Consider the following 144,179-nt stretch of genomic DNA (forward strand, 5'->3'; position numbering starts at 1 on the left):
AGTATTCTTATTTAAATCCTCAAGACTATAAATTTTTAAAGTACCTATCCATTACATGTGCTCAAATCCCTCAAATGCAGTATTGTCAATACAGTAGCCTCTCCCCAAATTGATTATGTCTGTATATTGGCTACAGATATTGAATCAACATTTTTAGTATTTAAAGAAACCTCATGGTGTTATCAGTTGTATTATTTGGTAAGTGCTTTAGGGTCAAAACCACAGTATTGATCAGACTCCATCTTTGAAAGAAATAAACAGACTGAACATCTATTGCCTTACCTTTCTGTGCATGCATATGTGTGTGTCTGCACACATGCATAGCTGTTTATTTTGACAAATATGGTTTCATTTGTCCCCAGAGGAAATGGTGGCATTAATCAGCTAATTATGAGTGCAAAACTATCCATTGGGCCTTTAATTATTTGTCAGAGTACACAAAGCCATTTCACCTGACTGATTTTTTTAATAGCTAAAGAGGCTGAGTACTATGTTATGTACGGGCTGAAAATTTATTATTTTAAACACAAAGTGAAGCTCAAAAATTATTAAGTATTCGCACTTGCTGCTTTCTTTTTTTTTTCTACGCAGTGGAACCTTTTTATGGCTGGAGATGGAGCTGACTGAACTGCAAGGCTCCTGGCTCTGCAGCAAGGATTGTGCAATCCCTGTTGCTCCTCCAGGGTTGGTGGGACACAGAGAGGATGCACTGGCCTTGCACTGCTTACGCCTCCCTGCGAGCGGCTTTTTCGCCTCTGCTGCAGAAAGTCTCAGGGCACTTGCACTTAATCCTCAAGAACTGTGGTTATTTCAGAATGTGACAACCTTAAATAGCATCACCACAGAAATATATGCATATGTAGGATATAGATACATATTTAAACATTTTAAAAAAGTTTATTAAATAACTTTTTAATTTCCTTCTTAAGACCTCTGATTTTGCTCTTTCTGCCTCTGAATACAAGATATAATTTACTGTTGATAATTGGGCAATGCATCTTACAGCTTTCAGATCGCAAGTGGGTTTCTACATAATAATCCTTACTATTCTAAAAATCATTCTCTGACATTCTCCTACTTTCATAAATCCTTATCCAAGCAGCATGTCCACACAAATTATTTCTAACCTAGTTTCAGTATGACCTCTGGAATTGGCAAACAGTGAACATCTTTTACTGTTAAATGCCTTAACAGGGCCTGTGGCTGATTTTACAGCAAGACTCAAATCTATCCCTGAATTTAACACTATTTCATACATTAAGTCTGTGACAATTTTGAAACTATTTTCAATTTAATATGTCCTCACAAGAGGCAGACATAAGGTCAGTTGTAGAAAAACAAAGATAAAACCCTATGAAATCTATTTTAATGTTACAAATCTGTATTAGAAAAAAAATTGTCAACACAATTCAAAGAGCAATGATGCAAAATTATTTTTGGAACGACTTTTTGTATCTGCCTTCTTGTGTTTTATTCAGGCTGGTTGCAGGAAGTAAACTCATTAGAACAACAAATCTGAGGTCTGGAGAATAAAGCCTGGCAAGATCTCAAAGCTTCTCAAAGATTTATGTTCTTCCACTTTTTGACTGATGCTGAATCCACTGCACTGTAGATACTAATTTTCTGATTTTTTATGGTTTAATTTGGTGATTCTTAAAAAAAATAAAATATAAGGAGAAATATTGGTGAGTAAAAATTTTTACAGTTCAGTGTGTAATCCAAAAGCATGCCTTCTCATTGTGTTCTGCTTACGATGAGTATTTATAAGCAGAGGTTTCACTTTTTTTTTTATAAGTAAGTGAGTCCTTTCAATTTTTCTTATGACTTACTCCTGCTTTGAAGATTCAGAAATACACAGTTTGGAAATCCTTGAAGGATTTTACATGGGATGTCACAAGAATTATAAGAAACTTTCTCAGTCTCTGAGAAAGACATCTGCCCACCATGGTGACAGAGCACAGCTTTGCAGAAGGTATTGCAGTCCAGGTTCATCTCCTCATGTCCCACTCAGGGCTGTGTCAGGATAAAACCTTCTCAGGCAGGTTTTGAATGTCTGTGCTGGCCTCAAAATAATCCAGATGCAGAATGTCTGTGCTGGTCCCTACAAAATAATCAAGATCCTACTCCCAGTTCCTCAGGTGGACACTTGAATCTAACTCAGTCATGGAGTGACTGGAAAATATTATTGGGTTGAGACCTTCAGAGGTAATTTTGCCCAAACTCAAAGCAGGGCTCACTTTAAGGACAGATTTGCCCACTCTAGTGATGGCTATTCCAGTGCTCCCCTGAGCAACCTCTCCCTTGGTTCTGAGAGAGTATCATCACTCTCATGCCCGAGAATTTAGTTACAGATGTGTCTATGGACAATACTGTAGTTGAGGCAAAATTATTATAGTTACATCAGTAAATCTCATTAAGAAAACAAGCCCCCCTTAACCACAAAGTTATTGAACAAAATGTACTGTTTCAAACCTAACAGTTGCCTTGAAATCATGGCCATGCTTTTAAAATATACTTCTAACTTTACATTTCTTATTCTTGTGTATTATTTTATGCATTTAAAATGTTTATTCAAGTCTAAGATGCAGTGTTTTGCATATCTGGCCTTTACTCGGAAAGGTAAAATATACTTTATAAACTGTTATGCATGCCATTTGTCAAAAATTGGAGTAACTCCGTTTATTGGTTTAGAATGGTAAATTTGACCTGTCATTACCTGTGGATTTTCACTAAAAACACTCTTTTCACCTTCAAAATATCTACAACTGCTCTGGAGCATATGTTATCCACATCTCTCATCCATGGCTCCACTTATATTAGAAAATCTGTTAATCTCACAACTAGAAAGTAGAAGGTACTCTTCTAATTCTGAATTGTAATCAGACATGAGATATGAGAAGCTTGTTTTTTAGGTACAATGTATTATTAAATATGGATTCCTTTGTATTGACAATTTTCTGTAAATATTTATGTTTATAGCTTTGACTGTCTCATAGAATTACACTTTAAATGGAATGCAAGACTCTGCTTAAATTATTTTCCTTTAATTAAAATTCAGAGAGTTTGTATATATATATATATATATATATATATATATATATATGTATATATATATGTATTAGGTATGAGTCCAGGCAGTTGCACACACAAGCAAAAGCATTCAGATAGCTTTCAAAGCCAACTGAAAGTCAAGGTGGTTTGACCTTAATTTTGTCACTTGCATATGCAAAAATAAAAGTCAGATTAAGGAGGCTTTGAAAACTGCATCTTCATAAACAATTGGGAAACCAACAATATGATATTGATAAAAAGACTACAGTTTCCAGAAATCTATTTTCAATGCCTTCTCTAGCATATAGTGGCACATATCTTCAGTTATCTACATATATGGTCTTTAAAACTACCTCTCATTATCATCAAGCTATTTCAAATATACTATTTAAAAAAAATACCTATCTGAAGGAAATATATTTCATGTCCATTTTATATTTCAAATATAAACCATATAATGGTTTACATATTAAACAAAATTACGGTTCATAATCACTGAAATAACACAAAGTAATGGTTTTCTAGAAGAACAAAACTTTCCCAAAGCAATCAGATTTTTCTCTTTTTTTTATTCACAGCTGCAAGCTGAATAGAAAAATAAACTTGTTTCTTTCATTTGTATTATCTAGTCTTGGACATAATTTAGCAAAGAATACTATGGAGCTGATAAAACATTACACAAGTGCTTTGTACAGGCATCACAGTAAATTATGCAGTGCTATTTGCTTTTTCTCCCCTTTACCATGAAGGGTATTTTTTCAAATAATTGCTGTTAACTTTCTATGAACTCTTGACTCCAAAGCAAATAGCAAAATGTAAAAGTTTTTAAATTAACTGTCATGAAAGCATATTTCTAACCTTTCTAAAGTCCTTGGATGTCATACTCAGACCCATGATATTTAACACCACTGTCCACATGGCTATGATACTAACCATTAAGTGATGATAAATAGCAAGGCATGCTGTGCAAATGATATATAATTTTATGTTGCATTCCCCATACCCTATTACAAATCACAGCAGAATTTCTGTGGTTAGCTCATATACTGTGCTAGGCCAGGCAGCACATGATGTCACTCCCCTGATAATCATAAACATTATGCACAGATTTTATCTACTGGTCAAAAGAAACCTGTAATTAGTGACTAAGCCAACCAGATCTAATAAAATGACAGGGTCTTTCCAGTCCTAGAAGCATGGAAAAATCAAATCTCTTAAAAGCTTCCACTGCTGCCTAACACATTGTATGTCTTTTCAGAAAAGTGCATGTTCTAAAAGAAATTTAGGAAAATATCACAAACATTTCCAAGATGTCTGAGGCTCACTTGTGCCTCCTCACCCTGCTCTACCTTGCTGTGCCTGCAAGTCTTCTGAGCCACCACTGGTCAATGAAGGCAATTACTCACCTCATTTTCACATAGTTATTTTTAAACTCGTCCAAGCATGTTCTGACAACACAATCCAGTACCTTCATTGCAGGAACTGGGACAATTTTAATGTATCCCAGTAATTAGGGATTTGGACTGTCCACATATAGATACACACATATCTATCTATGTCTCTGCATATCTTGATGTTATCTTAATTAATTTGAATTAAAGGTTATTTATTTTGGACAGTGCTCCTACTTAATGAAACATTTTAATTTTCAATTGGCAGGCTTAGACATCTGAGTTTGCAGTTAGAGATATTGCTTTTAGTGTAAACAGGAAATTAATAAACACCAGAATATATCAGTGAATAAAGAGTGAACAGAAAAATGGTGAAATATTTATTTCTCTTGCCTCATTTTGTCTGTCTTAAAGAAAATAAAACCATCTTTTGACTGTGGAACACCATTCTCCATATGCTGTTCTTTTATTGACATATTGGAGTAGTGAAACTTCCTGCTCTTGTTTTATGGTGCCCACAATGAACCTCCTTTGCTTTACATGTCCCACAGATCCTGCTGTGGAATATCCCATATCCTGACATGCTTTTTTGCTCAGCCTGTCTTGCTTCCTATGCTCAGTCCTTGTGGCTGCTCTTTCAGCTGCACAGAAGGAATACTTTCAGGAAGGTGTTTGAGGGGAGATATGTTTTTATCATATGGGAAAGGCACAGTCCTGGAGATAAGAGAGAAGGAATGCCTCCTTTGCTACCTGCCAATGCATTCTGCTGCTGAAAGAAGTGCAGAATTCCTGAATGCTCCTTCCATTGGTAAGAAAGGGCTAGAAGCAATTCGTCAAATGACCCTACTACCACCAAAAAGTCTCTATCTATTATTATAAACATGAATTTTGCATTGCATAGACACACAATGGGGTTTTTTTGCAAACAGTAGTAAATCATATTAATTCTCTGGATTGGCTTGTATTAAATTTCTTTTTGTTTAGCAAAACTTGCTCATACTGAGGACTTCTACAAGAAAATACGACTCAGCAAGGATCATGGGAAGTATCTTTTTATGTTAAAATTTTATTTGTATCTTTCACAAAAATACAGAAGAAAATCTGTCCACTTTTCTACATATGGAGGCATTCTTTCATCATTGGAAGAAACAACACAACCTATTTATTCTGAAGCAAAAAGAAAAACAGTGGTGGTCCCTCAGATGACACAGTGGGGATGTGCTGTAGTTCTGCATGGGTCACAGATGAGTAGCTTCTGCTTTTATCCACGCTGCACAAGGGTTTACCCCTCCTGCCACCAGCTCTTCAAAGGGCCCCTCTTGACTCAGAGCCTGGCTGCTCTCCCACTAGGCAACAGGAACACTGCCTGCCCTAGAGACTGCCCCTGCCACCACCCAGCCCCTGACTCTCTCTACTCCCACCCACAGACTTGGTGGATTTGCCATGAGGGGTTTCATGATCTGAGGACTAGAACAATTAGCTGGGGGGGCAGTGTATGCAGGTGACTCAGAACCCAGTGCTGGCTCCTACCTGAGAATTCCAAAGTCCAGGACACAGCTCCCCTCTCTATATAGTTCATCAGGAAATTGTATCACACACTTTCTTATGATCCATTTTCTCTGTCTTGCCACTGTAAAGCACTTAAATTGCTTAATGACTTTGGCTATGCACTAAGCATGAGGCCCAGCACTTGTCATTAGCAGCCTTGTACATTCAGTTTATGCTACATATCTTTAAATAATACATTTAAAAATTATTTCCTATATAAGACTTCGGGTATCCTGCACTGTTAGTGCTGTGAGGAATTGTAGATATCTGCTTGTTAGTCCTTTATCAAGCTGCTTATCAGTGACATTCTGGTAGTTCAACTGCATAACTGCAACAGTCAGACTTCTGCTCTCTAGGCCCACAAATCACTTCTTTAGCCTTAATTCTGAGGTCACGTTTCTCAGAAACAGTTTATTATCTAAATGTATTTTAAGTACCTTGCACACAAACCATTTCAATAGCCTTATGTGTTCCTGGAGCAAAGGCTAAGGTTTGCTTTTGAATACTCAGATGAGTCTTATACACAGAAAACCACCAATATCTCTATTTCATCTCTATTCCAGTGGAACTGATGAAGAGGGAACCTCCTGATCCCACAGGATTACAGGACATACAGGCAAGCTCTGACTTTGTTTCTCAGATCTCACTCCTACAAATAGTATTCTTCTTAGAGATGTGCTTTGGTACAATAATTTAAAGTTATTTAAAACACTATCACTACCTCGGTTCAAGCTCTGTCTCCTGGCCAGAGATTGCTACAAGGAATGTTTATGTTAGAGGTGAGGTTTGTTTGTACTGAGATAACAGACTATGAATTGGGGTAGGAAAGACACAAACATGTCCTGTTCTACTATCAAGATGGTAAGCTCTGTGAAGAATTCTGGAATACTGCAGTGGGATTAACCTTTCAAATTCATTCATCTAACTGGACCCCTTAGGCACTTAAATAATTTTATGTTGTTGACTGACACATTTTTTTGTGTTGCTTACAGCTGCTTCCATGTGGAAACTCACTTGCTTTCCTTGCTTTCCATGTGGAAACTCACTTGCAACCCACCTGTTTGGCATGAAGGTTGAAAGCTGCTGGACAGTTTTTGTATGCTAAATCTGTAACTAATAAATTTATCCAGCCATAGGAGGAGAACAATGGCTGAGCCCAAGCATGCCACTCAGCCTGACAAGCCCAAGGACACTGAAGACATTTTACAAGCATACATGTCACTGGAAATGACAGGCTATATGCTTAAATATAAACTCAAGGCCAGCAATACAATTTACATCAATACATTTCTAGCAACATCAGTCCAGTAACTCAAATTAAATACTATCAGTTCAAAAGAAAATGGAAGCAAAAATTAGACAAATTTGAAAAGTCTGAGTAGCTGCAAGAATAAAAGCTGGAACTTTAATTTCTACTCTTACCTAAAACACATTGCTTGCAAGAGGGGAACCTACAAGAGGGAAAAAAAAAAAAAAAAAAAACCAGAAAACAAAAGAAGAGGAAAAAATAAAAAACAAAATGAAAAAAACCCAACAAAACAAAAAATTCCCAAAACCCAAAGCTTGCAAAAATACACTAAAAAGAGAAGAAAAAAGGGGTGAAAGGCTGAAGGGCTGAAAAGTGTCATTATTAGTGTTCATGAAGACATATTCAGCTTTTCTTTTGGTTTCTGTAATCAGGCAATACCCACTGTAACTTCAGCATTCCTAGTCTGTATGGCTGCACAAAAATTAGAAAATAACACTTTAAATGACCCAGTATTTGGATAGTAGATAAAGATGCATCACTTATCTGGATGTTCCCAAGTTTATCTTTCTAAAAAGGTCATGCTGAACTCTTTGAAGGCCTCAATGCTCAGATTCATCAGAAAAAAACTACCAAACCTTGTTTCCAACTTTGCCTTTCCTAACTGTGGCCTGTCCTCCCTGTTTTCCATTCATGGCTATCCATCTGGCCTGAAATTCACAGATGCTGGAGACACTGAACTCTACTGGCCATAATACTCACAGAAAAAAAGGGATCTCTCTTTTGAAAAATTGGTTTTAATACAGAGGGGCACCTGAAGGCCACTGGAGGTTGAACTTCTAATACATAAAATAGGAAGACATTTGCAGGAGGCTGTTGCCTACAAAAGTAGATTGACCTATTTCCATTATATCCATGCAAAATTTATTTGAATTAATATGAGTCACTGAATGGATTTCACAGCATTTCTAAGAGAGATCTAAAGGAACAGCAGCACAAGTGAGTGCAATGATGTGAAAAACTGAGGCTGTAGGGAACTGCCACTATGTAGCATCAACAACCATTGATTAAATGACAGGATCAAAACACACACACCCCCTGAGGAAACAGTCCGCTTACATTTCTATTCACTAACGGAAGTCGTACCAACTACAATTCACATTGACAATCATACAAAAACTCAGCGTTAAACATTGTAAAATACAGTACAAAAATATTTTGCAATGTTGCGAACGTTTATTTTCTAACTGACTGGTTCATTATTTCCAAGCATTACATTCCCAGCATTGCCACAGTGGACAGCAGTGCGTGTGGCCCAGGATCTGGACACGTCACTGACACCCAATGTAGAAATACAAGAGCAGAATTTGTTTCCAGCCTTATCCTCCGAGCGTGGAGGAGCAGCCCGCTGTGATTCGTGTGACGCTTTAGCGGGAGACAATGCCTTCCAGGAACGTGGCTGGGGGCCTGGCAGCGATCGCACACCTGACCGCTCCCGGGATCTCCGCGGGCCGCCGGGAAGAGCCGAGCCCGACTCCCGCCCGCGGGCTCTCTGTGCCAAGGTGAGAACGCGTGTCTGTTCCCAGCACGTTTAGCGCTGCGAAACTCGCCAGAGAGCTGAAAGGGCGCTTTACACGTTCATTTTGGAGGTTTGCCCGTCTAAACTCTCAATTCCGGCGCCGGGCTCCTCCGCCTGCCCCAGCGGCTCCGGCGGGACTCCGGCCCGCGGGAGCCTTCCCGGCCGCGGCGGGCGCACGCCTGTCCTGCGGAGCGCTCTCGCGGAGCGGCGCTGCCGCCAGCCCGGCCCCACGGCGGCCCCGCGGGCGCGGAGGCGGCGCGCAGCCCCCGAGCAGCAGCGTTTGGGGTTCCCTCCCTTCAGCGCTCCCAAACTCCGCTCCAACGCGCTTATTTCCTCCTGCCTCCCAAGCCAGCTTCCTGCCCGCGCAGCCACCGCTTCTCCCCGGCATCCCGCCCGCCCCGCCGCGCCACGCCGCCGGTTCGCGGGCGGCCCGGGACGGTGGCGGCGGGGGCGGTGGGCGGCCCGCGGGCGGCCCCGATTGGCGCAGCCGGCGCACGTGGGGCCGCCCTCACGCCTCGGCGCTGGCAGCGCGGCCGCCGCCGCGGGGCACGGCAGGGCAGGGCGGGGGAGCGCACCGGGCTCCGCTCCGCGCGGGTCTCCGCGCACCGCACCCGGCGCTGCGGCGGGGAGGCGAGAGAAGAGAAGAGAGAGGAGTCAAGCCGAGCCTGCGGAAAGGTGTGTGTGGAGGGGGGCAGGCGCCGCGCTGCGGGTCGCGGTGGCCGTGGGGTGGGCGATGTGCCCGTCGGCTCCCTCGGTGGCGCGCCGCGCTCGCCCCGTTGGGGCTGCCGGCTGCGCGGCGCCCGCGGGCGGAGCTCTCGGAGGGAGCGGGCCGGCGAGTTAGTGATCAACTCCGCGGCGGCGTCCCCCGCCCCGGCACGGCGCCGGGACCGCCTGGGCGCGCCGGGGGTGCCGGGCCGAGGCAGCCGGGCGTGCACCCCGGGGCGAGGCGGCCGTTCCCGGGGCGGCCGGGGCCGCGGGGCTCCGCCGAGCGCGGCTGGGGCGAGGCGGGCGGCGCGTCCGGCAGCGCAGCCCTTCAGCCCTCGCCGTCGGAGGCTGCGGGAGCGGGGGGGCCGGCCTGCAGCCCCGGCACGGGAGGCTGTGCTCCGACACCGGCCCCGAAGTCTGCCTGGAGCCGCTGCTGCAGCCCGGCAGTGGTCGGTCCCTGTGGACCGTCCTCGGAAGGCTCTGCGGGTGATGGAAGAGAAGCACAGAACCGGCCAGTAAATGTTAAGCTGATGCAGTGCTCCCCTTCCAACACGATGTTTCAAGAGCAACCTTATCAGTCCAGTGGACCGACCACCACCACCTTCCCCGCTTTCTGTTTGAGCCAGCTTTGCTAATGGAAAAAAGTAAAATTTACAGTAGCTTGTAGTCATTACCCACTTGTGATGGATAATCCACAGCTGATGAAATCTGAAGTTCAAGGAAATATTTACCATCATTTAGAGAAATGTGTTATTCTTTTTTCATCGTATTTTGCCCCCTGTCAAACAGAGGAGCTTATGTTTAAGGAATTGCATCACTTTGCAAATCCCTCTATCTTTCTCTAAATATAAGCTGTCTTAGGATGTCTTCAACTTGGCTGTTTTCCTTTTGTGAGTCAGAGCTAGTGTTACTGCTTTTCATTGCTTGAACGGGCTCCACAGACCCATGACACCTCTCTTCAGAGTTTTAAGAGTTGTTGCTCATGTGATGGGGATCATCTGGCGACTCTGCTTAACGTTACTGAGGCAGACAGGACCTTTTCCAGCCTAAAATACTGGAAGATTATGATAAGGTATCTTGATTTTCTTTTGATTATGACATGTAATAAGTGCTGCAGTGACTAACAGCAGGGGAGGTCTGTAACGTGTCATCTCTTGTAAGGGAGGAGTAAGCAGAGGGCAGGGAAGTTGTATCTTGCTGGTGATGCATTGCGTTAGCAACCCAGAGGTTTCTTTTTCACATCTGTAGTTTCCAAGGACACTTTACCTCTGATTTTTTCTGTAATTCTAGTAAGTTATTTTAATGAGGTCCTAAGAACTCAAAACATAATGAACACAGAATACTTGTGGTAGTTTGAGTGCAAGTAATCATAATGAGGTGTTGGGCTTTATTTTATTTTTTTCCCCATGCTCTGTGAATAGGAATTTACAGCTTCTTGCCCTTAGGAAGAATGTCCCCCATGGGGCTGATCTTGCTCTACTTGGTAAATACTTGAAAAAGGTCACTTTCAGTGAAATGTTTAAGGCCTTTCTGCTTGAGGAAATGCAGTTACATTGTAGTCATGCTGCCTTAATTTCCTATCTATTACTCTTGATTTTTTCAGGACTATGCCTTAAAAGTTGCATGGCACCTTTAAAAACATGCTGAGGTAAAACAGTGAAAATAAAATGTACTGTAACATTTTGAGTGTAGAGTGAAAGCACTATTTTGGAAGTTAGCCCAATCACCATTTTGTGATAGCTTCCTCAGGTGAAGAAATTTCCAGGTGGAAAAAAAAGGCTGTGAAGAATTGTGCAATGGAAAGTAAGGGGTATCTTTCCCTTGAGTAAGAGTGATTTCTTGGTGACTGAGATTTCTGTTAACTTGCACATGTTGATTTCTCATCTCTATTTCATTTATTCTCAGGTTTCTGAGTGTCTCCTAGACATGGTCTGCATAGGAACATGTAAAGTCAAGGAAATGTGATGATAACATGGTGTTATGAGGTATAGAAAGGTCAAAGAGAAGTACTTTATGGGTTTTTTTTCCTTTGAGATTTGTGTTCAGATCACCTCAGTCCTGTGTGGATGTGGGATGTTTGGACAGTGAAAATAATATAATCCATTTATAAAGTCCTCAGTCTGAAGGTTTTTTTTTTTTTTGTCCTAGTTGAATATTCCTTCTTTGTACTATTTAAGGCTTCTTTTACTAGAAGTTCACTTCTTAAGTAAGATGAATTCATCAATAGGTACTTCTTGTGTTTCTAGTATTGTTATTAGATTAAAGCATACATTTTAGAAAACTTAAAAATACCTTTTTTTTAAAAAATGCACCTTACAAGACTATATGGGATATCTTCTGTTTTATAATGAATAAAATTCTATTAAATGCCAGCTCTGCAAAATAGTAGCTGTTAGTTTCCTTTGGGGAGAAGCATGCTGTCTAAGTAATAGTGCATTTGTTCTTTCTTTCTTCTTTCATTGTAACTTAATGTCTTTTTCCAGTGTCCAGCTGGTAAGCTAACATTGCCAAGGTTGTACAAAAGTGTATTAATCACAGGTGTTCGGATATTATGGTGGTAAGACAAACTTGTCTTCTGTTTTTAACCAAGCAGGAATGCCATAGCTAACGTGTGCAGAGAAAAATCAAGTCCTTCAGGGGAACACTTAATTTTCCTAGTCCTGGGTTGGTGATCTGGTGATGCTGGGGATTGGAAAAATGGATGAAATAAAAAGCCTTGACATTAATATATATTGTATCCAGACATGCCAGTGAATTCATTAATACACTTTTGCATATGACTGCGGAGTTAGTGCTGCTTTAACTGTATAGAAGCATGTTTAAATTTAGGCTTTTGGTTTGCTTGTTTCTTGTTCTGAGTCAGGAAATGCAAACTAGGATGTATCTAGTATTTTATCAGTTCTAATAAACATTGTGTGTTTGTTTACGGTTTCTTGTTGTGTAGCATTCCTTGGTTATACAGATCTTTAATCTTATCCCCAACAAATTTTTTAAGCTTGGAGAAAAGGAGAGGAAAATAGTAATAGTAATTCAAAACAAGAACTATGTTAACAAGAGATGGGACTATTGGTTTTCCTGCCTAAATGATGTCATAGAACATTTAGGCTGTAGTGTGCAGGGAGAAAGTGGTTTTAGGGAGGTGGGAGGAAGGACATTGCCTCTTACTACTTTTTTCCGTCCTCTGGGTAACCTGCTATCACAGAAAGGAATGATGATTTTTCAAAAGCAAACGCATTTCTGAAGCTGTATATAGCAGAAGTAGACTCATGAAATATATGCACTGGGTAACTGAGGGCCAAAAAGGTATCAGACCATTTAACAAAAAAATTGTATTCAAACTCTTTCAAAATTGCCAGTATCCTCTTCCATCCTGAAAAATCTTTTCCCAGTAGTCAAATTTCTTTTGCAGTATACATTTGTTGGAGGCCCAGCTGACTTCTGGCATGTTGTTCATTGTGGTGCTCTAGAGCTCATAGTTGAACATTAAGCTGCCTTTTTTTCCATATTAAGCTTAGGCAGACGTCCTCTTCACCTGAGGTTTTTGACACAGACAGTGCTGTGGGGCTTCTTTGTCATAAGTATAAAAGATTCCTTTGTAAATGGGATTGCATGACTATGAGTTAGGTTGATACATTACATATTCCTACTTTCCCTTTCATCATTTTTCTTTGCAGATAGTTTTGGGAAAGGATTCCTGCTGTGCTGAAGCGCTGCAGGTCTGGGAGCAGTTTGGACTGTAATGTTCCTGTGTTCTTTACAAGACAGCAATTGTATTGGATTTCTGATGCTTGGAAGACCCAGGTTTCTCTATGTGTGTGTTGTCAGTTTCAGACTTTTATATGTAGATAACAGTGCTAATCTACTGCCAACAGCCCCAAGGGGAAAAAAAGCAGACACTTCTGTAGCATTTTGATTTCCTCAGTGAAACAGGAGCACTGTGGGAGTTCAAGGTTGCTCAGTGGTGCACAATTCTTACCAGTGGCTGTGAATCCAAGTTACTGAAGGTTTTTACGGTCATGAACTGCGGATTATAGTCCAGCATTAAAAGCTGAACTTGGGGGTTTTTTGCCCTTTTAACTTGGTTCTAGTCTTGCTGTAGACACGAGAATGGTGCCAGCTCCAGCAATCTTTTTTTTTTTTGTTTTTCTGCCTTTACTGTCTTGTGTGGTTTTAAACTTCAGACACTTTCACTTCATTATCTCTTCCCAGAGATTGCACATGTTTTTTATATATGTGAAGTTTCTAAGTAGTGTGAGACACTCTGTGTAATTACAGACAGATCCGTTAATAATAGGGCAAGCCCCCAGATTATGTGTATCTGTATGAAACACTTAGGATGGAGAGACTTTGGAAAACAGGTTTCTGGGTAGGTTGAGTTTTTCTTGTCTGTGCATAAAACAGTGCAATTAAATGTATAACAGTAATAAATAAACTTGTTTTGGAGTAGATTTCAATATAAGAAATTAACATACTCCTACTTAAGCCGTGGTTAAATTATTAAGATTCTGCTGCTGTGGAAACAATTCCTTTTTCTTGGTGCATCACCATGAGATAAAACTGGAACTGTAACTTCTCTAGAATTTGGTGCTTGCCTGCAATTCATCTGCAAAAAAGAAATACTTTTAATTTCTTCTTGCCAACTGTGCTGGCCAACAAGTTTTTTATTTACGCATTTTGGTTTTGGGTCTTTTTTTCACAGGCCATTCTGTGCTATGTTTGCAGGCTGTTTTAGAAAACACTCTTTGTAACTTGTGAATACTTGCTTAGAGAGCCAAAACAGTAATTCCTTAACTTTACTTATAGGTTTTCTTCAGGGTTGTTGAGGTGCAAAATTGAGATGTAATTTAATATTTTTCCTACCTTTCCACTTGCTAGTGTATTTAGGAGGAGGGGAAGAGCAAACAACTGGCCATATGCAGTATACACTTGGAAAACTCCCTCTTGGTAATTAATAGAAATTCTAGGATGTTCATGTGCTTCCTCTTGAATTGTTTGCCTTTAATGGGCCATTATATGAGCATATCAACTTTCTGTATTCATTTAAAGGTACACAATGCTCAGTTCAATATTGTTAATCATATATGGAAAAATACGATCAGTTATTGACAGATTTGAATTACACAGAGTGAGTTCCTGTTAGTTATTTACTTGGGCTGGTATGGCAGGTTCCTGACAGTATAAGAAAGTGTCCAAGAGCTTTGATATACCCAGAGGTTAGTGGCTAGCCTGTAAGCACCTCTGTGACTTAAATATAAACATGGCAAGCAGTTTTTTGAAGTGGCAGTTTGTTCAGTGTAGGTTAACAATCAACTCTACCCTCTAACAGCAAACACTTGTCAGTCTGTAGGATGCCATGCTGGGGCCTTAGGCTTTCAGGCAGTGTGGAGAAAGGATGGGTGCTCAGAGACGTGCTCTGCTCATGTGTGACAATGCAAAGGGGCTTCCTTCTGGCTTCCTGCTAGCCACCAGCTCCTTGCTGGTAGGCATCCACTGCAGGTGGGCTCTGCACCTGGGCCTTTGCCACGTTTTTCATTGCATGAAAGTTACAAGATTTAGAGAGACAAAAAAGTGTCTGGTGTCTTTCCACAGGAAAGGGCCAACAAAAAACTTGTATTCAGGTGCCCTTATTGTCTTAAGGACAGATTTAAAGGTGGGTGCTTAAACTACAAATTTACAATTTTAATTTACAAATTAAAATCTAGATCTATGCTGAAGGGGTTGCCTTAAAGAAGCAGTCTGACTTTAAAAAACAAAACCAAAACCCCCCCCAGAAGAACCATAGAACAGCTGATTTTGGATGGGACCTCTGGAAGTTCCTTTTTACAGTTTTATTATACCACTCTCTTTGGGAGAAGAGCTGTGTTAAGCTTAGCTTTTTTTGGGCAGTGCTCTCAGGCCCATGGTGTGATTCTTGGGCTTGTCTGTGCAAGGCCAGGAGTTTGACTTCATGATCTTTGAGGGTCCAACTCAGGATGCTCCATGATTTGTTTCGTGAGATATAGAAAGGAAGTTGCAGCTTGGAAATATAGAGGTTCGCTAGGATGAGGGGATATCAAACAAAGAAGACTTTGTTTTGTAAGCAGACAGCTGAGTGGAGTCAGAGGCACATTCACAGATGGAATGGAGTTCTTGGTTACTGGAACTGAAATTTTCCTAACTTACATTTTTTTGAACCTTAAATGAGGACCTTTTAAGAAGCATCTTACACTGTGCCCAAGCTATTAATTTTTGTCTCGATCAGTACAGAATTTCAGTTTCAGTATGAACACACTTTCAATATGTTCTTTGAAAAAACATTATTCTTGACTGATTTTAGTAAAACTCACAACTTAAGAAAATTAATGTGTCAATTATTTATTTAAAACATTGGTTTTACTGTAGCCTGTGTGCATTTTCAGCTGTTCAGAAGTGACTGTCAGAGGAGCAAAGAATGATTCAACAGCATATGAGGTGCTGGATGCTTCCCACATCATTGGTAACGTATGATCTGTATTTGAAAAATGTAACCAAGACTGAATCTTTACATGTTTTCATGTTTCTTTTTCTGGGCAATTGACTTGTTTGGCTATAACATCAGACTGCGTTTGCTATAAGTTGGGGTATTTGGATCCCTTTCAGTTTACCAGGGCCTGAAATATACATACCGAAATTCACAATGGAAGCGTTTGTTTTGAAGATTCTGATTTAATTTGACTCCTGTGGAAGCTAAAGGCTGTAGCTGACTTCACTGGGACTTGAACAGAGCAGGTAGGCAAGCTTTGTCCCACAGAGTTTCTTTAATGTTTCTGTTTCCTGTGTATTTAGTAAGGCTTCAGATGTTCCTTTAGTATGTAACTATAGGGCTGGGTAATGTGTTTCATAGATGCTGAGATGCCGTTACGGTATATAAACTATTGTTTAAATATCCAAATACAAGATTAAGGATTTGCCATAGGTGATCAGTTGTACCTTGCAGAGTTGTTAATTAGACACAGATTGTGTTTTTGACTGAGTCTGGGCTTAAAATGAGTCTCTTTTATGTCAGTTCTGCATTGACTTGTGAGTTAATGCTGTCTACTTAGGCACCTGATTGTCTTCTGACCTGAGGTGTCCACATTTCCTGTCAAGTCAGTGGAAGGAGTTGAAAGCCTTGGGGGCGTGAATCACAGCATTGTAGTGTTTCACAAAATAGTAATGACATTACTTCAGTAAGCAGTGTTAAAAAGCATGAACAGAAGAAATAGCTTTTATGTGTGTTGGGAGTAAGGCAATACAATTTTGTCACTGCTGTGTTAGCTGAAGGTAGCTGTGTCTGTTGGGTTCCACCGCATTTACACATCTTGACACGCCACTGTCCCTGCTCACCCCAGTTTGCCAAGGTCGTGCTGAATTGTGGATGGTTCTTGTCCCCAGCCCAGGAAATCAGATGCTTGGGGGTGTCTCTTGAGAAAGCTTTGGGAAGGTAAGCTAATTGATTATCTGTGAAATTTTTCAGGAGGAAGCTAGGACTTAGGACTTCTAACTTACTTTAATGATTTGATGGAATCTGAAATATGGCATTTAGTGTCTTAAAAGTAAACTCCTTGTGTCCAATGATATTTTAACTCAGAGCCCTTATCTGACCAAAGGCTAATGTGACAGCCTTTAAAGGATTAAGAAACCAGTGTGCCTATACCTTGATACAGGAATTTAGTAGATAGGAGCCATGTATAGGGCACCTTCAGGTCCTTGTGAGATTACATAAAAGACTAGTTTCAGGTTCTGTTTGGTTGCTAAACAGTGTTTCATTTTAGGGGACAAGAAGTATGTAATTAAAAAATATTAGACTTCAGTAACTTAATTTTTTTAGGGGGCAAACATTATGCATTTCAACCTCCCAAAAAGAAAACTTTAAGGATAAGCTCTGTAAGCTAAGAGATATACTGGAGTTAGTCATGTCATGTAAAAGAACAGTGCATTAAACTGCCCTTCTTTTTCTTTCAGTGGTGGTTATTGTGAAAGATAAAACAGTGTTTTGGAGTGGGAGTATAAGGGCTTATGATGGTTCCAGATGCTTGTGGGTCCAGTTCTACTCCTAGTTACTTCTGTATAAATCTTCTCATCATTCTTGTAGAAATTATTGCTTATTTGTGAGAGTGGGCAGGTCTAGGCTGAGGCAAGGCTTGATCCTGTTGTCCTTGGAGTGCAATAACAGTGTTTCTGCATTCCTCTTAAGGGGCTGATGAGACCACGTTTGTAACTCTGCTTTCTGTTCCTCTCCACTAGTTTATTAGGGAGCTGGTTTAGTTTTCTGGATGTTTGGGTAAAGAAAACTGAGAATTCTCCAGAAGTATCAGACACTTATTTCATGTTTGTTCCCTGTGGAAACTTGTGAAGCAGGATATAGTCAAGATGCTGACATAGCTTGTGATTAGCTTGTTTCAGACAGTAATAGCTGATGTCTTCAAATCTTAACTTGGTAATACTGACTGGTTTTGTGTGTGAAAGTAGGCTTGGTGTTAATTCAAAAGCTAAATGTGCAGTTTTGTTTTTGCTTTTTCTCTTCTATTTGGTTACAGTGGAAAGTGCAGGAATGGATTGTCTGACAGTAACCCAGGTACCACTTCGGGTGCTAAGTGAGGCTTCCTTCCAGCTCTCACTGAGCAGTGATTAAGTTGAAGAATGCATTTGTGCAGCCCTGTAACACTGACCTGATGGTCCCATAAGTGCTTAGCAGATGCCAAACTCTCCCATACATTCATGAGCTGGGTGTGGTGACCCCTCATTTTCTGCAGAAGGAAATGATCGTAAATGAGTTGTTCAAGGTGATATCTGTAGTAAAACTGTGATAAGACATCTTTCTAGTTCTGTTTTTATATATTATCAGTGTATCAGACTTTATCTTTTAAGCAGTAAGAAATTTGTAATCAACTCTGTGTGCATTTGAAGGCCTCTTAAAAATTTGTGAATTCATCTCATGGAGAATCTTGCCCAATATATAACACAAACATCTTCCCTTTCCCGCTTATAACAAACCTGTTACTTAGGTTTTTAGAGTAAAACAGGCAGTGGTGTATATGGACTGTTCTTCTGTCTGTTTCATGGTGCATCTGTTGTGTCTTCCTCTGTGTCTGACATAGTTTGTGCATGTACCCCACACATAGTCTGTGCATGTCTCTGCACAGAAGGAAGTGAATTTTCACAGGTGGAGCAATAAAAGCCACCCTTGTGAAGGTGTAGTGTCTGGATGTTTCCTAGGGAGCTGGTTTGGTGGCTGTGAGCATTTTCTCACTTCCTGCTGGTGACAAAGCAGTAAATCCCAAGTTGTTTTTCCCTATGTTCCCCCCACTATGTGGATTTATTTCATGTTTGTACAGCACATGCTTATCTGAACTTCAGGATGTTCCCAGCTTTGACATGAGCACTCATACTTACTTTTGCCTTTTCATTTAAACATTTCTCCTCCCTCCATTTTCAAAAGGGTGGCATGAGGTGAGGTTGACAATTGATGTCTGTTATGACTAAAAGGGAACCTTGCTTTTCTGATAGAGGGGTAAATACATAATTTAGCTTGCAGTAAGAGGAAAGTGCTTTTCATTTCACTCAGTGAGCTATGCTGAGGAGGGGATAGTAGGGGTTCAGAAAAGTGGAATCCAGACTGTGATATACTGTATTGTAGTATGTTATGCTGAATAAAATTTCCTGAAAATAGAAAAGAGATATTAGAGGACTCCCAGGAAATGCAGTAATTCCCCTAGAAACATGTCTGAGATGGGAGGAAATGAGAGTTCAGTACCACTGAAACACAGAGAGGTGCAATGAGTTGTCTTCTGAGGTGTGGGAGCTATGGGAGGTATTTACCTGATTAATGAACCAGTAGCACTGGTTCAGCTGTCTTCCATGGATGAGGATTATTCCTGTAACATGGTCTCAGCTGTGTCTAATCTCCTTCTAATGTCACTCTTTGTTTTCTGCCTTTATAATTTTGTCTGTTTTTTTCTCCATTTCTCACTATTTTTTATCTTAGCATCCTTTGTACATTATTTTAATCATGGGGCTGTTCTCTTTCAAACCTCATTTAGCAGTCCCTAGGGATTTCTTAAGGGCCTTAATAGGTGTGTATTTCCCTGTCGTGTGTCAGTTTAAACATTAACTTTGGCATCTTTAGTCAAAGATTGTTGACTAGAGATTGATTTCCTCTATTTATAGGTGAGTTCTCACCTTTCTTCATGTTCTTCCTTCCTCATTTAAATAATTACCCTTTTTCTAGTTTATCTTAGAAACAAGGTGACTTTGGGAAGAGTAAGATGTGACCCAGATGACTGGAAAAGGGGAAGAATTTTGCCCATCTTGAAAAGGGATAGAAAGGAGGATCCTGAAAGCTACCAACTTGCCAACCTCACCTCTGTGCCTGAGAAGGTCATGGAACAGATGCTCCTAGAAGCCATGCTAGGGCATATTGAGGACAGGAAGGTGACTTGAGACAGCCAGCATGACTTCACCCAGGGCAGGTCCTGCCTGATCAAGTGGCCTTCTGTGTTGGAGTGACTCCATCAGTGGACAAGGGAAGCTGTAGATGTCATTTATCTGGACCTTTGACATGCTCCTCCCCAACATCCTTCTCTTTAAACTGGAGAGAGAAGGATTTGCTGAGTGGACTGTTAAACGGATAAGAAATTGGTTGGATGGTCACATCCAGAGGGCAGTAGTCAACTGCTCAGGGACAAGAGACATCAGTGACAAGTGGTGTTCCCTAGGGACCTGTAAAGTGTGTTATTTATTATCTTCTTCATTGACATAGACAGAGGGATTGAGTCCACCTTCAGCAAGTTTGCAGGTGACACCAGGCTGAGTGGTGTGGTTGACACACCTGAAGGATGGGATGCCATGCAGAGGAACCTGAACAACCTCAGGAACTGTGCCCATGGGAATCTTAGGAGTTCTAACAAAACCCAGTGCTGGTGCTGCTCCTGGGTTGGGGCAGGCCCCAGTCTCAGCACAGGCTGGGGATGAGCAGCCCCAGGGCAGCCCTGCCCAGAGGGACTTGGGGGTGCTGCTGGCTGAGAGGCTGCACATGAGCCAGCCATGTGTGCTGGAACTGGATAACCTTTAAGTCCCTTCCAACCCAAGCCATTCCATAGCTCTGCAGTTGTGTGACTTACTTTGTAGTTTCCATTTCCCTCCACTTGCAATTCTACTCCCCTTTCACAATGTTTCTTCTGAGTTGCATACTTTAAATGAAACAACAAAGTTATTGATGATAAGGGGTGAAAGGTAAGTGTTCTACAAATGCCACTGTGGTATGTTCTGGATCTTTCCAGATATGTTACTGCATTCTGTGACAGCATGTGAAATGTTCCACACACATTGAGTAAATAATAGCTGTTATGAATAAATGCTTTTAAATTAGCAGAGCTGGATGACTTGTTTCTGAACATCTTAAAATGAAAAGTCTGAAGAAATGTAGATAGACTAAGGAAAGACCTGGAATTATGTTAGATATGTAATTAAATGGTTTCTTCTTATTCTGTTGTGGAACAAAAGAAGCCAATGCTTTGCCAGTGCTGAAGGGTCACTGAAAAGAAAAAGACAAATTTGAAATTGTGGGTGGTTGTTTGCCTCCGTATGGTGCTGGCAAGTCTAATATACTTTATTATGTGCAGAGTATTCTGTATTTAATTAAGCTTAAAATGTGAGTAATGTACATTCAAACACAAGAGAAATGCATCTGTTATCTTTTAATCTTTCATTGAATGGAGCAATTGATTTCAGTGTAGGATTATCTGTATTACAGGGTGCAGGACACTGAAGGGCTGCTTCCACTTTTGGTTGGCATTTTTCATTGTTCTAAAATGTCTGAGCACTTTAAATATGGGCAATATATATATAATACTTTGAATTTTCTATTGTGTTTCTTTAAAATTACTGGTTAAAGGTTATCTTTAGTACATAATTTACATTATTTCTAAATTAATTACATATGTATGTGTACCTGAGATCTTTGCTTTTTAAGAGGTGAATTTGCATCTCTGCATAACCACAATATTTTGGTTTTTTTGTTTTGGTCTTTGGTCCACATGGACATCTGAGGCAAAAACATTTTTGGAAGGTTTATTAGCAGTAGATCCTTGCTTGATTCGAGATGGAAATCTCTCAGTTCTCTTGGGGGTCCTATGAAATTGTTCTTTCCTACAGTAATAAAATAGTCTCTCAAGTACAAATGGTGCTAGAATTGTCAAGCTGAGCGAGCAACTAAAACTAATGAGTTGCAAAGAATTCCAAGGATGCATCTGGTTTTAAGGCTATACCCACAGTTTTGTGATATCTTTATTTGGGAAAACATCTCTTGCTTTCTTTACTTGCTGTGCAGATGGCCATACAAAAGATTGGTCTTTGAAGAAAGACTAAAACATCAGTAGGCATAGTAGGTAAAAGCACAGAATGCACTTAACACTCCCTTTCTCAATTTCAGAATCTTTCTCATGAGGATTTAGAAGCAGCTCTTATAATGATGTAGCTTTTGAGAAATTAGTATCCTTGTAAAAGCTAGATGAAAGCCTTTTAAGAAGTTGTAAGAGCAATATTTGTACCATGTGCTATGTGCCTACATTCATGACTCCTTTATTATAGATCTTGATTTTTACAGAGCTGCCTGTCCTTGCAAACCTTTCTGTATGAAATTTTCTTGGAGAGACAGAAGGTTCTAAAATACTAATAGATCTTGTAGTCTATAACACAAGTGTACTTTGCAAATGAAATGCTTCTTTCTTTTTTCAGCAAATGGAGTAATGTGAATACTTTTTTGAAGAAAAAACCAAAACCCTAAGCTTCCCCTTCCCTCCTTTTCTCCCTGACCAAAGTATTTTGGGATATTAGCTTTAAAAATGTAGTTGACTCTTCTTTTCATTTTCAAAAATGTTCTAACATGTAGACAAGAATAGTAAAAATTTTTAATCACTGCAATCCTGATAATATCCCAATTTTTAAAAAGTTATTAGTTCTGTTGGACTCTTGGAAGTATATGAACTTATGGAAGACTAAGTTCAGCTGCCTTAGTGATGAATGACCAGAAGAAAGCACATCTAAATTCCATTTAGGGTGCACTAAGACCTTAATAAGGATATTGCTTAATGGGTCTTTTTTTTGAAACTTCTCTTCCTGTCTGTATACAGTGTGTTTCATTGGTGGCCTTGCTGTACTTGTCAGGCTGAATAAAGGCTGTTAGTTCATATTGTGACCCCTGAAATGTATACTGTACATCTGCATTGTATGTAAACTCACTATCAAAAAACCCCAAGCAACTTCTTAGTATTTCTTATACCTACCAAGGCTTAGATTCAGACCTTTGAGTTTCTGGGTGGGTTATTTTGCTTGAAGACTGAAACTTACATAGGCAACCCTGAGAAACTGTTGTGATGGTAACATGATAGCTGATACTTCCTGGGTAAGGATGAAAATGTTATTTGCAAAGTGAATGTGTGCTGAATCAAACGGATCTGCCTTATCTCTGTGGAGTGTGGGAAATTTTTGGTTCATTCGAGGTTGATGTGCCTTTGTCTTTTGTTTATACTGTGTTTTATTTTATTAGTGATAACATCTATGATAAAATGCATGGCTGAATCCTTGCATAATGGGAAAGCTACTGAAAGAGCTCTTAAATATAAGTAATTATCTGTGAGGCTTTACCTGCCTGTCCTGAAGATCTCTCCCAGGGATTTCTCCAGTTGTTGAACATAATGAGCACAGACCATCATTAGCTTTAAAGATACTTGTGTGCCTCACAGGATTCTGGGTCCCTGTTGAATGGATGACACTTACTGATTGTCTTGGAGGAAAAATTTCTCCTTTCTTTTGTCTGTCCAGTCATTGTTGCACATTTGTTTTTATATAAAAATCAGTAGGGATTCCCTTCCTTTTCTTGTTTTCGTCTTTCTTAAGTTTCTTTCTCATTGTTCTGGTGTTACATACTCGGATTGCCTTTCTTTTATCTTCTGTTTCATTCCTTCACCAAATTTCACATAGGTATGGGTGGTTAAAAAGACTAGTTGCATCAGGTTGCCTACTCAGGTTACAGCATGATTAGTGTGAAAGCTTGATATTGAAAGGAGAAGATTTCAAAGATAAGTGTTAAACTACCAGCAAAAATGTACAAAACCTTGATATTTAACAAGGTGTAGAATGCCATGCGCACTTCAGTAAAGAATATTGATTACAGTACTCACAGAAGTGTATTAATAATCTGGATAAGATTTTAGCAATCTAGAACAATCAATCCTAGTTGATGCTAATTTGCTTAAAAATATTTTCCTTCTGACTTCAGTGTACATTCTCACACTTCTCTGGCCTTGCCACTGTATTGTAACAGGGCTTACACCCCCTGAGTAAAGCTATTTTTAATTCCTTTTAGGAATTAATAGAGGAGGGAATTGTGTTTCTGGTGAAGCCAGAGCTGTGTACAAGGAAGTACTAGGTCTGAATTGTTCTTATTACAGTTGTGAAAAGGCATCAGAGCGGTAAATAGTTCTGTTGTATAGCAGGAAAGACAAAAGACAGTAAACATTTGCATTTGATCTTGAATCTGATTTACTTAGTTTATTTAACAAGGCTATCTGCTTTGACTGTAGAAGAGCAGGAACTTTTGGTGATAAGGCAAGTAGCAATTTGAGTCTCCATTTATGCCTTTCCTCTGGTGTTTGTACCTTGGGCTTACGGGGAGTCAGATACCTTGAAGCAGTTAATAGATGTGCAAAAGCTAGAAGGAATACTGCTCACATTTGAATGCTCAGCAAACATACGTACGTTATTTTAGGAAACCTGACAGGTCTTAGAGTAAACTTAAAAGTCACCAAATGTACTGGTACACTGAGAACACATCTCCTCAGTGTGAATACAGCTGCACTACCCTCCTGACTACTGGGAGATAAGATCCTGGGAGGGGTGAGTTCTCCTAACAGAAGGCAGAGAAAACCTGCTGATGTTTGAAGGACCTAGTTCTTTCTGTGTGTGAAGCGCAGTTAGCATCATCTTTGCAGTACAAGGGAAGAGAGAATGAGGTAACCTTCTTGTGAGAACTTCAGAGTCCACACTGACTGGGTTTGAAAGCACTGTATGAAAACATTCTGCAGTTTTCTGTCCCAGCAATAGTGTAGCCTGGGAATAGGGCTGAAGACTATGGTTAATATCTTTGAGGTGTTGACAAGTTGCAAATGAAAAAAGATTACCTGGGCTTGAAGGGAAGATTCAAGATTGTATTCATCTTTCATTGTCAATTACAGCAGAGATATCCAGAATAACATGGTAATTTCAGGTAGACTGTTCAGTGTAGATTTAAAAGCTCTGAAATATGTAGACTCACATTTGTTCATGAAACTTGGGTAACTTGAAGCAAGTTGGGAATGTTTTTCTGCCTTTCACCTGCACCCCTCTATTCACATTTTGAAATCATATTGGGATTGTACCACCGATTTCTGTCATGTGTGGTTGCAGTGTTGTAGGTTTCTGCCTCTCCTTAAATGAAGGTAAGAAAAATGACATCATTCCTATTGTCATTGAAAGCGTGTTGTTGAGTAATAACAATGAGGGCATTTTATTAGAGCTGTAAAACTGTCCCAGATCTCTCTCTCTAGTCAAAACCTTGTTCTTCAAACAAGACTGAAATACTCCAAAATGTAGTCTGTCAATATATGTGAACTAGAGGACACAGGCTCAAAGATCAGACACAACATAGTGTAAGCACTTACTGAAACTAAGTTTATGTAAAAAGTGGTAGTAGGTAATTTCTTTTTCTGTTTTCTTTGGGCTAAAGCTAATAAAAGCAGACTTGTGTGGATCAGAATTGGTAATATTCCACAGGTATGGCATTCAGATCCAACACTTTGCTCCTAATTTCTTTTCTTCTGTATCACCTGCATAGTACTGCTGTCTCCTTCCCCCCCCCCCAAAAAAAATGTACTCTGGAGATCCATAAATTGGGAAGTTATTTCATCTCCTGTAACCAGCTAAGTTCATTATCACTTCTGTGTATTCAGGCTGTGGTATGAAATTTGCAGATTTGAATTGCTCAAGACATTCCTCAAAACTATATTGGAACAGTAAGCACAGGACAGGAGTTACAGCTTCATGGAGTTGGCACAGGATAGGAGTTACAGCTTGATGGAGTTGAAGTACAGGTGTTGAACAGAAAGTAGTAGTGTGGTGAATAAATAATCATGCGCCTGGATTATCATAATTTTAAAGGATATTGGGGCTGATATAGCATAGAGACAAACGTTTTTTTCTTGAACTACATAATGAGAGGAAACATTACAGTAAGAGACAGACTGTTCCTGCCAGACACTAGAATTATGACTACATTGATAAAGTTAGTTGGGATGATTTTTTTTCCTTTCTAAGGTGGAGGTGGCAATTCCTCTTTTAGAATATGATTTCTGAGATCTTCTGTTAATATGTGCAACAGTGAGACTGCCAGAAAATGGCTTTCTAAAAATGCAATCTCTTAAGTCAACCAAATGTTTCATTGCAAGCAGTTTCTTTTAATCCACAAGTCAGTAGGCATCAATCCTGTTTAGTGGTTTGAGTTTTAAAAGGAGAACATTGATGTCACACTGAAGCTTGCATAATGCCAGTGGTGGCTGCCTAATACAGACTATTTCTATGAGCTGTTCTAAATTCTAGACTTCACTGGTAGTGCAGATACTGTACATAATTTTATGGAAATAGAAATGGATGCTCTTCTGGATATTCTTTTTTGCATTGTTTTCAATGTTCAAGATTCAGAATGACCAAAGATGATCCTTTTGCCTACCGTTTTCCACCAGTGGGCACAGCAATGTTTGTAAATATTTCCAATTTAGCAAAACAAGCTTATGAAGGGAATCAAAGAAAGGTCAGTTTGAAATAGAGCAAGAAGAGAAAGGGAACCTTCCCCTGTGATACTGTCCTTCTAGTCAGGTGAGAATGGCTTGGAAATGTGACCTTTGCATATGGGTTTGCTTCTTTTTTTCCCTTTTTTCCCCCTGTTGGTTATTAATAGAGTGGGTATACTGGAGATTAACCTATGTTAAGCCCTCTGTTATAGCATGTGGAGTGCTGTCTCTGAACTAAAATGGGAAGAGGGAATCTTATATGGGACAGAAGGATACAATTTATGAATGTGAGTTTTCAAATCTAGTGTTTCATTTCAGTATACTTTCAGTTTGCATCTGTTTATGTACTTGACACAGTATTACTACTCATAACTTTAGGATTGACCATTCAATTGTTGTTTTTTTTTTTTTTTTTAATTTTGTATTTTGGAGCATTTCCTATTATTAGACCAACTAAAATGTAACAGTTTGTCGGTGAAGTTGATAATATCTTTTGCTGCTCTGGCTTGAAGGAAGAGATGTGCTCTCTGCTCATTGAGTTACCTCTTTGTTTTGTATGATTGTGTTAGAAGATGGTAACTGGCACCTTGCTTTTTCGTAGTATTTAAGGATGCCTTCTAGTTAATATAATTTGCTGATCTTCAAGGTAACTAATTCACATGTGTAGTAATTCAAAGGAAACCAAAAGGAGGTTACACAGAATTTCACTTTTGGCAGTGCTTGGTAAGCATGTTTCATCATCCCAGAAATTCTGTTCAGTCAAAGCCTAATTTTGGAAAGGAAGAAGAACTGTCTGTTTCTGTCTGGAACTTGCTTGATACAAAGCAAGCAATTAAGCTTTCTGCCTAAAGACTTGTAATTTGTATTTGAAAAAATTAATAAAAATAAGGGAAAACTCAATAGGAGTTGGAATCTTTCATTTGATTTCAACTGTCACTAAAGGTTTGACTGGTTTCATTTCTTCACCTAACCTCTTTTTATGAATATGCTCTATGTTTCTAGTTTCCTTCTCCTTTGGGAATGCTTGATGGCTGTCATTGTGGATTTTCATTTGAGTGAAAATGACAACTTGAGTGTAAGTGACAGTTTTCAAATCCACTTTTAAATAGATACAAATTTTCCAAATTCTTTGTAGATTATATCAAACCCCTTGCCTTTAATGGGTCTGTAGGATCTCTTCAGCAGATGCCAAGGAGTCCATCTTAAAACACTGTCAGGATCACCATTTATCCTTTGCCCATTGTACTGTCTGTGGTTTGCTGCAAAAGTGCTGAGCAATCCCAGCATGGATACCCATGATTCATGAGTCTGTTGCATACCTTTATCTTGTGCATAAGCCCTGCAGTTGCCTCATGCTTATGTGTCACAAGCACAGGCATGAGCCTGGTGTGTAACAGGGAATGCTCGGGTAAGAGAGGAATGCTTGGCAGAGCACTGCAATTAAGCATGGCGCAAACAGGACGTGTCCGTCTGTCAGATATGAGCTGTGCGTTCTGCCACCAAAATGTCCAAGTAAGTGCTCATCCTTTGCGTGGACAGATATGTGGTGTTTTTGATCTGTCAAATGCTAAATGACAGAATCATCATGTGCTAAATGGAAAGCTCTTACTTTTTTCAGTTTTAAATTTCGATTTCAAAGATTTAAATCTGTATTTCTTCTAATGCTGTTCAAACTAATTTTATCCAATTCTAATGCTGTTCAAACTAATTTTGTCAAGACAGGGACTTCTGATTTTGAAATGTTAGATTACTAGTTTCATTACTACTTTTTAATGCATTTACGCACCCTGGCAGTGTTTGTGAGTTTGAAGTATTATGCAGATGCAGCTGAGGTATAAATAAATGACATTAGTAGTAAGTTAGACTAAAGGATATTAAAACAGGCCAAGCAATTACTTGTTCCATTTATTTATATCTTGTATGCTTAAGGGGCGTTTCCTTTGGTTTAGACAGATGTAGCAATGACATTTCCTGATTTCATGTCCTGGGGCAAAAAGATACCTTTATACTACTATATACCTAATATTAGCTGCAGCTGCAGTTAATTCTCTGTTCTTTCTGTTTCTAAGGCCTGCTTTCCCAGCTTTCTGAAAAGCTTCTTACCTTTACTGTTTCCCACAGGAGGTTACCTTGAGTTGGTGTTAACTGCTTAGAGAAATATCAGTTCTAAGTAATGTATGTTTGAGTTACCCCCAGTAGGGAATGGATCTTTTGAAATACTTTTGAAATCTATTTCCTGAGTTTCCGTGGAGTTTAAACTTCTTTCTGAACAAAAGCTTCCTCATTCTCCTGTCACCAAAAATGAGTTGATCCATTGTTTTTGGTGTTCTACTATAAGTAAGTCTTAATTGAAATTATGCCTGTCATTAGTACCTGTTTATTTAGGTTTTATTGATATTTTCTGCTTTGAATTTCAAAACGTTGCCTCCTTATGCAGCAGAGAATGCTGTAAAGAATATTTTTTATCTGTAAGTGGGTATAAGAGTGCTTGTTTACAATGGGCAGTTGTGCTTGTCATTTTATATATTCGCTGACCAAACAGGGAGCAATCCTGTGGAAAATCCTGTGGAAAATAAGCCTTTGAAATTCAGCAAGGTTTATTTTGAAATATTACCTCAAAATTTCTCATAACTGTTCAGGGAGAAGTTTCAGTCTTATTTTTTTATACCCAGCATTTTGAAAAATAGAACTAAACTATTTAGGCTTGTAGCCTGGTCTCTTACTGCTAGTTACATCTTCTAGTATCTGTGAAACTGCTTTTTTTGAACTGCTGCACAAATTGCTCAAAAATCTGATTTTAAGTGTTAATTCCTCTGTTATGTGTACACCATAGCAATGCTAACTATTTGAACTTGTTTTTCTTTCTGTTCAGATGTGGTTATAGGTTTAAGGTTTTATTTTCTGTTTTAATTTCGAGTTTACTGTCTTAAATTCAGATGACTGCCTACTGGTGGCCATATGGAACAGGAACCATTCTTAACTGTGAGCGAGACCATTTTGTGCATAATTCTCCTTTTTGGCCTGCTCTATTTATCATCTTACTAGAATGGGATTATGCTCCCAGGATGTTGATAAATGTTGATGAGTTGTAGTTTGAGCGCTATTATGCATATTGTATTTGAATAACCAGGAATTTTTATTGACACATAAAGGATGTATATGTCTCTCTAATTATCATAGTGTTGTTGAAGTGCTTATCTTTTTGTCTTGACTTAGAGTGGAAGAACTGGCAAGGCTTGGCAGCTCCTTTGCCTCCTGTCTAATTTGGGTTTCTTGCCAGTGTCACTGAAGCAATTTTTAATGTGCTCCTATTAGACTAGAATTGCTTGTATCATTTTTCTTTTCTACTAAGTCTCAGCTCAGAGCTTGTCAGCAGGATTATGTATGTCCTTGTGATGCTGGTGTTTCAAAGAACGTTATCAGTTACTTTGGCCCTGTGCATTGAGGCTTGCCTACAGGAGGTGTGGTGACTGAGGGAGATGCTACAGCCTTTTTAGGTCATCCTTAAATCAGGCTGCTGCTGTCATTCTGCAGAAGTTTTGCAGCCCTCCCTCTGAAGATCTCCATCTGCAGTTTTGGAGTCCTTGCTGCCCTTGCTATCCACATATAAGCAGAAAGTTTTTGATTCAGTGGTATAGCTTTTCAGACGCATGTTGTCTTCTTTCCCACTGCTGAGCTGGGCAGTCTCTTGTATAATTACCTTTTATTTGAAGAAGAAATAACTCCAGCTGGCTACTGCTGCTGCATTACTGCGTGCAGGCAATGATTAGGTGTTCTGACTTTCCTTCCTTGTGCTTCTCTACTCCCATTGCTTTTTCTGTCCTTTGCTGCTACCTTCTGCAGTAGTCACTCTCATTATCTGCTATCCATTACTTAAAACCTTCTAAAAGCAAGTAAAAATAAGTTTTGTTTGCTTGATTCCTTTGTTTTCCCTTCCCCTGTCCTTATGAAGTTGGAATAATTGCAAAAGGCTTGAGTAAGCACAGGCTTTGGATCCTGTTTGCTGCTTAGTGCGTTTACTCAAGCTGTTGCTGGTGTTCCTTGTGCAAACAGCTGCTGGTGGTTTAAGTTGATCTTTTGTTTCTCATGTTGTTAAACCTGCCCAGGTGCCCTGTGAGCTGGAGGTTCCCTGTGGTTGTGGCACCAGGAGTGGTGAGGAATCCCTGGGGCCCGGGCTGTTGGGTGGCCTCAGCCTGGGGCATGGGACACCTCCCTGGGGATGAGGGCAAGCCCAGGCTGGGGCATCAGCCCACCAGCAGCTGGGGGGGCTGGATCAGAAGAAGTTCTGCTGAGAGGAACTTGGGTCTCACAGGGCTGTAGGGATGGCCTGAGGCCAGGCTGGGGTGTGGGCCCACAGGTGGGACTGGCTTGGTGGGGCTCATGGCTACCTGGAGGGAGCTGGAGAGGAGCCCTTTAGAAAAGAGTAATGCAGCAATAGGACTGTCCTGCTTTATCTTTTGCATACAAAGTAAAGCCTGATTATTTTTTATTATGAGCAGGACGTACTGAAGGAATTAATTCATAAACAAAACATCTGTCTCTCCAGCAGTTTTTTTTTGCTGGGATTGGAATGAGTCATGGGTTTGGGAACTGTGCTGGTCTCAGCACAATGAGATCACCAGAAGACTTAAGGATTTTCACTGTGTTTTCCAGGAAGAAAAAAATATTTTGTGAAGTTAGTAAAACTTACCCTCCTTTTACATTTGCACATGGCCACCTACTTTTATGCCTTTATGATATTGGGAACTGTCTTCCAGGAGAGCAGTTTCCTTTTATTCTCCAATAAAGCATTACAGAGACTTGGACAAGACTTTCTATACTAGTAAAAGTTAACAATCTGAATGTGATGAGAGGAAATGAAGAATGTCAGGAGTGGTAAGGAGCAGTATGTTGTTGCCAATTCAGTTTTGGCCTAAACTTATATATGGGTAAATACCATTGTTGAGGGAAAAAAATTGAGTTGACTGACTAAAAGTAGTCCATAAATGTTTAAAAGGAAATAAGATTTTAACTGTAACTTACTTGAAAAGCAGTGTTACGGCGCTAGGAGATGGAAAATAGTCATCGAAAATGAAACTGTGTTCTTCTGCACTTGCCTTTTCTGAGGTTTTATTTATGAAATGTTAGTTTATTTATCTAGCTAAGTTATTATTTACTTACAAGAAGAAATTGAAGTGATCAGTGCTTTGCTGCTCAGTCAAATTGAATTGACTCAGTTAATTCCTTTTAACTTTTATAGGAGCTGTAGCAGGTTTTTTAATACTGTCTAGCAAGGCTATTGTAGCTGTATTCTCTGGATTTGGTGCTGTAGCTCTTAAAGTGAGAACAGTCAGTAATTTTGTTGGCAGAAATGCGCACAGTCATGTTAGCGCAATCACTTTGCACTTGATCTTTCCTTCCTAACACTTTTTACAATTCTATAAATTTGATTTGTATAGAAACTGATCCAGTCTCAGGCCCTTAAAAGAATCTAGTATTTGTACCTTAGCTGCTGGATCCCACGTTTGAGGTGTTTTGTTACCGTGGTGGTCAGTGGCGCTGTCTCCATGTCTCTTGCATATATTCTCACTCTGAGATTCTCTGTTTGACAATCTCATTAAGCAGTGGGCTTCTGTGCTCCATTTATTAGTAATAGGCCCTTAAATAGTTTTATTTCCTCTTCAGAGTGGAATTTTCTATGGGGGTTTGAATTTTCAAAGTTTATTTTAGGTATGTTAATATGTCCTAGATGCATAGAAGTTGAGGAGGAAGACTTTCGGAGCATGAACTGTTACTTTTATCCTTGGCAAGGCTATTAGGGCACAGGAGTGAACTGCTTCTTGACAGTCTTTGACATTTTCTTATCTCGCCAGCCCCTGGCATAGCTGTAGTCCAGCATGGTAAAGCCCAGTCCTGGATTTCACCATGCACACTGACACTCTATGGAATGGCCTGTGAGGACCACCTTCAGTGCTTCTGAGGGGAGAGGCTTGGCTTCCACTAGCACAGGAGTTTCTGTAGTAAAAGAAACATCTTCCTCAGTGCATGAGCGGAGACTTGTGAAGGCTGAACAAAATGACAAGATATGTACTCCCAGTGCAATGTGCTTCTCTTCTGATGGCATCGTAGCATTTTGAGAAGTGGAGCTTTGTCCCTCCCCTTTTTATCATAACCTATGTTATTTCTGTTATTTAATAAATTATTATAAATAACTTACTTATGTTATTAGTTTGTTTCCTCTGGTAGAGTTTGGGTTCTCTCTGCCTCTGCTCAGAGATGATTATGTTATGTGGGTAAAAGAAGTTTTACCCTTCTGTCTGGAATGCGGAGACATCTTTGTTAATCTCTTGTGGTAAAGTAGTTTGTTACTCTGTCGCTTGCCAAATGCTTCTTAATCAAGGTCTTGTGCTTGGAGTTATACTTGATTTTTACTGGTGTTTCAACAGATATTCTCTGTGTTCCATCTATTCTTCACCAGAAGCTGGGATTGCTCTGAAGTTTCTTGACTGTAACTGTACCCATACTGTTCGAAAAAAAATGTATTTGTTTCACGTACATCCTACCTTCCTTGTACCTGTGCTCATGGTGCCTATCTGGATAGCTAGTGCTTTAAGGCCGATGTAGTAAGCCTTTTGTTTATTATGTACTTAATGTTGGCAAAGTGCTGTTTTCAGTGTGGATCAACAAGCCACAGAAATAAGCCTTAATGTCAGTTTCTCAAAGTACATTGTTTGTCTTAATAAGTTCCTATATACCTTAAACATGCAAGCATATTTTAGGTGTTGGAAGTTGTAAATGTGTCTTGTGAATTTAAAGCCACCTGTGTAAGTTCTTAAGCTTCTTTGACTGTTGCGTTAGCCATTATGAAATGAATATGTTTGAAGTAAATTGTAAGAGTGATTAAGTCTAATGAATGGCCAAGTATCAGGTTATAAAGTCATGCTTATTTACCTACTGACTATGTGAAATGAAAAGTAAAGGGTAAAGTGAAGCTTGATTGAATCATTCATGTTATTAGATTAACCATTCTCTTTTAATGTACCTGATTTCTAGATGGGTGATTTTGAGGAGTTACAAGTCTGGAGATAATGCTACTGATACCATTTATGAATTTTATGCGTTTTGTTGTTACTATGTCTGCAAAATATATGAAAGGAAAAACCTATAGCTAAAACACCACTTGATTTAACATAAGATGTACTTAAAAATTTTTCTGGATGCTGTATGTAAGCAGTTTATTACTGAATTATGGAACTGCATTTAACTACTTACATTGATTGTTGGATTACAGAGACAAAGTAGTTTAATAGCTTTTAATGAAGTGTGGTGTTAGGATTAGTAGGGGTTGTGGGTCCTGTTGAGTAAAGAAAGAAAAAGATAAAAACTGCAGATGAGTTGTAAGTTCATTGTAACAGGATGTATTATTGTCTCTGAAATGGAGTCAGGATTCAAAAATAATAAATTCTAAGAATGTAATTTTAGGGCTTGGTTCTAAAGGAATGTGCAGAGATGAGGGTAAGGTTTGAAGAATGAATTAACCCAGTGAACTGTAGATTACTGCCAAGAGTAGTGCATATTCCTTCCACAGTCTCACTGTTTTGATACTAATGTGCAGCTGCAAATTTTAGTATTGGTTGAGTGTTCTAATGAATCAGAAAAATACTGGGAGATGAAGGATGTTGACCCCTTTATTTGGTAACATCCCACAGGTTATCTGGCATAAGCCACTACTGAAAAACTTCTTTTGGTTGAGGACTGGACTAGATTTTTTTCTCTGTGAAACAGTATTCCTATCTGTAACTGCAAATTTCTGTCCTTGAGCAATTGTAGGAGTTGCTGCTATTGTGTAGTGGTGGCTAGGTTTTGTATAGGAGGAGGATTTTCATAAGGCTGTTTATTGTAGAAAAAGAGTGATTTGAGATAAACACATCTGTATCTGCATGAATTTGTTTTGTAGGCTGCACACCACAGCCAGGCCTATGTGGCTGTCAGTTGTTTTGCCTTACCTTGTATTCAGATGTCTTAGTTAAAGATGGAATATATTTCTTCCTGTTGTTGGCGCAGAATGTATTTGTGGAGTAAAAATCATAATTCTGTATGGAATTTGTGCTCATTCTTTTGGTTGGATGCCATTTTATCTAGGGGTTTGGCCATGTAAAATATGATGTGGGCTGGTATGAAGTTGATTTTGGCACAGAATTGTTGCAGAGAATTTGTTGCTGTAGACCTTGTGAGTTACTATACATACTAATCTGATAGGGGAAAATTGAAAATGCCACTCAATTTTAAAATGTGTATTTATCAATCAAGTGTGCATTTGGTGCTAAAATTACCTTTTCATAAGCCTGTGGAGATATACTGAGAGATTATATTATTTCAGGGTCCATAGCTGTGCCTGCTCTTTAGAGACAGCATAAATTATTCATTACAAAGTGGTGGTTGACATTTAAGTTGGAAGGGTGTCTGATATATTGATTGAGCTGGTGTCTTCTGGGATTTGTCTGAAGGAAGACATACATTGTATATTTTGTCATGATTTTTGTTTGCTTATTTTTTTTTTTTTAACAGCCCTCTTACTTTGACATGTGAGATTGGTAGATGTCTGGTGCCTGTAAGTCTAAGATCTGTGTGCAGTAAGCATGGAACCACTCCTAAATGTATGAAGTGAATGATACAGGGAGTTTGTGTTGAATTGTCTTGCTGCATCCCCACTCCCTGGACAGGAAGTTTCTTAGCAAATGTAGGTGTTACTCCTTCATCCACCTTCTCACACCCTCATGTTGCATTGTCTTAGTTTCAGGCATGTTTCAGGCCGAACAGACATGATTCTCCTAATGTTTTCACTTCAAATAAAGGCATTCCAGTCTCTTCCTTGGCAAACTACAAAAAGATATAATAGAAATAGAGAAGGATGTTTTTCGTTTGCTTGGGCTGTCTAGGTTACCATAATTCTTTCATCCTTCACTGTGCTGTTATACTGTTGTTCTCAGAATTTAGTGTAGAACTGGAAAATTTTGCTGTGTGTTTTACAGGTATCCCATACATTGATTAATACCACACTGATCTGTAAGAGATGCTAATCTAAAACTTAATGGTATGTCCGCATCCATAAACCTGATGAAACCTTCCCCTACCTCAAGAAGTTCCTACTTGTTCCCTGCAAGGAGTGTAGAGGGGACAGTGGTATTTTATTTATATTTTTATTTTGAAAGAAGACTGTCTTCTTCCCAAGAGGCTGTCACTTGACAAACTTTCTGCATTGCCATGTTTGATGGAAACTTTCTAGTTATTAAAATAAAGCAATTCTGCCACTGATCACTGATTGCAAATTACTATGAAAATAATTAAGGAGAACTTGAGAGGAGAGGAGAAAAGCCAGTAGTTTCCTTTCTAGATTTTTCTCAGCTTTCTCTAAGATTGAACAGGTCAGTCCTCAAACCCAACCAACCAAAAATAAAAACCCCCACAAAACCCCATAAATTTCAATGTGCAAGGTCTGTTTGCAGTCATGGTTTTCTTAAATAGATTCTACCAGGAGAGCAGAGCTAAATATCAAACATAGTGGGGGCTAGAAGCCGTGGATGACACTTTAATCATTTCTGAGCTGATAACATCCCTTGAGCAAAACACTGGATCAGACCATTTTATTTTTGTTCGTAATTTCTTAAGTTTGCAGAACACTCTGCAATTTTGCAAGCCTTGTTGAACTCACCCATTTTGAAGTGAGTGATCCTTGTAACTGCTGGAAGATTCTTGGAAAGAAGTATGCAGCATGTCAGAAATGTGTTCAGGTTGTGTTATTTGCCAGAAAGAAAAACTATTTATTTAACTGCTGCAAAGTATCAGCACATGGCCAACAGATGGTTTACTACTTTTACAGTGTTTGTTTTCCCTCAAGAAAAACATTCATGTAGTAGGTCATAGAGGTGTGTCTGCTCTTACAGATATCTTAATGTCCCCAGAACTGCATACATTTCATTCTTAAAAGCATTATGCATTTTGCTAGTAAGTTATTCTTCTTAGGCATTTGGAGTGATTGATAAAACCCCACTATTTATATTTACCAAGGAATGTTGATTCACCTTAGATGGATGAAATGAAATGCTTTAATACCTCAATGTTATCTTTTATTGTCTAGTCCCAATGTATTACTATGCTTTTGTACTTTTCCTCAGCATTAAAGTAAAAAAAGGAACTTTTTCTTTTTTTTTTCTGGTGTGGGTGTTGCAGGTTGCAGTTTAGAAAATTGAAAATATATAGCTTGAAAGGCCTGACTTTGTTCCCTCCTTCTCTTTTGGGATATTTAATTTAATGGATGACTGCAACTTGTACCAATATCAGTTATGTGAGGAGGAATGGAAATGAAACTGGGAGGATTTGTAAAACCTGATTTCAGAGTGTACTGAATTATACTAGTTGGAGAAAGCAAATGGTAAGAGTACTATGTGCCAGCCGTCAGTTCAAACAGTTTTGTGGGTTTTTATATTTTTTTTTCTTTAAAACACCTTCAGCTGATGCTGTAGGAATAACCTGTCTCTCTGGCAACCTGTACACTAAATTATGAATCCATTTAATGTGTTTTTTCAGTTATGAGTACTTAATAAGTCAGAATCTGGTTCCTGTGAAATGTCTTGACAGAGTAGGTGATGTGAGTTAGTGTGTTGTAGTTATGGGCGCTATACTGCAGTAATAGCATCGCATCATTTGTTTTGTATATTCCTATAGGCAACAGTTCTGATAGCTGTGTAACAGAGACAAACTTTTAACCTGACTTTTGCTACCTCTCTGTTTAAGCCAACAAATAGTGGAGTCAGTATACCAAGAAGTTGTATACTATCTTGAGCCCCATTTTTTTTCTTTTCAAGACCCATATGAGCTCCTGTTTTAGCACTTTTTAGTAAGCTTGGTTCTTTGTAGCAAGTTTTGATTTTGAAAAATTTTGTCTAGATTGGCTCCATGCCATGTCTTCTGTCAGTGATTTCAATATTTGATGAAAATACATGACGTTTTGGGTTCTTCTCTCTTTAAAGCACAGTTTCATGATCCTTGTAAACTAACACTGCTGGTGGCCCATGGGCGCCCCAGTCGTACCACCTGCACTTCATTCCTGTGTGCTGACACAGAGCTGTGGAGTGCACTGTATCAGGGAGCTTGATCTGAGTAAAACCAAAAGAAATCACTATTTTTTAAAGATAGCTTAAAACTGGATTAATTCTTGTCTAGTTCAGTGCACTACCACAGAAGCATTTATGCTGTCATAAGGAAGAGAAGTACAAAAGGAAATCAGTAATTTCTGCCAGTACAAGTGCTTGTGGTGGTCATAAGTTCAATGAGAAACAACACAAACTACTAAAAGAAACTGTGCATGTTCTAAACTACAGCCCTTTCAACTAGTTCCCCTTTCCTTGAGGAACATGGCTGCTCCTTCTCACCAGTATCCTTTAATTTCATTTTTTAGTGATTTTTCTTTGCCAAAATGCAGACAAACAATTGAACAAGCAATAATAGCTCAGTTGATTTGGGTTTGTGATAAAAGTATTAGGCCATGTGAATAAGTTGGAGCTGCTTTAATGGTGTCTCTGATGCTGTCTCATGTGATATTAGTCACATTGGATTAACTAAGGAAATTGAGTTCACATGAAAGTAGCATAAGATGTAGAAACAAATGATTTAGACATGTATTCTAAGGAGTTGGTATTTTTCTAGTTCTTACTGGAGGAGCGAAAGAAAGCTGTGTTATGTCTCAAACCCTTTTAACTGTGCCAAGTGATGGCACACAGAATGTACCTCCTGACTTTTGGTGGGTGTCAGTCTAGAGAACTGCAAGTGTTAAAAGACAGAATTGGACTATAAAACTGTTGTGCAGTAGGAGAAATAGCCTTAAAGCAGTAAATACAAAAATCCCCTGTTAAGTTGGAATAATTAGTTATTCAGGTGTCAAATGTCTTCTTTTTTCCTTTCCCACAAACAGATTGAAGAACATGGTAGATGTTGAAGTGAAGCTCTTGTGTTTTGCTGACTATTTATGGCAGTAGCTGTGTAAGGCAGTAGCTCACTCCTTATAGGAGTCTGTAAATCTCGAGTTGGTAGGGGCCCATAAGGGCCACTAAGTTCAACTCCTTTCTCCTCACAGGGCTATCTAAAACTGAGCCATGTGATAAGGGCATTGTCCAGATGCTCCCTGAACTCTGATAGGCTTGGTAAGGTGGCCATTTACCTGGGGAGCCTGTTCCAAAGACACAACAAATAGTTCTTTCACTTGACTCTGGTACCGTCAATGAAGCTGTGAGTCCAGACTTAAGGATTGCATTTCAGAAAAGATCTAGGGTAAAGGGAAAAGGCCTAGAGAGGTGAGGTGTTTGGAGGAAGAAATCTGTGAGGAATGGCAGAAGAAACTGTGGCAGTTCCTCCTGCCAATGAAAGTCTAGGGCTGGATGTAATAATTGGTCTTAAGATGTAAACACTTCTGAAAGGTCATAAGAATGAAGCTAACCTCTTAAGACTACGATGTGCAATGTTGTTATGCAAAAGTAGTAGTTCTTACTGTTGTGAATGTCCCAGTGTCCTGAGGGCAAGTTTCTAGAAATGCAAATCTGTTCTCTATGTGGCTTTATTATAACATCTGGTAGTTCCTAAATTTCTTGGTGAATCTGTGTGATTAAAAATGTTCCTGTTAAAAAAGGATGACTCTAGCACAGGCTTCCAAGAAGTTCCTGACTGACTTTTGGTAAACAGTTTTGTAGATTGCGGGGTGCTGTTTAATGTGGTGTTGTCCATCTTTATTTTCAAATTCTTACATTCTTGAAATAATAATGACTTTCAGATTGTGGGATTCTTGCAAGGAGAATCTGAGTGGGTCTCTCTCTAACTGTTGCTCTTTACTTAGAAAGATCTGGAGAGGGCTGTACCTCCTCTACAGAGATGCCTTTGCCTCCCTGGGGCAACTCGCAGAAACACCTCCTGCTTTTCATGCCAGTTCCAGGGGAAGGCACGTTTAGGGAACACAGCTGCTTTTGGCAGTTAAGAAAATGCTGAAAGGATCAGTGTCCACTGATTCTTGCATTATTATTTTATTAATTTCTTATGAATATAGTCTTGATCCAGAATGCTGTGAAAACATAAGCAGAAATTAATTTTGATTTGCTGCAGTTCTTCAATATATATTTGTTTTCTGCACACCTGTTTAAAATAATCTACTAACAGCCTGCAGCTATTCACACACAGAATCACAGTATAGAAATGTTATGTCTTACATTTGAGTTGGATTTTTCCCAGATTGCAGTATTTTACATTCTTTTCAGTATTACATCCATTTTGTGAGCTGGAATCTATGATACTGTTTACTAGGACCTTAGCTTCTAGATGTGGAATTGCTGTTTTCTTTTCAGAACATGATATATGACGTGGAATATACAGTAACCCGTCCCTCAGTATGTTTCTGGTGCCTTATGTCACCTCCTACTTAATTTTCTGTACCATTTAGAAACAGTTTAGGGGCACAGTCTCAAAAGAATGAAGTGATACTGCATCTTCTGCTTTTGCTGCATTTGCCATGAGGAAGGTATTACTTACCATGATGCTCTGTGTATGTATTTCACTCAGCAGAGCAGAGTGCAGAAATGAAAGCAGCTGCTCTGCCTTCCACATCCAAGTGGGACTGGTTCTCATTTGCCCATTTATGGGATTTCTGTGATGTCCCTGATAATCTGTCTTTGTAAGGAGATGTTTGGGTTTTTTGTGAGGTGATAGAGGAGGGTGTACCAAACTTTTAGGTGGTTTTTTTTTTAAGATTATGTTACAGATTGAATAAACTCAAAAGTACCTTCCTTTTTTTTTTACTGTCTCTTTATAAAAATGCATTCCATTCAGAGCTCTTTATCTCTTTAAATCTGTAGGTCCATACTACTTGCACAGAATCCAAATCAACTTGTCTTGTAATGAAAGGTTATAGGAAATGCCCAGGGCCTCAGGCTGCCTGCCTCAGGTGAAGAAATGTGTTGAGCATTGAGGCATTTACTGCTTCTGTCTGACTGTAAGATCCTATTAATGTGCACTTCTCCTCTCCAATTTTTTTTTCCTTCACCAAAAACATCACATGTTCTCAGGCCACATAATATGGTAGTCAGTATAGTCTTTCATGGTTTTTTTGCTTATTCTAGGAGCTTTTGAGAAATTCAGTGATTCAAGCAAGGCTTCTGGAAGGTTTCAGTAAACAATGCTGCACAATTTCTATAATCAAACAATGTCTTGATTAAAAACAAAGTTAAGGCTTGTATTTCAAATTTACAGTAAATTCTGCCATGTGTTCGTCTTGGATTAGGTGGGCTATGTTATAAACCTTCATTTAGAAGACAGAAAGAAGTTACTGCTTTAGCATGTGAGATTCAAGTTTTGTGTTTAGGAGCTGCTGCTCTCTGAAGTCTGCCTATGTCCTATTCAGCTTGATTGGGCAGTTTATTTTGTAATTACATATGTAAGTAAAAACACATTTCTTGTTTCTAGTTTGAACTGCTACAAATACAGTTCTAATTTAATGATTTTCATATTTTAAAATAATTACATTATTGAAATGAACCAGTCTTTGCTGAGAAGTTATTTGGAAAAATAAATTGGAAATGTGACAGCCTACAAATAACTCTGGAGAATGATTGAGGCTTTCTCAGTAAATACTTCTAAAAGTCATAAACCCGTGTTAATGGGAAGTAATGAAATTTTTCTGGCTGCTGCAGTGGCTGCTGATATTGTCCTACTTCAAATAAATATCTTTCAAGCAAAGCTAGATTTGAAAATAGGATGACAGAAGATGATCTGATTTATTTTTTATGATCAAGCCTTTTAAAGATTTTACCTTGACTGTTTCGGAATAAGGTTGGTCAACTGATTTGATCCCTGTATGCAGAGCTAATTAAACTTGGTGTTATTCCTCTACAATAAAATTACAATGTAAATGTATTGCAAACCAACTTTCAAAACTTGTGTGCTTTAATATTTGTTCTTTGAAGATTTATAAATAAATTTCCTTGGGTTTTAAATGTGGGTTTTTTTTTGCTTTTTTTCAGAATTGTACTAGCTATTTGTTTGAGATGACAGCAAATACAGGATTTTGATGACCTGTAATATTCAAAGTACTTTAAACACTTCCAGCAAGTAAATACCAGGCAAGTATCACAATAGCAAAAGCTGTTCTTTTGGCAACAGTGTGTCTTGCAATTATTTCCTTAAGTAAATGTCATCTTTCAGGATAGTTGCTTTATTAAAAGCAGATTTGAGTGCTTGCTAGAGTTACTATTCCAAGAATAGTTGGTTGCTCAGATGATTTCTCACTGCGGGCAGCATTTCAGTGGTTAGCCTGTCCTGTGAGCCCTTCCCTGTTTGTGATTAAACTGAAGATCCTTAAAAACAGCCAGGTTTAGCATACTGAACATTTTTTTCCTTTTTTTTGGAAACCTTTATGTCCTTTTCCAGCTCTTGCTTTGTATTGTAATTTACTCCTATTTGAATTCTGAATCCTGAGGATTAATTTCCTTTCTGCATACCTATACCCTCAACAAAGATACTGTAAATCCCTTTTTTTCCACTTATTTGCATAGAGTCCTATGAAACGTGGGTGTAAAGATAAATTAGCCATTTGCTGGCTGTTTGCCTGAAAACAGTCTGAGATTCTGGCTGACCAGAAAACTGTCCAGCTTTTTTTTTTTTGGTTATTGAACATGTGGGATGCATTAAGGATTCAGCTTAATTATCTTGGTTTTATTAATCTTCTTTTTAAGAAATTGCCTTTAATTGTTGCCCCCTCACATACTTCTAGAGGAATAGTCAGCTGTTCACAGAGGGAGCTTTTAGTGATAGAAATATAGTGGAGAAGAACTGTAGTAGAGAAAGATGTGAGAAGATGCAAATGAGCAGCGCATTGCAGGCACTTTTTCAAATCCACACAGGAATCTTTCCTCTCTGTGTTTCTTCTTTGTGCTGGGGCCACAGTGTAAATGCTGACATTCTGTTCCATAATGCTATGGAGTGAAAAATTGCAGAAGAAAAAGGGGATCTTTGTTTAGCCTAAAGCATCAGTATAATAATTTGAGTGGAAGTAAATATGTGGAACAAAGCATGTGAGGTAGGAAATGTGGTCTCTTTCTGAACTCTTAGGTTTACTGGAACATTTAAATCCCCCTTTACCTCAGAGGGGACAATGCTGCAAGCAGTAATGCACTGTCTGAGAGTGCTCAGAGATCCTCCAACAAAGTTTCTTTAAGGATTTTATTTTGTATTTGAGTACAAATGGGAGGAAAAAAATTTTGTTCCAGTGCATGAGTTCATAGGGGCCTTGAGTGGAAACTGCTGATGGTTTGAATTTGTCCTGGAATGTGCACCAAGAGAAAACATAATTGTGCAAAGAAATATGCATATACAACATAAAGTTGTGCATGTACAGGCAGGGGTTTGGTTTTGATTTTTTTTTTGAGGAAAAGAGGGATTTTGTTGGAGAATGGGAAAAAATGAGACTTAATAGTGTTCCTTGAGGAAGTGTATTTTTCTTTTTAAGTAAAACTGCCAGATTTTTTAAGTAAAACTGCCAGAGAGTATTATCTCCACTTGTGAAAACAGGGAGCATTGGAAGGCTTTACTAATTTAAACAGAGGTCTTCTGCATACCTCTACTAGTGCATAGGTGAAGGCTGCTTATTTGAATTCAGCTGCTGATTTTTTGACCTATGAAAAACAACTTCATCTAAACTATATTGACATCTCAATCTCAGAAGTCTGTTTGTACACAGGCACAGTTAGTTATTTTCTTCTTTAAATAAATGGGCTTTTGTGGTTTGTGTTAGTGTCAGTTTTCACATCAGATTTGGCAGCTGTGTCAAGTACACTCTGTGTTAGATTAATTGTTTGAATGTGGCTTCTGAAGCTGTTGTGAGCCCAAGTTCCGGGAACAGAAGGATCAAGATCACAGTCTCTGAAGTCAGGAGTCCACACTTTAGTTGGAGGTTCCAGTTACAGTCCAGGTATCTGCTGTGTCTGTGTACAGCTGCTGGTAAATGTATACAAACCAGCTTAATGTCAAAGCCAGTGGCAGCACGCAGCAATAAACCACTAACATTTTGGGATACTGTAGGTAAGAAAAACTTGCATCTTCTCTTAATCTCTACATCCCTGAGTAATCTTTAAAGTCATATTTTATTTCACAGTCCGTGACCATTAAGAAAATTTCTGAAAACATCTATTCAGCAACTCAGTTGCAGAATTAACAGCATCAAATCATTGCAATCTGGAAAGCACTTTTTCAGTTGAATGTCACTTGAGTGTCTTTTAACCTGACAGTACTTCTGTGTGTTTTCCCAAAAAGCTAATCATTGAAAATTCTTTAGGCACATGAAAGTCTGGGTTTTGCAAAGATTATCAGTCTCTAGTTCAGTCAGGAGGAGTTCTGTGTGTTTAAATCCATTGTTGTTAACAGTGGCCTTGAATTAAAAAAAGAAAAAAAATTAACCCAAAACTAATTGCAGTGTTCCAACAGTTTAAATGCTGGTATGATGTACTCTGCAAATATTTCTATAACACAGAAAAAGAGAGAAGTATGTGATGAATGTGAAACCAACACATTTTCTTTCAGAACTTTTTTCTAAGTAACTGCCATGTAAGTTTATTCTTTTGATTCTGTTGTCATGTGAATATATTCATTTTAAAGGATAGGTAACTAAGATGTTGGGGTTTACAAGATCACAGCTTGTCAGGAGCTATGCATTCTTTGATCCCTTGAAATTGGTCTGGATTTTTCTTTTGATGGAGACAATTTTTAAATCCAATTCACTTTTTTAAAGGTTCATGTAAAATGGCACAGGATTCTGTTTGCATCCCAAAATTAGCAGGTGATGAATTAAGTTTCGACTAAGTTGTGCTGTCTCATATGTAGTTTTTTTTTAATTTTCTCATTTTTTTAAGATAAGGGAAAGTCATAAGTAATGACAACAAAACGTTGAGACTGAAAGTGTTAAGGCAATTACCTTGCTGGTAGTATGTGCACAAAAATAATGGATCTGTGGCTCTATTGGGTTCATAATCTAATTTGACTGTAGTTTATTTACATTTATTTTAAATTATGGCAAATATCAAATGATCCCACAGGCAGAATTATCAGGTAGTTCAGACCTGAGTATAATCATCTTCGTAGTAAGGATGTCAAAAAGATCTGTCAGCTTGAAAGTTTTAGTAATACAGAAATGTGTAAATTAATGTATGTGCATTGGAGTGCCATTACATTGGGACAATTAAAGGTGTGATTCAACAGTTTCTGTGAATGGGGGCCTGTGTGTGTGTTACAAGAGTCAGTGCAGAACCAGTGGGAGTTACAGCTTGCACAAAGAACCTGTTAATGCTGCCTCTCAGTTCTCCCTCCTTTCGTTAGGCCCCTCTCCAGGCTGTGGTGAGGTTTGTTTTTTGGGATGTACATGACTAAGCAGCTTCCCTCCTCCCTCCCTGTTCTCTACAATAATTTTTTCCTATATGAATGTGTATGTCTCTCCTGAGACAAACGTCTCTCCTAAGTCAACTGTGCTGTTTTGTTACGAAACACATCGAGGAACTGATCTGGGTCAAAATGACACAGCCCAAAAGCAGAGGTGTGGTTGTGTCTATGTTGATGCTGATGGTGTCTCTGACACTGTTTCCTGTGCAGTTGCCCAGTCAGTAATTCCAGAGCTGAGGGGATGAGGTGCTAAAGCTGCAAGAGCTGTGCAATCAGGTGCTGTCACCAGGAGCGGTGCTCCCGAAGGAACAGTCTCACCAAGTCTGAAGCTGTCTCTGTGCTCTGTGAACGTGACTTCTTGTGTGCCAGCACAACCACGGTGCTCCTTCCCTAAGCCCTTGCAGAGTTTTCCCTGTGTATGTGGGACACAGATCTGAGTTTCCCTCAGTTATCAGAGGGGGAATTAGTGAAGCTTTTATGCTGCATGAAGTTAAACAGGGTGTTTCTCTGAGAAGATTTTGCAACATACTGAAGTGCTAGTGCTTCTGCCCAAAATAAGCTAAGCTTGTATGAGCAAATTTAAGAAGTGTGGAGAGCTTCAGTGAAGGCACTTAAATACTTTGAAAATTCTGCCTTTACAAATAGGAAATTATTTTCTAAATTCTTTGAGGCATTAGAAACTTTCTTTGAAGGTCAGAGTTTTTAATGCCTGAGTAAGTAGATTTTGATATAACTTAATAGTTTCTAATATTGTGGACTTTGATACAACTTGAGAGTTTCTAATATTGTTTTATATTTATGATTTTATATTTTATTTTTATTTACGATTTTTATTTTTAGAGAGCACCAGTCTGCTATACTTGTGATCTACGATGAATGCTAAATCTGCAATCAGCAAAGAGATTTTTGCCCCACATGATGAAAGGATGCTGGGAGCTGTTCAAGTGAAAAGAAGAACCAAAAAAAAGATTCCTTTTCTAGCTACTGGGGGTCAGGGTGAATATTTAACATACATATGCCTGTCAGGTAAGTTTAATGACTTTTGACATCCAGTTATTTCTTTAGGTTTATCTTTGATTAACTGAGCAACTGTTGTCTGTAGCCATAAGGAGCTGGATTGTTCGAATCTTCATAGTGTAATGAGAGAATTGTAGCACTTCTGCCTTTTGTCTTGAGGAAGCACATGCTCTAGGCTGTTCATATTTATATACTATAATAAATTGAACAGGTGGTTTCATTGTTTAAGAACCCCTAGGTGTTCTCACAGCACAGCTGCAGAGTATGAACAAATAGAATATTCAGTAACAGTCTTTCCTTAGCCAGATTAAGATATTTCTTAGAAAGATGAACTTTTCAGGACATTGAAGTGATATACAATGTAATTTTTTATGCCATGTTTCAATGACTGCCAGCTGAGTGTGTGTGAGTACCTTTGGTATTTACGATGATTTAGTCGCTTATGTTTTTAGGCATATCAGTTGCTCCCTTTGGGTGTGTGCATCTTGCTGGAAGTACAGCTAGTGGCCAAAAGCAATGTGACTCTCAGAAAAGTACAATTATGTTTGAACTAAATGAGAGCTTCATGAATCTTTCAAATTGTGGTGTTATTTTTTTAAATAATGTTAAAACTTTCAAAGCGCAGGAGCTAAAACTCAGTGACTCTACTACCGTTCTATCACATCGCACATCTGCCCAAAAAGTGTACATTTACTGAATGTTGTTGAGATGTATTCAGATACATATGTACAAATACTTCTGTTAAAATACAAGCTGCAGAGGAATTGCACACACATGCAGAGGTCAGCGAGACAAAACAGAGGACCTTTCATTTACTGCTGAGTATTCTGCTTGTCATTGTAGGATCATAGAATATCCCGAGTTGGAAGTGACCCACAAGGGTCATCAAGGCCCTGCATTTTGGTAAACCCAAAAATGGCACCATGTGTCTGAAAGCATTTCCAAATGCTTTGTGAACTGTGCCAGGCTTGGTGCTGTGACCAGTTCCCTGGGGGCCCTATTCAAGGGCTTGAACACCCTCTGAATAAAGAACACTTCTCTGATACCCAGCCAAAGCCTTCCCTTATAGAGTTTCATGCTATTTCCTCAGGTCCTATCGGTGCCCATGAGAGTGAAGAGATCAATGTGTGACCCTCTGTTTCCCCTTCTGAGGAAGCTGTAGACCACAGTGAGGCCTTCCCTCAGTCTCTTATTTTCTAGGCTGAGCAAGCCAAGTGACCTCAGCCATTCTCCCCACATAGAGAACTTCAAGGAAGGATTTAAAAATTTATTCCCCTAGGCTGTTCCATAGACTTGTGGTTGGAATACTCTGTGTTAATGTAAGAACTGCATGCTTCAGTCTTCTCAAGGTGTAGAGGAAACTAATCTAGGCCTCTGAACTCTTAAAGAAATGTTCAAATCATTAATGTTTTTAAGCAAAGCTAAACTCTTCTTTTGGCAGTCATATTTTTCAAATGTCAGTCCAGTTTCTTTTTCTTAAGTCTTCTTGTAAAGAGCAATCACATTCTAAGTCTGTGCAGTAAGTTTTGGGATACACAGGTGTTTGATACCCATGTTCATGATTAAAGGTTAGAGATGTTCTCTATGCTTACAATTTTCTGTAGGCTAAATATTCCATGGATGGATTTTTTTGTCTTTTATTTTTTGTTATTTGATGTTCTGTAAAACTTAGCCCTCCTTCTGCTTCCCCACCCCATATTCACATATATCAGTCAACATGGATTTTAAGACAGTGAATGGTCTTAAATGCATTTATTGTTTTACTGCCACAACATATTATGAGTAGGGAAGAAATAGTGGATGTCCTAACTTAAGCAGAGTTTGCCACTCATGATAAGGAGAAGCATTCAGGATCTAAATAAAATTACTTTGTGGCAGACACTGAAAAGCTGCATATTGATAGTGCAAGAGCCCTCACATATGGCTCACTATTCATGGTGTTTTGCACTGATCTGAGACCAGGTTTTCTCATACACATTTATAGTTTATACTATGAGAGTACAGTATGATTGGTAATATCAGTAGGCAACAAAGTGACATGGGAGAGGACTGCCTGGCTGTGTTTGATGTCACATTCCAAAGAGCCTGCTCAGCAAGATTATGCAATTCAGTAGGGTCAAGTGCAGTTATGTATGTAGTCTGGAATCATCAAAGGTGCAAAACCATGCATTGGGGAGCCAGTGATTCTGCCACTGTGTAAAAGAAATCGTGATGAGGATTAACTGTGAGTTTTGCCTATTCCTAATGGCTGTGAAGTAACAATGCTTTTAGCTGTAGCACATTGTAACAGAAAAAGTTTCTGCTTGGTAGGGCTAAGTTAATGTAGTCATGGCAATTTAGCTGTGCCCCAAAGGTTCCAAGATGGATTGTATCTTGGGACAGCAGAATATACTTGATTACCTTCCTTTTTTGATGTAATGTGAGGCAGTGTACACTGTGAAGCAGTCACAATGGTGGCTACCTCTGAATTTGTATTTACATTTCAGGCAACATTTCATGTGCTTTAGTGCTGAGTGTTGCAACCTCTTCCCTGGAAATGCCTTTATCAGCCTTTGACTCTTGTCCCAGGTTTGCTATGTATTAGGTAAACAAAGTGACTGGAATATCTCTGTGTTCATAGTTTTCTTGGACTTATTCAGTTTGGCCTTTGCTGAAAGGAATTTGATAATTTACTCTTTAGAACAGAATTTGACAGTTGAAAGAATAGAAACTGACTCCTTATATCCTTAGGGGATATAAATATAAAACATCGTGTCTAGTTGTAGTTTCATCCAAGATATGGTACAGAAAATGAAACATCAGCCACTGTGACAGCTACTTCTATTTGCTGCTCACTTTGAAACTGAGAAATTACACAAATTGTTATAACCAGAGTTAAATGTTTTCCTTTCAGTGTTGAACTGAATTTTGGTGTTGAAAAGACATTTTATCATAGTTGTTTATTTGAATTTCTGGAAGCATGGATAGAGATGCTGAGCAGGGAGAATGCCTTTAGCCTCAGAGATGGGCCAGTGAACCATTAAAAGAATCAAATATTGAGCAGCACGAGATGGAGAGTAAGGAAGATTCTTCTTTAGTATTGGTTTTTGAAGTATGTACTGGGTTTTTTAATTGTACAATATTGAATACTGAGATGTTAGAAGTAAACATTAATGCTTGAAAGAGGCATAGATAAAGCCTGTAATCTGAAACTGGACACAGATTAAGCAAAGAAAGCTCTAGCAAGACTGCTTGATAGCCTGGTGGTAGCCAAGCAGCAGGGTTACCTGCAGCTTTCTAGCCTAGTGTTGGAGCTAGCCAAGTTAAACTGGCAAACAGAGCCAAGACGGATCTTTAAGGAGTTATTTAGCTGAAGAAGAACAAGAAAGGAGTAGACAGATGGGAAACACAGAGGTGGGGTGGCTGTAGGCAGAACAGAGAAAATGAACACTGGGATTTTTGTAATGTAAAAGAGGATTTAACACAGAGAAAAGACAAGAAATTCAAAGCTGAAAGTGGATATTTATCACCTCCTCCACACTAGCAGACCTAGTGAGAGTTATTGGATCAGGTCTAAGTTTTAATTTTGTCGTCATTGTCTTATGTAATTGAAACATAATTGTTTAAAATAGTTCTTAGCCTTATTTAGAATTCTGAATTAAGTATAAAATGCTTAAACGGTCACTTCAGAAATATAGGTCATTGGCCTACTTGCCAATGGCTGGTATTTTCCCTTCTGTTTAAATGTTGTGAGAATGTTAGTTCAGTGTTCATCATATTCGCTTTCAATCTGACCCACTTAGATGTCAGATTCTATTGTATATTTGAATATTTGTACAAAAAAGGTCATGACTGACATAAGAGAATTGGTCAGCCCAGAAGAGCACACCAGCCAAATGATGGTCTGGTCTTCTGCAAGCTCTGACCTGGACAGCTGTTTGCAGACAGCTGCAGGCCAGTTGTGGTGCTTTGCCCAGCCCCATGGACCCAGACTGGATCATGCTGGACATCTGGGCACAGACTGGGATGTTCAGCAAGGACTGAACAAAGTCCAGTGCAAGTTTCATATTGTGTTTTGTTGTGAAAATTCAAATTTTTTTTTTTCAGAATAGAGAAAAAAAACAAACAAGCTTCTTTCTTCACTATCTTATCTTGGTAATGGCTTCTTTAAGGTGAAGGTTTGATAGTTCAGATATTTGTAGGACAAATAATGTCTGGCTCCTCTTGCTGTGTGCTCAGTGACCTAGATTTACTGCTTTAAACTGGCCATAAGTTGGATAATGGAAAGCACTGATGTTTTTCAAATTGTTGCAAAGTGTGGTTACATTCATTATATTCATGTACTGTATTATGTGTGTCTGAATAAATATATATTAAATGTACACATACAGCATATAACTTCTAGTGCTAATATTAACAAAACATAATTGCCTTCATCTATTTATAATAAATTATTATGATACTGACTATAGTTCTTAACCAAGACTCTTTTCCTTCCTTTGTCAGAACATATTTTGTCTTTGTTAGGTACTTCTGGTATTTTAGCTCCAAGGTTCCCATGAGGAATTTTATAAGGTCAAATATCAGTTGCTCATAATTTTAAAGAGATTTTAAAATCCTTTCTTAAGGGTCTTTGAAAAACAAGACTGGTGCATTTTGAGTGGAAGCCAGATTAACCTTCTCTTCTTCATTATTGATTTTTCTGTATATATTGAAATAGAAGAGAAAATTATGAACTACTTTGGAGGGTAGGATGCATTTATTGATTGTATCTTTAATATGTCTTGATGCTCTGATCCCTCCTGATTCTGAGTTGTCCAATGTAATATAACCAGTCCTTTTCCACAAGAATTTTGTGTAGGAGGGCATCTTTTTACAGCAACACTACAGAATTATGTATTTGAAAGCATTTAGTCTTAAGATTTGTGTGTTTTGGTGTGCTTTCTTTTTTTCTCTTTTTAAGGTGGAGGAGGAATGTATGTGTGTTCCTGTGCATCCTCCCAATACCCTACTTGAGCTTATTCACATGTAGGAAATATTTTCTAAATGGCAAGCTGAAGACATGGTTATGTGTCTGCTGTTCAGCACTTTTTTTTTTCTCCCAAATTCCTTCAGAATGATAAAGCTTAGCAGTTTACTGTGCATCAGTATTGTTCCCCAGAGCTCAGTATTGCACCCAGTCCTAATTAATATATTCATTTATCATCTGGGTGAGGTGATCAGGTGCATCCTCAGACAGATTACAGACTACACCAAGCTGGGCAGGAGTGTTGATCATCTGGAGGGCAGGAAGGCTCTGCAGAGGGATCTGGGCAGGCTGGATCAATGAGCCAAGGCCAGTGGTATGAGATTCAACAAAGTTCCAGATCCTGGAGCACAAGAGCCCCAGGCAGCACTACAGGCTGGAGACAGAGCAGCTGGGAAGATGTCAGGTGGAAAAGGATCTAGGAGGGCTGGTCAACAGCTGGAGGAACACATTCCAGCGTGTGCCCAGGTGGCCAAGAAGGCCAATGGCATCCAGATCTGTATCAGCAACCGTGGGGGCAGCAGGACCAGGGCAGTCCCTCTGTACTTGGCATTTCTGAGGCTGCACCTGAAGTCCTGTGTTCAGTTCTGGGCCTGTCGCTACAAGGAAGACTTTGAGGTGCTGGAGCATGTCCAGAGAGGGGGGTAATGGAGCTGGGGAAGGTTCTAGAGGGTAATTCCTTTGTGAGGCAGCTGAGGGGATTGGGGTTGTTTAACCTGGAGAAAAGGATGCTCAGGGAAGATGTTACTGTGGCTGCCTGAAAGGAGGTTGTAACAAGGTGGGGGTCAGCCTCTTCTCCCAAGTAACCAGTGATAAGACAAGAAAATGGCCTCAAGTTATGCCAGAGAGGGTCAGGCTGGACATCAGGAGGAACTTCTTCACAGTGGAGCTTCTTGAACATTGGAATGGACTGCTCAGGGTGGTGGTGGAGTTACCATCCCTGGAGGTGTTCAAGAGAAATGACTGGATGTGGCACTTAGTGCCATGGCATATCTGACATGGTGATGTTCAGTCAAAAGTTGGACTTAATGATCTGAGGTGTTCTCCAAGCTAAATGAATCTGTGACTCTCTGAGCCGTTTTAAAAAAATGTGTCAATACACAGAATTTCTGTTACTAATGCTGCTTTCAATTCTATTCAGAATACACAGAATTTCTGTTACTAATGTTGCTTTCAATTCTATTCTGACTTGGTCTCTTGAAATTGTTTTTCCTTCCACCTCAATCAGACATAAACTCCTTGAAAAGATTTCCAAAATCTCAAATGAGAAATCTTGGAAAAATGAGAAAGGAAAAAATGTGAGCAAAACAAAGACGTTGAAAACAAAGACATTGGAAAATGTGAGGCATCAGATCTGTTTATTCAGTTGTATGTAAATTTGCAATAATTAAAAGGAATAAATTCAATATTCATAAATGCAAAGCCAGTTTTGATGCAACAAGATTTATGCATAAAACAAATTGGTTGTAAAACTGTAGACTGGAAGTTGTACAGTGGGAGCTGCTTGTTGCCTCATTCATCATAAAAGAAGCTTGATGATATTATTAGTTGGACTTTGTGGGCATTTTCATGGGGGTATGCAAAAATTACTACATGAAGTAGTTATGTTGCAGACTCCCTCACTCATCTCCGTGTTCCAAAGAGAAAGGGGGCTGTGTAGAGCTTTATCCATTTATTGTAATTACTTGTGCTGGGTAGGTTTGTATTCCTCAAGAGCTGGCAGCACCTTACTTCAGTGGTGATGATGTATTTCAGTGCCATGTTTTGCCCAGAACGTGGCAGATGCTTGCATCAAGTTTAATGCCAGGTTAAAATGTTTGAATGTCATGATGTCTTTTGAAACAGTTTGTTCACTCTTGGTCCAAGTGAGGCTTTTGGCAGGGTTTGGTGCTATCTTGTATGTGATAAAAATGCAGAGCTGGAAAGTAAGGCTGTACTTAACAAATTTTCATGGTAGCTGTCCCTTCAAGTTGGAGTACAGCAACCATGCACATAAGACCTGTGTGAGTATCCCCTAATTGCTAGCTTTGGCAGAAGCTGTTCTTGTGGTACCATAACAGTTAAAACTGCTGTGTTTTGCTTTGCAATAGGATTCATTCTGAACAGTCTTAGTTTTTGTAGTGCTGGAGTGTAGTATGTATAATACCCTGACTCACTGCATTATGGATTGTTGAACTAGAATCATACTGGGCAGAAAACATCTGGAATGTTCCCTTGATGTTGCATTTTAGAAAGCATTTCTGTTGATTGCTGTATAGTTCTGCTCTTAGGAGTAATATCCTCTTGTGAACAAAACCAGAAGTTCTCTTTCTGCCTGACCAATGCTTACTGTATTAGACTCTTTTAGTCGATAAACATCAGATTAAAATCTTATCCTTTTATAGTACTCCAAGCTGTATGAGTCAAAGCCTGTAAATTTGCACCATACATCTGGCCTTTAAATACTGTACTATGGAATAATTTTCAGCGTGGAGCAGCACGTAAGAAATACTTAACAAAGGAACTGCTAAGCTGATTAGAATACTGCATCATGCTTCCCTATCATTGGGTAGATTTTATTGTTGCCTTGACAAAGAGAAAGATGAATAATGCAGTTCTGATCTCTAAATATTTTCTGTTTGGAACTTTAATCTGTAAATAATCCTTTTAAAGCAAGTAAAATTGAAAAAAGATCAGAACTGATGATTGATTTTCTGGTTTGTTTAGCCTGTGTCCCCAGTTTATGCAAACTGCTGCCACAGGAGCTCATATACCAATCAAGTAGCAAGACAGACCTGAAAAACGCAGTAGGGTGGAGTTAGTTAATGGCTAAGTCTGTCTGATCGTCCCTTACTGTTACAATATCTGAATGTTTCAGACTTTTGCATTAAAAATAAGCTCATATTCTCATGTATGCACGAATATGTGCTACTGTGAGCAAGTGCTCTGCATTTACAGCAGGCATTGTTGTTCCTCCAGCCTACTTGCATTTAGATTTTTAGTAACTTGTTTTTGTACTCTGATTATGCATATCCTAACGAGAAGGAAAAAACAACATATGAAGGGTGGGGAGGCTGAGAGAATATAAACTATGCAAAGTTTTGTTGGCCTTGTAGCAGGGAGGAGCCTACCCATTAGTCCAAGTTAAAACAATCTCTAGTAACTGTTTAGTTGGAACAACTTCATAGAGAAAGTGTGGCACACCCAGTCAGCTGCTTTTCTGTTCATTAGAGCTCAGCAGCACACAGTAACTCTCAGATAGCCTCAGGGAGTGACAAAGTTAAAACCCTACAAATTCTCTAATGTTGCTGTTTTAAACAAAATTTCATTTGGGTGAGATTTTCAGGGGCTGAGTCTGAGAAAACTTTATAACATTGCAGAGCATACTTGTCAGGCAGTAAAGTTCCTTGGGCATTTTTAGCCTCTAATTCTAAATAGTTATTGGAAAATTACTTTAAGCATTTCATTCTCTTTTCGCATTGTCTACTTAGACCTGTCTTGGGAGGACAGGCTCAGCTGGAAGGGAAGCTGCAACATAAATGTCTTGCTGGATGAAATAACTGGTAAATGCTTTTCCTGGATAATATGATATCAGCCCCTGCTGTGTTAGTTTTCTTAAACCTGTGCCTCATGTCACTCTGTGGAACACAGATAGTGTGGAACACACATAATAATGGCAAGAGCAATTTTCTGTGACTAGATCAATGGCTTGGAAGGGAATAGAACGTTAAAAGAACATTCTCTTACTTCTAGCAAGAGAAGGGTTTACAACATGTATTTGAAGCAGTTATGCAAAGTATGCTTTTTCTGAGTGAGGCAAAAAAAGTGGAAGCTGAAGTAAACAAAAGCTTTAGACCTTCAGATACTATATTTATTCACTTGCATTAATGACAGATTGCTAAAGAAAATTTAAGTGTCTGGGAATATCTAAAGTTGTCTAGAATACTATCTGAGAAGATTTTAGGCAGCTGAAATTTGTTGAATTTGCTTAAAAAGAAAACAACATCTAGATAAAGAATGCTTAAAAGTTCTGGAATAATTTCTTATCGCCTTTATTTTTGTACTCATATATCATTATTTCTTTTAAGAGTAGTTTTCTTAGGTTTAGCACACATAAGTTTGCCATACAAATATGCAAACAATCCTTCAGCTGTACCATTTCAGGGAATGCTGCATTTTTTCCCAGTGTCCAATCTGTAATGAAAGGTAGTTGGGAAACAAAACAAAAATTGTCTTTAAGTATGGGGAACAGAAAATGGGTCAAGGAGATGCTTTGAAATATTTTAGGAACTGGGAGAAGGCAGGGTATTTACAGTGACATTAGCAAGAGTCTGAACTCATAAACCACTGTGTGTATTGACTGATAAGGCAATTAATATTTTATTCATTTGGACTCCTAAATTATTTTTTTAATTTGAAAATAGGTATTCCTTTTGTCTCCTGTTTTCCCCTGACCACCTAGAGATAAAAAAAAGTAAGCAAGTTTGCTTACAAGTTTGCCTTTGGATTTTGTGTTGTACTTTGGAAGTATTGTGAATCACATAATTCCATAAATTCCATTTAGGTTGGAAAAGATCTCTAAGGTCATTGAGTCCAACTTTGAGCAGTCATCACCTTGTCAGCCAAAGTGTAGCACTAAGTAACATGTTCACATCTCCAGGGATATGTTCTGTGATCTGTGTTAATATCATTTTTAACTAAAAGTGAGGTTTGTTTGTGTTCCAGCTAGAACCTGATGTATCCTAATAAAATATTTTTGTGCCTAGGTCCAATAGCTTTTGTTCTGGCCAGGGAGAAGGGTGAGGAGGGGAAGAGCAGAACAGAAAGAATCAACGTGTGCAACTACGCCAGCTGGTTGAACTGCATACTTCTCTTGCCTCTAATGATGTGTTGGAGCATGAGTTCCCATTGTGCAAGTTAGGATTTTCAGTCTGTACTGAGATACTGTGAGGACTAAAGTATGTCATGGTTGTGAGAGTTTGTGATCTGTGTGATGAGAAACAACTTTTCTTTAAAGGCTCTAATTGCCTTTTAAATATGATAAAAATGTTTCCTTGTTTAATCATTTTTCAGTCCTTGTGTTACACTAATCAGAGAATAGCAGAATAGCCTGGGTTGAAAGGAGCCTTAAAATAATCATCTGGTCCAGTCTTTATTTGTTCAATAATATACTAAAAAAAAAGTGTATAGTGAGGCGCTGGTGTTGCTCAGACTGTCTGCTGGAATTATCCAGAGCAGCAGCCTAAACAAGTAGAAATGGTGTCAAGAATAGTTGTAACTATTCATTTAGGTAGGTAGCACAGTCTCAAAGACTTCAGTGACCAGAGGTGTACTACTGCTTTAGACTGGAAATTTAATGATGTGTAGAAAATCTTGTAAAAATTACATGTATCTGTGACTATCTGCTGTTCTGCTTTTTCTATTGTGTTTATCCATAACCCATGGTTTCTCACTGATTCAGCTCAGTCACTTCTTTAAAGAATTTCATATGGTTCTCAGGTCTGTTTGATGTGGACCTGTTCAAACAGTATTTCTTTTTTTCCATTTGCTTTTTTGTCTCTTTAAAAACACCTGCATTATTTAGGGCAATCAACTTGGTTTCATGATGTCTTTCCCCTTTTCGCATATCTGTAATGCCTTTAGAAGATGGGAAAAATATTTGAAATTCCCTCTTTCTGTGAGTAGCTACAATTCTAAAACAAATCAGTTGTGAACAACTTCTTTTAGTCCTCTGATTTGTGGAAGTTTTACTTTGGCAAGGTTTCTGTTTTGTTACTTCCACTTCTAAAATATGCCTTTTTCTTTATGATAAATTAATTGCATTATTTAGCCATGGCTATTGCTTCTTGGAGAAGTTTCAGTCGCTAACCATAGTTGTTTCACTTAAAGTTAATTCTTGTTTTAATTTTGCGCGCTTCCTTCCTGAATGTGAATATTCACTAGTAGCAAGCCATTGTCCCCTTGGCTCTATTTCTGCTTAACTCAATCTCCAGCTGTCCAGCTTTGTGCAAAAATCTCTCCTTTCTTGAAACAAAACATAACACTAATTCTCTCTGCCTATGCCAACTTCTTCTGTTCCTAACACTAGTAATGTTGCTAGTGATTGTTAATGTGATGAGATTATTCCACCCTCTTTTATCTTCCTGCTCTTTTTGAAGAATCCACTTTCTGGCTTTTCCATCTTGCAGTCAAGCTCCTAATTTTCAAAACCTCATCTGCTCTTTTGGACCATATTTTTGTTTTTCTTTGTTTTTCCCTTTGTTTCTAGAATCCTGCTGCAGCTGTAAACCCAGGCTTCCGCTATGCCATTTCCGTGAAAATTTGATATGCTATCACTTGGCTACATTCCAAGTTCAGGAGGAAGGAATCACTTGGAGTACATAATTCCTATTTCTTATTTTCCCTGACCACTTTGTCTGCACTTCAGTTGGATGTTTGATGTTTCTGGCAGGTTTTGGGAACTCCATGCTTTGTTAGTGATTGGCTAATAGGAGATCAGAAGGTATCCAGTTGAATTGTGTAATATTTGATTAAAGCAGTCCTAGGAATTTCTTTTCAGCTCTGTGCAGAAAGCTTCTGCACATAACAGAAGGGCAGAGAAACTGTTCCTACAAAATGGTTGGAATTTTTTTGGCCATAGAGCTAGGTTTTAAAACTATTTGAAAAAAGTAAGAAGCTCACAGAATAGTGAAGAAATAATGATTACTAGAGCAGCCTTGTAGGGCTGTATTTTTGTCAGTAGTGAATGTCCATTAGGACACATTTGTAGGGATGGAGTACTGGAAAAAACTGTGTTGCATTCTTTTAAATGTTTGACATTTATCTGTAAAATCCTATGGTTGTGCTCTGGCTTCCTTTCCACCTGTTTAAGTGTATTACTCTTTCCCTCTACGAAAGCTCTTTGGCTTTATCATTCATGCTTCATTCTCTTTCGCCTGTTAATCTCAATGAAAAGAGAATTTGCAGCCTCTTCAGCTTTTTTTGTCTTCCACAAATACTGTCACATATAACAAATAGTCTATTACATTGTCCATGTGTTGAGGCTTAAGTAAATATGGAAGAAAGGGGTACAAATTGAATTCAACACATACACCTTCTAATGTTTTAAAATTAGCTTTAGACATAGTTCCTCTATTTGTTATAAGTTTTCTCACAGCATTTCTTGCAAAAGAATACAGATAAAAAAATCAGTAATATGGTGACTTCATTTTTTCTCATAAAATACTTTATCTCTAATAGTGTGACATGTTAATAACACAGTTTGTCAAACATCTGCATGTACATAGAAAATAGAATAGAAGAAATGAAAATTCTTTCAGCTTTAAAGTGCTGCCTAAGCAGACAATTAAATTTAATCATTACAGGAATGCATCAGTTTGAGGGTTTATATTAAAATTGTTTTCCTAACTATAGAAATGTTTTTTAAAGCATGGGGTTTGTTTCATTTGGAACATACTACAAATATCTCAAGAACTAGATGGAATTGATATTCAGAAAATTCTGAAAATTTAATATAGGCAAATGCAGCTTTGTCAAACTATTTCATGACTATGTGCTTTATCTGTCAAAGCAATCTGACTCAGAGTACACATAGAATTTCCTAGAATAGGAGGAACTTGACTGACATGTCCTTTATTATAAGATGTTATTTTTACTGAATCAGTAGTTTCATAATCTAGTTATCAATATTCTTGAAACAAAGGCAGTTGTCACCAAGTTGCTAAGTGACTATAAGCTTTCATGAGGGGTAATTAGTACTGTAAAGAAAAGGGGTGGACTGCTCACTTTTGATATTTCCAGTATAAATCTAAAAATTCTTGTCTAACTTTCCAGGTTAATTCTTTGACACTGGTGTGGCTGCAATTTGTACAGAATTTAGTTTTGTCATATTGGATAGTGAGTACCAAAAGATATCTTACAAGAACCCTCAAATCATAATGTAGTTGATTGTAGGATTGTGTTTCCACAAGGTGTGGTACTTCCTTCTTACCTAAGTGTTGGCTAGTGCTTAGTTTCATTTTTAAAGCAAGTGGAAGCAGGATCTTTGAGAGGTACAGGTGTCTGGAAGTGTCAGGACTAGCTGATGCCATACTGTGCAAGGTGTGCTCAGTACAATGTGCAGCCTGCATCTTAAGGTGCAGCTGGGTAACTCCTCTGCTCATACCTGCTCTCTGGCCACATCTTTTTAAGTGGAATCATCAGCCACCGGTGAATGAGGCTCAGAACCTCTGAGGGGTCTGAGCACATGTTCATAGGGCATGTGTTCATAGATTTGTTATTTTAGCTTTTGGTAGTCATTGTATTGAAATGAAATCTGGATTAAGGGATTAACCAGCATAAATTAGAAAGAATATTATTCACTGAATAATGTGCCACAAAGAATATTATTCACTGGAAATTATGATGGCTGCAGAACATCCAAAATGGGATTTAACAAGTCATCAAGATATTATTTCTGGATATTTCAAATGCCATGAGGATCTGCAGGAGTTTCTTCACCAGTATAATACAGTAGGAAAAGAGTGAACAGTAGTAGTAGTAATAGTAATAAATGAGATGGCGTTCCTTTCAGTGTTGACAGTAATGAATTGAAAAAGCAAACTGAGGCCTATAAAAGGAGTTTGATGTACTAAACTGATGTTTATCAATAGATGGAAACCATGTGTTGGTAAGGCTTAGAATCTGGAAGGGGTCAGTATAATATATGAGCGGGAAACAGTGTTTCTTATGGACATCTCTAAAGAACTGGATGTACTTTCAAAGGAAATGCAGAGTGATGTCACATGTTAGCCCTTTTCATATGTGAACCTTTGGGATTGTTTTGTTGCTCTGAAGTGCAGAAAATGTTTCAAAATTACTTTGTTGTCTTCCCCATCTTTTGGGTTGTACCAGTAAATGGGTGATGTACAATTGATTACACTTGTGTAATCTGTAAAACCTCAGTCTATGGGTTAGCATTGTCATAATGCAGTAATAAAATTTAATGGTTTTCTGCTTATGCATTGCTGGGAGTTTTTTAACTCTGCAGGGTCATTCATATGATAATCAGTCTTTACTGTGTCTTGTTTGTATTACATATTCTATAGGATCTCTGTGGGTAGCATTTGTATAACCTTTCAAGATGCAGCTGCTGCTGATGTTACTGAATCCTTTTCATTATGTATTCATTACAGAAAGATAAATAAATAGGTTTAATAACAATGGCAAGAGAAATCTATTGCAGTCTGGGATATACAGATGCAATTCGTATAGCCTTTTTCTTCATTTTGTGTTCAGTTCTAAAGTTCTTAATCATTAATACAGCAAGAATCCACTATGAATTTGCTGTATAGTCTCTTAAGTTTAAGGCTGGCCATCATAGGATCAAATAATGAGTTACTAAAGTCTGGGATTCCTATTAAAGCCAACTGATTAGTATACTATATTGGTAAAGGAAATCCCTGAAAGAGATATTAATCTGAGAGCAATGGTAGTATGTACTGTATAAGATTCTGATTTGAAAATAATCTGTTAAAAAATCTCATTCTCTTTAGTACGTAGGGTATCAGAATTTCTTGCTTGCTCATGGAAAATCTTAAAAATAGAGGAGTTACCCCTCCTGCAAAACACTACCAGTAATACTGTACATTTTTTTAACTTCTCAAGATACAACCCCTGCTGAGACTTGTTCAACAGAGGAGTTGGTCTGAACTGTGTGTGTGGAAGGGTAAGGAATTACAGGAACTTGAAGTAGATGTTGAGACGACTGATTTTTCTCAAACAGCTACAAGCAGGGATAGAGAATAACTCAGCCAAGTATCAGTATGTTCCTACTCCAGGGACTTGAACTAGCTAATGTTATTCCTAATGTTATTCCAGGCCATGGGCTTTTGAATCCATGTTTACTTGCTTCAGTGAGAGAAGTACATGCAACTCTGATAGCTCTCTATCTTTCTCAGTGAAGTATTACTTGAGTGAGATTTTTGTGGTGTTGAGGAGGACTCCAGGCATTCTTAAACAGAATTTGTGTGTTTATACATGAAATTTTTAGACTAATAGGTATGAAAGAGCACACACTGGTGTTTCTCAGGATGCTGGTATGTAGCTCAAACCCCTAGTCTCACCCCTAATGCAGCAAATTGTGTGGGGAAACCTGCAAATATTAAAAGTCTTGATCTTATGTGTAGGGAAGACTTCAAGGTGGAAAAAAAGAAGGATGTATCTGAGGCTGAGTGCAGGGCAGGTCTGTTGCTTAGATTTGTTTTATTTTCAGCTTTCTGACTTGGTTTATGAAGAAAATCCTGAAAAAGCCTTGTTTGATAACGTTAAAATAATTGATCTGCCACAGATCAGAAATACTTAAGTAGAATTTTTGAAAAATGTACTCATATATTGTGTGTTGGGATTTGGTTATCCCAAGAAGTTGTGGATGCCCCATCCCTGGAAGTCTTCAGGACTAGGCTGGATGAGACTTTAGGCAACCTGATCTAGCCTGCCCACAGCAGAGGGAGATGGAACTAGATGATCTCTGATGGTTTCTTAGAATCCAAGCCATTCTTAAATTCTGTGAACAAAGTGTGAATGTATTTGTGTTTTAATTTGATTTTCCAGATTAGAGTGATTTATCTTCTTACCCTGATCTGTAATTAAATCCAACTGGTGGATGCCCTTCAGGCATATGTGAAACACAGTATCTTAAGCAGCTTCATAAAGCCATGTGTTTGCATTCCTGTCTGAACAGCAGCATCTCTAGCAATAATCCAGAGAACTTGCCTCAGCATTAATATAGGTACTTTGGGTGAATTTAGTGATATATCCAGTGGTGCCTATTGTGCTGGTAGCTGTAAGGTTTTAATTATCTACTTCATGCTGTCTTTCTAATTGGCAGTGCTGCCATGGGAGACTGTACTTAGTGTTCTGTTGTCAGTGGTTTTGTTAAGGAGAGAAATGTCTGGCTGACCTAGCAGTAAAAGACAGGTAAGATGTAAAACATGAACAAAATTTGCATGCTGTTTGAGTAATGGTATCACATTGTGCTACATTGTTTGGTGAATTGGAAAGTGGATAGGGTCCTAAGGCATTTATAAAACTGAAGGAATTGAGTTGCTTGATGACAGCTTCATATTAAATTGTTTGCTGAAAGACATATACCCTTTCTTTTAATCTTGTATGTTAAGCTGTCATAATTTCAGATAAAGTTATTAGGTAAATATTTAAATAAATTAAATGTCAGAAGATAGAGTTCAAGTCCTATGTAGTATCTTGAAAAGTATTATAGGAAACACAGGTCACAAAACTGTTTTAAATTAGCATGGTCTGTTTTCTTTATGAAAGTGTATTAAAGTGGTATAACTTCTGACAACTTCATAGCTTCTCACTCAACCTGCTTTTTGACACTTGAAATAGTTTTAAGCAAGTCTTAAATCAACAGGTGGATGACAGCTTGAACCAGAACTTACAAAATATTAGATTAGAAAAATGTCTGTCTACCAAATTGATGTTTAACTGATACTTAGTCAGCTCTTATCTAACCTAGTGGGGACTGATATAGTCCAAGTCATGAAAGAAAAGGAATTAGCTCAATAATGTACCGGGGATGTTTCAAAATGAAAAAAAAAAACCCAAAAAAAAAAAAAAAAAAAAAAAAAAAAAAAACCAAAAAGGAAAAAAAAAAACAGAGCAAGAAATAAAGTCTGAAAAAAAATCTGTAAAGCAAGTTCTTCAGCATAACTCTTTTATTTCTTTGGTGGCTCTTTAGGGGGTTGCCATTCTCTCCCTCTCCAAATGGCACTGCAGTTTGTGCAGTCATATTACTGATCCAGGTCAGGAACTGATTCAACTGAAAAATATTTTTTCTTTTCCTGTGTTCTTTTTCATCCTGCTCACTCTGCAGTCTGGTTCCACCTGTGACTGAAAGCCATGGCATGGGACAGAGTGAAAGCCAAGGCAATGGGAGGAGGCACCTGCCAGCAGTACCTGATTTATGGCATAGAGGTACCGAACTTGTGACCGTGACCTCTGCTGCCTCTGCACTGTCGCTCTTGTTTGGTGCTGGTGCAAATCCTGAACAAATTGATTCCATGCATTTGGCCAAAGCTGTATTTGAATTTGTTGAGACCAAATGGTGTCTTCATAAACAAGTTATGCACTTATTAAAAGTAAAAAATAAAAATATTATGTGTTAATAATCAAAACAGGAAGAAAGTAAAATTCATAAGGCTTATTTACTATGCAAGGGCTTTCCTAAGCAGCGACAAGTGGTGTTACCCCGCTGCTTCAAATGTGCTTCCCCCCTTACACTAAAATAGTCATTTCCATAGGCTCCCCTTGATGAATCAGTTATATATACTAGGATATACATTTAGAGGAACTTAGTGACATAACAGCCCATTATATGAATGAATATATTCACAAGCAGCAGAGCATTCTCAGAAAAAGTATTAACAGCTCACAACCCAAAATAGTGTTTTGGTTCAGTCACCTAAGCCTCACAGATGGCTAGCCCATTGTAAAGAGGATATCTGTCTTAAAACATTTATTTCTACCAGATTTATGTGAAATATATGATTTATTTCCTCGAATCTATTGTACTTTATTGTCATTGAATGAAGACTTACTAAGTATCAACATTGTATTACATCAATGTTGAAAAAATTTACATAAATAAAAATATTCATTTTTATATGCTTGGCAATTGATTAACATGTCATGAGTTTCAAAAATAGATGTATAATATATCCTTATCTTTCTAAGGGAAAATGTTGATTCTGATTGGTAGCATCAGGTGAGTTGGGAAGAACATATGCAATTATTTTTCTTGTCACATTCTAATCCTTGTATCTTATGGTGGGATATCAGTAAAGGACTGCTTCTCTGTAAAACAGAACTATTGCATCAGATAGCACCCTTTGTCATAGGAGTACAATACTAATGAGTGTGTTCCTATGGGTGGGCACATGCATGGCTGACCTTTCTCCAAGGTCTTTTTAAAATTAAATGAGTAACTTATGTCTGGATAATTTGACCAACACAGAAGTGTGGAAATGTTTCTGCCCCTTTTTTAGATTCCTTTTTCTAAATGCCTGGTATGTAGGGGTGTTGTAGCTGTGAAACAACACTTGGCTGATTATGCACTTCAGCTCTCCTTAAGATACATTGGTGTGATTTAATTATTTGCTTTAAAGTAATCTGATCCTAGTTGTATTCTTATACTTTTTCTAGTCATATTCAATACCTGTTAATCAGGGAATGTTCCAGCATAACTTGGCACACAAAATACAACTGAAGCAGACATCCCTTTAAAATATAATTAAAACCTAGAGACCTTACTATTCCCATGTAATTGTCCAGTAATCCTTGAGCATTTGTAATCTGTTGAGATGCTTCTTTTAAAAGTCTGCTCATCCTTACTGTATTTCTTGTGCATCATGCTGCTGAGTTTTACTAGGGAGAGCAAGATGCTAAGATGGAAACCTTCAGATGAGATAAGGCAGCTCTGCTCCCTTCCCCTGTAATTTTAGTCCTTGTATCCTTTTAATCTAAATGCCTTTGCTTTCTTTCCATGATGTAGTTTCTATGGCTATATTCTGGATCACATTCAACTTCTTGTGTTGGCAGTCTTTGCAATTACACCACATTCAGTAAATCTCTGAAAAGGCTAAATTGACTTCTAAAGAGCCTTTTGAAGGCCTCATTACCATCATTTTTTGTCCTGACATGCTAATAGGAACACACCCCTGCACTTTTAGCAGTGCCAAATTATTAAGTAGTTGAATACCTGTCCCTGTAGCATCTAAATTTTCTAAGGTAGTGCTCTTTTCTTTTAGTATCAAATAGCATATTCTGTATAGCTGTGATAGAGTCAGTCTGTGGGAAACCAAGAACTGGGATGCAGATGTGTTCCCTTAAGAACTGTTGAACCAGCTGATGCTGCAATGTACTGCTTGTACATAGCTGTCTCCAACAGACAAAACCTTTTTGGTACATAGGTAATCTTGTGGATTTAAGACCTTAGTTCATGTAAGAGAAAATCATTTCAGTTTTCTCAGTCCTGGGCGGACCAAAGGGTTCAGTGAGCATCTCTTGCTGATGCCACGGGAGATTTTGCAGCAAGTGTTATGAACAAACAGCTCTTGCAGTAGTTAGGCAAATCAAATGACAGGTACTAATTACTGTGTCCCAGTGGTTCTCGGGTATTCTCATGTCCCATTTACTATTTCATGAACAGAGACTTAAGTTTTGAAAGACAAGTTATTGCTTCTTGAAAAGCCAGTGACAGAAAAAAGGCCAAGTAAGGAAGAACTCAAATAGAAATGGTGTGATGATTTCAATATATAATTTTAATTAAATTTTTTGTGTTCTCAAATGATCATGTGAAAAGATGGAATGGGGAATTAAACCCCTTATAGTAAGGGGTCCTATTCTTGATCTTTTATTTATGTATTTTGGGGTAAAGCACGACAACTTTGGTTTTAGTAGAACATCTTATCTAGTAGCAGAATACTGTTCTGAGTGAGTGTAAGCTGAAATGGCTGTATTTGCAACAGGTCATTAACTGGGAATAACTACCAGATGGAAAAGTAGTGGAAGTTAATATTTGTGAAACAAGGTAAGGTTTCTCAGTAGGAGAATTAGCCTGTAGGGTGGGCTGTGGTGTTTTTCCTCCCTTCCCCCACCCCCCTTTTTAAGGTGCTGTGTCTAGCTGCCACTATTAATGTATTCTTAGGCAAGTCAGCTATTGAATACTGATAATTTTTAAAAACTTGTGTTTCTAGGAAATTTCTCTTAAATTTCACTCCAGAGCAACTTACATGATATGATAGCTTTATTGCTACAGTCTTGGGATTTGGAAATATCCAGATGATTTTCCAACCTTCACTGGGAGACAGGGTCAGACCTGCAGAAATTATGATAGCTGTTGACAATATGCTCATATTGTAAATTCTTCAAAGTTGTGAAAGCAAGTCTTTAGAGTGTGAAGCAAACCCTGTGTGGCTTTTTTTTACGTACAAAGATTTTTGCATTTTTTTTTCAAGCCTTTTTAAAATTTCAATTCTGCTTCCAACTTATAACTCTAATCTGAAATTTATTTATTCAGTAAGGTTCTAGAATGCAAAAGAAAGGAAAATAAAGGTTTGTTGAATGGGTTTGTCTTTGCAGGGACTAATTTTTGATTTTTATTGCTCCTATGGAAAAATAGTAAATGCTTTCCCCCTCTCTAACAGAAATTCTTCGGCAGCCATTCTGTTTAATTTTTTTTGTTTCTAAGGAATTCAACAAATACTCTGAGTTTTCTGGAAGGAAAAGGTCTGGAAGTGCACTGTATTTTCTTGGTGGGTAGAGGACAAAGAAACCAGCTATAAAGGCACCACATTTGGCTTGCTTTGAATTACCTTGGTCTCCTTAAGGTGTGTGCTTATCTGAAAGAAACAAAACATTAAAATTATTCACTGTTTAGAGCTTATTTGCACCAAAAAATGGATTCCTGGCATTGAGAGAGCCAACCACAAAGTATAGATCTTAATAATAAAACAGGTCTTGATGCAATGTAGTGAGTTCTTCCAGGCTGAGCAAATCAAAGCAGTTATTTATTGCTGAAGCAGGACACAGTTTGGCACTGCATGGATGAAATTGTCCTCAGTGTGTACAAACAAAAAAATGTTAGCCTTAGGCCGTGTGTATATGACAGTGGTCAGGAGCTGTTTTCTCCTGAAACATTGGGCAGGGACATGAAGCTCTGATCCAGTTCTCTTTTGATGTCTGGGCCTGGCTGGCTGGGAAATGATACAGAAGAGAACCATTAGGGGAACATAGATTGTGGCAAAGCTCCTTGTCTGTTCTCCTTTTATCTTGACTTAGGAAGATTGTCATACCGTTGTTGCAGTGCTCTGATAGGAAAGGGAAGTATTAGGAGTCTGAACTGTGCAGACAGTAGTGGTGTGTAATACAAATGTGGGGCTCTAAGCATTGAGAAATTGATAGATGGGCTGCAGTCCTGCATCTGCCAGCCCCACTTCCTGAAACTGCAGAGAGCTGAGCCCAGTAAAGTAAATAACCTTTGATTTGAAATGAGACTTACACTAGCTCATACCAGCATGCTTTAGATTTTTACAGTGTTCTTTTTACTGCTCAGCATTTTCCTTTAGCCACCTTGAGTCTGTCTTTGTCAGATAATGATTATTTATTCTTCTCTCTATTTTAGATTTCTTTCCTTTTTAGTATTGGATAATATATTTTGTTGAAATGATCAGTAATTCCTTTGTAAATTGATGGTAGCGCAGTCTTTACAAACCTTTTCGTTCATCTATTGGGTTTAGTGTTTCTGGTTTTGCTTCTAAGCTTGAACTTTTTAAGTGGAATTATATGGATTTGTTGCTGTGGTAGCAATAATGCCTTGTTCAGCAGTATAGCTGGCTTCCAGTCACTCTTGAATATGTAAAATTGTCTCTGCATGAGAAAAAGGTATTACACACGAATATTGGTTAAAGGTTTTTTTTTCTTATGTAGATGGGAGTGGTCTTTAAATAGAGTTGCACTGAGAAAAGAAACCTCTGATCATGGCTATGCAGTCCTAATAAGTTCTTTAACCATGGCAAGGGGAGGAGAGGAGCACAGGGCCCAAGGAAGCAAAGATAATTCAGTGGTAAATTCTCTAAATTCAGAAAGAATGTGAAAGGGTGTTAGAGTATAGAAGATGATGTGTTTCAAGATAAGATATCCATTTTTCTTAATTTTTGGCATAACTTCAAAAAAATATATCCTTGCCAAAAATACAAAAATAATCTCATCTAAATCAAGATGGTTGGGGTAAGGGGCAGAGGAGAGCAGTCTAAAACCTGTTTGCTAGAAATAGCCATTCTTTGGCTTTTATGTAAGTCACTATTCTCTGAAGTAAGTCCTGGTTCAACTTTTTGAGTGCCATTTAGGCATTAAAAACTAGAAATAGATTACTTGTAATGCTTACATTTATTTACTAACTATCCTGTTACACTGTTCTCCAGGACTTATTTTTTGTAAATTTGAGGGTTCTGTATAAGTCTTAAACAACATAAGTCTTAAAAACAACATTCACTGGGAACTGCTTATGATGCTGAAGTTACTTCTCTTCTTGCTTTGGCTGAACTTTGTTGTTCTTTTGCTTCTTTAATCCATAAAACATCCAATCTTAAGTCCTCGGTATAGACAGTCATGAAAGGATTGGTATTGATTGCATCAGTTGATGAGTGGCTATAAAGGCCATGTGTGTAAATCAGGATTGGACTGGGACTTACACCTCTTGACAGCCTGTCAACCAGCTGGACAGACTGCATAATATATTGTAGTCTGTGGAGAGGGACTTCATGTCTTCTGTCTTCAGTAAATGCTAAAGTTCTCAGTAAAATAAGGTATCTTAAGTCAGTTTTGCTTTTAATATATTGACAGTGATACACCAGAAACTTACAATTTCACAGTATTTAAATTTTTTTAATCTGAGTCAACACTGTCATATTTTTTCTGTGGAATTATAAAAGTGTTATTCACTAAGTGTTTTTGAGGGATCAATTTTGTAATTTACATCTCTGGACAAAGTTGTTGAAGCTTAACCTAATTGACAAAACCTGCAACTTAAAAGGAAAATTCGTTTCTTCAGGAAGTTTTGACCCTTTTTTGTTGGTCAGCTCTCATCATATTGTTTTTGAATTTTAAGTTTAAAAAGTAATATGTGCCATTGTTCTGTAAGTATACTTTTCTCTTTCTTAATGCTTTTAAGCTCAGAAGTCAATACATGTAAATTACGTTCTGAATGTTATGGCTTCGGTTCTTAGTTGATTGTTTGATCACATGGCAAATGTAATTTCAAAGGACATTAGCTTTTTTTCTTACATTGACTTGACATCTGTATCATTAATTGATTTACCAGGGAATTACTAATCTGCATTGAAAATACAAAGCATTACTAATACTCTAGTATAGAGATTGACAGCAAGGAGGTGTAGAATGAAGTAAAATTTTGAAGTATCTTCTAAAATATGTCCTTAATTCATGTAGAATATGCAGAAATAGTTCATGGAGTATCTTAGGGGAAGTGCTTTGATTTACCTACTGATCAGTGTTCAGAATTTACTTTCTAAATTGCCATAGCTGAGTATGAGTGCATGTGTTGCAGTGATACTGATTTGCTTTGTGAAGATATTACTCAGGATGCAGTCACATGTTTTGTCTGCAGCTATTAATAATTTCAGTAATGCAACTGTATTTTCATTTCAATTTTTATAATAAAATTTTATATTGGACTTTTTTATTTTGGAAATGCCAGTTATTGTCTTGAGGAGAACATGGCTAGATGCTGGTCTCAGTAGCTACACTATAAAGGTTTTATATGTTCAAGACTTTTGGCAAGCTTAGAAAGACTTTTATTTCACAAAGAGTAATGGCTTAAGGAAACTGAAAAACCTATGGAGGTATTATTGCTACTACTGTAGTTCAAGTTAAAGCTATTCTGTTCATGTCTTAAGCAGCAAATTTTAGTGTAGTTCCAAGCCCTTGAAAAACACATTGATACATTTAAACTAAGCAATTTACAGTCAAGATGACAGATTTTCTTCTTTGCTGCACCATTTGTCTTGTTTTATCAAAGAGTATTTATGGATGACTCAAACAGGTTAATTACAGGACAGCCTTCATGGACTAGGCAGCAGACAAGCCAAAAGTCATGGTGATTCTTGGCTGTAACTGTGCAGTGGGAAGAAGCTATTAGCAGCAAATTTACAAGCTATGAGGCTTAGAATAATGGATGATATTAATACTATGTATTAGAGGACAGAAAAATCAAGCAAGTGCTCTACTGTACCTAAAACTTAAGAAGAGACAGAGGACCTTTTCTTTCAGGATGGGAATTTTCTGTGTTAGAAGTATATGAAGCAGAGAATAAAAAACCTCCCAAGAAGTCATAAACTAACTGACAAAAAAACCCTTTTTACAAAGACAACTGCAAATACAAAAATGTCTGTAAGTTGTATAGTAATAAATTTCATGCAAGAAAAATAGGAATTGTTTTGCAAATGTTGACAATCCGTTGTTAGTCCTGGTGTTTGGAGATTCTTCTCCTTATTTATATGTTTAATTTTGAATGGAGGCAGGAGAAAAAAATTATAGTCTGGTAGAAATACTGTACATTTTTTCTTTTACTTTATTCCCCTACCTTAAAGTGCTTGCAGTTTTTACAGAGTGGTCGGCACAGTAAAAATGACTGACATAAGAATATAGAACTTGATCATAAGTAAATGCTGACAGCAAGAGGGCAGTTAAGTTGAATAACAGAGTTATTTCTGGGTAGTGTGTCATTTCTTTGTATTTTTAGAGTTCATTCAAGCTCTCACTATAAGCTTAAGGAACAATTACTTAAATTGAAAATTGCAAATCAAATTTAATTTGTAAATCTGCTCAGCACTAGGCCCTTAAACACTATGTTTCATCTGATTTTAAGTGTTAGACCCTGAACTTTCAATAATTAAGTAATGCTAAAGTAAAGTATTGGTGCGGGTAAAAATTGTGTTACGTAAACTGACACTAAAAGACAAAATATCTATAGCTCATTACATTAATGTTCTACATTACAGCAGTAAATTGATGCTTGTAAAGGAATGTATGAATACCTGAGTAGATCTAATATCACTCACTTAGATGGGAATAGTGTCGTGTAGCACAACTTTCCCTGTCCTTGTAGGCAGCTGTGGTAATTTGTATAGCAGAGCTGGAGCTATGAGGTGAGAGGAGGAGCTGAGAGGAGCACACGGGGCTCAGAGCTGTGATTCTGTGTCTGTGCAGTGGCTCAGTGTCACAATGGGATGGCTGCTGGTGGCATGGTGGCTGTGGAAGCTGCTCTGCAGCCAGTCCTGGTTCATTTCCTTTTCCATTACTAAGATAACAGGATGTGCTGTGTCCCTCAGGTTTGCAGGTGATGCCTAATTGGAGGGGAGGGAGGTAGGGCTTTCAGTAACGTGGCTCATGTGGCTTTCAATAACGTGGCTCTAGATGTGGGAATGGGGAAACAGAAAGGGACTTCCTGATGTTTGGCCAGGACAAGTGTGAAATCCTGCACCTGGGCTGGAATAATTCCCTGCCGGGGTAGAGGGCTGCCTGTCAAGTCAGGAGAGGAAAAACAATCCCCATAGGAAAGTGAAGTTCTTCATTTGATTTACTGTCTTTGGCAATTAAGTAACCTCACTGAATGATAATGTTTGCCCCAGTTTGAGCAGGGGTTTGACTAGGTGACCTTGAGAGAAGTCAGATTCACTTTTGTGATCCTAAATTGTATAAATGGGCAGGCAGCTGTGAAGGAACTCTGGCATGTTTTGACAAAGTAATTCCGGTCTGTCTGAAATCAAGAATGTTTTGGTAATCTGAGTGCTGTGTACAGGCTTCTTAGAGTTTCATGATGGAATTGGTACAAGCAGCATACACTTTTCTGCAGAAAGAGCAGAGTGTTAAATTCAGATTAAATCTCTGTCAACAAGCTGGATGCTTTTGAAGACTGTCACGTACCAGTGGCCTTTTTTTTTCCCTGAAGATTGAGTTTGGATATCTCTGTTAGTCCTGAATTGGACTTTTCTTTGAATGACGAGTACAATAAATAAGAATCAGGATGCTGTTAAATGCAACACATCTAGTGAGAGATGAAAGGTTCTATCAAAAAAAAAAACCACTTGATTTTATATTTGCTCCCTAAAAGTATTGTCAAAAGTATCTCTGCTCAATCATAAATTAGTTGGTTATCTTTTCCAGAATTTAGCAGTGTAGTGTGTCAAAATTGGAACAATATTATGCTGTGAAAGAAATAGTGTTTGTTTTTAATTTTCCAGAGTAATATCCCTTGTGAGGAGGTCTGACAGTCAAGTCTTACTTATTAAAGTTGGTATTTGAATCTTGCTTTGCTTTGCAGTGGTGGATGTTACATGTTAATTCTGAAACTATTGGATGGACATGGTTTTATTTGGTGTGTTTCTGTATCCTGCTGTAGAATGGGTGGGCCTGATATGTTCTGCTTTAGGTTAAGTATGGCAAAAGATATATGAAAGTGAACACAAATTACCCATTTTCTCAAGATTTAGGGAACAAGTATGGTGGGTCTTCTCAACAGATTATGGTAGATACAAGAAGTGGCCTCATTTAGGGTCTTCCATTTTAAACAAATCAGAATACTTATTTTCATCTGGTCTAGTTTGAACCTTCTAGTGTCTGGCTGGAAGAACTCAAATGCATTTTCTATTTCAAGTGTGTTTCCAGAGTTTCTTGTGAAACATGTAGCGTGGTACATATGATACACTCTGTTACCTCCAATGCACTGCAAGGGACAGAAAAAAGTTGGTCAAAAGATGATAAAATGTCACGAGACAAAAAAGCTGCAACGTCGCATTTCATTTTTCAGGTTGTGCTCGTCTTTCAATCTGCTTGTGTTTAGAGTTCATAAATTCAAATATATACTTTTAGAAAGATTGCCAAAACCTGCCAATATTTTTTGTCGGTTTTTTCACATTTTCACAGTCTTGCCACGTACCAAATTTGCCTTATCATATGCTGGTCTGCACCTTAGTTTCTACTTTAGGAAAGCTGAAAATCAGTTAGAAGGGTTAAGTACAGGGAGATGTAGTGAGCAGTTCATCCACTGTAAAATACACCCCTCCCGTTGCATTTTGGATGAATGCATAGTGACAAAAGTAGGAACAAGCCTTTAAGACATTATAGTGTTGCTTGTAGTATCAGTTCTCTCAATGTTCAGATTGTTGGCAATTTTTCAGCATTTCTTCATATCCAGACTGTGTTCTTATGGCTTTCTTTTTCTTTTTCTTTTTCTTTTTCTTTTTCTTTTTCTTTTTCTTTTTCTTTTTCTTTTTCTTTTTCTTTTTCTTTTTCTTTTTCTTTTTCTTTTTCTTTTTCTTTTTCTTTTTCTTTTTCTTTTTCTTTTTCTTTTTCTTTTTCTTTTTCTTTTTCTTTTTCTTTTTCTTTTTCTCCCTCCCCTCTTTAAAGTCATTTTACTGTACTTCTAGTTTGGAGAAGTGTCTGTCCTCTAAATGCTAATATGGTTTAGGGCTTTTTTGCACTATTGTAACATCTCTCCTGATATATGATTTATGGAGGAGCTTTTTTTAAATTTGACTGCAGTACTACTAATGTTCTCTGTAGAACCACCCACCAAGACAGCAGGCAGCTCCATCCATTGTAGACCTTGTACCAGCATTCGCAGCATGGCTGGAAGCTAAGGGGGCATGTCTGGTGTCTCAAGTTCAAACTGCAGAGTCCTAGATAGTGAAACTACTTTAAATATTTGAGATTATAGCTCTCTCTGATCCAGACTTTTTATATGTTTCATGCCTGTTCTTTGGGCATTTTTTTCTTCTTTCACAGACAGTCTTTCAAACTGTTGCATTTATCTGCTATAGAATATCTTTAGTCTTAACCTTTTGAATGTAGAAGAAACCCAGATCTGAGGAACAACTCTTCTTTTTTCCTTCCACCCATTTTTAATTTGGCTATAAATATAAATGTATTTCTAATACACAAAATCTGCAAAAGAGAATAATTGGATTTTCCCCTCTCAAGGGCTGTTATTAATGTACTGTGTCTAGGAACAGTATGGATATTGCTTTAAAAAAAGTATACTTCCCTCAGTGTAAGTTTCCTTTACCTTATCCTTTGTGTACTGTCAACTAATTTATACTTTCACTGGCTCTTTTCTGGTAGGAAATTGGTCCAATTTAGTCAGGCAAAACACATGCTTTCAGATAATTCATACTTATCTATTTGGGCAGATAAAATCCTATTGTTCAGGTACTTCAAAACAAAATTAACCAAGCAGTAGTGCTGTTAACAGACATGAGTTTATTTCTGGCTTCATGGCAGTTTTTTGTTTCAGATTGGATTTTTTTGATAGTTGTTACTTTGTAGAGCGAAATTAGAATGTACCTCTCTAGTAGTAGCTTCTATTGATGGTATTTACAGACTGAACAAAATTAGTTCAGTCCACATAAACTTGTTGAATAATACTTCAGTATTGACCTGGAGCCCAAAATAAAACTTTAAAATGTTTCCAAGCTGAAATTTATTTTCTTATTTGGCTTTATATCACATTTCAGCTGTACCTTTAGGTACCTCCCCACTGATATATTTCTAGGGTGTTTATTGGTTTGGGGATGTGTGTATGTGTGTGTTTCAATTTCTTCATAGCTTTAAGTGGTTGAAGTCTGACAGACATTTTTAGTTGCTTGTATTGAGATTTAGATGTTTTCATAGCACCTGTATGTGAAGAGTTCTCTAGAATTCTCTCGGACAGACTGAGTTACAAGTGCGTGGAATAATTTGCCCACTGCTGTTCTGACTTATGCCATTGCATAGCAAAAGCTGGGGATTTTGTCTTGGATGACTGTAGTAGCCCTTTCTTACATCTGCTAATGGAAAGTATTTTTTTAGTAGCAGTCTCATCTGCTGTATTTTAGGTCATTGATTCAGTGCAAAATCAAGAAAAACAGAGTTTTCTAAGTAACTTTGAAAGCTCCAGTAAACCCTCTACCCTCTTATAACGGGATTCTCGTAGAATGTAGGATCTTAAAAGTTGTTGGCCAGTTTGTTTCATAACCTGAAGCCTCTCAAGTTATTTTAACAAGCTTAGAAATTGAGCACTATTTGTTAAATACCATTCTCCTTGTATGAGTTACTGAGTAACAAATTCAGGCTTTAATTTTCCAGAGCCTCTTCCTGCCTCTCAGGACACTTGCTGTGAAGTTCAAACATTGTTTTCAGGCTGGTGAGGTAATTCCTAGTGTACTTTCTGCTAAGGATGCACATCTGTTAACTTGCACGGGAATTATGCCAAATTCCACTTAAGTTGACAAGTACTTTTGTGCTATTGATTTTAATTGGTTCCTCACAGTTTCAGGTGCTGAAGTGACCAGAATGTGATAAAAGGATGACCCACACATGTATTCACTATGGTTTGTGTCTTGAGCCATGATTTTGAAAATAAATTGAAATGAGATTTTCTGCAGTGTGCATACATGCTTACAAGGTGATTTTAAAGTATGCTTGCTGTTCAGCAAAGTCTTTGTAGAATGCTGCCTTCCTTTTAAGGGAAGGAGAGCAAAGAAGATTGAGGGTATAAGTGATCCAGAAAAATAGAGTGAACTGAAATTCTCAATCACCAAATATTCTCCAATTAAGAGACAAGACTCTATCATGCCGGGAAAAGGTGAACTACTAAAATAAAATGCTCTAGGTCAGGATCAGCTGGAGCTCTGTTCTAATTGAAAAGGTCCCCTGATGAAGATTTTGGTGTCTGTGTTGTGAGAAATTCATCATTCTTCCCTGGGACATGGCTTGAATATCTATTATCTTCCCTAGAGTGACCCTGCTTTGGTAGATCTGCCTGAGCACCATGCTGTCCTCTCAACTAGGTTTTAACTAAAAACACACACAATAAATCTGCTGGTTTTGACTAGAACTATCTTGAGTCCTCAGATGCAGCTGACTGTGCGCAGGAAAAAGGAGGTGGGAAAAGTTTGAAAGTTGGCTGCTTTGCAATATAAAGTAGTAAAAGGCAATTCAAACAAAACCTGGAAGTTCAGTCATCATTCTGGAAGTGAAAATGTGTTTAATAAGATTCCTTTGCAGATATTTGCAGTTAAGCAGAAGCTTTCTCTCTGGTGACAAAATGAAGTCTGCCATTCTTGCCACTGTTACCTACATTTGTCTATATAACTGCCACTATGAAAAGCAGTTGCCTTGATATCAGTAACTTAAACTATATTGCTGTAGTATTTTAAGAATTATTTAAGCAAGTTATTAATTTAAAACTGAAAAATTTCTATACTTATAGCTTTAAAATTTTGATAGAAACAAAAGATGAGTCTTCTGCAATGGATATGGATGATGAGGGGTTCAGGTGTTTGAATAGTCATAAAGTTTGTTTTTAAGGACAATTATTTACATAGTTCTGTGAAAAATAAATGGGGGAGGGGGAAACAAAGGCAAGGCATTCTGCCTCTGAGTAGCAGTTTTTCATTAATACAGTCATGTTCAAAGACTCTCACTTCAGGCTTACAACAAACACTTCATGGTGTCATATGCATGAACAAAAAAAGTATTTTTTCATTGCAACTCAAAGCAATTTTTTTTTTTCATTTAAAGTCACCAGAACACTTTTTTATCTAGTCCTTTATCTTAAGAAGATACAGCATGTATCTTAACCTGAATTTCCAGGTTAACCAATTTTTTTAGTACTTGATTTTTCTTTTACCAGTCAACAAATAAAGATAACTTGCATGTAGAAAGAAAATTTATTACTTACATAAGACTTCATTTCAAACAATGTATGAATATACGTTAATTAAGAGAAAGGCATTTCATAGATTTTCATGCTGAAGAATGAGGCTGGCAACTTATGGGCAGTGATGCAGCAGAGCTGATTTAAGCAGACAGATGATGCACATTGTTATCTGAACTACTGAGAAGGGCTGTGGGAAAACCAGTATGTGTTTAGACTTAGGAGTAGTTTGCCTCTTTTGTATCTGAAAGCTTCTCTTTCTTCCAATTTGATGTCAAAACATTATGCTGTGCCTAAAGAAACAGAAGGAATTAATGTTTGGTTACACTGCTGTGTATTTAGGGCCATTTACATCCTCATGTCCTATTTGGCAAGTGGAGAAGGTGGGACTGTGCTGCTTGTCCCTGCTTTCAACTCCTTAGATCCCAGATGGTGAGAAAGCAGCACTGTCAAATGAAGGAAAGAGGAAATATGGGAAAAAAAAAAAAAAAAAAAAAAAAAAAAAAAAAAAAAAAAAAAAAAAAAAAAGGAGATGCCATTCTGAGAAGTCAGGCCTCAACTTACGAACATTTTGACCAGCAAGCGGGAATTTAAACCTGGCCCAGTTTTAGCTGGTTTTGTTTATTTTCAGTGAGGCTAGCTGTCTTTTGCTGCAAACATATCCTTTCTTTTCTCTGTACCTAAAAAAAATATTAATCCTGGAAGTGGCAGCATAAGTCTGAATTCTTTTTGCCACAGTCTTCTCAGAGCATCCTTTTGTATTATATATAGATCGTAGAGGTCTAAGAAGTGTGGCAGGTGTGCAAGAGGTAATAGTTGGACAATCACAGTGGGAAGGCTCAAAGTTCTAGAATTAATTCAGACTGCACATTAAATCAGTATTAGTTGAAACTGTTCTGAGAAAACATGAAACACTACGAGTTTTGATGCTCAAACTCAGAGCTGGAATTGATAGGTAGCAAAGCAGATTGGAAACAGTTTTCCTAAAATTCACATGTTATACTAAGACAGTTTCATGTATATCTGGCTCTTACTCCTCATGACCTAAATAAGTCAGAATGCACCTGTTTGCTTCATCTTGATCTCAGCTTTATTTTTCTGATTGTTGGAAAGGTGTTGTAGGAAAATCTGGAAGTTGCCTGCCAAGACCATACTTTGGGGGCCATGTGACCTGAACAGTAGTAGCTTGAACTACCTTGTAGCCTTGCAGAACAGAGTAATACAAACTTCTACCATCATAAGGGTTAAGGGAATATGTGTGTGTCCTTTCCCCTGCCTAGTCTTCATTTCCTTGCTTTGGGAAGAGTGTAAGATTTTGAAATGAGGGGAAAACAATTGTAAGGTTGTCTTAGTGACAGAAATACCTTCTTATACTGTAGGAATAGAGATAGATCATCTTTTCTTTCCTTTTGCTTTGGAGTTATATAGGTAAGAATAGCAAATGGGGGCCAGGCCTCATAGATATCTTAATGCCTTTTCTTCGAGCCTTTGTATTTTGACATTTGAAAGAAAACCCCAGAAATGCTTCTTTCTCAATCTTCTGGGGCATTTCTACAAGTTACTTGTGCTTTGTCCTCTGAGACAACATTGCAGAATTGAGTAGCAACTGGACAAAGATACAAAAAAGTCACCAACCTCACAAAGTCTTCCATCATAAATTGCTGTAGCTGATTTCTCACATTTTCTTACTTCACTGATAACTCTATGTTGCTTAAAAAGAAGAAATCTTATTTTCATCTATGACATGCAGAAATGCTATATGAACCTACCATTTATTGATGGCTTCCAAATAAATGTATTTTGTCCACACTGCTACAGCTTGTTATTTTGAAGGCACAGTGTTAGAGTTTTAGAAAAAAAGGCAAAGCAAACAAAAAAATCACTTAAGATTGAAGCGTAACTTAAATATTGGCTTTTATTAAGATAGATGATGATTATGTAAGATCTTAGCAAAAATGCCTAAATGATTTGTTGGAGAGGGAATGCGTCTAGGTATATGTAATTACTTCAACATTTTTTCTTTTTTTTTTTTTTAGAAAATACTTTTTAGGTGTTTGCAAGATAACTCCCACTCAGTGGCTGGTGAAGTGCTCTAGTTTTTTAAGCAATATAATGAGCAGCTAGTGAGATGGTTTTCCTGGCTGCCAAAGGGTTTCTCAGTAGTTACAGTGACTGCCATATTACTGTCAAGCTGTCATGGACTAAGTGATGGTTTTAAAGCATGTTTGGTGGGTTCATGAGATGCTGATTTTTTGAATGCTATAGAAATGCTAATGTTTCCTAAAATACTACCACACAAAAGGTGAAATGCAACTAGATCTGTTTGGCTGTGCACAGTAATCATGAGTGTGAGATGTAAAGGAGGAGCTGCTGTCTTCCCAAGAGGATTGCACCATTTATTTTAAGACTGAATTTCTGCTTAAGATGATGACATACCCAAGGTCCTTGTAGATTCCTTCGTGGAGGAGTAGCCCTCTTGGCCTCTCCCAGAGTTATGTGGTGGATGATACAGAAACAGTCATCTAATCAAGATGCTTTTATAATTGATCAATAATAGGCATTTTTGGGAGGTGATGAAGTTTGGAAATGTAATGTAAATCTTTCACTGCAGTGCAGAGTACTAATGGCTCCAAATGAAGACAAAGCTGCTGTTTATTGATTATTAAAAGTGCTATATAAAGAAGTTTGGAAAAGTAGATTTTGGATGTGTCAAGTGAACCAGTTTCTGGAGATGCTGAGATTGGACATTTAGTGTTTAAATATCATCTGTAAAATTTTATATTCTCACCTTGAAAGATTAATGCTCCCTGTTTCCAAGAGCATTTAAATGTATGTCATGTATAAGCCTTCAGAACAATAGGAAGTTTGCTATATTAAAGTTAAGGTCTATACATTTTGTGATTGGTTATCCATGAGACTCTGAGAGGGAAAAACATATAGTGTTTCCTGGTGTCAAACCCTTTGTTTTGCAGAGCTGATAGTGTTAATTATATGTGTGATTTACATATAGTAGGCACAATTTTTTTCTTTTTAATACAAAGCTCATTTAGCAGTAGATCATTGCCCATTTTGCATGGAAAGAGAATAATCCATAGGCCATAAAAGTTGAGCCACTGTTAAATAACCTTCAATTAGTACTGATTTGTAGAAGATATGTGAAACTTAGTCTAGTAGAATGCTGTAAAGTGTTTGAATACAAGCAAAGAGTAAATTTAGGGAAGATAGGCACATAAACTTGTACAGTTTTTGAGTTTGTTTCGCACTCACTGTTGTGTAGGTTTGAAGTAGAAGCAGAATCTGTAAATACCCTGTAGGTATAGATAGGTTTCCTGACACCCCTGCTTAATTGGGATTGTTACATTTGGATGCATGGGCCATGGAGCAAGCAATGGATCTTTTATACTAATCTCACTTCTTAGTAATAGCAGTCTTTGCATTTCAGTAGTCATTGTGGTCTAATTTTGCTGCCACCTTTCTGATACTACATTGATCTTCTGTGTTCTGTACCATTTGATGTAAGATTCTAATCACCTACTTCACTATGCACCAGTTTGGCTCTCAGTGCTTCCACTGCCAATGAGATTTCTGGCAACTTGTTTGCTACATTCTTGTCAATAGGCTGATCAATATACTGAGTCCAGCTGTGCTTTCCATTCCAAGGTAGCTTCTTAAAAACAATTATCTCCCTTGTGCAATGCTAGTATCTCTTTTTTCTTTTTCCCTGCTAAAATTTCCTTGGGATGAATTTTCTGTTTATTAAGTTGGTGTTAGGACTTTCACAGACACACTCAGAACTGAAAACATCTAAATCTGAGATACTGAATAGAGCTTTTCATATTAATCTGCTTTTGCTAATGTATTCCAAAGTACATTTAAAAACAAGACACTGATCTGTGTGTTTTAAAATTTTCATCCTAAGAACCAATATTAACTTTTTAACTTAATGGAATGATAAGGTATTACATCAGTATTTACTTAGTGTTTAACTGTCTTCTGAGTGCACGCTTTTTCAGAGTGGGAAGCCTGTTACTTTTCCTGGATATCTGGGCAAATGGGGTGCACAAAAATAAGCAATCTTGCTGTTTAAGTCTTGATTATTTTAGAAGCTCTCTTTGACTGCCAGCATCTAAAAGCAGAGAAAAGCAACTTTTCCAATAATACTCTTATTTGGTGGACCATATGGGTAAAATTATTTTTGGAAAGAGTTTAGGTAGGAAAAAAATAGATGACACACCAGCTTTAGTAGGTTATGCAATACAATGATTATACAAATTATTTCTTCACTGAAATTGGAAATGTGTTTGGGAGTGACTTAACGTACAGCAACAGAAAACTGGCATGTAAATAAAATACACATTTGACTACAGAAAGTGTCTAAAGCTACTTATAGAACTTCCATGGGGTTACACTGATTAAAAGAATATTTGTTTAGAGAAAGCATCTACTGCAGGAAGTCAATTTTCTGCTGTTGAAAAGCCAGCCTTATTAAGTGCTCTCTGAAAACACGATTCTGACTTAATGATACACTTATTTGAGAATTGTATTGCTTTTTTTTATTCTTTTCCAAAATCAGTGCAGTCTTCTTTTTTGTGGTTTTTAACATACCTTTTGTTTATAATAAGTAATATTATTATTCATGGTTGTTTGTGGTACCTAATATTTGGAAGGGAAGGTGTCAAAAAAAATTTTAGTTCCTTAATTCTTATACCTGTGTTTTTCACAGACTATTGTCTGATTTGATGGATTTACTATGTAGTAAGCACATATACCTATGTTTCTTGGCTGGCAATCAAATGTCACAAATGTTGGTGGTGTTATACAAGTATGTCCTACATGTACTATATTTTTCAATCAGCAATATGAAATTTAGTCTAAAGTAACAGGTTTTTTCATAAGGTGTATATACTTACATGGTCATATGGTTGGGGTTTTTTTCCTTCTCTATTTTCCTAAATTGAGAGAAAGAAACTAGTAATACTCAGTGCTGGATATGAGACACTTAAGCAAATTAGCATGGGGGAAAGAGAACAGTAAGGTAATTGATGGTGCACCTTTCCTATGAGGAAAATCTGAGAGAATTGGGTTTTTTCAGCCTGAAGAAGAGAATGCTTTGAAATGACCTAATTGCAGCCTTCCAGTACCTGAGAGCCTACAAGAAATCTGGAGAGGGACTTTCTACAAGAGCATGTCGTGATAGGACAAAGGGAAATGGCTTCACACTGCAAGAGAGTAGATTTAGGTTTGATATTAGGAAAAAAAGTCTTTACTGGGAGGGTGGTGAGGCCCTGGGATAGGCTGCCCAGAAAGGTGGTCAGTGACCTGTCACTGGAGATGTCTAGGACAGACTGGATGGAGCTCTGAGCAACCTGACCATGGCAGGGAGATAGGAACTGGGTGATCTTTAAGGTCCCTTCAAACCCAGACCATTCTGTGATTGTAAGAATGAAATGGGAAGACCTTCGTTGTAGTGCTGGGTGCTGGGGTTTTTTACAGAATGTTGGTAACTTAAGTTGATAATGGCTAAAATATATCCAATTTTGAGTACTAAACAGCTTGTTTGGCATCATACCACCATTCTGAGAATAAGGAATATGCTTTTCAGTATGTTATCTTGGAAAGATAATGCATTCTGCTGTCAGAATTGGTGACATGTATTTGCTTCATGAGACACTGTAGAAAATACACCAGCAAAACAACTACTGATAAGTGAAGTAAACAGCATGCTCCTGAATCACAAAGCCCATTTTAGCTATATGTTTTTCTATATGTTCAGTGACAAACAAGAAACCAGCCCAAGCATCTATTACAAAGGTGAAGCAATTTGAAGGCTCCACGTCATTTGTGAGGAGAACGCAGTGGATGCTCGAGCAGCTCCGCCAGGTCAATGGTATAGACCCTAATCGGGTGAGTTTGAACTCTTTTCTAGAGAATGAAAATTGAGCTGTTATCTAACTGATTTGGGAACCAGGCATTCTTTCTGTTCAAAGGGTATCTGGAAATATAAGATACAGGTTTAAGTGCAAATTCTCAAAAAAAGAAATAGCTAAGTGGGATATGTGAAGTAAATTTTAATGGGAAACATAGGAGGAGACTAAAACTCAGTCCTATGGATTTTTTCTTCTTATCTTTCCATACTTTCCTTACTACTTTCTCTTTTCTTTGTAAAGAGCCGAGTAAGAGCCTTGTTTGCTTCAGCTTTAAGCCTCTTGAGGTCTATTTTGGCGTGCAGCTGTGCTATGAGATAGAGCAATAGGTAGAATTAAGTACAGAGGAGGTTGCTGAGATTCAAATTTGTGAAATCTTGTGAATCCTGCATTTTTTCTAGGACAGTCCTTTCCTCAGATATTTTGGCATTCCTTATCTTATGCTAGAAAAAGTGGTAGTGTCCTTTAGCTGCAAATGGCAAGTGAACACTGATTTAAACAAAAAAGTACCAAAAATAAAATAAAATAAATCAGCCCTATATTAAATAATTGTGGAATTATTCCTTTAATTTGGGCTATGCATCTCACCTTGAGCTATCTCAAGGTGAGGTTGTACGAATATGTCTTAGGCTTATGAATGCAATTCTCCAGTACTAAAACAACATATTTAGAAGTTAAAAATGTGTCTCATATTATGTGCTCACAAAGTGATTTTGTGTTCGTTTTATAGCAAAATATTTTTGTGACTAGCTCCCTTGTTTCTTCAAAGCTGTGCTCTGATCAGCCACCTAAGCATCTTAACTATGGTGCACCAAATTCTATCACTCGCCAAGTCTTAGTTAGTACCTAAGTCCCTAGTACCAAGTATAGTTATTACCTAAAGACTTGGTACAAAAAAGAACCCCTTGGCCACTGCCTTATGAAATGCAAGGAGTGCAGTTATGTTTTCTGTGGGTAAAGGGACTATGAAAGCAAGTGAAATGACAAAGAAGTAAGGGATAAGAGTTTTAGGTCCTTTTACAGCATCTGCTATGCAGCTAGGTACATAACAGATTGAAAGTCCTACCAAGCTCTTAAGCTTAGAAATGTTTCCTTCAAGCTCCTCTCCTTGTGAATTCCCAGGGTTATCTGCTGGAATAGAACATTTACTAGATCAGCTTGCAAAGCAGTGTTTCCCAAATATTAAATGTATAGCGTGATTCTTGCATCAATTCCTTTTATTTTGGCAGCCAAATCTGGTATAGAACTGCACTGTGATTTGTTCTGGGAGTGGCCTTTTGCTCATGTTATTCTGAATCCTTTGCAACACTTTATGAAAATGCTTTAAATACAATAACTAGGACTTGTTAATTGCTTAGGACTTAGCTTATTTGTTTGATTGAGCATTGAGAATAGATCCACATCTTCTATAATGTAGAGTGACCATAAATTTTGTGTTGAGAGACATAAATGCTTGCATAATATCGACGACACAAATAACTGTATATCTGAAGATAGCAATGGTTTCTTATGAGAATTTGGCTTTTAATTTTTTGATCTAAAATACAATTTTTTTTCAGATCTTTTTGTCATAGCTGACTACTCCTCATTAAAAATAACAGTAAAAGAGCCCTCCTGCCTGTTTGGTCTTTTTCATTCAAAAATATGCAGTAATACCAGGATGGTTATTAGTTGCATGACCTTTCTACTTTTTGCAACACAGTATGTTTGATAAAATATCTTACTCTAAGTCATTTGTAAAACAGGTATAGTAGTAGTCTTCTTTCTTTTTTCTTCTAGGATTCCCCAGAATTCGATTTACTGTTTGAAAATGCGTTTGATCAATGGGTAGCAAACACAGCTTCAGAAAAATGCACATTCTTTCAGGTTCTACATCATACTTGTCAGCGATACCTTGCAGACAAGAAGCCAGAATTTATCAACTGCCAATCTAAAATTATGGGAGGTAAGTGAATCAAAGCTTAATACTTTGCAGCTGGACATGAAATTATTTGCATGTGATTTATTCTGTGTTCAGATAATCTTGCAGCCTAATGACATCTTGAAATCATGGGTCTGAACACGCTAACTTAGCAGTAAACTTCTAGGCTTCAGCATTTCTCCACCAAGCACCACTTCACACTCTTCTGTTACCTTTTCATTCCTTTTATTTTAGCTACTGAAACTGATAACTATTGATTGACAAATTTATCTGTATCTGTTTTCTTTTAGTGTCTTCTCAAACTAAGAAAAAATGTGCAAAATTTCTTGTGTGTTCTCTGATTCTTCCCTTTTCCATGTGAATAGAAGTTCTTTGTTTTCTTCTTGGTGTAGTGGTGAGGAGGGAGCTGCATTAGTGGGAGAAGATACACTCTACAATTTTTCTATTTCATATATGAAGTTTCATGTTGGTTATCTGTTTGCTAACTTTTCTTACTTCATTCCTTCCTGCAAATAAGTTGTTACTAATAAAGCAAAACTCATTTTGCATTTGAACTTGTGTTATTCTTTTAAGCTTGACCTGTCCAAAATCGAGTTCCTGATTCAACTGACCCAGTATTAAATTTATCCTGAACAAGTGTCATCAGAGTGGAAAAAACTGCCACTGAGGTTCATAAATAGATGTTTAACTTCTAGTTTTTCGACACACACTAGACTCTACCATGTCCCATGAAGCACACCCAAATTCTACCTTTGGCAGCTTCCTAGATAAAATGGGAATATTTAGTAATTCTCTGATAGCAGGTGATGACCATTTCCATATTCCTTGCATGCCATTCTGACTGGGCACAAGTCTGGTCTGTGTATGTACACACACAGTGCTGCATATAGACATTGTATAGGAACTAATGAATCTGCTCATGGATGCAGTCCTTCTGCTGTTCTTCACACTGTCAACTTTTCCCTCCCACTGGGTGATACACTCCTATGGGTACGTTTAAATTTGACAGAACCTGTACAAACTGTAAACCAAATAATAGTTGACTAAATCTAAGTGACTTGCTGTGTCAGCTGTTTGTATCAAAACCCATCTAGTCCAAAACCTGAAATACCAAGAGGATTTTCTGGAATGTATGTTGAAATGTGTTCTCAAGCTCAAATTCATCCCGACTAGAGAAATTAATGTCCAAATGTAGCCAAGCAAACCAAAGAACATAGACCTGAGGATATAGTTTGAACTATATGATATCCAGTTGAGAATTTACAACTTGGGGTTTTTTGTTGTTGCTGTTATGTTGGTGTTTTTTGCTAACTAGTCAAAGCAGTATATTCAAATCATACTTAAATCTTAGTGCAGTCAGATTTCAAGGCTTGTCACTTCATCACCTCAGCCAAGGCAGCATAACATTTAAAGTGATATTCTTGTGAACTTTCTGGGGATGTGAAATTAATACTTTTTGATGGTTTGACAATTTAATTTCTAATACTCTACAAAATTTTTTAAAAATAAATTATTAGAATATATAGATGCATGCATTCACATGGTTTTTTAAGTCATTATATAGATATGCTCATCTCTAATAGGCATGTGGGTAACATGTATCTTGTAGCTAATACATATTTTCAAAAATAAAAAAAAAAATTGCCACCAAAGAACAGTTCTTCCTAAGTGGAACTGAAGATGAAAGAACTTGAAGGGATTGTTTACAAGCCTACTTATCTTATTGAACCTTGTTCCTTTCTAGAGGATAAGTGTGAAGAAAGTGAAACTCATGCTACTCCTGTTTCTGCAGGGAGTGCTTAGGAGCTTAGCTTTAAGTAAATAAGGGTGTTCTGGTGGAACTCCAGATCCTCTTCATGGCCTTCCTCCTTTTACCTCCTTTCTCTCTCACACACAGAAACCCATGCATTTCCCCCCATAGACCAGAGCCCTGCTACTGACTCTCCTTCTGCAGAATCATTTTTTGCCTTATTTTCATTTGTGTGTCATGTAATTATGGTTTGCAGAGTTAAATACGCTAGACTATTTTCTGTAACTTGATTAATGACCTCAGTACTTGCAGCAATAATGAGAACTGACTGATGGTGTGGGTGCTAATTCTGAGAACAAAGAAAAAATTCACGTTTAGGCAGACTGTAACAAGATTCCTCCTACTAGTGTCTTAAACTAAATATTTCAGGTTTGTCTTATGTTTAGAATTTAGGTGAGCCCTGTCCATAGCTTACATGCATTCTGGATGTTATTGTGGAGAAGAAAGGCAGGCTTTGGGGCTAGAGGCCTTTTTTGACTGATTTTTCCCCTTGTGTAAATTTATACCATACAGGTTCTGATACTGGAATGTGTGTAATTTGGAGTATCTTTGTGTTATGTTATCTGGTGGCCATGTTAGTCAGGTTGTATTGCTTTTGCAAAGCAAAGTTGGAGATGGCTGGTGTGCAGAAACCCTTAGAGGTTGTGTTCATTGGAACAGCTTGATTCTTGACATAGCATTGAACTGACACTGAGGATGCATTTGGTTCTCATTTCTGGATAGAACCTTGAGATACAGCGATTGAAACTCTTCAGAGATTAACTCAGGCTCTATAACAAAGAACAAACATTTGCTGCCACCTTTAGATGCATATTAGAAATGCATTTGGTTTTAAGCTTTGTCCTACCTCTACACATTGATATTTAACAATTGTTCTGCTGAATTAATCAAAATATTCTTGGAAACCCAAAATGATGGCATCTTTACCTTTGTGGCCTTTTCTGTAGGACACCCTGCAGGAGTTGTAAATGAATCACTATGTTTCCTCCAAGAATAAAATGCCAGTGTGGGAATGGTAATGAGTACTTTTCCCATACAGTATTACTCATCTTGGCTTACCACATTTGAGACCTGCTAAGCATATAGTGGTGTTTGCCATACACAGCAAGATTAATGACTGACCAAAGGAGACAAACAAAAACTTGTGTTAGAAATTGCCCTGAGCATCCTGGTCTAGTGTGTGGCATCCCTGTCCATGGTGGGGGTTTGGAAATAGATCCATCTTTAAGGTCCCTTCCCACCCAGGCCGTTATATGACTCTGTGAATTAGGATGGGAAAAAAGACAATTGTTGTCCTCCCTTCCGTCAGATACCTGGTAGTTGGTTGTTTGTTTCAGTTCTCACCTGAAAGACATTGAAAACAATGTATATTTGAGCATACTACTCTTGCAGACATTCACATGTAAATTAATTCTGATAGAAATGAATTTGACCCCCAAAAAATTAAAAAACTAACAAAAAACAATAACTACAAAGGTGAGTTATCTGCAGTATCTGTTATTTTGGTGGTTTGCTGTTTTGAAATGACCAATAAAATTTAGCCATGTTCCCATACAGAAACATTTTTTTTTCAGTTTATTTAGGTATTTTTTGCCAGCATATACCAAATACTCAGTTATTATCATTCTAGAGATGAAAATATTAGAAGTGTTTTCTGCTGCCTAAGACTATTTCAGATGCTTGCTCTTATGTCCTGCATATTCATGTCAAAATTGATCCTGCTTTGCAGTTTTACTTAACTATATGTATTTTACTGATCTTAAACACATAAGCCATGTATTGAGATTCAAATTAATAAGAATAGTTGAGATCTTTTTTGAGATAGAAATTTGGCATATAATCTGAGCTCTAAATTAACTTCTAAAAGAGGAAACTTGTAAGGAAAACAAAAGTACATTATGTTTTTGCAAAATCTGTAGGGATATATAAATTGAGAAGGGACATTTATCATTATAAAGGTTGGTTCCTTTTTCTGATACGTATGACTGAGACAAGGTAATGTAGAAAGCATTAAGCAACATATTTGCTTGACTTTCTGAAGACTGAAGGTTTAAGTAAGATGTTCTCTTCAAGATGCAGGATATTGCTGTTTGCCATAGAAATTGGGTTGGTTTTTTTATTTGTTTTTGTTTTTTTTTTTATCTAGTTGTTAGATTTTGATGTTTACAGAGCCAGACTGGGGCTCTGTGCTTTGTTATAGTTACTGATTCTGAAAGTGTCTGATTGGTTAGACTGTCATTTATACTAAATCTTAATTATTATTGAAAATATTGCTTACTTAGAATTAATTATAAATGTATTAGATTAGAATTTAAAGTTTTACAAGTTTAAATATATTTTTCCATTTGGAAAGTGGGTATAGATTGTGTTAATCTGAAATTTATCCTAGTTAGGTATTTTCTTAATGTATAACTAATACTTATTATATACCTGTCCTGGCAACAATGCCAGTAATTAAGAACATTAATGGGAGAAGATAAGATTTTCTGTAAGGAATTTGTGACCTGTCCATTCATCTCTTAATCCTTGTTGTGTATATTCTCCAGAGCTGCTAGAAATGTAAAACATAATGGCTTTTCTGTTTCTTTTAAAGAAGGAAAAAAAAAACAGTCCTGGGTGACAGACAAATGAAATCTGAAAAAGGGAAAATTATTTCCTAATTTCAGTAATTTGATTAAACTTTAATACTGTATTGATGTAGAAAGGCAGAGACATCAAATGCTATGATGGTGTTGAACCCTAGAAGAATCCCAAAGTGTATGAATTATTTGGCTTGGAAAACTACAAATAACAGCCTTTTTTTTTTTTTAATTTGAACATTTATTAGCACTCAGACCAGATCATGACCAAAATAAAGTATAAAGTATAAAGAAAATAAGAAAATCCTTACCTATGAAAATCCTACCTGTGAGAAGGGAAACTAGCCTGGCCCCATGGTGTGTTACAGGGAATGAACACTAGAGATCACATCCTCCAGCTGCACAGTTAAGATGAACTACAACTGCCTGGACTCATAAACTAATGATGATATTGATTAAAAGGTTGCAACATGTTTCAAATGCTCTCTGCAGGTAGATGTTATTTGCTTTGCTTTCCTATAGAAAGTTGATGATAAGCAAGCTGAAGGTTGATGTTTTTCTTCTTTACTCATGGATTGGTCTTAGCACACCTGAGTTATGACACGCTCAGTTTGTTAGTCCTTTCAGCCCCCCTCAAGGACTTTTGAGGCACTTCTTACCCAGAGGTGGAATTTATCTTCAATGTAATTTATGATCATAGTGGCAGAGCTATTCACTGCCACTTTTACCCTGATTTCTTTTACTAAGATATCTTTCACTGTTTTACCTCACTGAGCTTCATTAGTTTAGTGTTTTTGATAGATTTTGAAGGTGCAAGTCTGATTTACACATACTCAGTATATTTATACTTACATAGATAAATTTTTATATGGATAAAACATAGGCTTAGGTTTGAATATATATTTTACAGCATTTTGGAATTCATCAGTTTTTGCCTAAAATGAGATGAATGTCAGTTCTGTTTTGTGCTGCTGAGCATTACTTGATTGGTGAAAGCTATTTTCTGGTCACCTTTGTGTGTAACCAAGCAAGACCAGACAGAGTTTTTTGTCCTATATAAAACTTCCTTTAATCTAGCTGACCTCTGATGTGGAAAGGTGATTGTCCATGTTCATAATGACTTCAGAACTGTTAGAAATGTAAAATAGCATTGCTTTTCTATTTCTCATAAAGAAGGAAAAAAACCAACCTTGGCTGGTGGACACATTGGTAAAAGGGAAAAACCCACTACCTGAATGCCGAGGTTTCAAATGTTTCAAAAACCTGTTTAAAAACCTAAAATCTTCCTTTTCTGTTCCTGCAACCTGGTATTTCCTATGTTTCAATGTTAGTTTACTGTTACATCATTTAATGCAGCATTTCTCGCAGTCTGAAAAGTGAATGCATGTGGTGCATCAATAGTAATAACTATTCAAAATACCTCTATGGAACACACTTCATTGAATGAACCCAGAAACATTTCTCAATATTTCTGAACTTCTTAGATTCTTGAGAATAATTTTTGCATAAATTCTCAGGTTTCTTGAGTCCAGAAAAGTCAAATGAAGCATTAAATAATGGTTTTTTCTTAATGACATTGCTCTCAATATTTGACTTTGTCTTGTATGTAAATCACACAGCCGCTCGCTCAAATATGTTGCTGAAATAAGCAGACATATATTGTGCTTAATGAATTGCTGCAGAGTTATCATTTTCTTACCTTTCTGAATTTTAATTCTTTCCAATCTGTCAGAAAGGATCTGTTTAAAGAATCACTTCTTGATCTTCTTATGAAAATCCTGTATACTATGTTTTTCATTATAAGTCCCTATAAAAATCATAAGGCACTGGCATTACTACGTATCAGAACAAAGTCAGCAGGAAGTGTGAATTAACTTGTACCTGTTGTCCAGCATTGTCTCCATTCCAAAAATCATTCTAAACTTAGTACATTGTAGTTCCTCATGACTAGCAGGAATTCATTAGTGTTGACATTTTCAGTCTTCTGAACTTCTTCTGCTGACACAAGTAGGATCAATTCAGTATGTATAATGGCTCTCTTTCTACTTCGAGCATAGGTCATTTCTCTTCTGAAGCATTTTAGGATTTTCTTTATCTTTCACAGTTCCTGTATTGACATAAGAAAGTGGATGACTGTCACCGACATCTTTTCATAAAAATCCTTTCTTTAGGATTTTTCTCCCTCCTGAGAAGCTGTGGCCTCAGCAACAAAATGTAAACAATGGTTATCTGCTGCTGGGGAATGCAACAGGTGTATTCGTGATTGGTCTCGGGTGGATGTTTGGATTTGCTGACCACTCACGGCAGAGCTGCTCTCACTTTCTGCCTGGACACAGACCTTTGTTATTCATTCCTTTTCTATTCTTAGCTTAGCTAGCCTTCTGAGAACTTTCCTTCTATTTCTTTTTAGTATAGTCGTAATATATATCATAAAATAATAAATCAAGCCTTCTGAACATGAGGTCAACATTCTCATCTCCCTCTTCATCCTGCAACCCTTGTGACCCCTGTGACAGATGACCTTGTTTGGATAGTCTTATTTACTAACATAAGAAACACTATTAATTTTTTTTTTACTGCTGAACAATAAAATGCTCCATATTTTCATCTCTTTCCTCTATTTCAATTCTGTGTACATAATTTTTTTTTAAAGTCTTTTGGCAATGCTGATGCTTAAAATAGCCCATTTTAATTCTCACTCTCTTTTCCATCCCTTGATATTGTCATTCTATCCTAGCTTATTTATATATATTCAGCATCCACATTGGAATAGAATGTTAGTCTCTACTCTTCTTTGACTTCAAACAAAAAATCTAGTTTTTAAGTGTCTGGGATCTTTCATTTGATCTCCAAATGTACATGTATATGAAAGTTTGCTCCTAACCCAGCTTTCTAAGCTCTTTAGATTTCTGACATTGAAGAGTTAAATATAAATACAGAACTGTAGACCATTTGTCTAGGTAGCAGAGAAAAATGTCTTCCTGGCTACTTAAGCCATTTGAAAAATAACTCACAGAATTTAGTTTCAATGACTTGATATTTTGATATTCATGGATTAGGATTATTGTTTAATATAAAATATTAATAAATAGAACACAGTGTGTAGTCTTGGTGATGTCTTAAGATCAAAGTGTTGGATTTTTCAGAATTACTTAAAAAAGGATTGTTTCAGATGGCCCACTGTGTTATGATAGTAATTTCCTAAGTAGGTTATTTATTGATTTTTCTGTCTCTCTCTTTACAGTATTTAAACTCACTCATAAAATGCAAAACAGATTGGATGTACATCACCTTCACTCACTGTGGACTTTATTGCATTACATATTTTTCTTCATTAAATAATATATAGTTGATGGATCTGTATAACATTTTCTGTTCCCTCTCCACTGCCAGACCACTAACATCAAATGGGTTTTTTCAATGTTTGCTTTTATTTACGTTTGGCAAAGATACAAAATTACTACCTCGACCAGGTGCTGGTTTTGGAAATCAGTAGATACCCTCAGTTTGCACACCTGTATTAACACTATTCTTTCTGTTTCCTTCTCCCCTCCTTCCTTCTCCTTTAAGGCTGGTGCTGAGGTGGTGCTTTAAAACTGCTTATTGATTTGGTCAGGAAGGTGCAGAGTGTGAAGTTCTCTGCAGTGTTGACTTAAAGGCTGCCAGTTTGGAGAATCATTGCTGGCCTGGACAGGTGTTTAGTAGCGTTGTGCTTTCATAGCATAGCAAATTAAGGTCTTTCAGACTCCCTTATCTCCCTTCAGGGACCATAGCAGACTTCTCTTTGTTCACTGTGAGCTTCAGCTCATGGTTAGTTGGCTGTTGAGCACCTGGATACTGTGATTGCTCTACAATTTTTTTTTCCCCATCTTAAAATGTACCTTGCACATCTAAGGAGCTGACATGGCTAATGAGAGCAGAGGAAGAAATTTATCTCTGTTGTCAATAAGGCAGATCTTGTTTTGTTGCTTGCTAATGAAGATGCTGAACAGTCAGGATGATCATTTTGCCTCATATATCCTCTGTAATTGGTAGGACCTTTTTAAAAGTATAATGCTGTGATACACAAAGTGTTCTTTGTTATTGTTAGAAATAACTTGCAAGCATCTGTTTAACTCCCAAGGTTATAGGTATTATTTAACTACTAGCAGGAATAAAATACACGTTTTCTTCATGTAAGAGTTGAGATAAATTTGCTCTCTTTTTTACTAAAAGTACAAGATTTCAGATACACAAAAATAAATTGTGGGCAATGTAAATAATGTTCAGAAGCAATGAAGTGACAAACTAGGGTTGTATTAGAACATGCTACAGTATAAAATATTATATGTTACTATGATATTATAGGCTTTATTTCATTGCAGATCAGTAAGACTGAAAAGTATGGGTCAAATATGAATAGTTTTACTGAGGTTTAAAATGCATTCATAATATACTGGGTTTGTTTTTTTTTTTTTTCCTTTTTCTTTCTTACATCCTTTGAACAAAATACCAGATTAGATTAATTTTTAAGTCTCTTTGCTTCAGCATAATACACAATATTTGCCTGCCTTTTTATATTTAAATTTGTTCCTGGCCAGTTTTTGTATTGATGGATATTAAAAGATCCAGATGTGTCAGAAGAAATTGCCTAGCCCACATGGGAACAGGGGAAAGTACTGTAACCAGTTTAAATTTGGGATCACTTCTTACTCTGAAACCTATATTTCTTTTCAGGGTAGAATAAGATTTTTACAAAGGTAAAATCAAAGGACACATTGATTGTGTCCCTTGGGAGTACAATGATTCTTAATGTTGCATGATTGGTAAAGGCTTAATTCAGTGCAGAATATGTACCACTTATATCAAAATAGTTGCCAGGCTTTTTGAAGGCTATAAACGTTCCAGATTCAGGTGCAAAGACTTAGAGAAATGTTTTGTTTACTTTCAAAGAAATGAAAGTCCATGGCAATCCTGCTGTCCAGGCTGTGAGACTTCTAGATTTTATGGTCAAATATAATTTGGGAAGTAAGTTATGTTTGAAAGATAAATTGAGAAGTTGATGTTCATATTTAAGTTCAGATTCAAGTTTTCAAAGCTGGAAATCCAGTGAAGATTGTACCTTTTATAAATGTACTGTCTTTCAGGTCACTTAGGCATCCTTTCTGGATGATAATTTAAATATTGAAATTATCTAGAGAACATTCAATTTGTGTGGAATTCATTAAGTTGTAAGAATGTATCATCTTACAGGATTACAATCACAGAAGTACTGTTTCTTATCTCAAGCTGTTTAACAAGGCTTTCACATGGCTGTTTAAGAGAGGTCAGTGAGAGATGTTTTTTTCTGTTTGGGTCTTTTTAGTAGCTCTTCCCTCTTTTATTCAAGAAGCTCTTAACCAAGGCTGTCAGCACAGCACCAATATGCATGAAAGGATGTGTAACAGTGAAGAAGGAGGGAAAGAACATGTTTGTCCTGTGGACCTTTATAATCAGCTGTTGTGTTACAGATGTGATGGAAAGCCATGGGTTAATGTTAGTCTAGGAAATGTAACTCTGTGGTAATGATGATTTCAACAAAATAAATGTACTCAGCAAGGAGAGGCAGCTAATGGATGTGTGAGGTAGACCATCCATTGAGATTTCATCAGTTGATGTTGAAATTATGTAGCATCCTGAGTTAGATGCTCAGACTTCACTAAATCCTTTATAATTATTGTGGTGTTTCTTGAGTATCGTTCCAGACTAAGGTATTCCTTATTGTGAGCAGTTTCATGGCAGTCTTAGCAGTAGAAGAGGTTTGCCTTCATGTCTTCAGTGCTGTGTTGTAGTAATGAGCAGCTCTTAACTTTTTTTTTTTATGGCATAGTTCTTTCTTCCAACAAAATCTATGATTTTGATTGGTGAATATAGCTAATGTGTGGGAGTCGCCTGAACCTTGACAGACTTAGGAGAAACTTTCAGATCAGCAAAACCTGTAATTGCCTCTTGAGCTTTCTGTGGTCACTTGTTTCATTCTAAAGTGTTGTTTTCAGTGATTCAGTACAGTTTGGAGGTGGAGGAAGAGATTGGGTTTTTGTAAAGTGCTCTCTATAAGAGCAATGTTCAAGCTGGTTTTTATTGACAGTGGTTGATTGAAACAGATGAGAGTAATGTGCATAATTAGCAGAAAAAGCTATTCAGACATAAACATACGTCAGTCATACTGGCCTTAGGTGATTGGGATGGTGCTAAAATACTGTCCATATAGCTCCTGCATTTCCCTGAGGAAGGGCTGGCACAGCTAGTTGCTCTCAGGTCTGATGCTGCATTTTTCATTTGATGGTTTGCAGCCATTGCTCTTGACTGATTTTATCCTGACCTTGAACAGTTCTTACTCAGTTTTCATTCTTACTCATGAGCCATAACTTTATTTTCAGTTTATGTGGTAATAGATGATGGTGATTTTGAATATGCTGCTTAAGTGGCAAACACAGAATTTTCAAACTCACTTACCTGATTAAGAAATAGGAATGTGTTGACAAATACACTGTGTTCCATACCTCCATTGTTGCAGGTTAATGCATTATGTTTCTCAATAATAATTAACACTACTTAAGCAGAAGCTCAATCAATAGTATTGACACAATGTCTGCAGGAACTAACTTTATTTAACAGAATCCTGTGGTTCATTTCCAGGGCATGTTGCTCTCTAACTCTCCTACCCATTCTAAAAGAAATGTCAATACTTCAGTGAATTCAATTTGAAACAATACAACAAAATTGCATCAGGAGATGTGTTAACCCTTTGGACTGCCTTGTCAGGGAAAAGTGTGTTCGGCTTTCTGTTGGTTTTGGCTGTGATGGAGCTTGTTTTTCTTCATAACAGCCAGTACAGTGTTGTATTTTATATTTGTGACCAAAACTGTGTTGGTAACACCCCAGTGTTTTAGGTGAGGTGTGCTTACACAGTGTCAAGACCTTCATGGTCTCTTCCTTCTGCCTTGTCCCCCATAAAATGGCCTGGGAGGGGACACAAACAGGGAATCTTACCAAAACTGACCAAGGAGATGCTCCATGCCATGTAACAGCATGCTCAGCAATAAAACTGGAGGGGAAACTACCTTTTCCCAAGGTAGACATTGCTCAGGGACTGAGCATTAGCCCAGGCTGGTGACTGATTCTTTTTGCATCATTTATACCATAGGCTTTCATTAAAAATAGATTTTTTTTTCTTTTAAATATTAAATATAACTTTTCATAGTAGTCATTGGTTGGGGGATTTTCTTATTCTATATGAAATCTGTTCCATCATTCTGAATATTCCCTATGGAAAAATATTCCACTTTTGAATCAAACTTGTTTGTTTGAATATTTCAGTGTGTGGTCATGAAGAAATGTAGTAAGTACAGCATTTTATTAATGGCAGAAATGGCTGGAAGGATTTAACAAAAAAAAAAACCCTCACATTATTTCTTTATAGAATGACATTAATATCAGTAAAAATTGACATGGGAGTTATCCCATTTCCAGTTATTTTACCTGTCAGCTGATCAAAATCAGCAAAGCTTGCAAGTTTTTTCAGTGTTCACGATGCTCACAGCTCTCACTTGTGACCCCAGGGGAGCAGCATCTAAGATTAATATTTAAATTTGCCGGCTCATTGACAAACAGGAGCTTGCATGGTGCATAGCTGCTGTTCTTTGTTTTAATTACACGTTCTGCTTCTTGTCAGGTTGGCTGTAATATGAGATCCTGCTGAATTCCAGAACTTTTCCAGAGTAAGCCTCTTGAACACAAAATTGTCATAATGGGTAAATGTCACTTCACAGTAAGGTTTTTGGGCATTATTGATTTTATACTCCCCAAGAAAATTATCCTTTCTAGAGAACAAATCAGACTTTCTTCCTGCAGGGTTTTCAGAGTTATTACATACGAAGTTTTTTCACATTTGGATCTTCAGAGATGAAGTTTTTCCCATTTTCTTCCCTCTGGAGATCAGAGGTCCCTTATTGGGCTAGAAGCCCAATCCCCCCATTTAAAATTAATCATCATGATGGAATGTAATTTAATACTGATTTTAATTTGTTGGGATATATCTATAAGAAGATATTTGCTTAAAAAGAATAAATTTGCTGAAAATGCAGTAAAAGTAACAGCATAATCCACATACCTTGCCCTCACCCCAAGATTAACAAGATTTTGACCAGAGTAATGATCAGAGACAAATTCCTGTAACAGAATGATGCAATGATAATGCTAAAGTAATTTTTCTGATTCTACTGCTTGGAATTTGACTCTGTAATTAGTTAAGCTGTTCAAAAGTATGAATAATTTACATGATATTGTTGCTGTGGAGTACTGAATAAAAGAAAATCTCAAGAGAGCAGGAGGTATTTTAATTATCAAGATACCTCATCAATGAAAAAAATCTTTTTTGTTTTACTCTAATGGCCCCTATATCACTGTTTAAAATAAAAAGGCACTAGCATCAGAGATAAAACTTCCTTTTACTTATGACTGTAGCAGGAAAACTTTTGCTACTTAACTGCCCAGAGAAGAGATTTTTCTAGTGCCTTGCAGAACCACAATAAGGGTTGGTTTTTTTGTAATACAGCTTTTTCTTGATCTAAGATTTTGCAAGCCACACTGAGAAATGAATTTATTTTGTCATGTTTTGGGGGGTTTTTTTGTTTGTTTTTTAAGACCTCATCTTCACAACATAATTAAATTTAATTTCCAATGGTCTGCAGAAGTCATTCTGTTCATGTGCTGCTTTCAACTTTTTGTCAGCTAATAGTCTGCTGTGTTTCAGGCTATGTTGATTTTCTTTCATTTTTGTGTTTCTGGTTTGCATATATTTAAATATGGGAGTTAAAACACCAGAAATCATCCAGATGTATTTGATATGTTTGAGATGATAGTTTTTGAGCTAAAAGTAGGGGTGGTTCTTTTTTGGAGAAGTTTATGGAAATAATTTAGTCAAGATACATATAAAGATACTCTTTCACTCAAGAAAACCCCAAAGCCACAAATAGTATTGTAGACTTGGAAAATATATTAGTTAAGTATCACTATATATTTATTTTGCTCTAAAAATTTTATTGAAAATGTCTGCTGATTCTTGCATTTTTATAATTTTCATAATTGTCCACTGATTTTTGTTAACATCTTCAGAATTTTTCTTGAAACATAGAGAACATTCAAATCAGATCAGTGCAAAATGTATTTTAGTCTTGTATTTTGTTTTTTATAGCAGCATTGTGGTTTAGGAATGGTATTTCTCTCTCTAGTGCTTCAACCAAAACTGTGACAGCATTCACTTCCCCTCCCCCTCCAGCAGAAAGCACAAAAGGCAAAGATTAGTGCTTGAGATAAGAAAAATTTACTGAAAACAATAATGAGAAAATGAACAGTGATAGCAAGAATACTAATTACAAATAATCAAAGCTAACTGCATTTATTTCCTTCTCAGAAGTAGGTAGTTGCTAAATGCTTTATTAATGCACGTACAATTAAAATTGAATACTCGTGTTTGCAAATCAGTCACTGTAGAGTCTGATCACTAATCTAGAGATAAATCTCTGCATTGAGCTGAAATTATTTGATATGGCTAATAAAGAATGTGATGAACCTTTTATGAATGTGTGATAAAACAAATGATGCAATCTAAATAATGGTATCTCTAGAGACCAATTAGTTTCTTTGCATACTTGATTACGACAGTATTCCTGTGTCTTTCAGGTATTGGGCATGGTGGCTAAAGCATCTGTTTTTCATTGTGCATGATAGAAGTCCTAAAGCTGACTTCTTGGGGTGTAAGAGCCTCTTGATACGGACCTACAAGGGTTATCAAAGTTCAGCACCTGGCTCTGCACAGGAGACCCCAGGAATCACACCATGTGTCTGAGAGCGTTGTCAAATGCTGCTTGAGCTCTGTCAGGCTGGTGCTGTGACCACTGCCCAGGGGAGCCTGTCCACTGCCCAAACACCTTTTGGGTAAAATACCTTTTGCTAATATCCAAACTAAACTGAACAGGTCAGTCCGTGCCTGCCCCTCCTCTTCCCCTCAGGAGAAGTTGTAGACTGCTGTGAGTTCTGCCCTCAGTCTCCTTCAGGCTGAACCAGCCAGGTGACCTCAACCACTCCTCGTATGGCTTCTGCTCTAGATCCTTCACCACCTTTGCAGTCCTTCTTTGGACACCCTCCAATAGCTTTACATCCTTTGAGTGTTGTGGTGCTGAAAACTGCACACAGGACTCGAGGTGAGCAGAGCAGGACAATCCCCTCCCTTGCCTGGCCAGTGATGCTGTGCCTGATGCCCCCTGGCCCTCCTGGCTTCCAGGGCACTGCTGGCTCAGGTTCAACTTGACATTGACCATGGCGCTGCTCTCCAGCATCTTGTTCTTCAGTCTATACATAAATCCAGGGTTGCTTCATCCCAAGTGCAGAATCCAGCACCTTCCTTTGTTGAACTTCATGTAGCTGGTGATTGCATGGCCTTCTAATTTGTCAAGGTCTTTCTGCAGGGCCTCTCTGCCATGATGGGTGTCAACAACTCCTCCCGATTTAGTATTATCTGAAAACTTAGTATACATCTGATTCCTGCATCCAAGTCCTTTTTGAAGATGTTGAAAACTGGGCCCTGCAGAGCCCTACTTGTGACAGGTCGGCAGCCTGGTGTCACCCCATTCACTGTAACCCTTTGCACCTGAGCCATGAGCCAGTTGCTCACCCATCATATGCTCTCTTTATCCAGCTGTGTGCTGGACATTTTGTCTAGAAGGATATTGTGAAAGACAGTATGAGGAGCTTTACTAATGAAATCCTAAAGGAATCCATCAGCATGGAAAACATCTCTCAGGATATTTTGAATCAGAGTAGTTACCTCCTGAAGAACAGCTTAAAAGTTTTGCAGGGTGTAGATTATTTATTCATGTGAATGATTTTCCAATATGTCCAGTGCAAGGCTTGCTATTCCTGCAGTGATACTAATACAGGGATGAGGCATAGTCAGTCATACCAGCAACCACCTACACATGCTCTAGAAATACACTGATGAAATTCCATAGTCTATTGACATGTGGGTTTCTGAGTGGCTCATAGATGAGCGCAGATTTTTTTTTATTGTTTTACTGACATTCCATTGGTAAGGATACTCCAGAAGTAGTTCTTAGGAACAGTCTCAGAATAGCAGCTTCTCTGCAAGTCACTGCCTGTGAGAAAATACAGCAGATCTTACCTGGAGAGAACACAATATTGTGTTAGCTAGAGGGAAAAATAGTTACTGTCACTGTGCCAAACTTTCAAGTTCATTCTTCTGTGCTGAAAATAACGTGGAGTAACTGATACCAAACTTTGGCCACAAATCTACAAACAGTAGGAGTATAGAAAATAAGGAATATTTTAGGACTATAGAAAATGAAAAATATTTTTGTTCTGTAGTTACCTATTGACATGATAGAAGGTCAGCAATATGTTAGTCTGCTCCCCAACACATTTTAAAACTTCAGAAGATGCTTAGTTTTATAAGTTTGTCCATGTAGCCTACTTTCCTTGAATTCAGCAGAGGCTTTGTGATCTTGTAAAAAACTGATTTAATTCAGTGTTGGGAGCTTTTAAAACTCTTGTCCTAGAGAACTAACACGATACAAGAGGCCAAAGCCATTAGATCACACCACCAAAAAAGGAAAACTATTTCCAGTGCAGTGTTGCTCAGTACATGTGTTTATTTGAAAAGCTGCCTGAACAGAAGCCAAAATAATAATCTCCTTTAAAAAATTATAAACAAAATAGCAATTGACTGAAAAGTTTCAAAGTAAGAAAGTGTGCAGGATGTGAAGTTGCTTGGTTTAACAATCAAACTCCTCAGTGTCTGAAAGGAGATCACTTGAAAAGATTATTCTGTATCTGCAAAGTTCCAGCTCACAATATTGTTAGATATTAATCTCTTCAACAAGAATGCCAGTATTATATTCCTTTTCTAAATGCAACAATAGAAAAAAAACCCCAAACCTGTAGCAGTTCCACATCTACTTTTTTTTTCTTTTTTTTAACTCCTGATGTGCAAAATGTAACAATATTGGTATTTAGGAGGCCAGGATGTTCTTTTATGGCTGTTTCTCATATTGACTCATCATCTGTGAGTCACTTTGTGTAGGTTCTTAAGTCTCTCCCTCACCTCCATAGTTTAATACTAGTTGAGTTTTAGCTTAAAATTGCAAGGCAGTTTTCTTTATCTCAGGAATTCCTGCATATGCAGCTTGTACCGTGCTTCACAGGCTACTCAGGGCAGCCTTTAGCTTCACTATTCATTGTTTGTTTGGCCTTTCTAAGGAAAGGATTATCATTTGAAAACTGAGTCTGAAAGGATTGTTTGTTCTTTTTTCTAATGAAACTGTATGCTAGTTTCAGCTGTGTTGATTTTTTTCTCAGTGGTTGGTACAGGGCAATGTGATAGGTTTGTGCTGAACATGGGGTTGATAATATGGAGATGTTTTTTGTTATTGCTGAGCTGGGCTTGCACAGAACCAAGGCCTTTTCTACTTTTTGTTCTGGCCATGCTGGCAAGGAAGTTTGGCCTGCATGGGAGGTTGGTAGGAGGAGACACAGCTTGGACAGCTGACCAAAGGGATATTCCAGACCATATGACATCATGCTCAGTGCATAAAGTGAGAGGAAGAAGGAGGAAGGGGAGGAAGTTTGGGGTAATCACGTTTGTTTTCATGAGGAACTGTTTCTGTGTGCCTGCTCTCCTGGAGTTGGCTGGACACCTGCCTGCCCATGGGAAGGAGTGAATTAATTCCTTGTTTTACTTTATTTTAGTGCTTAGCTTTTGCTTTCTCTATTAAACTGTCTGTATCTCACCCCATCAGTTTTCTGATTTTTACCTTTCTAATTCTCTCCCCAGTCCCGCTGGTGGGAGAGTGAGCAAGGAGCTGTGTGGTGCTTGGTTGCTGGCTGGGGCTAAACTACAATAAACTAGTAGCAAAGTAGCCCTTTAAATTGATGTTTGGATTTGATTTTTTAACCCGAGAATATTTTTGAAGTAGGTACACTTCCTCAGATTAATGAGAAAAGCAGTCTGTGTTTTTGTCTATTTTCACTTGTCCTTGTATGCTGGTAAGAACAACAGAGTTTAACAGCAGATGTGCTGTAGTGCTCGCTTTGACTGTGTTGAATTTGTTTCATACCTTTACCACAATAACTCATTTAAGAGCATTATATATTTGGTTTTAACACTGTTGAAAAAATGAAACAGCCAGGACTACCAGGGTATCAAGCCCGGCCAACATGGATTATGAGAGGAAGGTTCTGCTTGACTCTGCTGATGTCTGTCTATGACAAAGTGACCTGTTCAGTAGATGAGGGGAAAGCTGTGGATGTTGTTTATCTAGACTCAGTAAAGTGCTTGACACCATCTACCACAGCATCCTTCTGGATCAGCTGGCTGCTTGCAGCTTAGATGGGTGGACTCTTTGATGGATAAAAATGTGGGTGGATGTCCAGGCCCACAGAGTTGTGGTGAATGGAACTAAATCCAGTTGGCGCCCCATCACTAGCAGTGTTCTCCGGGGCTCCCTTTTGGTGCCAATTCTGGTTAACATCTTTATTGATGATCTGGATGTGGAGATTGAGGGCACCCTCAGTAGATTTACAGTGATACCAAGATGGGTGGGAGTGTTGATCTCTGGAGGGAAGGAAGGCTCTGCAGAGGGATCTGGACAGACTCAGCCAGTGGGCTAAGGACAGCAGCATGGGGCTCACTAAGGCCAAGTGCCAGGTCCTGCTCTTGCGCTGCAGCAGTCGCAGGCAGTGCTGCAGGCTGGGCAGAGTGGCTGTCCCGCAGAAAGGGGCCTGGGGTGCAGGTCAGCAGCAGGCTCAGTGTGAGCCAGGGCTGGGCCCAGGTGGCCAAGAAGGCCAGGGGCATCCTGGCCTGTATCAGCAATGGCGTGGCCAGCAGGAGCAGGGCGGTGACCATCGCTCTGCACTCGGCGCTGGTGAGGCCACACCTCGAGTGCCACGTTCAGTTTTGGGCCCCTCACTTTAAAAATGGCATTGAAGTACTGGAGTGTGTCCAGTGAAGGGCAACAAGGCTCTGAGAGGTCCTGGGAACGAACTTGTCTTTCGAGGAACAGCTGAGGGAGCTGGGCTTGTTTAGTCTCAAGGAGGCTCAGGGGAGATTTCATTGTTCTCTACAAACACCTCAAGAGATTATAGTGAAGTAAGGCCAGTCCAAATGGCAAACCAGCTCTAGAACGTTATAAATTCAATTAATTGTATTTATTACTGAGTACTCTAATGGCTTCTTGGTGTTGCAGGAAACAGCATACTCCATTCAGCAGCAGACAGTGTGACGAGCGCAGTACAGAAGGCAAGTCAGGCCTTGAATGAGCGTGGTGAAAGGCTAGGTCGGGCGGAAGAGAAGACAGAGGAGCTGAAAAACAGTGCTCAGCAGTTTGCAGAAACTGCACATAAGGTAAGATTTCAGCAGGATAAAGTCAGACATTTGGCTGTCATAGTTTGTTGAATGAAAGCATGTATCTATACTTTGTTGTATAAAGGCTTGAACTTAGCTCAGGGTAGGTATTGAATCCTCTTTGTGACACCTTCTTCACCTTCTTTGCCTCTAAAAAATCCCTTCCATTTGTTGGTGACTGCTCAGGATCTCAAAGTTATAAATGATGTAAAAGAAAAACTTCTCAGAGTTGCCTGCCACATTTAAGAAACAATTCTGTTTGAGGAAAGAAAGGAGAGTGTTGGTTTAAGTTCTTTAGTGCTTAAATGCAATTCTAGTATATCACTACAAACATTAATTTCTTTTAAAAGCGTATTTGTAACCATATCCTTGAGTATCAAAGGTTTATGACAGTTTAGTTTGAGTCATTTATTGGTCATCATTTCACCGTTAGCAAATGAGTGAATTTTAACTGCTGCTACTAGTTCTGATTTCTAGGTGATTTCCCAGACAGCTCACTCATCTCAGTTTTGTTAGCATGCTATTATCTCCAGATAGCAATTTTTTATTATATGGAACCTAACCCTAAGCTCTCTGCCTGGTTTGCAAAGGGCGTTTGTCTACGCATTTTTTACAGGTTTTAAGTCGCTTCATCTCTTTCTTCTCCCTCTCATTCCCAGTTAAGTGCATTTTTGAATTATTTGAAATGGAAATAATTGGTAATCACAGAGGTGGAAAGGCAATCAGTCCTTTATTTTTCATCATTTTGTAGTGGCAGAGCTCCTGAATACGTGTTTTAAATTACTTGTCTGGAATTTCTGATTGTAGTTAATAATCAAAATCACTGGGTCAAAATTACTATTCTTCTAAGCATGTCTTTGTTTCTGGTGTCTTGCTCTAGCCTTCCTCTCAGACAGCAAAATAATGGAGCATAGGGAAACACAGCTGGGAAAGCAGATAAATCCTGCCTCCTCAGCATGGCAGAGAGAGGCTTTGCCTGTGTGTCCCAGGAAGGGGAATGACTGTATAGCTCTATGCAAAGAAGTTAATGGATTTCAGGCATCTTTTGAAGAATTTGTGTTACAAACTCCTCTTATCCACACTAGCCACATTAGATTGATACAGCTCTCGTTCTCGGCGATATCTCTTTAATTAATTTTTTTATTCCTTTTTCAGCTTGCCATGAAGCACAAATGCTGAGATACTGCCCAAAGTTGAAATCTTCTCAAGAGAAGCTGAAAAGGCTACAATCAGCAACTTTTACAGGAGATCCAGTCTTCTGTGTGCTTTTTCCTTCCCATTCAGTGGAGATGCATTCTTTCAGTTTCTGTGCAGGAAAAAGTGTTGCGTTTCTACTTTTCTGACTTCCTTCTGTTCCTCTTTTTTAATATTGCTACACAGTCCTGCGGTACTTTCTACCTGTGTTTCAGTTGTTACAGGAGTGAAAGCAGACATTGGAAAAGGACCAAATGACAAGCTGATCAGGATTAAAATAGTAATATTCTTCCATGGTTGTATAAAAAGAAAGATTGAACTGATTGTGGACATGTGTGTGGAGATAAAATCCAAAGAAGGGGTATAATTTTCTTCATTTAATGTAGCATCAGCAGAATGTGAATGAACATTAGAATTAAACATCTGGGGTTGTAGCTATAATGGAGGACAAACTGCTTTGTCCTGGGAAAAAGAAAAAAAATTGTTTCTTCTAATGTAGGATGTGCATGTGCACCAGCATTCAGAAGTGCATATCTGAATTTCATTCATATCAGCATTTTACATGTTCCTATTTTCACTTTCAGATTGATTATTTGAATAGTATGCTGAAACCTAGAGAATGTATGCTTGAGGTTTCAAAATAGAGGAAAAAAGTAATTTGTACATCTATACGCACATAGCTGTGCCTCAAACACAATCTACAATTCAGCAATCTTGATATAAAATAGCGTTTCCTTTTACCCGTGATTGTGTGGCTAAAGGCCCATGAAAATGAGAATGCAAAGGCCTGGGAAGATGAGAGTGCACTATTTTCAAGACATCTGTTTTTCATAAATTCTCCAGTTTTTGGAACACTTCAGAAATGTGTCTAATTTTAATGCCTTCTCTGCTAGCAAGTTGTCTGATTTTTTAATATAGAGGCTTTCAAATAAGCATGTCTTGGTACACTAGAATCAACTTCTAGTTTGAGTCTCAGCTTTCAATATGTTGTCACTGGAAGGATGACTCTATTTCATCTGCATTCATTATATGCAATATATGCACTGTGTTTCTCTTACAAAAATAAGTAGGCTACCTTTTTCCTTCACAGCTGTTTCCTTAACATTTTTAAGATGGTCTAATCTGCTACAAGAATGAAAAGAGAAAAATATGTTGATTTTTTTCTTTTCTTAAACCAGTAAGCTAGAAAATAAATCCTTGCAGGAGGTACAGCCTTCATCTTCTGAAAATGCCTGCTCTTCATGTTCACCCTCATCTTACCAGAGAAAAGCTGGCATTATATGAATGTACTGTATTCATTGTAGAATATGATTTTTGCATTATTAATGACACAACAGTCTAAAATTCTCAGAGCAGTGCTTGTAAGAGAGATAAAAGCTACTGTAGTAATTCAGAATATTTTACTTACTGCAACCTGAAGTAACTGAAAATTTCATGGAAATGCCCATTTCATAAAAAGATGCTTGCCTTTAGGAAAGTATTCTCATTTGAACTAAGGTCACTGTCTAGTTAGCTGACTGCATTCAAACTTAACATCTGTTTGGGTTTTGGGGTTTTTTTCCCTGTAATTTAAACAGTTTTGTATGAAGCTTTTTATTTAATTTCACACGGGGAGATGAGAGAATGGGTCATTTGTGTAGTACCATAGGATCATTTAGCTCTATTTAGCACCAGGCTCAACAGTTACCAAATCTAGCACCCACTGAAAGGGAATTTGGCCACTTCTGTTATAAATCAGAACAGGTTCATTAACAACACAAGTTCTGAACACTCTGTTGAGCTGTGTGTAAGTAATGCTTGCCCTGGAAATATCTAAATGCTGTTGTAATGACTGGGTATTTCTGCAGTTAACCAGGGAAAAGTCTGTTTTTTAAACTGAAATTAAACTTCTGCTAGATACAAAATGTTAGGCTATTTTTTTTTAAGATGGATTATAGGCCAGTCAGGGAGAACATTTTTGACCACATAGCTATCTTCTTGTCATATTTTCCATTCTTTTAAAACTATATTCTGCTGCTAACCTCACAAGTCTCTCTTGAGAGAAGGAAGTAGATTCTGAGCTGATGCCATCAAGCCAGTCCTCTATGCTTGCAAATAATTAGAAGAAATGTCTAAAACCCAGGTCAGATAAACCTGAAAATAATTAACTGTCTAAATTTAGATCAAAAGGCATATATTTTCGAGTGTTTACATAAATATCAGCTGGACAGGACAAGATCATAATTGCACTGCTAAGTTCCAGACCTCTTGTGAGCTGAACTGCACTAAAACATTGCTTTAGTCTCACATGAGTTTTTCAGCATTATGGGTTGTTTCGTATCTTCCATTTAAGTGTATGGTTTTTTATCATAACTCAGGACTTTAATCCAACCATCAAAAGCCATTTACTATGGGAACTTTAGGTAACCTAAGTCTTCTGAATGAAGGAAAAGTTGGTTTGTCTGTTTACTTTGTTCTTTCTGTTCATTAAACTACAAGGTTTGGTAGTTTTTAGGAAAAAAATCAAGGTGTATAAATGTTTATCCAAAGGTAAATCTTAGAGCATTGCAGTTTCCTTCTGGAACTTAGCTTGTAGTGTATAGAACCTAGTGTTATTAGTCATGTATATAACATATAATATGATTCAGGTTAATGTTTCATATGAAAGAATGTATTTGTAAATTGTAACAATATTAGTTTCTTTATCTTTTTAAAGTTCTAAACAGAATAAAAATTATGTATTGTTAGACTTGACTGCTGTACTGCAAACTCTGTCTTAAAAGGTTACTTTTGTGTCTAGCAAAAGTTGTGTATTATGTGAAATATTAACAAAAATATGTGCTCTTAAAACTGATCTTAAAGGTAGGTAGGTTTTGTCATGATTTGCGAGAACTGTAATACTTGCTGATATCTATTGTAACCAATTCCTTGGAAGTTCTCAAAGATGTAGAAATTATTTTGTGCCATTCTGGGGAGAGAAAAAAACAAGTGGGACCTGCTCTTGACTCACTACTGGAAACCCTGATTTTTGTCATTAAATACTGTACTGTGATGAAAAGTGTGTTTGGATTATTTGAGTTCTCTATTCAAAATATTAATTGTTCTTGAGTTAGGTTTTTGTATTTCACTCTAGCAAAATTATATTGAATCTTAGCAAAACTGAATAAAAATTATTTTCTGCTACAGTGATAAAAATTTTCTCTAGAGTACTCTAATTAAAAGAGAAGTAGTGGAAACTAGGTTAAAGCATTTCCTGTCTAAGCAGATTCCAAAAAAATAGTTGCTAGAGGTTGAAGTTAGCACCCTACCTAGAGGCTGTGTAGGTTAAAAAGAATCCTGGTAATTTACTTTGCATTCCTATGAAATGCTTATTCTCAAGTTGTTAATACCTCCTTTTGGCTATCTAATTTTATTGATAATTTTTTTTATCAAAGCACAAGCAGTTTTAATTACCCTATAAGAATAAAACTATAAGGGTAGAATTCATCTACACTTAAAGAAGCAATCCCTTGGATTCAAGTGAGGTCTACTTGCACATATTCAATACAAACTGCTTTTGCTGCCATCTCTCTTTTCAGGCTTAAATGTGATCCCTGTGATTGTAATCTCAAAAATTTCTTGTTGACAAGTACTGGCAACTGTTCAATTACTCTAGTTACTAGGTAAGTTTTGCTTGAATTCATGTTATCCATAGATGTTGAATACCATACATCCCCAATGCCCAACCTGTACGAACCTCTTGGTAAAAGAAATAGATCTCCAGTGGATCAGAAGCTAATTTGATCTGGACAGCATTTTGGTGTAGATTGAACAAAATGTTCAGTTCATTTTTGAACATTCTTGTAGATCAATTTCACCATGTCATTTTATACATTTATGTTACAACTTCCATAACTTATCAGACTTATTTGTTGCTGTGTGTAAATTAAGGAAAAGATAGGGCTTTGTTTGTCATCTTTGATTCATGGAAGAAGCTCAAACATGGAAGTTTGCTAATTCAGTATGTTAGGTTTCCTAAGTAAAATATATGGTAGTATGTTCCTGAATGGATAATATTTGACTGAGAAAACTGTTCTTCAGCTACAACTCGTGGCATCTGTGAAGATACAGATACACACTACTTCAGGCAGAGCAGGAGTGCTGTCCACTACTTAAAAAGGCTTGCAATGTCTCAGATTAAAAATAGCTTTCTCTTGTTTCATAGTTCCCCATGGAAGTGGTCAACTACTACTGGGGTAAGACATTAATTTATATAAACAGTAAATTCCCTAATAATTTCAAAGCATCAACTTCTACTTTGTGCCACATCATTACAGCCTGTTTCGTGCATCATCTGGAAGCACTGAATGCTATTTAATGTCTCTTTCATTTAAACTTTTTCTATTTGAGCTGTTACTGTCTTTTTTTCTGCTGTCACCTCATGCAGTCTAAATTGTGGCAACATTTTTTAACGATGGTGGCTAGCTTTGGCAGGGGTTGACATGGGATTACAGGCCCAAAAAGTATTTCACTATTTATTTTTACAATAACTGAACAAAAGTAAACTGAGGGTAAAGGTCTGTTACATGGAGGCAGAGTATTATGTTAGATCTTCAATGTTCAGGGCCAGTATCCAGAGTAGAAAAGTAACCTTGTTGACTAAGCAAGTCAGGTGGCTTTAGAAGTGTAGAAAATCCATATCTAGCAAAATACCAATTGATATTTTAAACTGTTTCAGAGGTTTCTGGTAGCTAAAATTGTGATAACTCACGCAGAGGACTTGAAGCCTGTCTTGTGTTGAAATTCTCTTGGCACCAAAGAGGAAGAAACAGTTTTTATTTGTGTCAAGTATTTTTTCCTGTATTTGTGTCAAGTATTTTCTCTCCTGAGAAGAGAAAGAAAATGTGGTAAAAAATAAATGAGAAAACAGTGATAGTGTTTCATACTGTATTGAAAACAAAGTCTTCAACATGTGCAACTAACAATAATCATGCTGATTTGCAGCCAAACCAGTTGGGGTTTTTTTCCTGTTTCAGAAAGAATAGACATATGAAAGCTTTCTTTGCTTTGGCATGATGCTGAAACTAGGACTTCTGCAGAAAACACATTTACTTGTCAGAAGTATTAAGATTTTAATGAGAATCCTTTCCAAAATTTTTACTGGTTTTATGAAAAATAGCATTTGGAAACACTTCTTTGTTTCTGTGAGAAAACCTAGAATAAGGAAACATAAAAGAGAAGGCTATTAGATTTATTTGCATTTTTTTGAGGATTGTGAGAGACTCGTCAAAAGCATGACACTATTGCTTTTTAGGAATAAGGAAGTGTAAGCACTGTTCATGCTGCCAGTCTGCCTGAACCTGAGGAGAGGTTGTGCAAGATGAGGGACAGATTGGAGACTCCTGCATCACCAGGTAAGCAAGTCAGAGGAGGTGATGAGGTAACTTCTGAGAATGTCCCAGGGAAGAGGAGAAACGTACCCCTTACCTGGGAAGACACTGCCATCGCTCCCAGTGTGTCTTCCCCCACTTCCTTCTTGCCCCAGCTTTATATACTGAGCACAAAACTGCACAGTGTAGGATTATCCCTCTGGTCAGCTGGGGTCAGTGTCCTGCTTGTGTCCCCTCCCAGTTCATTGTTCAGCCTCAACCTCTTTGAGGCTGACGAAACAGAAAAGGCCATGACAATGTGCAAGGCCTGCTCAGCAATAACTAAAACATCCTTCAATTATCAGCACTCTTTCCAGCACAGATTTAAAGCACAGCCCCTTACTTGTTAGTGTGAAGAAAATTATACCAGCCAAAAGCAGCAGACTGTTCAGTGTTTTCTCACAAATGAGTAAAGAACCATTTGCAATTTTAGCAGCAATTTTCTTCAGGACAGTTCTGAGGTGTTTTAAACATACATAGAGAGAAATGTGAGTGTCCTTGGTATTTTATCTTACCTATTCTTTTCTGGTGCTTCCTCATGTGCACTTGTTCAGTGTTTGAGACAAGCTGCAAACAGGTCTGTTAAAAGTCAGAGCAATGAAACTGTATGACAGGTATTATTCTTCACTGAGGCCATGAACAATTGCTGAGCTTCCAGTGTCTGAGTGAAATAATAGCTGTATGTATGGGATCATTTGTAAGACAGATGGCTGAGAAAGGTACCATTTATCTACCAGGCAAGGTTTCACAACTTTTGGCCTCCGTTCTTGTCAAAACCAGCATTAATGGGTTAGCTATTTGCTAATCACCTAAACTTAGGAGATGTTAGATTAAAATGTTTTTTTGTTCTCCAAGTCTATTCTAGGTGGCAATCTCTGCAATAGCACTGGAAAAGGAAAGGGAGGTGGGGAAAAAGAGGTTATGTGTTTATATTCATTGACTGAGTAGGCTTCATAGAATCTGTTCCTCTGTCTAGGACAGTCCTTTTGCAAGGTTATTTATGGCTCCCTTTAATACCCCAAGTGTCCTTCCTAGTTCCCACTTTTGAATAGTCTTCAATATTCAGTGTTGTGTTTTTGCCATATTGCTCATTTGAAAGTATCTCATCGTAAGGGATGGCTCCACAGCTGAACTACCAGGATTTCTAAGGCCAACATGAAGTACAATCTTTAGTGTTTGCTCTTTGGTGTTTGAATAGCTCCTCTTGCATTATTTATTAACTGCAGATTTTTGCTGTTTGTAGATGAAGATGTAGGCATGTACTGCACATGAAATGAGGATACTTCACATCACAAGGGCAAATTTGGAGTGAAGGTGTTTCAGCATGCCTGAAAAATTTAGGATAAGATTTCACAGTCAGAAATTCAGAGTGCTGGATTACCAGCTGAAGCGTTTCTTCCTTATTCTTGTGAAAGGCTTTTTTCCAAAGTCTGTGATGAAGCTGTAATAAATGATAGAAGGTATTTATCTTAAAACATAGTAGATTTCACCCTACAAGATTTTAAAAAGAAATATCAAATTTGTTTCATATAAAATAGCCCTGGAAGTAAGTAATGTACAGTAAATTCATGGACCAAAGTAGAATTGAGATCTGAGAATATAAACTCCAGTTTCTCCAGTCCTAATCGAAAATTTCAGGATTATAGTGGAAATACTTCTAGTTTCTAGATTTGTTAAAAAAATCAGATACAAAAGCATGCTTCTCTCTGTCTTGCTTTAACCCCTCTTAGCAACCAAGCATTATGCAGCCACTCAATCTTTCTCCAGTGAGACTGGGAGAGAACCTGAAGAATAAGTTAGAAAACTGTGGGTTGAGATAGAGGCAGTTTAATAGATGAAGTAAAAACCACACACACAAGAAAGCAAGATAAGGAATTAATACAGCATCACTTGTTGTCATTTATATTGCAAGAGTTCATATTGTTGTCTCCTTAGTGTAAGAGTTCCATACCTCCTTGATGTTTCTCATAGGCAGCTCCTCCAGGCACTGACTCTTTCTTCTTCTCACATCAGCCAACCAATTTTATACCACTCTTTTATAACACTCTTCTGATTGGCTACAGCTGTGGCCTGTTAAAGTCAGGCCTGCTCCTAATCTTTAATAATTAGCCCAGCTGCAACTCTTTAGGGGTAAGTTTACTTTATACACTACCTTGTTGCTTATTTTCTTATATTCTAACCTCCTACAATCACTCCAAATGTCCTTGCCTGCTCCTATGCTGAGTGTGACACCATATGGTCTGGAATGTCCCTGTGGTCAGCTGGGGTCCCAGCTGTGTCTCCTCCCACCCCCAGCCCCCCACCAGCCTGGCAGTATGAGAAGCAGAAAAGGCCTTGGCTCTAAGCCCTGCTCAGCAATAAAAAAAACACCTCTAAATTATCAACCCTGTGTTTAGCACAAATCCAAAACACAGCCGTACACTAGCCATTGTCAAGGAAAACAACTCTACCCCAGCCAAAACCAACACACTCACAGACATTTGTTCTTCCTGCTCTAGCAATACAGTACCTTTCATGGCATGCAGTACATGCTGTTTGCAAGGATCAATCTGTTGTTGCAAAACATATCTGGAGAAAGAGAGGCACCGAAGGAAAGCTGAGAAAAAGCAGCAATAAAATCTCATTGCTGCTCTACTTGGATTTTGCACTGCAAATGTCAGCTTTGAGGCTGAATGCCTTTGTATTAATGAAAGAACCCATTTTAAGGTATTTTGGGGAATGCTGTGTCTGTATGCCTCTTCTCACAGGCTTCAGCAGCTGTGAGGAAAAAATGTCTGTTGCCTTGTGCTCAAACAGTTCTCTGACATTCTCTCATTTAGTCTAAGGACAAAAGGATCTCTGTGTCAGAGACATACAGTGCTTAGTCAGTGTCAGCTTCCATTAAACTGCCATTTGGAAACACATAAACCCTCCCTCCTAAAAGCATGGGAAAAGTAATTCAAGGAAAAGGAAATACATCATAATAAAGTACCAGAAACACTTATATTCTAAAATGATATTTGCTATAAGAATTCATACTGCAAAAAGTATTTCAGGTAGCCAAACTTCAGTAGTTTTCTCATCTCAGCAGAATGCAATAAAACATGCTTCACAGTATTTTCTGTCCCTTCATTTGGAATTTAGAAATCAAGCATTGTGATTCTCAGTTGAAAGGTATATTACAAAAGAACAATATGGTGCAAATAGGATGAGAGTTCTCATAAAATCAAGACTTACCACTATACCCATGGATGTGACCCATGGGGGAGTCATTTGGTGAGCACTGGAGGCAATAGAAACACCAGTCATGCTAAAGAAATGAGGAGAGACTCGGCCACCTTGAACCTAAATGAGCAACAAAAGTCAGCATTTCCGAATGTGAAAAATATGTCATTTGTGGCTGTCATGAAGGAAATGATCAAAGCATTCATGTAGAATGCGTCATCTTATAGAATTTAAGAGAAGTTATGAATAGAAAATTAGGGAGACTTTGTTTTCTAACACCAGTTTACCTGTCTCTAATTACCAGCATAGGTAACTTCATTTTCAGATATGCTCATAATGGCTTTAACTCAACCATTTTCAAAGGTAATGCTCAAAGCAGTAAGCAACTTTTCCGTTCCTAATTAAATGTTAATGTAATAGAGCTTAGTTTAACACAAATGAAAAGCAAACAGATGTCCTAATTTTCCTTCCAAATAGTCAGAAAATACAAGAATCTGGTGCTTGGTCATCCCTTCCATATGATAGATCTTTGCCATGTTGACAGTTTAATATTTCAGCAGCCCTGCTAAGATTCCTTGTCCTGTAGTGGGATAAAATGAAAGCTTCTAGTATCTGCTGTCTTCACATCTGGACTTTTTCAGTTCTGAGATTTTTTTGTAAATATTACTACTGAAATAGCACGAAGTCTGTGTCTCAATTTTGTTATAATATAGCATAGTTTCTATCTGAAATACACCATCGTGGATTTAGTGACTGACAGCTTATGCTGTGAACTGCAATGACTTGTCAAACCAATGTAATGTTATCAAGTTCTAATCAAACCCTTTATATTGGTAAATATTAATTCCTCTTTTAACTAGAACTTGTATTAAAATCTGTCATACCTTTGACATTCCAAGGATTGTAAATCAAGAAGTAGCATTTTGCCAGACAGACAGTGATTCCCCAAGTCAGACTGCAAAGGCAGCTAGGAATTCCTAGGTGCCAGGGGAACCTAGGAATCTCTCCAAATAAAATAGCTTCAGGAGTTTTCTTGCTAAATCAATGCAAAACAATGATAGAAATGCTTAGGGAATGGTAGTAATAAGGTCTTTTATTTTTTTAAATTGAAGAGAAGGGTTGGCTGGAATCCCTAGAGAGCTCAGGGCAAGGGCTTTCTAGGAGGTGATGATAGGTAAGGGTTGTTTGTATCATGATAAACTCCCTAGGCAATTTCTGTGCCCCAGCTTCAGCTCTGAGGTTTTTGTGAGTTGCAGCACAATACATTAAAGCACTTCTGAAGAGGATGTACAGAAAACAGCATGCTGTCCAGAAAAACTTTCAAAGATTTCATATGCAATGTCTAAAACAAAGAAGACATGCAAATACAGTGTCTTTTTATCCAGTAACATTCTTTTAGAGAGAAATTCTCAGAAATTGTTTTATTTATTGCAGTGTATGCTTAATTGGTTGGTTTTGCTGCTGCTCTTCTCTGTGTATTAAGCATATTTTGTCAATCTTCCCTGTATGTCTTAGTAATTAAGACATAAATGTGGTGCATTTAACACTACTTGAAGGACAATTTTGCTGATGTACATGGAATTTTGTGATGGTCTTTTTTTTTAGTGTTGCAAGTTCATTCAATGATATAGAAAATAACTTTCAATTTATTGATTTGGCCTCTTAATTGTTGCAAACTACAAATACGTCACAGATTATATAATAAAATTTATTATTGCTGTAGGTGTTCTTAGCATGATAGCTAAAATTGACCTGGGGTCAAGGATACACTTGGACACCTCTAGATTTGAGATTTCAGTTTTTGGAGTGGAACTTTAGGCTGGATACAAGCCTTGAGTTAGGTAAAAATGGTCCTCCTCCTCTTTTGCCTTCCCTTTGTTTCCCTTGGAAAGAATGGAAGCTGGCGCACAGGATGGCACTGAGCCTTTTGAGATGCCCAAGGAAAAGAGCAAAGGGGATAAGTGGCATAAGTGGCACAGTACATTCTTCTTCAGTGTTGACAAAGCAGAGAGATTGAGACTACCCTGCCCAATATGACAAACTGTGTTATTTAGAACTTCCTTAAAAACAAAAAGCGTTTGTTTATGTCTCAAAAATGTGAGCTATAGGAAGTAGAACCCAAGAAAGAGATTACTTCTGAGATCACCATAGAATGGTTTGTGAAGCATAGGCAAGGAATGCAAGAAAGAATAAAGAAAAAAAGAAAAAAAAGCAGATCTTTCTGTTCTAGGATTAAGATCTGAAAAGTAAGGGGTTGCCAAATTGTAATTGTTATAAGAAATAAAATGGAGTTTTCCAGACTTTCTGGAGCATCTGAGGAAGAGATACGAAGAAATCTGTTTTCTTAACTGCAATGGTTGTTTAAGTTAGAATTCCAATGTTGTCCATTTGAAGTCAGAGGAGTTAAAACTCAAATGTTTTGGCCAACATGGCTTTGGGTCACAATAGAGTTACACATGGCAATGCAGGCACTGGATCAACTTATCACAATCATTAGCCTCTGCAGGCACAGCGGTTAGTTTCAATTTCTAATAAATTACATCTTTACTGGTTTGCAAACAGAACAATGCTGGAACAACACTGGCATGAGGGAGCCTCTCTTTGGATGTTTAGAGGTTTTTTTTGTTTAGATAGGTTTTTTCCCCCATTCTCCCTGGTTTTGTATTCACTTTTTTCAATCAAAATTACGTCAAATTTTTATGCAAACATTTATCTCTCAAGGACAGTCCCTGGAGTTTGGAATTGACTGCAAACTTGCACAAGTCTCATTCCCACCCAGCTAGTACTTCTTCATGGCTTTTTATGGAAAGGAAAACAATTCACAAATGCACAGAATGAGTTCCTAGATTTTCCATTACATATGCACATGCAACATCAAAACCATATTCCAATACATTATATCTCTAAATTGTAATATGACCCCAAGGTGACTCATTTTGCACATAAAAATCTTCTAAATTCCTGCAGAGTTTTTTAAGCTGTATCCTAGTTTTTCATTTGTATCTCAGTAAGATAAATTATGAGGTCACTTGAACCAGGAAACTCAAAAATTTAAAGATTGTCTAAGAAAATTATTTCTGAAACAGTCGGTATTTGTCTCTGTGACAATAAGTATTTAGCAGTCAGCTGTGTTAATGATGCACTCATCTATTGTCATTTTTGTTTGCATATTGTAGCAATATTAATTTTAATTGAAAAGAGATCTAAAATCTTTAACTCTTTAGGATAAATTGTCTTAGTCTTTACAAAGAATATAGGAAGTATTAGTATAGAGTTAATGCGTTACCAATAAAAAAAAAAAGTAGAAAAAAATAAAGGAATTTTCCCATCAGAATTTAATTTCAGATGTGTTTCTGAACTACAATGTTTTATTAATTGATCTTTAACCTGGGATAGCTGGTTGTTGGTGATAATTCATTCTTTTTCCTTAAACCTCCTTCACAAATAATATGCCTTCTCACCTTGCTACAGTACATAACTGCTATTGATTACCCGCTCTCTGTTAAATTCAGCTGCTGTTCACACTGAAGGGCACATACAAGAGTTCTGACAGATTGATCAGGACATGCAGAAGGAAGTTTAAGGAGATGATAGCTCTGACCTTCAACTAGGAAGCCAACCCAAGCTGCCGTGTGAAGCGTGTCCTTTAATTACCCAAGTCTTTGCACTGATATTTTCTCTGACTTTAGAAATATATATTTACAGTATTTGTGAATGTTTCTATAATAACACACTAAACAAAGGTACACAAAATGGTGTTAATTATGCCTGGATAAAAAGAAAAACTGAAAAACCCCCCAAACACCAACACAAACAACAACAAAAATAAAAACGAAAACAAAACAAAACAAATCAAAAATCCCAACCAAACAAAACAAAAACAACCCTAAACAAGCCCCCTTCCCTCCCAAAAAACTGACCCTAATTTTGGCTCTTTGAATTTTAGATTCTTTTTAAGAGTTCAGTTCCTAGAAATCATATAGAAATACAATGCTGTTATGGTTTAACCCCAGCTGGCTGCTGACTGTCATGCAGCTGCTTGCTCACTTCCCCTTCCCTGACACACTTGGTGGGATGGGATGGAGAATGCAAGGCTGAGCAGCAAGAAACCTCTGTGATTTGGTCTCTTATTAGATGCCAATTACTGGCTGGTGCTGTATTGTTGGGGAAGATAATTCCAGGATATTGGAAGCACGGCAGCTTGGTAAATGTAGAAGAGGAGGCAGGAATAACTCCTCTTGCTGCAATAACTGTTGTCTTTACCCAAAGAAGCCTTCACATGCACTCAGGTTGTCTGGTTAACCCAAAAAACAAAAGGCTGGTGAAGTTGTTCAGCCTTTGCAGTTTTATTGTAGTCAAATGGAAGGACCTGGGACCCTGTACAGGGAATTTTGCTCAAAATCTGATAAGCACATCAATTCTTTAAAATAACATCTTTCTAACCCTCATCCAAACAGCCATGTTGTCTGCATCAAATACATTTTTAAGGAGCTTGCCATGAAAGTGTGTTTTTTAACAAAGCAGAGGTAAGATTTTTGTATTAAAAAGCTGTCTCATGTATTTGACCAGCAAAATGACATATGGCTAGAAAATACCATAGCTAATGCCTCACCATGACAAGAAATATGAAATAAAAACCATCTGGGGTATTAATTCCATGTGAACAAATTTTTTTTCCCTGCAGAAAGTAACAAATTTGTTCAAATAGATGCAATTTTCTCTCAAAGTAATTTTGTTGGCAATTTTTTAACCTCTTTTGCTTGTTATTTTTTCTGATATCTTACCTGAGCAATAATTCAGTTTTTGTGGGACAGTGCCTTTCACCCAAATGTATGCAACATTCAAACTATCAGTGCTGGAATATGCTACTATTATCTTTATTACCATCTCTTTTGCTTATTACAGTTTTGCTATCTTTTAATCCCCAGCATGCTCCTCTTCATCATTTCTCTTTCCCTACAAAGAGACTGTAAAGCTCCTATGATTTGGAGTTTGTTTTTTATTTTTCCCCCCAATTCTTTAGTTTTCCAGGTGAGAAACTCCAAACATCTTATTGTTCACAAAGTCACTAAACCTGTCTGTTACTTTTGTTATGTAAAAGTAAAAAATTTCAATATTGCTTTTGCACTCATTCTCTCTTCCACAAAAAGAGGTCTGACATGAGCAAAAAGTAGCCTGGAACTGCAGGATAAGAAAAATTATCTGTAAAATGTAAGCAATGGGGAAAGTCTGAATGTATTCAAGTCATTTATTTTAGCAAAGAAAATCAGAGAATACTTTGATGACTTTCAAATATATGAAAAGACAACATGAAGAACAAAAGCAATAAAAGGTTTCATAATAGATGGCTTTAGAAGCCATGGTATTAAAATTCAGGAAAGCAGATTTAAGTTAGAAAATATTTATTAATGGTACAAAAACAGTTGAATGGGCATTACTACATTACATTTCTGAAAACCAGAAATGATGGCACTATGATTTATTTTCTCTCAGGGCAGATAACCTCAATATCCTTCCATCCATATCATTAATGGTTCCATGACTTCTGATCTCTTTTCTATTAACTGTTCACTTAAATAGACTCAATCAAACTGGATTTCACATCATCATTATCCTTGTACTGGCTCCCCAAATGTACTCATTACATCATGAATTAAATTAGATTGTAAGTGACCTTTCCTTGAGGACTGCTACAGAGTGTCAGTTCAGTACATGCCACTGTAGAAAAAATCTATTGAAGTTATTCTGAACTACATCTCTCTCTCCAAGGCTTCTCGGAAATTGGGAGGAATGAAAAGTATGAAGACCAAGGATGAGGAAAAAAAATAAAATTGATTGGCTTGTCACACTTCTGAATAGTCTTGGGCTATGTCACTGAACACTGTAAGCAGGGTCTAAAGTCCACAAGTTGCCTTTAATCAAAACTGACTTGTTAAGATCTTTGTGAGTGTAACTGAACAGCTAAGTTGTAACAGTACAAAACATGGATGTGACTCCATGCCTAGCAGCATTAGTGTGTTACTTTTCTCTACTTTCCTTATCTTAGTCACACACAATAGTGAGCATGAGTGTAAAAACTTCTGTAAAGTTTTTTCTGAATGTAAAAAAATGCCAAAATTCTCAGTAAGGAACTGCTAGGCTGCTTTTTTGTTAACTACCTACAGAGCATTTAGTGTTTTGGGTTGTATCTCCAAGCGTCAAGAGCGGAAGAAAGATAAAAGAGTGAAGTGTATACGTTTCTATTAAATACCTCTGCCTTACCCTGTGTGCAACTGAATACATTGCACGGCTTTAGAACTCATGTTTAAATTAGATGTTTCACATGCAATTTGTGCATGCCAGTGTCTGATGCTGCCTAGTGGGTCAAAAGTAGTGACCTGGAGATTTTGATCAACAGGATTTTCTGATGTTAATTTTTTCCGAAGCCAGTGATGGTAAGGAACATCTCAGTATGTCCCACTCCCAGCCATGTTTTATCCCTTAAATATGGGATAGTATCTCAGCTAACGGATAAGGTGAAGATCCTGGTAACATTGTCACGCCTTCAGGAGCTAAGGTACATGGCAGGTAGGAAAAATTTCCATTGCTGTTGCTTCTAATGTATCTGCTCCTTGGCCAAAGCAACTGGCTTCCTTCTGAACCTCTGATACTGCAAAATGAGACTTAATCGCTTTTTAAAGTAAATTGACAAAAATTTAAATGTTGTTCATTAAAAATTAAAGAAAATAGGCAAAATTCCAAACAATACTAGTATTATTTCTTTATTTTTAATATGCTTCAGATGGTTTAAATCACAAATATAATTTTTTAACGAGTAATTGTTAATTATTTTTACTAAGTTCTACAGACATCAGTCTACATCTTGTGCATTTATTTCCTACATTGTTTAATATCAAGTTTTAGAACTAGTTGATGGTCAAATATATACAAGATTAACCTTGCAATGAAACGTGTTTCTGACCTGTTATCCAATGCACCGTATCTTTAACTCCTGTGAATGGAACTAAGGGGAATTAGTGAATGCCAAAAGATTAAATTCAATTGCTATTAGCTTTGTTTTACAAAAACAAAAGTGTTCAGAAATGAGTGAATTAGTGGCTGTGATTGGCTTTTTTTCACTTTACAAGTAAAACAAGATTCATTGTCTGATAAGAAAGTGCATTACAGAATTATTCTTAAGTTTAAATATTTGAACTCTATGCTCCTATTTTATGCATTTTTCTTAGCTGTATTTTAACACAAGAATTACTTCATCATATTTCTCTATTTTAAACAGAAGGTCATGCTTGGTAAAGGTCTACTTTAAATCACGTCCATTAAAATTACTCCTACTGTTTTGCAAGTGATTGGAACAGTGGGTACTTTTGCTGGAATCTATTTCTTCTCTTTCTGTTAGAACGTATCAAAGACTCAAGAGTAAAAAAAATTGTCCTTTATACCAATGGTGTTCAAATTTAACAGGATAACACTTCAAAGCTATTTTCAGAAATATGCTTAAGGGGTTACATTTCTACCTGATACAGCTCTGTGGCTGATGGTGGGTGATTTTGTCACATAATACTTACTGAGTTCAGGATTTCTGGATTTTTACTTGTCGTTGGTAACCTGCTGTGTTCATAAAGCAGATCCTGCTTTCTGAGAAGGTGGTAATTCAAATCTAAAGGCATAAATCACCTTTGGATTTATAGGACTATGCCCACACATTTTAATTAACTTTGTTCATGATTAAAACCACTTCCATGTTATCTTCGGTGAGTGATGTGTTCGCACTGATGTACACGAGGGGAGAATTTGGCTTAAGCTATCCTGATTAAAACTTTGTCCTTCCAGCTGACTATGCAGAAGCAGAAGAGAACTCTACACTTTCTTATATAAAATTGCAACTGATGTAGTATAGGCCAAGAAGCAAATTCTGACAGAAATGAAAGAATACATCCCTTTAAGATATAGGTGAAAGGTTAGGCAGAAAAAATGACAGGTCTTCTTGCTAGCTCTCTCAGTTTCCTTTAGGCTTTTCCCACTCAATTTCTTAAATAATTTCACTGTAGTCTTGGATATTAATGGTGAGATATGTAGGTAGCATTAGGCAGGAGACACAAGCTAGATTCTGACCACATGTGTGTTTTTGGGATCCCATTTTGCATTTTGTAAAAGCAAGACTCATCTTCAACAGGCTTGATCATAACATATAGCCACACCCTCTCTGATCAAATTCTCATTGCAATTTTAATTGGATGTGATATTCTTTATCACAGATGTTGAAAGAGATGAAAGATGCTTATACCAGTAAAGAAATGGTAATCTTGTTAGTACCTTCAAGTCTGTATTTTCGAGATGCTTTTGTGAGTATGCAACTTTGATATAAATATGCAGATAATGTGTACATGCACATATTTATATGTGTACATAGACACTAAATTTGCAAGATCAGGCTTTTGATAGTTAGAAAGAGACAGTCTGCTTATGTACAATAAACTTGTAACTAATTTTCTTAGGTTTGTGGTTCAGTATCTGCAGTCACATCACCAGCTTTTCTCCACAGATCTCTGGCTTAGTTCCAGGCATGATAGTATTGCAGATGTGACTCTGTGGAATTTTCATCCATCTTTTTGCCCTTTAGATACAGTGGCTGAAGAATGAGAAAAGATGACTGCAGGGTTTAGGCAGGTAATGGTTTCCTTGGGGAACGGGTTTCTGTCCCTATTATTTCATCTGATGTGAGTGTGATTCTGTGCCTATTTCATCCAGTGCATTTCTTTCTAATGCCTCAAGATGCACTTTTCTGAGTATACTGATACAGCTGTGCTTCAGCCACAGTGGGTGTTAGAAAATGTTACACTGCTCAAAAAACTGAGGTCCCATAAATTTTCCAATTCATGAACCTAAAAGTAATAATGTGGGACTTTTTTTAATCTACATATAAAGTGGGAAATAATGTTTCACACCCTAGTAAGTACTCTGAAAATCAATACTACTTGAGAAGGGCTTGGACTATATTCAGGGATAAACACCACAGAGAAATCGTCGCCAAACTCATCATTCACTGTTCAGAATAGTGTTTGGATGATGGATCACATACAAAGTAGGGACTGACAGCCTAAACATTACATTAAAATCAAACCCAAAAATTGCTGCTTTGTTGCTTCCTTACATGCAACTAAATGCCAAATAGTAAATATGCATCATTAAAAGCAGAAAATACCACAGATCTGCAAGGAAATGCTTTTTGTAGTAATATGTGGTTTCTCGAAAGTTTAGTAGCAAAAAAGTAATTTAGTTGATTCTTTTTTCTTTGGGGCTGGTTTTGGATGAAAACCTCAAGATTTGGCAGTGTGTGCTCACAGCCCAAAAAGCCAACAGCATCCTGGGCTGCATTCAAAGCAGTGTGGCCAGCAGTATGAGGGAGGGGATTCTGCCCCTCTGCTCCACTCTGCATCCAGCTCTGGAGCCTCCATCACAAGAAAGACCTTGATCTATTGGAGCAAGTCCAGAGAAGGGCCACCAAGTTGATTACAAGGCTGGAGCACCTATTCCTATGAAGACAGGCTGAAGACAGACCTAAAGGGGGCTACGAGAAGGCTGGAGAGGGGCTTTTCACAAGGGCCTGAAGTGACAGGACAAGGGGAGATGGCCTAAAGATGAAGCAGGGCAGGTTTAGGTTGGGGATTAGGAAGAAATGGGTATTTTGTAAGGGTAGTGAAGCGCTGGCACACATTGCCCAGAGAGATTGTTGGCTCCCCATCCCTGGAAGTGTTTGGAGCCAGGCTGGATGGCACTCTGAGTAACCTGTCTGGTGAGAGTTGTCGCTGCCCAAGACAGAAGAGCTGGAGCTGGATGACCTCTAAGGGCCCTTTCAACCCAAACCATTCTACGATTATTTTTTTCAGACTAGTGTTGAGCTGCCAGTATACAATGAAGTCATTTATACAAGCTTTTCTTCTACCTTGGACATTGTGAAAGGCATGTTTCTCAAGGAAGGACAAAAATAATTTCATAATCACAGGTCTCTAACAACTGGAATTTCTAGAGATGAATCAAATATTTTGAAACCAGTAACATTATTTCAATAATTAATGACAATTTTTTTTCCAAAACTCTCGACTTCTATTAGATGCTGTAAGGAAATTGGTGTTGTCAGACCTGGACAGCACAGCTGAATTCTGAAAATCCCTTGTATACATGTGCAGCTCTCATGGCATTCACATGGATCAGCTTGTAGGACCTAACAACGCATTCTTGTATACAGACTAACATCTATATTACTCTATACTGTTATTGTGTTATCTGTTAGGAGACCAACTAAGACTGGATCTGTAACAATAGGTATTAAAAATGTTATTTATCATTTTCATTTTGCTTTTAGAAGCACTCACAGTGGCCAGTTAAATAAAAGTATAATCAGAAATTTTCTAATTATTTTTTATTTAAGTTCATATGTTTTGATTTTGCTATTCTGAAAGCACTGAATGTCTTTGTTTTCAGTCTAGTTTATCTGTTTTAAAAAGAAAGAAATTATATTAAAAGAATAGAGCTCAAGGGAAAAAAATAAAAAGTGGTGACATTAAAATTCCAGTATTATAAAAAGATAGGCAGATATTGCCTCTCGCTGAAGCTGGTGGAGACACATCTGAGATTTCTCTATTCTGTTTTGGCGCTATAGTTCAGAAGCTCTGTATTTTAATACTTAATCCAAATATAATGAGAAAAGCAAAAGGCTAGCTGAATAAGGCTCTTAATATTTTTTATATTTGGAGAACGAGTCAACCTCTAACTGTACTTTTTATTATAAAATACAGCCATAAGCCCTGAAGATTCTGAAATAAAATCTGTTTTGACATCCTGCTAATAGCTGTTCAGATTGCACATTTTCTTGTGTCACCACACCGCAGCCCAGCTGCTGCAAACGATAGATGCTTTCTATTTTCTTAAATTGGTTTCCAGCCCCTGGATGGTTTGCTGTGCAAACGTTGCTGTCCTAGAAAGGTTCGTGGCATCCTTTCAGAGATTTGATATGCTCTCATTAATTTCCTCCATGCTTTTTTTTTTTTTTTCCTTTGTGAATTAAGCCTGGCACAATTTTTACTCTTTGCTTTTGATTAAACATAGGGGACAAGGACTGCAGTTCATTTACTACTTCTCAAGTAACCATGCTGAAGTGCATTATAGAGCATGATGTCTGAGGAGGTGCTCCTGCAATCTGCACTAAGCAGGCACATTTGCAAATTCATGAGCTATTTTTGAAATTCATGAGCCATCCTCTGCCCAGTTTTTCCTTTTGTTTTCTACAATAGAAAATTCAGAAGATTTACATTTTTTTTCTGAAAGCACATTACTGCATCTTTTAAAATATAAAAAACTTTACAATAAAATTAAAATATGTGTATAATAAAAAGGTCAACCAAACATACATGACTTATGGTCTTCTTCCTTAGCCACATTTTTTTCTTCATTCAATGCATTTCCAGGTGAAATCATAGGATATATTCAATTTCATTCCATTTCATCTTTTTTCATTTACCTGATTTTTTGGTTGGGTTTTTTTTTAAATACAAATAATTCTGTTCTGTGAAATGTTCCAATGACAAAGTATTTGTCTATGCTCATACATTAGCATGGGAATTATACCTGATTATGAATATATGATCATGAATAAAGGTGTGTATTTTTGTTCAGTCCCATCCCAGGGTCTGGGCATCTCACCTGATAAATCCCATCGGGTTTCCACACTGAAGAGTTCTCCTGGTCTTGGGAGAAGGGTGTGTGGACAGCAGTAATCACCAGGTAATTTATTGGGCCTTTCTAAATGTAGGACTCAGGTTTACATGGACATTCCAAGGACATCACTAGTTCTTATAAACTGCACTGATCTTTTATATAGTGGCTAAAACATAATGAGCTTCAATAAAACATCTGAGTTTTCTTTTTCATTGTAACAGTTGACTGTCTTTAGTCTCACACTAAAACTGTTTTTCAGTTTCACTTAGAGAGCTGTGAACTGAATAAATGCAAGAGGTCCTGGGAGAAACTATAGGTGTTGTTCAGTTCTCTGAGCAACCCTGCATTAAATAAATATAGCCCCAAAATATCAAAGAGAAAGAAAATGAGCAATGGGGCAGGATTTAGAAATATCCTTGATGAGGAAACATGAGAAAATTATACAAAGCACCTTAAAATAGAAATCATTTTTTAAAAACCTCAAAAGATAATGTCAAAGGAGACATCCCTACCAACTCCACTGATTTCAAAGGTAAGTTTGCTCTTCTAAGAGTGCAAATTTTGAATCAGTGAGATTGTTTGAGAAGAAGTTGCAAAAAACCCCCCACACACAGTGTTTTACAGAAGAATGGTGTCCAGAGCAGAGAGATTTCCATTGTTCTGTGGCAATATTTCTGAGAAATCCATGGATCTTGCCATTTTTGTGGGCTACTGATTATTGAGGAAACGATTGTTGATGTGGTTCCACAGGCTGAGGATACGTTTGTGTTACAGCCAATATTTGTGAACTGTCTGTGGTTGAGGCATTTTCTCTTTGTCAATTCTGCAATTACAGACCCTGGCAACCTCACCATGCAAACAGCCAACATTGTATTTCTTTGCAAATAGATGTAGGCTGAGTGTAAGTGAACTTTCCAGAACCTTCCTGTCAGTACTGCTCCGTCCCTACCTTTAGTTATGTTCCATAGGAACTTCTCTGTTTGGGGAAAGAAATAGGCAATATGTCAGATTTTTAGTCCTACAGTAAAAAGATTGCTTTTAAAACATGTATTTTCTAATAATACTTACCCAATAAAAATAATAGATGTTTTAATGCATTTTTATAAGATTAAAAGTGAGATGTTTTAGTTATCTAATAATAGGTATTTATAATATATGTGTGCAAAATAAAGAAAATTCCACTGCAAGAATAAAAATCAATACTTTAGAAATATGTGTTCAGCTTTTATTTTCATGCCACCTAACTGACTGACATTTATAATTATATTTACAACTATATCAAGGTTTTACTACAAATACATGAAAGATGGTATTTTGTATTAGATGTTTTTGCACAATAAGCACAGGACAGGATATCATAATTTTGTCTCTATTACAAACTGGAGTAGGTGAAGCTAAGATACATGTTGCTAAATTTGCATCAGGTTTAACACAAATTATTGAAACAGAAGAAAAGCTTAGATGTGGGTCTTGACTGGATTTTCTTTCAGCTTGAGGACAGATCTTGAAAATTTAGCAGTCATCATGTTTTCAAATTTTTCAGAAATATTTACAGTCTCACAGACCAGAAATAAATCTATGACTGCATTCAAAGCAGTTTCTTTGAAGACAAAGAAACGAAGCACTGGAAAAATTCGAATTACTCCTCAGACTATCCCAAGTGGAGACTACCAAGAGGTTTTTATACTGGAAGTGTGATATGAAGAAGACAGTTTTGTACTGTATGGTAGATAATGTGATCAGAGTCAGGTTTCTAATTACCTTTTGGGCAAAGGAATATCCATAAAAAAAGAATTCACAGTATCAAGTTTAAAAATGTTTTCAAATGAACAGGCTGATTTATATTTCTAAGCATTCAGGGACTGATTCCTTTCACATAGATTAAATGGTTTTTCAGCCCAGTTTAGAAATTTCCAAGCCTCAGGGAATAAAGTAGGAAATTTAAGAGAATAGTTTTTCAGCTTCATGGTACCTAAGAATGCAAGACATTTCTCATTTTAAGCATATCTATTTGCTGGATGGTGTATTCTTTTTATTTTGCAAGCTACTTGATGTCAAAGGAACTATATTCACTTGAGTGACTGCATCTGCCAAATTATCAGTGTGGAGAATTTATCCTCTGGAAAGGATTGTATGGAAGGGAAGATTGCAATTTCAATGATTGTTCTTGCAAAAGAACATATCTTCAAATAAGTTTCCAAAAATATTTTCAAATTAATGTTCCACCAATGTTTTAAGGTTGTAGTGGGATAGAATATAAGAAAATAAAGATAGTGTAGAAAGTAATCTTACCCCTAAGGAGTTGCAGCTGGGCCAATTATCAAAGATTAGGAACAGGCCTGACTTTAACAGGCCACAGCTGTAACCAAGGAGAAGAAGAGTGCTATAAAAGAGTGGTGTGGCTGATTGAGAAGGGAACTGGAGTTGTTTGGGTGCTTTGTGAAGGAGGAAGAGTCAGTGCTCTGAGGAGCTGCCCATGAGAAACACTGTGAAGGTATGAAACTTTTGTGATAAGGAGATAACAGTATGGAACCCCTGCGATAAGATGACAATGCAAAGTTGCTGAGGATGTCTTGTAGCTGCACTGACTACAGACCATTTTTGAAAAAAACATTAGAAACCCAAACAACTGAAAAAACCAGAAGAAACTTAAAAACTTTGCTTTCCTTCCCCCTCCTCGTTACCTTTCTCTCTGCTGAGAGTCTGGGCACAATACTCTTTTACCAAGGCAACATTTGAACTGAAGAGTACAAAATAATTAATAGCTTGCACCACAGGAAGAGCATTATTATTTTTGTCAGGATTCCACATGCAGTGAATCCTGAGAAAGATACTATAAAAGCAAATTAGTGATATTTCATAAGCTAATTTTTTGTCTTTTTCCCTCCAACATGTCAATGTTCTACACTTCCATAATATTGGTTTCTTTAAAGGTTTTCTAATGCAGGGCAGTGACAATTTGTTCATTTTGCATTTATCTCTTTTGAATAACAATATTGGTATGAGCCAGATGTTTTGAGAAGATGCTTCACAGACTTTCTTTCATTGTGATTTTAGTGCACCTCTATGTGGACTTGTAATAGCCCAGTCACTGGCCTCAGTAGAAGAGGTATGGTGAGCAATACTGATGTACTTGGATGTTTTACTCTGTGGGTAAAAGATTTACGATGTTTTTTTAAGATAATGAATTATGACAGTGCTCATATATTGGTCTCCAGACCTTCAACATAACACATTTGTGGACAGTCCCAGCTTTTATATACCACAAACCCAGACATAATAATACTGTGCACAGCGGAGTTCTCAAAATGTAAAGCAGAACACTGAATAGACAAGATGGTGATAATTACATAGTTTGGTCCCAAGAAGCTTAAAAATGCAGTAACACCTAAATTAATTTGTCATATTGAATCCCAGGCACAATGGAAGTTTATTTCATATGCAGGTAAGTTAAAATACTCTATCTGAATATTCATCACAAACTGACTTTAAATCTCCTGAAATTACACAGGAGGAAAAGCTCAATTCCAGATTCCTTAGGGTGGTGAAACACCAGTTTTTGGAAGTCCATCTGCTGCGACTGAGAGGTGACCTTGAATGATCAGAGCCAGCACTTTGTGCCGAGGCAATCGTTGCCATTATCACGCTTTGGCTGCAGCTTGCAGCAGCCCCGTAATATTGTCACTCCTGGCAGAATTCCCTGTATGCATTAGTATGAAATGGTATTTAAAAAGCCCCTATAGTCAATAAAGATGTAAAGTCTGGAAAAAATGTAGGAAAACATGGTTAATTTGCTTAGTTCCTTGGGCTCATTAAATTGGCTCGATGGCTGGATTTAAAATAACTGAGCTGATATATCAGCCACAAATAATTTTTTTGCCAGAAACAGCAGCAGTGTACTCTGTAACGCCAATGCTAGAATTCCCTGTGACATACTGCCCTCTTGTGCATCAGTAGCTTTCTTATAGAGATAATCTAAGAGCAAGACACCCATTCAATAAACAAAAGTTCTCAGACTCTCTCTTGATCTCCTTTGACTTTTTAAAAATTTTTTCCAGAATGAATGCAACTTCTTAGGTCATGATGAAGAGGCAACACAGACTGGGCTTGTCCAGCCTGGAGAAGTGAAGACCAAAAGGAGATCCTACTGTCATGAGAGGAAGTGGAGAGCAGACTGGACAGAGTTGAGGGAGGAGGAACTCCCTCAGGACCAGAAAGAACTGAACCACGTTTTCTGTGACCTGGGAAGCCAGTGAGGAGTTTGGAATCAGGCTTGGATATTTTAAAAACTACTTTCCCATTTCAGCTTTATTCTGCTTAAAATGTTAAAAAATCTGATTTATATTCTATGACGGTATGAAAAGTTTTGCATTCAAAGGCCTCTTTTTTTATCTATGGAGAAAGCACTACAAGGAGGCGTTTGTAACCTTAGACCTTCTGCAGTTGTCACGCTTTTATACCTCAGATTTTGTTTCTGTGTCAGTGATATTTGTTTTGTACAAAATGGAAAGTCTTCAACCAAGAGAGATCTTTTTAGATTTTTCCTGGCAGGAAAGTCACTTTTCTACTTGAAGGTTGATGTTAAATCAAGCCTTCCCAGACAAGAGGAAAAAAAATTAAAAAGAATGCTGCTGTAACTTCCCATTACAGTGGTTGTCCATTAAGCTCTGGGTGAAGGAATTTCCTCTTTCACAGTTATTGAACAGGGGATTCTCAGGAATGCCAAGGACCACAGATGAAATGAACTATACCCTCACCTCATGAGAGGTTAGATGAGAGTTGTAGTTGCAGTTAGCTACGTCTGGCAAGGATTTCTTGCACTGAGGCAATCCTGGTGGCAGAAATAAGAGGGCATGATAATTACTGCATCTTAATTTATACTATTCTACTGTGCAGTTTGGGAGTAGGCACTTAAGCTGCCACATTAGTTATCAGCATATTTTTGTTGATATACCCCCTCTGTAACAGTAAAATCTGGAAAAGGTAGTGAGATTTTAGTGCTTTTTAAAAACTGTTTTACTGTCTTTGGATTAAAATTAGAAAACTATCTGGTAATTAAAAAAAAAAAAAACATATTTCCCCTACTTGTAGCGTTGTTTGGCCCTGTACCTTTATGAGGAAGGAAGAAATGATAGTGCAGCTATTCTACCAGCAGTCATGTACCTCACTTCTATTAAAGTGCCAGGAACTCTCAAAACTCAACAGTTCAGATTTCTTAAATAATAATAGTAATAATAGTAGTAGTAATAGCAGTAGTAGTAATAATAGTAATAGTAATAGCAGCAGTAGTAGGAAGATGATTTGGAAAGAAATATTTTTCATGTAAAGAATAATTGTTCAAAATATGCAGGGAAAAAGTCTCCTACACATTAGATACTGCATGCTATACATTTTGCAAGCTTTTGTAGTTGAAAAGGTCTGCATGCATTTCATGTGTCTGCCACATGCCAAAATATGTATAATGGAAGGTGTAAAACTGGCAATTAAGTCAATTTGCCTGTGAGGTTGCTGACCCCAAGCAGGAACCATAAATTATGTGAAACCAGTGGGTGGATTGTCTAGCTCAGGCTGAAGTGTGGGACAGTGTCTGGAAACTAAAGGTTGATAGTCTTGAACCCCATCTCCCTGGTTTTAACTGTGAAGGAACTGGACTCTGCCCATGCAAAGTAGCAAAAAGCCCTGAGTCCTCTGGAAGATAACTCTGAATAGAAGTATTGCTTACTACTGTCTAAAAGAATCTTAGAGACAGTTGCTTTTATAATTTAAAGTTCTTTGTTAGGTGTATGAAATTTTACAAGGCAAACTTTACCAGCATCCTAGCAAAATGAACTCTGACATTCCACATAACGTCCCCCAGCTCCTCTTTTGTTCCAATGTAATATTGTTATCATCGACAGCATTCGTCAAGAGGGCTTGGTGGTGAGTTATGTCCATTAATAGGATTCTGAACAATCGTTTTAAATCAGTTAGTGTTATTTTCAAAGGCCCCTTAAAACATAATTTTTGGTATCAAAAATAAACTCCGATATCTCCAGTGTATTGTTCTTCTGTGTGTTTCACAGATTGTCACAAGAAGTTCTATTCAATTTAACTCCACTTCAAGCTCTGATTAGGAGAGAGCCAGTGAGAAATAAAATAAAGATTTTAAGCCCAGGAGTAAGAAAATAAATCTGATGTTTGTGTTAAATTTTGATAAGTAAGTTGATATATGTACAATTGAATTGGAAAACAATGGGGATGAAATATTGAACAAAACTAAATAATAAGAGCCTCTAGTATCCTAATTTAAAACAAAAGGAGAACCAGCCTAAAACTTGCCTATTTACTTGAATCGAAACAGCAGATCAGCTATGCTACAATGAAACAATGACAGCAGAGCTGCCCCTATCATAGCTATTTTTAGTAATTTGTTTTATGCAAATAATGTCCTTTTTGCAACATGTTTTTCCCAGCTCTGGAAAAAAAAAACGCATCAGTGTTTAACCTTATCTTGTGTGAGTGGTTGTAGTGATTGTTCTTAAGAATCAGAGCCATTGCACATAGCAAAATTGGCTCAGTCCTGAAACTTGTCTCAGTACAATTTGGCATCATCTTCTACTGTCACTTATCTACTACTGCACTTGTTCTGCAAAGATATATCTGGCCTGTGGAGTGAAATCTGTCCAATAACTCTGAAGTAATTGGTAAAATCATTTTCTTCCAACAGAACATATAACATTTCCAATTACAGAGATTATTTACTGTCTTCTTTCTAAGCTTCTTGTACTGGTGTTGAAAGCGAAGGGAGACGACCCATCCTTGTTGATCAGCATTGACTCCAATTTATTGATCTCACTTACACACTTTATAGTGGTGTTAATTAAACTCATGCATATTGCAAAATCTGAGCTCCTAATAGGCTACAGCTAAAACATTAATTCCTCCTTTTGTTTTCCATACCTGTGGTTTGTTATTGAAACCAAGATTTATTTTCTCACCCTGTTATGAAAGTTCTCAAGGCCTCCATGTCTGTTCCCAGACCAGCCAAGGACAGAATGTTTACCTGTTATGAGAAGACTGCCTGAGAATCCTGCTGTTTATAAAATGTGCCTGAGAACCTAATTATTTACAGAAAAAGACTCGGGAACTCCTGCTTTATGGCTGCTTTTTACTTTTCCATCAGCTGTATATTTTCATGGCCTCTTTCTTTAAGCCATGTCTGAGCAAAATTCTCCAACATACTGGCTATTAGTAATCTTGTGGTAGGTCCACATTTCAGTTATGCTAGTTTTCAAAAGTTGGTGTTTATTAAAATCTACTCTAGCTATGGAATTACAGTGGATATTTAAATATCATGAAACTAACTTAATGACCTGTTGCCTGGGTCCAGATGTACAAAAAGAAGCAGCAGTCAAGTTCAGAGTGCTAATAAGAATGAAAAAAACATGTGGTAAGAGGACTACAACCTACTTATGCAGTATTTCTGTTTGCTATTATGGGGTAAAGCATCTCAGTATACACTGTGAAGTGTGGCAGCACATGAGAGACCCCTTTGTATTGATTTTCATGCAGTGTGAGTAAATGTTAAATGAATACATTTTGAAAGACAGAATATATCTGATTTGTAAACTAAAGTGGTGTGTACAGACAGCTTTGCAATATGAGTATAACCTAAATGTCCTGTAAGTTCAATTTGTACAGCTTGCCTTCTTGTGACAAAAAATGATGATGACAATAAGTTTTTGAAGGACTGGCCACCTCAGGGAGATGTTTTCTTTCACAGCTCACCTCTGCTGCTGCAGGTGTGCCTCACAGTGTGTGACTGCCTGGACCAGGCAGGGCCAAGGAAACACAGCGGGTGACTCTGGGACAGATAATAAATATATTTCCTTTAAGAATCAGGAAAACTAAGCCTATGAAATGCTTTAAATTAGCCCTTTGCTTTGAAATAGTTAGTGCCTCAGTTCTGTCACTGCTTTTAGTGGAACAGAGGAATTAGTATGGACTCTTTCTGAAACCAGATGTGTGTTTGTTCCATTAAAAGCCAGCCACATATTTGCATATTGTGTAGCATAAACTTCTCATTACAGCTGTGTAGGTTGATAGGCTGAGGTTTTATTTTCAGACATGGCCTGTGTAAGAGCACAGATGTAGTTCTGAGTTGCTGTAAAATAGGTGATAAATTTTTGTGTACCCCAAGTTAAAATGGATATTTTACAATAAAGAAGCTGGCTCTTCCAGGAAGGGACTCATGGTTGGAGGGCTGTAAAATTTGATGAAAAGCATTGCACAGATTTATAGTCAATCTAAAGAATATACTTGCTATTTAATATTCCAAACATACTGATCAGAAACTGTATTTTCTTTGATGTTTTGCACTCCCAAGCATGGCTTAGCGTCAGCTGGTGTCAAAATCTTCATTTTAATGGCATAGTTACATTACTGTGATAGCAGTAGGCAGCGTCAGTGGTGCATGCACTTCCAGAATGGGCTGAGGTTTTTCTTTGCATGTGTAACTCTGTCATGTGTTTGGGGCCATTTGTTGTTGGCAGGATCGCTCTGGCAAAATTGTTTGCTGAGTCCAAAAGAAGCAAATATAGAATATAATCCAGTTTTGGGTTTTCTGGTGTTGCTGACGTTGGCTATAAATCTTACAAACACAGAGAGCGGAGCTTTTATTGAAGCACAGCTCTATTTTCCTCCTTCACATGTCCATATTGTTGAGAGAGCATCAGGTTTCAGTGCTTGCCAATGGGAACATTTATAATGGATGCACGGGTTTCATGCATGAAGAGGCTGCCTGACTCTATGAAACATGTAGCCATTCAACATGATCCTTCAGCCATGTGAGTCAGTGCACCATGTTTCAGTCATTCCCATGAGATCATAACTTTCTGAGTGCATGTGGAGCTCCAGCTCCTCCTGGTTTTCCCCCAGGCTGTTATGTGCATGCATGCATACACTCCAGGTGGTTGGTCTTCTGGTTCTCACCTTGGGAGGTAGCTAAGGAATATTTGTCCGTGCTCTAATTGGCCTGGTTTATCCCCAGTTTGCTGCCATGGCGTGAGCATTGCCACCTTGGACAATGTCCCCCAAGTCCTTAGATTTAAAGCCTACCTCACTGTGTTGGCCAGTCTGCTGCAAAGTTTCCCTTGTCTATCTAGACAAGTGGATCCCATCCCTCTCTAACAGGGTATAGTCACTGAAGAATTCCCCATTGTCATAAAACCAAAAACCTCTTGGAGACATCAGCCACAAAGCCAGTAGTTGATATGCATTATGCATCTATTTCTGGCTGCACCCTTTTCTCTAACCAGTAAAATGAAAGAAAAGATAACTTGGGCACCAATACTTCATGCTTGCACTCCCAGGGCTTTGCAGTTTTCCTTGACTTTGCCCAGGTTCCAGCTTGTCATTCACGCCCATACGAAAGAGGAACAACTGAGAGTAGTCTGTGACCTTGGCAGGCAGTGGCACTGTCTCAGCAGCAGCTCTGCTCTGGAGAGTCAGCATACCTCTCATGACCCCCTGTCAGGATGGCAGTGGGAGCCTTAGTGCCCCTTAACAGAGAAACAGCAACTATGAGCACTTCTCTGTTTGCAGTATCCTCTGTGTCACTGGCATATTGTCTATAAATAAACTTTTTTAGTTTAATAGTCATTCAAAATAATACAGTTTTTCATAGTTCTTTTCATTGTTTTTCACAGGTTTTTTTACTTGTAATTCAAAAATGTAATTAACAATGAGACAGCTCCCCAGTGAAATTTGTAAGCCTGGCATATTAATTTTATGGAGCATATCTGCCAAGGCAGGGGGCAGCTGTAGACCCAGACCATGTAGGCAGTTGCTTAAGGCAGCAAAAGAGACACAAAAATCACAGTGATTGCAGAGCAGCTCCCCCAGGCACCACCTGGTCTGTTGAGATTATACAATCTTCTCAGCCTCAATAATGAGAAAATTTATCCCACTCCCTGGCTTTGTTTTCCCTCATCCTCCTGCTGGTAGACAAAGGAGGTCTGGAAAGATCCCAGCATGGAGCCAGAGAAGAACTGCTCTTCCTTTTATCTCCCTTCTCTCACACAGTCATGCTACATTGGGTCAGAAAGTCCAAGCAGGTGTTTGCAGTTTTAACCTCATTAATTTTGAAACACTGCTGTGTAACCTTGAATCTGCCTGTGACAAAATCATTATATTATTATATAATTTCTGTATGACTGTATTGGCTTGGGCTAAGGTAGAGTTATTTTTCTTCATATTGTGGAACTGTTTTTCTGGTCTGTGATGAAAACAACGTTGGTAGCTCGGGAGTGCTTTAGCCATTGCTGAGCAGTGCATGCACAGCACCAAGATTTTTCTGATTCTCTCACCTCTCTTCACCAGCAATTGGGCTTGGGCAGTACAGGAATCTGTGAGGGGACACAGACAGGGCAGCTAACTCAAATTAACCAGAGGGATGTTCCACATTGTACAACATCATGCTTTCCAATAAAACCTGGGTTAAAGAAGAGAAAAGGAGGAACATTCTGAGATAAGGGCGTTTTCCCAAGTAACCATCATGCGTGGCGCAGCTCTGCTTTCCTGGGGATTGCTGAACACCTGCCTGCCTAGAGGAAGTGCTGAATCAATCCTTATTTTACTTTTCATGCATACTCAGCTTTTGCTTTACCTATTAAACTGCCTTTATCTCAATGCAAAGTTTTTCTCACTTTTACCATCCCAATTGTCTTCCCCATTCTTGGAAAGAGTAAGTGGCTGAGTAGGGCTGAGCTGCTGACTGGGGTTATCCCACAATGACCACACAGAATTTAGGACTGCAACTCCTGAACTGCAGTGGGTTTGGTCATTCTGGTCATTCATTTGGTTATTGTTTGTGATCCTTGTAGCTTCACATTTTTACTAATATAAACAAGGCTTCAAATCAGCAGATTTTATTCCAACAGGTCTCAGGTTTCAGCACTGCATGCAAGTGCCAAGGGAATTTACACTGGCTAATTCCTGCTAGCCTTTCTCTCTTTCTCTCCTGATCTTTATAACATCATTGTGAGTTGCACCAGGCAGCAGGACAGACAAAAAGAAACCAAGCACTGCAGCAGGTTGGCATCCCACACTCTTGTGAGCCTTATGCATCCAGCCTCACAATCCAACAGCTGAGAAAATCATGTGTTCCTGTAAATTCATTGCCTGTTAACTTTACGTGAGGTTTTCACAGCTGATTTCTAAAAGCTTGACCAAAGTTGATGTAGGGAACCATAATGAATTGTTTTAAGGATTTGAAAGTACAGCCTCAAGTAACTTAGCAAACAATTTCTAGTACTGGATTCCTTGAAATTTTCTCCAGAGGACTAAGGACAATTTTAATAAGACTGAATATATGCAAGAATTATACCAGTATTCCATTTCGAAAGTTCAAATGCTAAACTGTCATTACTCTGGGTTCTGATTTTCATATCTGTTGTTTCACATGGGGTTATTCTATATTCATACCCTTCTGAAATTAGGTATTCATAAAGGCTTCTGAGGTCTGTACTTCATACATTTTGCCACCTCTGGATTTGTTTCAACCATCTTTACAACTGCATTTTTAGCAAAGTCATGAATATTTGTTGCTGGTAGAATGGAGTCTCACTTTTCATTCCATGGCCATCTCTGGTGTTTGCAAATTACTAGATTTTTTTTTTTTTATGCATCCAGGGAATTTCTAGATGTCTCTGAATCAGAGAATTCCCACTTGTCAGCTCTCATTACCATGTCCTTTCCTAAGTTGAATCTGATGTAGCAACAAAGCCAACAGCAACTGGTTTAGTTTGAAGATGCTTTAAATAAGGGGAGAATGCATACATCTGGGCTTGACTCACTATAGCTAATTTTTAGAAAGGTTTTACTGAAATTATTTTTCATTTCATTTCTCATTGTTATTTAATGATGGAAAAATTATCCTAATAAGAGATCAATTTAGAAAGATTTAGAAATCAATAGGAAGGAGTGGTGTTTCATACGATAGAAATTCTAGAGAAAAATAATTGGACAGTAATTGCATTTGAAGGCAATTGCAGACTAGTACAGACTGCAAATATAAGAAAAGGCAGAGAGAAAATTTTTTGGTCAGAAAATCAAGGTTTCAAGGTTGTAAATAGTTGTTATTTCAAGCATGACTGCTAAATCCACACACTGTACTTCACTCAGACAAGGAGATTTAGGATAAACGAGCTCTGTACCATAGGACAAAATAAAAATGTCTCTAAACTGGCTCCCTCCAAGCCAGATAGAAGCAGTGGAGCAGAGTAAATGTAGCATATCACACAAACTGATTGTTTTTTCTGAGAGATTAACCATTTCTAACCTGAAGGTGAGTTGCTCCAAAGTACAGCTCAAGTGAGACTGGGATTGTCTGCACCTGGCCACGGACACATGCAGCAGAAATATTGAAGGAAATTTCCTTAACTTTTCACAGCTTTAAGTAATCTAACTTTTTGTTGTGAAGTTAATTTTAATCTTAGTCTCATTTTGTCAGTCAGCATGAACTGTCCTTCTAAAGACAGGAATTTATAAGATCCCTTTTTGTACAGGTTGCTTTCACCACTCTACTAGAGTGCCTAGGAGTTATATAATTAGAGATTTTTAATAACCCTGCTCAGAATCTTTTCATTGATATTAAGGTTTCTGGGGACTTGCTAATTGTTTAGGATTACAGATTACTTCATTATTTTAAACACCTTCTCATAAACCCCACAAATGAACCAGAGAAAAGATAATGAGGAATAGTACATTTGCTTTCTAAAGATTTTGTGTGGGCTCAGAGACTCAATGGAACTTGCTGTAGGAAGTAAATTTCATTCATGAAGACAGTTAAAAATTAAGATTTTGCAGTGACAATGACATCTATTGCAGATCTTCCTTGTATAGCTTGAAAAATTTCTTGTAACCTCACCTACTACTACTGTGTACAAATAAATTCTTGCTCTCATGCATCCAGTTCTGAACAATGCAGAAAGGCAATTTTATCAGTCCTAAAGAAGAGCAGTGTTTTTTAGGAAAGCAGTAACTCAGTTTGTGTTGTATGTGTATATGTGTATGTGAAGCTGGTAAAACACAGAATTACCTAATCTTCACTTCCTACCTGAGAAGAGAGGTGAGACTGAGGAAAAGCTGACATAGGAATATAATATATCATCCAGCAATATAACAGCATGAGTTTAAAATAATGCAAACTACTCAGTGACTGAGGACAGATCTACAGACCTACAAATCAGCTCAGTTTAGGGAAGCTCTGAAAAGAATTTTAGAGAGAAATCCATTACATTCCCACCCTAAAGCATTAATTTAGTTTTCACAGATGAGAGATCTGAGAAGAAGGAAAAACCTATGACTCAGAAACCAATAGCACATAAGGTGTGATTTCTAATACATTGTAGTGTATGTATTAGAAGCAGTGAGTCTACACTGCAGCAGAAATCCAAGAACTGAGCATCAAATGAGAGTCCAATTAGTAAACTTCTCCTTTGGCTTTGCCATTTATCAGGACTTGGAATTTCACCACAAAGAAGAATGCTGCATCCTCATTGCATGCATGTTTATTCAGATATCTGAGATTGGAGTATCAGAAAGTGATTAATTCTCAGAAGTGTTATATTAGGAGCTTCTTCCATGCGTTTCTGAATTCTCATCAATGATAAAACTTTCGTGCTGGCTTTGACTATAAGTTCAAGGTTTTGCTTCTCAGGGTTTCTATACCTAAGTAACTCATGAGATGTCCCTAGAAACAATTGCTGTTATAAAACAGGTCACAATTTAAATTTTTATGAGGCCACTAGATGGTGCCACATATATTGTTAAATGCCTCAGAAAACAAAATTCTGGGGAATACCAAAAAAACAAACAAGCAAAGACCAAGACGTAATACTGCTTCATGAAATAGCTAGGCTGTTTTGAGACACTACTACTATCCTGTCATTTCCCTCTACTACCTCAAATACTTCTGTTCCTTCTTCTGTCTATTGGGTAGGACTATACACTTCAGAGGGATCACCACAACAGTGTCAACTCACTGCAGGGTATATGATGAATAGTCTTCTGTCTTCTCACTGTAAATTTCTCAGTGTTAATTTCAGTAATGTCTACAGATATTTTGGAATTTATGTACCTTTATGTAGCTTTTAATGTATCTTGTTACTGTGTAGTTGCCATGTGTTAGCTACAACAAAATTTTTCTTATCGAGGCAGCCAACACTGGCTTCTGTACAGTACTCACAGCATAAGGCAGCAAGGCTGCTGGGGCTCATACCCACCTGAGCTTTGCACTGGAGTAAGCTGAACTATTCTGTGGGTTGGGTAGTGAGTGCTTTTAAGGAAATAAAACTGGTGGATTATTTTCCTGGCCTCATAGGCAATTGTGAGAAAGTATAGAAAATCTATGGCATTTGGTTGGCACAGTATGAGCTCACATGAGGCATTTTCATGCTACAAGTATCTGGGTTGTATTAAGCTGGTGTGTGTGTTCCTTTCAGGTCTGCCAGTGCAAACTCAGAACACAATTGCATTTGAAGAAAGAGATTACACTTGTGTATGGCACTTAATGAGCTCACAGCTCGTTGTTATCGTGTAAAATAGAGTTGGGGGTTGCACATTGTGGCAATACTCAAGGTATATTCAGGGTTAATTCTGCAGTGAACATAAATTTCTAGCTGTTTAGTTCAGTTTTCAAGTTGACATTTCATTGTGTGGTAGTGTCTGTGAGACCTTCTGACACATGACACAGTATCAGCCTGAGACTACTTGAGAAGTAGCTGTATGGTTTTATTGCTGATCTAATTTTAAATTTGAAAGTTTTGTTTATTTTGTTCTATGCAAAATCTATCTTTATGAGCTTACTGAGGATTATGACCAGGGAATTCAGTGAAGCTATAAACAGAGGCAAGCAAAAGTGATCAGTCAGATAAATTGCTGAATATTGAAAAGGCCAAAGCAATAAAAAGTAGCATTATAATTCATAGAGTGAGGCATTAAAAAGTCATGCAGGTTCAAATTTTTGACCAAGATAGATAAATAGAACCTGATTATTTTTTCATTACAAATATGGTAAAGAAGATAATAAAAAAGTATAAACTTACTGTATCCTAAAAGACCTCACAAAATCAGGCTGTTCATTTGCTGTTCTGCATCAGATTTAGTCAAGGCTGACATTTAATGGAAAACATTCTCAGTGCTATAGAAAAGTGATGAAGGATGTGATCATCTAGCATTACTGTTTCAAGCCCCATCCCAACACATATTTACATGCCATAATAAGTACTTTTTGTTGGATTATTTTGATTGAGGATTACAGGCAGATGCATTTTTCTCCTATATTTTAGCAATCACCAACTTAAGCAGCTACATATAATTTGTATATTGATTCAGTTAGTCATATTGAAGTCAAGGAATAAAATTCTATTTAACTTAGTGATGTAAAAATAGGCAGAACAAGGTAGGCCTTAACTGGTAGGCCTTACTGTTCCATTTCCATCAGAAAGCACAGAGTTTTACTGCAGAAAAATAGGCCACAGCATCAGATGATATTTTCCTAGCAGACATATCTGGGTGCAAATTTAGATATTTTGCCTTAGGGGTGAGACAAGACAGTAAATAATGAAGTGAAGGGATATTTTCAGGAGATAAATGTACTCATAGCCCTCATGTAGATGGAATATAGGGAATCTGCACCTTTGCTAGTGAATCATAGGACTGTAGACATCTAAGTCACACCAGGCACTCAGAGTTTCCATTTTCTGGTTTATAAATATATGATTGGGCATTTTTATTAAATATAGGCAAGTTGGAGCTTAAAAATATAGACTAGGAAGTTATATTTGCTGAAGCAGATAAATATCTATCAAGTGAAACCTGTGAGGATTGTATCAACTATAATTCAGATACTGCTAATAAGAGAAGGCAAAACTGAAATGGTTTTATGTACCTAAACCAGAGAACCAGAGAATTAAAACCACACGAGCAGACATAAAATCACTGGGTATATATTTAAATAGTCAGTTATTCCTCTTCCTTAACTCTGCTCCATCACCAGTGGCAGTGAGGCATTGGCCATACTATTCAAACCTTGAGGTGGCTATTAGTGCAAATACATTTGTCCAAACATGTCAAAAATTATCCTTTCCAAAGCTGTCTTTCAGCTTAACTATCTGTCCCATTATGTCATTTCTGGTGAGGAATGTGAGCTAAATGGGCAAATGTCAGTCAATTAGAAAGGACCTTCAGCCTCTGATGCCTGACTGCTGCTGGTTCATTACCAGTGCTATTTAGTAACTCTTAAGAGTATAGAGAAGGCAATCCTTTATTACATGTTGGCTAAATGTTTGCATTTGTTTAGAATTCCAAAATTTGAGGAAACACAGAAAGAGAGTGCCAGTTCCTTTACTAACAAACCAAACCCCAGATTTGTTTTCAGTTGCAGAGTCTTTTTGATTCCCCTTCAGACAATCTTAGGAAGATTGCAGCTGCTCCCCTCATCTTCTTCCTTAAAGGCTCAAGAAATCCAGCTCCTTCAGCTCCTTCTCATGCCTCTCTCATCGTCTTGGTGGCCCTCCAGAGACCTTTCTCCACCTGCTCTGTATCTTTGTTCTGAGGTGTCAGCCTGGGCTGGTGCACTGCAGTGGCCTCTGGGTGCCAGGCAAGCAGCAGTGAGCAGCCCCTGCCTGCTCTGCCGGCCGGGATCCCTCTCTGTGCCTGGTGCACACGCAGGGCTGTCGCCACAAGAGCGCACTGCTGGCTCGCATTCAGCACAAATCACAAAATTATCCATGGGATCCTCTCAGCTGGATCAGGGGTGTGGCTTCAGATGAGCAGATAGCTTTCAAGGGATATGCTTATATCTTGGCCAGACCTTTCCTTACTGTAACTTCTAATGCAGCTGTCAAGTTTTGGCCACCAATTTGTGCACCAGGGACTCTTTAGGCTCCATGCACAGAACAGGACCTGTAAATAGAGCCTGGTAAGTTATGTGCAGGAGTGAGCCCCTGGAGCAGGCAGACTTTACTTTTGGAAAAGCAAAAATATTATTAAGCATCAAACTTTTTAAAAGTGATTTTGGGTAGTCTTGAGATTTCCTGTTGTTTGCATGCTTTTTGCTGATATGGACAGAAATTTCACAAAATCACAGAATTTGGTGAGTGACTTCTACTGCTTCTCATACCTTGAAACTCTTCACCATCTTTGTTGCTTTCCTTTGGAAGCTCTCTAATAGCTTAATATCTTTCTTATGTTGTGGTGTCCAAAACTGCCCCCAGCCCTGGAGGTGAGGCCGCCCCAGCTCAGAGCAGAGGGGACAGTCCCCTCCCTTGCCTGGCTGTGATGCTGTGCCTGATGCACCCCAGGACAGGGCTGGCCCTCCTGGCTGCCAGGGCACTGCTGACTCATGTTCAGCTTGCCACAGACCAGAACCAAAAGGGCCCTTTCCATGGCACTGATTTTGCCTGGTTTGCTGTCAAGGGTCTCTGGGTCCTCATGGGGCCATTGCTCAGGTGTCCCTGAGCTCAGGAATTCCCTGTAGAGCTCCATCCAGCCCTCAGCCCTGGACTTACCTTGGTCACCACTGTCACTGCCCCCTCACCAACTTCTTGATGTTCTGACCAGTCCTAGAGTATACTGTAGCTTAATAAAAACACTGATATCTTAGTAATGGGCCAAAATCCAAGAGAAGCATCCTATGGCCAAAGCCTGAGGCAGCTGTCTTGGCTAGAAACCAAAGTTCTCCATTTTCTCAGGGCCTTCTATTCATGGTCTTACAAAGTGCCTTTTTAAAAAATCAGCCCTAAACAGAGAGAAAAAATTGAGCTGAACAGATTTTCACTTGACCAGAGGTTATAAAAATGATTAAAATAGTTATTAAAGTCATGTATCCAGAAAGTGAAGGTCCTCTTTAATGCCCAGCCTACTGTAATGTTCCAAATACTTGGATTTATTACAAGTTATTCTCATTGAAAACTTGGATTTATTACAAGTTATTCTCATTGCCTGGTAGCTGCAGGACACTGTCCTGTGGGAGGTGACCTCTGAGTGAGAGTTAAATTTTAAGCCTGGATAAGGCCATCAAGATTCAGCCATGTGTGAAAGGATTGCACAAACAAAACCTCTTACACAAACAAACCATCCAGCTCAGTCTCCTGCATTCACTGCCAGTCATGTCTATGATTCTATTTTTTTTCAGAGAATCCAAGCATGTTTCACAAATTTTCATCCTGCTGGCAATAATGTGCCAGCTCTTTTTAGGACAAATACATTATTTTGATTAGCCTGATGCCATTCTAGAAATCCTGAGGCATTATGCAGTTTTGTTTATCTCAAGTGTTAAAAATGCTTGAGTGACCTTTGGCCCCTTCAAAGCCCTGGCTTTGTGGCATCCCACTGAGTTTCCCTGGTAAATTTAGGGAGTCAGGAAAGTATGTCTCAGGCTGCCATCCTCACACTTGTTACCTCCTCACTCTGAGCTGTCTGTTCCCCATCCAGTCTTAGGTGTTTTCTTATGACAATGGAATGTTTTTTTGTTTGTTTTTTTTTTCATGTAAAGTTATTCTTAGATTGTTCTGGATAACTTGTCAAATATTTATGTGCATTTTACTCCTGACCTTTATCATACAATCAGCTAGACCAAAAACATTAGCTTTGTTGGTTTATTTCTAAATGATTTCCAGAATTTAAACCCCTTTAAAATTTCTTCTTCCCAGATTACCATTTATGTACCCTGTACATAAACAGAAGTGAAAAAACATTTCTGCATTTTGATATTATGAATTGCTTAAAATTGCAAGAGTACTAAACAGGTTATTTTAATGTCCAAGACCTCAAAATAGCTCTATGTAAGAGTATGCAAACAATCTTGATAAGCAAGTTACTTCATTCTGAACTTCCCTTATTTACCTTCCAATGCAGAACAACTTCCTAGTCTTTTCTTCCAAATAGCAGTCATGTATGATTTCTTATATTCTGCACAAGATGACAGAAGATGATCCAGGAAGCAAAATGTGACACCAGCAATGAGTGGTTTAGCAGTTTACCAGTGTGAGCTAGTGCCAGAGCTGATATCCTGCCTCTCAGCGTTGGTGTCTTGGGGATAAGTCTGGAATTTATGGGTCTTGCAGTGAGTGCTTCTCTACTGCTGTGAGTGTAAAGGTGTGAGTATCAGTTTTAGAATTTTGATGAGAAACAAACAGTAGGACAAATATCGAGCACATGTATTCAGCATAACTTTATTAGGAATGGGAGAAAGGAATGTGGGAGTAAGCAGGTTTGAGATTACTGTGGTTAAGCAGGATAAAGCTAGTGGAGTAAATTAAATCAATAGCTGAGTTGATGACAGAGCTCAACACACAGAGTAAGAATAATACTGTCACAAAACCAAGAACATTTATAGTTTGAATGGGCCCTCCAGGGTCATCACTGGGTGCTGAATCACTTCAGCCATGTGTGTTCCTAGCAAAGTCATGCTGCCATCATAATGTGGCATCAGCCTCCTAGTTTATTTTGGCAGCTGATTTCATTGCAGCAGCTTGCCCCTTCATTCAAACTGCAATCATATTGCATCCCACTGTTGATTTTAAGGTGATGAGAATCAAATAAATTCTTCTGGTTACTGAATTACTCTACTGCATATTCTTCTCACACTTTGGCTCCTTAACATTCAAAGCTCTGCCATCTGCATATAACTACATTATAACACTGCAGAGGGCACTATTGGTGCATATGAGCAGCTGTTGAGAAAACCCAAAATTTCATCTGCATGAAATTAGGACAAGGGATGTCTGCAAGTATGTATTAATTCATTCACTAGTGTTAGACCTATTTGGTCTATTGATGCTAAGGGCCAGGTGATGAAATCATATCTGGCCAAACATCCTTAGACATAATGAAAATAGAAATAAGATTCCAGTAGTCAGTTCAAAATTCTTGTATATTTAGAACTTTAAAAAATCGTGGCAG

At 37.8% G+C, this 144,179-nt stretch overlaps 1 protein-coding gene and 1 long non-coding RNA gene across 2 annotated transcripts; one reads left to right on the forward strand and one right to left on the reverse strand.

Moving 5' to 3' along the window:
- Positions 1 to 9,375: 9,375 nt before the first annotated feature.
- STXBP6 (syntaxin binding protein 6) lies at positions 9,376 to 106,963 on the forward strand. Its single transcript, XM_063160457.1, has 6 exons — positions 9,376 to 9,490; positions 45,628 to 45,813; positions 81,835 to 81,965; positions 83,765 to 83,930; positions 102,575 to 102,732; positions 103,888 to 106,963. The coding sequence occupies exons 2-6, from the start codon at positions 45,660 to 45,662 to the stop codon at positions 103,909 to 103,911; spliced, it is 633 nt and encodes a 210-aa protein (XP_063016527.1). The 5' UTR covers positions 9,376 to 9,490; positions 45,628 to 45,659; the 3' UTR covers positions 103,912 to 106,963.
- Positions 106,964 to 108,817: 1,854 nt separating this feature from the next.
- LOC134420353 (uncharacterized) lies at positions 108,818 to 111,912 on the reverse strand. Its single transcript, XR_010028316.1, has 2 exons — positions 111,823 to 111,912; positions 108,818 to 110,754 (listed from the first exon to the last, which is right to left on the reverse strand). It is a non-coding gene; the product is annotated as an uncharacterized LOC134420353 (long non-coding RNA).
- Between the last annotated feature and the right edge of the window lie 32,267 nt (positions 111,913 to 144,179).

This window comes from Melospiza melodia, chromosome 6 (assembly GCF_035770615.1).
Source record: "Melospiza melodia melodia isolate bMelMel2 chromosome 6, bMelMel2.pri, whole genome shotgun sequence".
Lineage (NCBI taxonomy): Eukaryota > Metazoa > Chordata > Aves > Passeriformes > Passerellidae > Melospiza > Melospiza melodia.

Excerpts from the sequence above, each read along its gene's own strand:
- STXBP6 (XM_063160457.1), top strand. The coding sequence starts at position 45,660 with ATGAATGCTAAATCTGCAATCAGCAAAGAGATTTTTGCCCCACATGAT. Across the intron at positions 81,966-83,764 it reads ATGGTATAGACCCTAATCGG|GATTCCCCAGAATTCGATTT; the intron begins GTGAGTTTGAAC and ends TTTTTCTTCTAG. Across the intron at positions 102,733-103,887 it reads TTGCAGAAACTGCACATAAG|CTTGCCATGAAGCACAAATG; the intron begins GTAAGATTTCAG and ends TTCCTTTTTCAG.